General features: G+C 43.3%; 1 protein-coding gene across 2 annotated transcripts; it reads right to left on the bottom strand.

Moving 5' to 3' along the window:
• Window positions 1-22,361: 22,361 nt before the first annotated feature.
• EMB2191 (Cytidine/deoxycytidylate deaminase family protein) lies at window positions 22,362-112,478 on the bottom strand. 2 transcript variants are annotated; one of them, XM_087385882.1, is made up of 9 exons: window positions 111,860-112,478; window positions 89,281-89,365; window positions 89,106-89,143; window positions 88,920-88,986; window positions 47,205-47,364; window positions 46,739-46,838; window positions 46,360-46,466; window positions 22,898-22,957; window positions 22,362-22,547 (listed from the first exon to the last, which is right to left on the bottom strand). In XM_087385882.1, exons 2-9 carry the CDS (start codon window positions 89,341-89,343, stop codon window positions 22,510-22,512), a joined length of 633 nt encoding a protein of 210 aa, XP_087242008.1. In that variant the 5' UTR covers window positions 89,344-89,365; window positions 111,860-112,478; the 3' UTR covers window positions 22,362-22,509. The 2 variants fall into 2 exon arrangements, with proteins under 2 accessions (XP_087242008.1, XP_087242009.1); XM_087385883.1 differs by lacking the exon at window positions 22,898-22,957.
• Window positions 112,479-122,119: the final 9,641 nt, after the last annotated feature.

Below are 122,119 nucleotides of genomic sequence, written 5' to 3'. Positions count from 1 at the left end.
CTTCCATTACTTTGCTTCATCAATGGTTTAAAAACGTTACATAGTTTTTTCGATTCAAATGTCATGAGGAACATTAATTGGTATAGGCTAGGTGAAGGATTTTTCTTGTTTATCAAATACAATAGTAACATTGATGTATAAAATGTGAATCCATGAAAAACCAGCACTGGGGTATTCACTCATGCCATCCCATCTCCAATTATGCTTTGGTTCATTACTTGTCTAATTGATCTCATAGTCATCACTCCTTGCAAAGATCCCTTCATTATTAGTCTTTAAAGATAATGCTTACTTGCACACATGGGCTGCCTACCCCTTCTTTGGTATTGTGTATGCACAAGGATGTAATTGTCATTGTAACTCTATGCTATTTAATGTGTCATCCAAGCCTTTAATGCACTTTTCGATTCATCCTCCGTGCCATCTTATGTGTAGACTTACAATGGAAAGGTGTCATAAACATCATGCTTCCAAAAGCATTGAAGATGAGTGTCGAAGTTAGTGAGGCTAAAAGTCATTTGTGTTATATCAATGCTCTTGTCTTTGAGGTCTAGGCCTTGTACTATTAGGCCCTCTTTAGGCTTTCCTCTACGCTTGTTCATTCATTTTTGGGCCTAGGAATTTTTATTTGTAAGGTAAAAATCATATTCAATATTATAATTCTTTCATCTAAACATTTTCTCTCTAGCCTTGGTATGCCACCATTTCCATGCAACTCCTTTGGAGTTATTGGAATCCTTTATTTGATTGCTCATGGCATTTGAAAATAAGGAGCATGTACTCGTTTTTTAAATGGGCTATTTTGGATTTGTGTAAAACTCAATTAATTAATCATTGGCATTTGGCCAAGGACCACATAAAACTTGCCTTTTTAGTACATGAGCAAGAAAACAAGTTCTTGCATTAGGCTTCTTTTGCTTTAAGCTTTAACCAATTACAACCAGAGTCAATAGTTTCTTGATCAATGATATTTGCACTGTATAAAGAACGTCTCTAATATTGAACAACAATATTATATTGCCCTTTCTCAGATGGAGTAAACTTGTTGTGTATGCTCAATATCGTTTGTTTCAAAAAGAAGTTGGTCAACTTGTTTGTTAAAGCATTGCATCTACACCAAAGTTATTAGCCTTTGCTTCATCAAATCCTCTTTTTAAGACACCTATAACTATAATTGTTTAACATTTAAAATTTTTTAGTAAGGCATTTCTTGACAACCTGGCGTTTTCCTTCCACTTATGTCCATCTCTCAAGAGACCAACTAGTTTAGCATACTCGTTATAGACATCTAGTCACTCTAGCATCGCCTGCACTTGGTATGTACTCCTAGGAACATTATGTGTTCCACATACTTCACCCCTTTTACTTAAAACTCACCGTTGGATTCCTTTGCACCATGAGAACTTTAAGCATTTAAAACTCTTTCTAAAGTGTTCAATGTGCTTCCATATAACTTTACTATAAAATAGGACATTGTCGAGAAACACCATAGTAAATTCTTCTCGATAAGTCCTAAAGGTGTTGTTTATGAATATCATACGTGGCCATTGAAGCCTACATATCCATGGTGAATGGCCTTTTGGATCACAATGAAGCACACTTTGTCCCACCTTGTATCTGTTCTAGAAGCAATCATACTAGTGGAATTTTGTGTACCAAGGCTAGGGCCACCAACCAACATACAAATGGCCATAAGAAAAATCCCTCTAGAAAAGATTGGATGAATTGTCCAAGATGTGTGGCTAACAATAGCCTGGTCACAATGTGGAATCTAGAGGAGAAGAAAGGCATGGTTTGATTGCCATACGAGGAAAAGGGCATTCAAAGAAGGCATGCTCATGCTAGGAAGCAAAAACTCCTTTGTGTCTGTGTCATATCATACAGTTCTTTGATAATAAGAATATTACCTTAGAAGATCTAGGAGGGGATGAATTGCTAAAATGAATCAATGGAATGAAGATCAAGGAGTTTTGGCGACCAAGCACAGTTCGCCATGGCAGGGTAGCCATGATGAGCCATATAATGGGCACAATTTCCAAAGGGTTGTTACACATCAAATCAGCATTAATGCCACAATTAATTGAAATCATAATTGGAGGAAGCACTAAATCGAGCCAAGGATTCCCAAAAGCATGCAACATTAGATGGCAACGATACTATGAAACAAGGGATTCTCATGATGATGAAGACAAAAAAGAACCCTAAACTCGTCACTACTTAAGCTTTCCAAATTTGGAAAAGGAATCGGAGGTTCTTGAAAGTAAGAATAAGAAGCGCCTATCTCTTAGAGAGGATGGTAGACAGGAGAGTATTCATATAGCCCCATTTAAAACAAGGAGATGATGCACACAAATCTACACTACTTCCAATTTAGCACGCATAACAATACTTCAGTGGTGCATCCATAGAATTTATTTCTTTTTTTGGGATTTAGCTTTCGATTCTATTATAAATTAAGGAATTTGCTCTTTACTATCAAATAATTTAGCACTCAAGTTTGTGCTTAAATACTATGGGTACATGACATGCTTGGGTACGCTCAAGTTCTCTTTTACTTAATGTTCACTTAGGATTACTATATTGGTGAATTGATTGCTCAATAGGGGATCGAATAGATGTTTATAGTGCATTTGCAAAGTCTCAATAAGTCTACTATGTCTATTGGCAAAATTGATGATGTGACATCATTTCAATGTCATAGGTAATTTTACCACACCAATGCTTGTTTTCTTCACTTTGAGGTTTATAATAACAAGATTATCCTTTCATGCTTATAGCATCAAAATGTTGACAATTTGAGTAGAGTCTACTACTATAAAACTAATTATAGGACTATTTGGTTGTGTTGCAAACATTTAGACCAAAGGAAATAAGGGAAAAGATCTACACCAAAGGTAGGAAGAGATTATTGTTTAACAAAATATGATAGAGCTAGCTATGGGAAGGCTCTATGATAAAATGATGGTTTTGTTTTTATTTTTTGGAGATGATGCACATAAATCTACACTACTTCCAATTTAGCACGCATAACAATACTTCAGTGGTGCATCCATAGAATTTATTTCTTTTTTTGGGATTTAGCTTTCGATTCTATTATAAATTAAGGAATTTGCTCTTTACTATCAAATAATTTAGCACTCAAGTTTGTGCTTAAATACTATGGGTACATGACATGCTTGGGTACGCTCAAGTTCTCTTTTGCTTAATGTTCACTTAGGATTACTATATTGGTGAATTGATTGCTCAATAGGGGATCGAATAGATGTTTATAGTGCATTTGCAAAGTCTCAATAAGTCTACTATGTCTATTGGCAAAATTGATGATGTGACATCATTTCAATGTCATAGGTAATTTTACCACACCAATGCTTGTTTTCTTCACTTTGAGGTTTATAATAACAAGATTATCCTTTCATGCTTATAGCATCAAAATGTTGACAATTTGAGTAGAGTCTACTACTATAAAACTAATTATAGGACTATTTGGTTGTGTTGCAAACATTTAGACCAAAGGAAATAAGGGAAAAGATCTACACCAAAGGTAGGAAGAGATTATTGTTTAACAAAATATGATAGAGCTAGCTATGGGAAGGCTCTATGATAGAATGATGGTTTTGTTTTTCTCGCAACATAGCCATTTTCACATGTTTTCACTAAACAATGGTCTATATTGTTCGCTCGGTGTGTAATCACATACTACTCGAGATTGGGTAGGCACAAGGATATGAGAACCTATGCCATGAGGGTTTGCAAAGCTCACTTTCAAACCTCCCTCCTCTTGCTAAGCAAGCACTTATCCCTTGGTTAGACAATGAGCTCTTGCCTGATGAAACACTAGAAAACATGAAAGAGGAAAGGGTGCAATGAATAGAGCAGCAACCAAACAGATGGTGCCTACCAAGAAACCAAAATCTCCTCCTAGTGGTAAGGTGCGTCAAATCATGAGCTAGCTCACTTTACTAACAAAAGGAGAGTGGATTCACCCCTTTGCTTGAAGATGTGATCTGATCCAAGTCTTAAAGAATCTCTCAAAGATCTCCAAGAGGTGGGAAGATTCGATAGGGTGCACAAATACTAAGAAAAGATATAGGTGAACTCAACATCTGCATCTCCTAATATTTGTTCAGCGCTACTAAGAATCTATGTTCTATCCTAGTTTTTAAAAAGCACCCTAGCATTGTTTGCTTTCACGATAGGTGACATTAGAACTTGAGGTTCCAACAAGCAGGCCCCTCCTGACTTTAGTCAAAATCTATGCCAAAGATACTGGATGGTGGCTACCATTCTCAAGGCAATCAACTCAACCTTCATTCTCTCTAATTACATGCTAATGTTTAGATCCATGAGTTCTAGGCAGATTCTACAATGTCCCTTTTCAACTAAATGTTAGCCTCCTAAACATTCATGCTTTTAAACAAGGAGTGGAAAATACTTGGCAGACTTGAACAAGAGGTAATGATAATCAAATTGAGAAATGGGACTTTGGAATTAGGGCATTTGATTTAGGGTTCAAGAAGGAACACGCCAGAGCAGCAGAGCCTTGATGAACACACAATATGTCATAGAATCTTTATTTTACTTTATCAAAGCAACTCTAGATGATCGAATTTTGGTCCATTTACAACTTGAGTTGCATCTAATGGAAGCTCTTAGAGCTTGGTCAACACGACTTGTATGATGGGAGACTCTTAGTGGATTGGAACTTGGGCCTGGTCAAGTTCATGCCCAAGAAACCAAAAAGGTTCAAGTTAAGCAATTGGAGGCCCCTTAACTGTTGACTATTAAATCTGTGCCAAGGCCCTAGCTTTAAGGATCAAATATTTCTCCCTCATTTGGTAACCCTAGCCTAGCATGGATTTGTGTAGAGGGTACTCTTGCTAGCAAAGGAAAACGGTTGCTCTTGAATATTGATTTGGATAAAGCATATGATTGGACACATTAGGACTTAGATCTTAAGGTTTTTTAGGATGTAGGGGTAGGAATAGGCTTGCTCTCTACAGTCAAAGGTCTTTTTAGCAAGACAATAGCAACCTTGGTGATTACTAGAGATGTGATGGAAGACTTAGAACTCTCAAGGGCTATACACAACAAGGCTACCCTCTAGCACCCTTACTCTTTGCCTTGGGCACTGAATGCTTGAAAAGTGCAGTTTAAACTCAGAAAACGTTAGGCTCCATAGAAGGATTGGAGCTCCCTAAAGACCAACAGCTAACTCTGCAAATGCTTGCAGATGACGCCAACAACATTGTCATTGCAAATGAAAGGAAATTGGATGCCTTCCTTGAAGGAATTGAGTCAAGCATGTTCTTTCTTTGAAAGTAGTTTATGTGGGAAGCATGTGGTGTTTTCTAAAATCCCATTGGCGCCAATTAGAGAATGAATTATGATGGTTCTTATGGTCAAGAGACCCTAGGGAAAGGAAGAATTACTCTACTCCTTGGGAGGAATCATGTCTCCTAATGACCATGCTAGTTCATTATTCAAGAGATTGCTAAAGGCTATAACCAACTGACTAGTAGAGCAATATAAGCTGGTTGGATAAAGTGTTTTCTCCTTTTACTGAATGAAAATTGAAAGCTCAGATGTCACCCAATGCCTCACCCAAGCTTGGAAACAAACCATTAGTCTTGTAAAGTGGAAATTTTGTGCTGGATTGAGAGCTTGGTTAATGTGTGGCTCTCACCTTATTGTAAGGTGCCACACCTAATAATAAGGTGCTTCCATCAAGTACCTTTTAAAAAACCCTAAAAACTTGCTTACTACTGCTGCAACTCCTTCTACATGGCTTTTGGCATCTCCTTCTGCACCTTGAGCCTCTCTCGATGCTCTCACACCTCTCTCAGTGCCCTCTTTACCATCTTGCCTACTCTCGTCCCCCTCTCAATGACCATGCCCTCTTAACTATCTCTTAACCCCTTGCCCTCTTTGAGCCCTCTCTCGCCCCTTGCCCTCTATTTGTACTCTCAATCTCTCAGCTCTCCCTCGTTTCATCACCCCTTTCGTTATCAAACCTCCATTATGAGGTTCTCTCATAGTTTTTCTCTCGTGGTTTCTTAGCTCTTGATGACCATTTCTGTATGTGGATGTTGCAAGTCACCTATGTATATCATATGCTTCTCCTCATGTCTTGTAAATATTTTCCCTCCCATTCCCTTTTTTTCAAATTTTAAATACAATATTTTCTCAAAGCTCTCACATTAAAATTTTGATATTAAGATTCTTATGAAGCGCACGCCTACCGTGCTTCAATCTAAGTGCATAAATGATATGTGCAATTTGTGACTTGCGACTTTATCAGCTTGGTGAGTATGTTCACCACTATAGATTATTGGTGGTCCGTATGTTAACATGTGTCAATAGCTAGAGGACTCTTGCCGCTTTGTCTAGTTCTTACACTGTGAGCTCAGAGAAGCTGATGTGGCCCTTTCTTTTCTTTCTATTGTAGTTGCACATTTTGTTGAGGGGCTTGTTCAAATTCTTCTTGTGCATATACCTTTCTGCAACCACTGGTAAGTAGAAGTCTACATGTACTACATCCACATTGAGGTGATGGAAGTGGGGGTCCCTGTTGCATCTCGTAGTATGCAGGCATGCAAATTGGAATTGTAAGTGCTGATGATAAACTCCCTGAGTAGCTTCATATTAAGGTGGCAGGGCAGTTGATCCACGATTCGCTTTAAACGTGTCATTACCAAGGATGCTTGCACCTCTAGATCCTTCAGCGCTTGGTAGGCGGTTGTGTTGTGGTAATAGAGGGTATATTCTTGACCCTCATAAACGTATTTGGAGTGAATGGCGCAATCATTGAGTTGCAGAAGCCAGGCTTCGCCGAGCAGAGAGTGTGCTAGTGTCCTAACAACCTTGTGTTCTCCTTGCGCTGTGGAGCTAGTGTTGTGCGCTTCTTGGATGATCGAGAAGGCGAGGTGGCAGCCATTGCTATTGGCTCTTGAGAGGGTTAATGAGTACTCATCTCCTCCTTGGTTTGTAGGTCAGCTACTATAGGTACATCGGATGGCATCCTGATTGCTCCTGAGGGAGTGCTCTGGGACTCAGATGGGGACCGATGGGCAATGGATGGATTTGGGGGGTGGAGGCCGATGTCCCTTCCGAATTCAAAGAATTCATTTTCGGGATCCATTGGGAAGAAGGAGGACAGGCACATAACGAATGAGTCTATGGAGGAGGAAGAGGCAGAGGACATTCAAATGGAGGTTGGTGGGTAGTGTGGAAGGGGGCAAGAAACTGTGGAAATTTTCATAGAAAACTAACAGAGTCTGGCTGTTTTTGCTAAGCAATGCTCCGGGTGGGATAAGGGATCCTTTTATAGTTTTTAGTATCCCACCGACCAGGGGGATAGCATTATGGCGATGATCCGCTGGGATGGCTAATACGATGAGTGAAAGGCTTGGAGGTATGGCACCGGTTGGTGGGTTAGTGGGTAAGGCAACGATCCGATAGGATGATAGTGTATGGTGACGATCTAGCAGGATGATGACTCTATGGCACCGGTCGGTGGATTAGCAGATAAGGCAACAACCCAACAGGATGGCACTAAGGCTATGATCTGATGGGATGGTAGCAAGATGATGACGTACTAGTTAGGCCTGAAAATGGGAATTTTGACAACTGTCAGAGCTGTTGAGAGGGATGTAGCATGCTGAGGGTGCTGCACAAGGGAGAAAACAGGGCAGACAGACTTGGCAATGTATAGACTTGTGAGGTCAACGTGCAAGAATGCAAAAATGCAAAAAAGTACCAGTTGTACTCACCTAATGCTGGCCATGAATTTGTACTAGCTGTATTCCCCTAATGCTGACCGTGAATCTGGGTGTGTACGTTGTGGTTATCAAGGACTTGTGAGCTGCTGGTGCATGTGGGTGATATGACTACCATACAGACTCACCTAGACCTAGGCTTGATGATCGGGCACCTAATGAAGGGTCGATCATATGGAATGCAGTAGAGTTGAATTACAAACAACAACATAACTCATCACCAACCAGGTAAAGCATGTGATGAATTTGTTCATCATCCTGGTTGTCAGGTTTGTATCGGTGCTGTGGTGTTCACATTGATGGACCTCCCTCAGAACAAGGTGTGCGGGTTCTTGTGTGGCTATACCCCAAGTGGGGGTAGGTTCTTGTGGTATCACAGCCTTTAATTTGATAGGAGGAGTAGGTCTAGGTGACACTACAAGTGCTCCCTGAGTACAGTGACTTCCGATGGTGTTCTCATGGGCTTGGAGGTTCTTATGTAACTACCGTGCTTATAGGGGTCGGTACTTGTATTGCTCCCTCGATGACCTTGGTGACTTTCTCCTTGAGTTGCACTATATGTGGGATCATGATACTCTTTGTCTCACAGAATGGTCCATCATGTTGGGCTCAAAGGTAGGTTCTTGTGGGACTGCTCTAGAGTGACACAGGTTCTTGTGTTGCTACCTTACGAATCCCAGTGGTGTGAGTTTGTGTATTATGTGTTGTTGGAAGCTTCGGGAGCCAAAGATATTGCTTGCCTTGATAATAGCCTTGGGCTTTCACGAGCTTTGTTGCAACCCAATGCTTGTGAATCTTCTGATCATGGAGTATTAGAATTTGTCGTTGCTAGCGAGGCGATCAGTGTCATCGGGCCCTACTTTTTGATGGATTTGTCCATGTCAGCAAGAGGTCGAAAACCCTTCCATGGCTTCGGGCATCCAAGGTTGTTGTCCTCTTTCACACTAGCCTTGCGCACAAAAGACGGCCTTGTGCACCCATTATTCACAAAATTTCTAGGTCTTGCTCATGGCAATGGGTGTGGGAAGTAGAGGCGGGAGAGTAGTTTGCGGTGAAGGTTTACTTTTATTGCAATTAGGCTAGGACTTTGAGCAACATTGGGATGGATCTCCTTCTGGGGATCAGATCAAGGGTTGTCGGAGGCCTATGGAGCTTTGGACTTACCTTCCTTTAAAACTTCCTTGCCTCTTGAAGGTGGTTGTACTATCGGGGGAGTGGAATGGTCTTTACAGTCTCTACCACATGTGGGACAATAGTCAGTTTCAAGTCTACATACCCCACTGTACTTAAGATTTGACTGTTAATAACCCGAACCGAAGCAACATTAAGGTTTAGGGGTACCTTTAGTGCTTCCCATACCTCGCAGGAGATGAAGTTATGGTTCGATGAGTGCCTCTACACTTGTGCTGGCCGAATCTACCATTAGTTCATCAGTCGGGCCTAGGTGTTCTATTGTAACCTGATTTTGGCATTATGTATCTTGGCTTCTTTGATGGCCTGGCATTTCATTTTGGCTACCTCGGCCTTGAGCTCCTTTTCTTGGTGTATGGCCTAGAGGGTCTATAGAGTGAGTGGACCATAATATCTTTTCAATTTGCTAGCCGTCCATCTCGACTCATGTGCCTTACAAAGTAATCTCCACTATGTGGTAGGGACCCATGCCCCTATATTTAAGTTTGTGCTTAGTGGTGTAGATGCTATAAAGGAGTGCTAGGTCCCCCTCCTCAAGATCCTTGTTCTTAAGGTTGTGGCTGAACCATTTTTTATGCCTTGCTTTCTCCACTCAAAGGTAATACACTGCATGCAATCGTGTCTCAACTAGCCATTCAAGATCAATTAGGTGCTCAACTAAAGCATTTTCAGTGAGCCTTTCCTTTATTGTGATGCAAAGGTTGGGCACTACATATTCCATTGGCATAACTGCCTCCACCTCAAAGACTAAGCTGAAGGGGGTGTAGTTCATCGCCACTTTGTAAGGCATTTGGTAGGCCCACAGTGCTGCGATGAGCTTGTGCTCCTAGTCAATATGACTGGCTTTAGCTGTTAATCAGGCAGCATGTTTTGTTTGAGCTTTTGGCTATGCCGTTTTCTCTAGGATAATACGACATAGATTTCCTATGTATGATCATGAATTTGCTAGTCAAGATCGCTAATGTTTCATTGAGGAAATGAGTTCTTTAATCATTGACTAGCTCTAAGGGATAGCCAAACCATGTGCTTACTTGTTCATATAAAAACCTAGTTGTGGACCGTGCATCAACTTTCTTTGTGGCTTGGGCCTCCACCCATTTGGTGAAATAATTTGTAGTAGCGAGGATGATGTACTTGGCCCCAGTTCCCTTAGTTGATGGGCTTATAGGACCAATAAAATCTATGCCCCATTTCTCAAAAGGTTGGTCGATTAATATTCTCGTTAGGGGCATCATATCCACTTTATGGGGAATTTTCACTCTTTGGCAGCAAGGACGCATCGTTTGAAAAACTTAGTTGCATCCCTAAGGAGGGTTGGCCATCAAAGGCTTGCTTGGCGCACCTTACATGTTGTAATGTCAATGGCAAAGTGACTACGTGCTATTCCTGAATGTGCTTCCTCAAGCACATCCACATGCTCATGTTCCCACACGCATCTGTGCATAATGCAATATTTTCCCATGCAGTAGTAGAGTTGGCTTGCAGTTAGTTGGTATGGCACTACATCTTTAAAGAGTTTGCGGGCTCTATCCTTCTTAAGGACTTTATCAATAGGTAGCCCGTTTGCTAGGTAGTGGCCTATTTCAGTCGCCCGTTCTGGAATTATGTCAATGACAAATAAGGGAGCATCTGGGAGGTCATCCTCGAATCCTGTTGGAGATTCTCAGTTGGCAATCCTAGAGAGTTGGTCGGCTGGTATGTGGGTCTTTCCTTTACGCACCGTGACTTTGAAGTCAAACTCCAAGAGGATTAACATCCACCTTGTAATGCATTCAGTCATGCAAGGCTTATTAACCATATATAGTAGTGCTTGATGATCAACAAAAAAGACGAACTCGTTGGCTACAAGTAATGCCTAAACTTCTTAACTACATTAACCATGGCTAGACCTTCCCTCTTTGTTGTAGTGTAATTAACCTCAGCATCATTTAATTGCCGGATGGCAAAGTACACGGGGTAGTCCAAGTTGTACTCCCGTGGTTGGGCTGACACGCACCCGATGCTCGGGGGTTGTTATTTGGAGCCCTATTCTTTCTGGGATGTCAATACTTGCCGAAATGTGCATCCAATTTTGAGAGAACTCTGGCTCAAGGAGAGGGGCATACCAAAACTCATATGCCTCCTACCCGTTGCATTCTCTCTCACAATTTTGGAATAGTTTTAGGGATGTCATTTTGTCCATTGTGTTGGATTTGTTGGCAAATAGGTGTCTTGATAGTGGGTGGGCCTTGTAGGTGCACAGGTCCACTAGCGCGATTTGCTCCTCATGGCGTAAATAGATGTTGTCCGTGTGCCAATCATGTACCAGTACAGACATTCGCAAGAAGGGCCTACCTAGGATGACTTCATATCCGTGCTGCTAGGTGAAGTCCATAACCACAAATCAAATGGGGTATGTGAAGCTAAACACCTTAATGTTAATACCCATGAAAACTGCTAGAGGTTCAACAATTCCACCGTCAGCCAACTTCACTACTACAAGATGGTTCGCTAGAGGGAAGGTTTCCCCCATGTTTGCCAACATTCTTTGGTGCAGACACTTACACTTGCTCCCCCATCTAGGATAGTGTCAACCTTTTGGTTCTGGTAGGTTATGGGGATAGCTACATTAATGTCGTCACCTTCGAAGTTGGCCTAATTTATTGATTGGAACCTTATGGTTGGGTTGGTAGGTTCTTGGACTAGGATTTTCCCATTCATCTAGCTTGAGAGGTCTTGCCAGAGGGTAGGATCCCCCACAACAAGGATGCAATTGGCATCTTGACCTCTGTGGAGAGGAAGGCTACTAACCCAACAATATCATGTGGTTCCTGAGAGGTCTCCCTTCCTACCAATAGTGGATCCTCAAAGCCATAGAGGTCTTCCTCCTCTCTCAGGTTCTATAGCATTGGGTACTTTGAAACATCTATTGCATCAAGTTTGGGACCTTTGAGTTATCGGAGTCGGGTGGTTCCTATTCTTACACTCTCTCTGGCACCCTAAGTACCTTCTCTCCCCTATGAGTTGTTAGGTAGTCAAGGTGGATTCGTCGACGACTTGCCACCCTGGGAGTCATTGAGGATTTGCCCATCACTATCAATGGGTTGACCACCACCATCAATTTCTATGTAGTGGACATTGAAGATACAGGTAGAAGTTACCCAGCCATACTCGGGAGACCATGGTTGAGAAAGAGTGATGCAGTCAGCTATTGGAAGATAGGACACATGTCCTTTGGTGCTTCTAAGGAGAAGATCTCAGTGCAACCAGGTGCCACGGAACCAGAAGAAGAAGAGGAGCAAGACAATGATACTCTCTCATCCTCAGTGTCTAAATCAATGGAAGAATCAGATGAGGGGGAGGAGTTCTCAGAGGATGAAGTTTACTTGATGGGGGTGTCTCTGCACCACCTGCAAAAAAGGTAACAGCTAGTCCTCAACAACTTGAATCTATGCTTTCCCCAGACCTCACTCCAAGTGAGAAAGACGAGTTCCTAGAAATGTTCAAAGATTTCCCTGACCTCTTTGCAACTAGCTACCACCACCTTTGCATGTGACTGCCATAGAGCACAAGATAGAGCTGAAGCCTGATGCGAAGCTTGTGGCTCAGAAGTATCGGAGATTAGGGCCCCTATAGACCGATGCTTTGCACTTGGAGTTGCAGAAGCTTGTAGAAGCTGGGTTTATTGTTCCAATTCACAATACTGAATGGGTTTCACCAGTGGTAGTCACCCCAAAGAAAAACAACAAGTGGCGTGTCTGCATAGACTATAAGAAACTCAATGCAACCACTTACTTCTGTTTGCCTATGGAGGGGCTGCTTGATGATCCTTGGGGAATGATGGGGAGAACCTTCGCTAACTCACTGAACGATGGAACGATGCAGAGAAGGAGCATGTGTGGAGTGGGATTCTAGCAAGATGGAGGGGTCATAGTGACTTCTCCAGCACTCTTTATCCTGAGCACAATTCTCTAATGCAAACACTACACATGGCAGCTTGAGCACAACTCCTCCTCTCGCGACACGTGGCATTGAGGAAACTCTTTACATGACAGATGACAGAAGACTTTTTACCCCCAAACACCATGGCCAGCAGACCCCCAAGACAAGCTTGGGGATCTAGTGGGGGGGAAAGATGTGATGCCAAAAATTGATATCTTTTACTTGGCATTGACGTTACTATTATCTATGTTTGATAAAAAGTGATAGCCTAGTGGCTCTCACTTATTTTCATTTTCTAAGATATTGTATGGGATTGAGAACATGAGTGGAATGGATCATTATAAATCCCATGTGTATGGTTGGAGGATACGTGTCTGGTTGGAGGATACGTGTCTGGTTGGAGGATAAGTGTCTGGTTGGAGGATGCATTATAAAATCAGGTACTCATCACGACACAAAGGTTTGGGAACCCATCCATGTGGAAAACAAGTGAGCCCTCTAGATAACGGTCATCCATGTAGTCCACAATCTTTGTTCCCCCTCCATGTGGAAAACCAGTGAGCCCTCTATATAACGGCCATCTCTGAAGAACATTATATACATTAAGGTCGTGTATTACTCCAATCTCCAGTAGATGTCACTCATACCCTATCACATGTGGTGCATCATTAAATTATCTCACTATCCCAAGGTATTGCTCCAAATCTCTAGTAGATGCCACCCATACCCTATCACATGTGGTGCATCATCGAATTGCCTCAATATCTCGAGGTCTATTCGATTCATCTTTGGCACTCTGTGGGGGTCTGATCCAAATTCTAGTAAGTCCACTTATTTTTCCCCATACTTGCATTGAAGACACCTGGAAGGAGGACCTCTCCTTGCCTATATAACTCTATGAGGAAAGGAGCACACTACAATGAATATCAGGTGTGCATTAAGTGAATGAACTCATATCCAAATGTGTCCTATGTGGTTCTCCTTTTGCATCATAGATATGAGTGGTCTAAGGTTGTGTGATTTCAAAAGAGCTGTAGAGCCTTGTATCCCATTGTCTCACCTAATCTCCTTCCTGTGAGCTGATTCTCCTTCTGCATCATAGATATGAGTGGTCTCAGGTTGCATGATTTCAAAAGAGCTACTACCCCTTCAGAGCCTTGTATTCCATTGTCTCACCTAATCTCCTTCGTGTGAGCTGATTCCTAAGTGTATCCTATCGCTATGGGTAGTCCTTTCTCTAGTTAAGAATGTCTCTATTAATGTAAGTCTCTAAAAATCCCCTTAATTTAGGCCAAATGGTACCACTGTAGTTCCACATAGCCATGCTCAGTCTGTTTTATACACCATCATGTGCTATTTGCATCCCTTCCTCTTTTTGCATTCTCTCAAATATTATTTTACTATCTCTATAGAGGCAATCCACTTCCCTTCTCGTCTAGTTGCCATCACTCATAGCACCCCCTCCCTCCTATGCCCTTGTTGCAGAAGTGTGAAGTCATGATGTGAATGAGTTCTGGTGCCCTTCAATGCCCTCATACTCATGAAAGTGAACCTGTCTATTTTGATGCTCAGAATCTCACACCCATTGGCCTTGTTGGTGCATCTTACCTTATCCACTCTCCATGCTCTCTCAAAAATGACGTGGACACCCATCTTGGTGATAAAGCATCAACATTAGCCATTGATATATCCCCAATAGTTAATCCTCTAACAAGGACATTTAGGGCCTTATTGCTCTATCTCTTATCTTCCTCCAAAGCATCAGAAATGAACTTCTTTTTTATGGCTAATGCATCCTTCTTAACCACCTCTTCATTTGTACTTTCTACTTAGTGATTTATTGTGTGAGTTCATCATGTTTCCCTTGCATTATGGCCTGCATAGCTACCTACCATTTCTTTCCTACGTTTTGCATTTTTAGACCCTCTTTCATTGCTATGCATGTTAGCTTCGGTGTCCCTTTAGCATCTTAGAGCTACTAACCGTGTGTGTGCATGCCTCAGAGAGAGAGAGAGAGAGAGAGAGAGAGAGAGAGAGAGAGAGAGAGAGAGATGTTATCATATGATTGTATTAAAGTCCACTTAAACTTTTCACGATCTATGGGACTAATAATTGTTGCAATTAACTAATAGTGGTTCTTTTACATCCAACAAATTGAAAAGAAATATTAACAAATCTTTCTATGTTTTGAGAATCTGCTTAGCTAACTTGTGTGCTAGCTCAAGGACTTTGATGTGGTGTTCCAAAACTTCCTTCAAATAGCCCCCCAACTTGTGGCTGGTTTTCCAAAAGGGTTTTTAGGTTGTCTATGTTACCGCTTTTTCTTTGTGCTCATTGTTCCAACAAAATTTTAGGGTTGGCAATTTTGTTGTTATATTTTCCCTTGATGTAAGCATAGGATTGACACTGTAGGAGCACATGTTGCATCTCCCTTGCAAGGTAGATTTTTCATATTCTTACAGCTCTTGCGATCCTCGGTCTTGCCCACCAGCCCCTTGCCATGCCTAGGTCATGGGAGCTACCTTTTAAACATCAATATATCCCTCACCAAGGTATTTTTACATATCATATCTATCCATCGGATCAATTTCCTAGTTGTGGAATTACAAATTTTCCCCAAAGTCTTACCATAGTTTCCATAGCATTTTCTATGTTACTGAATTCATGATTTCTCCCATATCTTTAGGGATATCAACATCTTTTTATGTCGCATAACTCCATCCGTTCCCCCCCTCTCTATGCCATCTAGTGGTGTTTGTAGACTCCATTGCTTTGTGTGGTATCCTACTTGCATCTAACTTCTTAAGCTTGTTGAGGTAGACCATGTATTGGCATAATTCTTCCCTGTCGAGAGCAATCATAACAATCTCAGCTAATAGGATGGGATAGAGTTTTAGTACTTTGTTCCCAACTTCCTCTATGAGAAAGCATTTATGTAATCTTTCTAATTTTCTCCAATAAGCTCTAGAGAGCACATGAACCAGGTTTGGCATCGATAGAGGATCACTATTTGCACAAGCATGGTGTATAGAAAATTTCTTGTTTCCTAGTTCCATTGGTGTGCCTTCTTCCAATTTGCCATAAGAATTGGTCCATATAGGCAAGGATACCCTATGAATCGAGTGCTCGATCATTTGAAATTTTCTCTATGGCATATTCATGCAAAATTTATAATTATCTTTGTTGTCATAGCATAAGATGATCATGGTAGCAAGTGTCCATAAGGAGGCAATAAGACTTTGTCAATGCAGCCTGAGTGCTCGACATTGAAAATGACTTTTCTATAACGCATTTATGCATTGAACAAAAGTATGTGATTGGGCTATGCTAGCTTTGATTGGATATACAACTGCTCAAGAAATCTTATCTTGGATTTTGAGGGTAATTTGTTAATCTTGTTGATGAATATTAAGTCATGATAATCTACCAAAGCAAGGTTATGTGACCCATGTATAGAAATAGCATGAAGGTATTGTGACCTATGTTGAGATGTATGCAACATATCCAAATGTTTTGATGATAGAGTAGTTCTTGGACCACTATGTTTCCAAACTTCATGTTTGAATTGCCATGAGGTGAAGCATTGTTGATGGATGCAATACCATAATTATCATCATATAATAATGGATTAGGGCATAATGTTCAATAGTGTTGGATGAACTATTGCATGTTGAAAGTATTCCAAAAGTATTGAATCCTTGTAGTTTCTTTTTTTTGGGAACTCCTCATGTTGAGGCCTTAATTACATAAAAAATTCTAAAGAAATTTCCAATTGAATATAATTCGACTCCTTTGTGGTTGTAGAATGGTTGTCATTGTTGTTGCCTTCATCATTATGGATGGCAGGCTTACTAATGCATTCTATTTGACTTTGATTTGACCTTTGAGCTTGAATGAGCATTACATTATTGACAAATAGCGAATGCTCGAGCATCATCATCCTTGGCATTTATGCAATTGTCATGCCTTAAACATCAAAGATACTTGCACTATGTTGAAGATGATGCAATTGTCATGACTTGCACTATGTTGAAGATGATGCAATTGTCACGCCTTGCACATCAAAGATGCTACATAACTAGAAAATCATATGTATTTGCAATATGACCAAAGAAAATTCATGTGAAGCAATAGGATCAAAATTTCAAGCTTTAAAAGTATCCTTGTATGAGGAGCGATGGTGACAAGATGAGCTTCAATAGGGACATAACCTCTATTAATGGTGTTGGTGCTACAAGATGCCAATAAAGTGCCAAAGTGTGTCCTAATGAGTGCACATTGTAGTGCTTAATTTTCCCTTTTATTTGGTTCAAAAAGTTTTGGATTCTAATATAATGGCTAGAAGTTATGTTTGGATTCTGATATAATGGCTAAAAGTTATGTTTGTCTAAAAAATTGAAACTTCTTAATGCCAATTTTGGACACAAACTAGATGATGAGTGTGAGGCAGTAGATTGGAAATTTTAATTTTCAGAAGCAAATTGATCCTAGTACTACCTTGCCACCTCAACTAAAAGGTCTTGTTGGCTAGGTACTCGAATCAAGTTTGTGTAATTGGCTTTTGTGGTGTTTGATTGGACTAACCTAAGGCTTGCCACTGAAAATCAAAGTAATCACCAAGATTTAAAATGATGACATGTCATAATAATGTGTGGTATATAGGTTGGCTAAGTAACGCTATGAAAGAAGTGCATGTGACATATAATGATGACATGGAAATGTTTACATGATGTCCAAGGATGTATGCGTAAGACATGGGTGCCACCGGTAAATGACTTAGCACTGCCTATGTAGGATGCTATCAGACAGCCTTAGTGGACACCAACTCCATACCCCTCGTTCATAGCCAGTGGCTATGAGCTGCCCTCCCTCTTGATTCAACTTTGTCCACCTTGCATAACTTCAAAATTTTGGACCCTAAAATCTCGTGCCACCCACAAATGGTTGATCTTCTTCCTTCTCGCCCCAACAAACCTAGCCTCTTCCTGCTCCTCTTTCATTCTCACTCGAACAAGCCTAGCCTCTTCTTGCTCCTCCTCCCTCCTCTTTCACATACATCCCTAAATCCACATGCTTCTCTAAAATTGTTCCCTCCTCTTGGCCCCTTGTTGTACCTCCTTGCTCCTTCTCCATTCCCATTCACCTATGCATCAACCTGCTCTTCCTCCTCCTTTCTCCTTGTCAAACTCCTTCTCCTTGTCAACCTCCTCCTCCTCCTTCTTCCTCATCAACCTCCTCCTCTCCTTCTCCTTCTTCTTCTTCTTCTTGTCAGCCCCTCCTTCCTTCTCCTCAATCTACTTCTTCTTCTTGTCAGCCCCTCCTTCCTTCTCCTCAATCTACTTCTTCTTCTTCCTCCTTCTCCTCCTGAACAACGTCCTCCTTCTCGTCAACCTCCTTCTTCCTCTTCTTCTCATCTAATCCTCCTTCCTTTTGCTCAACCTCCTCTGTTTTCTTGTTCTAGGTCCTCCATCCCCACTCACCTATGCCACCTGCCATACTCATTCAACTTCCCCGCTCCCTTGCCCTCCTCTCTCCACTCTACCTATGTTCACAGCCATGGATATTGACGACAGTGCATTGCCTTCTCTAGTTGCAATACTTGTGGGGGTGATGTTGGCCTTGGAAGGGCATTTATTGGCTATCCTTGGATTTCAAGAAGAAGACTTGGATGACCTAGTCATGGACGATGAATAATATCTTACCTGTGGAGAATGAAGATGAGCCTCTCTCCCCTAAATTTGCCACCACATTACATGTACTATTGGCTGCCCATTAATAAATGAGCCATACAATTAATTTCATAATTTGGATACAAAAGTTATATGTGAGACTAGGACAAAAAATATTTGATACAACCAAATTGAATATATTGACAAAATTGTAACAAATAGAGTTTTTCATAACACAGAGTTTGCAAAAGATTCTGACAAATTGAGAATTTTTACTACTATTGATTTTGCATAAAAAACCAAAAGATAAGTAAAATAGTATCGAATCCATCAAGTAGTCTCCAAGTTTCGAGGTCCAGGTCTGAGTCCGGGTCCACTTACATGCCACCATCCAAATAAACCATATGTTAAAACAATGTAGTTTAATTTGGTAGCCATGTAATGCCTATGTTCCATGGCTTGTTATTGCTTTACCTAGGAACAAGCACAACCGTCCAGATTCTAGAGTATAAAAATATCATGATTTCATAGTTAAGAGTGCAAATACTCTTTTAAAAAAAAATTACAAATGGAGATTAGTCCACTTGCTAAATGAGAAGTCAAGATCATTTCTTTAAATCCCAAGGGGATAGTCCACACCCTTAAGTTAGGAGTAAATACTAAATTTTACAAAAAATTGACCAAGGGGAGTAATCCATATCCTTACATGAAGGACCAAAAAAATTACGTACGGTATTTGATTATATGAATTTAGATAATTAATTAAAGGTTAAATGAAGGAGAAAATTACGATAATTAAGAAGTCAATAAATGAAGTAAGCCAAAAACACCGCATGTTAACTAAATGAAGCACTTGACATACAAAGGAAATAATATTAGTTTCATACGAAAAAATACATAACTTAAATCAACGAATTGATAGAAATAGGAGATAAGTATATAAATGATATTGATGTGTGTATGTCTATATATAAATGCTTATGTATAACCACTTTAAAGAAAAGAATTAATTTATAAAATTAAAATGATTAAAAGGCATTTAAAAGCTAAGAAATGAAATGAAAAAGTAACGGAGACTAAAAGGATTTAACAAAGAATGTAAACAAGTACTTAAATGGATAGTTTCAAGAGAGAAAAATTTAATAAAGATAGTTGTATAAGTTATAGATAGAAATAGCTAAAAAAACAAATACTGAAAATAAAAAAAGAAAAACAAAGTTTAAGGGGAAAAAAAACCTAAAAGTAAAAATTAAAGCAAAGCAAAATAAGAGAGAGAGAGAGAGAGAGAGAGAGAGAGAGAGAGAGAGCGCAATAGTTTAATGATCTCATTCAAGATGCCAATTGTGTAATTTTTTAATCTCAAATTCAAGTTCAGAATCTGTAGAATAGGTTAGATACCAAGTTTGTCGAATTCCATTGAGAAATGCATAAGTTACGAATCGAGTAAGTTAACCATATGCAATATATTCTCTGAACGTCACAAAAAATGGCAACATCCAATCATGCATTGGCCCAAGTAAACATTCACAATTGTAATGTTAGTTGTAATTCAAAAACATTGCAGTATAAAATATTAGGTTTGATTTAATTGCTCTCTCATGTGATTTTCAAAATCCAATGCATAGATACGTATTTATAGGTGTGGATTCTTGTAAATATTTTCTCTTAGTCGCTTGTAAGACTAATTCATCAATGTAAGTGATTTATATTCCATAATACCAAATTTAATAACTTCGATCAAAGATGCCAATAGTTATGCCATGTAAGGTGGTAATTTACATAAGCTTTGTACAATTAGTTGAAGCATACATTTATTGATTAAACTCAATATCTTGAAATAAAACAAGACCAGAACAATAACATAGTGAAAGAGGAGAAAACATGTGAGGTTGCTTGGTTGAAAAAGCTACTACATGATTTGGAAGAAGATGTTTCCAAGGCAATCACATTTTATTGCGACAATATGAGTAGCATTAAGCTGGCATATCATGCAAGGACAAAGCACACAAAAGTGTATTATCATTATGTGAGGAAAAAGGTCCTTGTTGGAGTGATTGATTTGATATACATTGGAGCATATGAGCAAGTAGTTGACATTTTCACGAAGTTATTAAGTGGAGAGAAGCACTACAAATTTCAGAGCATATCGGATGTGATGGAGTTTGGGCTGAGCTTGAGGGGGAGTCTTAAAATGACGAGCTCACCACAAGATTGCCTGCTTGGGTAGTGGCCTCAATGGCCATCGCCGTAATAGATTAGATGGTTGCAACGTGATTATCTGTGGCTCTACACCAAAGATTGTACCATTAATAATGACAGTGTAGCTATCACAACTGTATAGCCAACTAGCCATATAGTTAGTCACCCACTGTTGGTGTCTATTTGCCCAATTTGCATCAACATCTCCAAATACCTCTATGGCTGTACCATATGCATAAAACAGCCCATAATTCACAATAGCCTTTGCATATCTTATCATCCTCTGTGCTGCATCCAAATGTGGCTTCCTTGGTTGCTATACAAACTAACTCAGCACTTGTGTATCATGACATACATCTGGCCTAGTCAAGGTAGCATACAACAAACTTCCAACCAACTTCTTGTACATGGTTGGATTCAGGCCGTAACTTTAAATTCAATTCCATTGGTGTGGCAACTAGTTTACACACCATCATCCCACATTTCTAGAGCATATCCCAATATATATTGCCATTGTAGCATCCATATTCGAAGTATGAATCACCTCAACTCCCAAGAAGTACCTTAGCTCACCAAGGTCCTTCATATCAAATTCCACACAGAGTTTGACAACAAGCCTTGCCTTATACTTGCTTATTGTACCATCAGCATGATGCTTCAACTTGTATACCCATTTACACCCAATGGGTTTCTTTCCTTCTGACAAGGGCACTAATCCCAAGTATCCCATTTTTTCTCAAAGTGTAAACTGACACATGAACATGTTTACCCCTCCAAAAACAAGGTGGCAAAACCATTCTAGTCCCCCTTAAGGATTAAGGTATTAAGATGAAGTGAGAAGCCAAGAGAGAAGTAGAAAGGGTGTGAACTGAAACTGAAAAAGGGAAAAGGGGGGAAGGGGGGGCGGGGGCCGGCATTAATTAGGGACGATGGAGGTAGAGTAAATGGAGCGGCGTATACTTCATGCCATACGTTTAATAAAGGCACATGAAAGCCACCTTGATCCAAGACTGACCACAGAGTACAAAAGAGCCTATTTGAGACATTTGTTCCCAAAAAACATCCGAATTCCATAGTCTCCCTCTTCCATGGACCACGCTCATCCCTTCAATCCCACCCTGCACTTATATGATGAATTTCGAGCTTTTTAAATTGAGGAGTCCAATGACAACATCATTATTAAAAAACTTTAAAGAGTTGAGTGCTACCAATATTCTAAGGAGTTGTACATTGGCTAATGCAGCTTCTGAAAATTTCATATTTTCAATTGGTGTAGCCTCACATGAATCAAACCACCCAAACTGTTTGATCTACAAAAAAACTCGTTGTCTTACCTTTGGCCATGTTAAAAAGATTCTGTGATTAATTTTATGTTAGGTAAAGTGATTATAGGTAGCTGCCGTCACAGCCGCTTAAAAGCAAGGGCAGTTAAAAATCTGCCAGTTTTAAAATAATCACCACAAAATCTAGAAGATAAGAAAGATGCAACCAGCTCATGCTGTTGATTAAGATGAGTGAGAACTAACAAGGAGATCAGTTAGACACACACTCGAAATCACAAATGACCAGACTGATATTTCTCCTGCAGACAAATCAACATAAACAATTTCAAAAGGGAAAATGAATTTCTTTCAAACTTGTAACCTACTGTCACAGAGCAAGAGTAGGCCATGGGCAAGCCTTTTGTACACATGACGCACATCAAGGTCTTCGTTGGTCCACTTAATAACAAAGTGTATGGCCTTGTTGACAACTTATTTTGTGATCTGCAAAGGCCTGTGAGGTTTTGGAGCTGCAACGAAAGCAGTATAAAAATTGTAAATAAAGGACTACAATGCTGTGCACTTTTAAAACTTTCATCTTCAAAATCTACCGGCATATCATCTATAAAAAACCAGAAGACTGAAACTAAAGATCCCCTGTGAATTGAACCAGTTTTTTCATTGGATTAGCTTCTTACAAATCTCAACACTAACACAATCGCAAAATAAAATGCTAAAAACAACCTTATCTTCAAAATCTACAGGTATATCAGCTTGAAAAACCCAAAAGCCAGAAACTAAAGGAGCCCCTGTGAATTGAACAATCATTTGCCAAAGCAGCATTGCATTATGGAATTCAAAGTAAGGGCAGGAGGACTACCTTGGCCCAATGCTACTTTACAATAGAGTTGGGGTCCTCGTCTATATTTAAAAGCAGTAACTGCAGAGGAAAGATTCTTCTATCAGTGCAATCTTGTTTTTCACTATTGCTACAACAGAATTGTTCTAGCTAAGGCTATCCCTAACTAGTTTACCCTAAAAGTAGGCTAGGACCGTTCATTTAGGAGCAAGAAGTGCAATACTGAAGTGTACAGAAAGGACAATGATGAAATGATCAGAAAAGAACCATATATTAGAGTTGGAGGAAGAAAGAGAGAGAGTACATCAGGAGCTGGACTTACAAGAGGGCTTGTGAGGGGCTGCACAAAGACAGAAAAGTTAATTCCTTCTTTAATTCAGCTAGAGCTAGGAGCTCTTGCTGTTATAATTCAATTTGGCATTATAACAGTGTATTGATGTAAGCTGAGTACAAATGAGGCAGCCATGCCTTTTATAGGAATTAGGGAAGGCTGTTTTACAGCTTTGCTTATGGGTAATACTCGAAGACTGCCATGTAGCAACATTCTAGCAGCCCTTAGTACAAAGTACAAAGCCAATTGAAAAGCTACTAACCCCCTTGTTACAGTCCACCCCTCCCAAAAAAAAAAGAGTTCTCAAATTTTGAATAGCCCCTGAAAGGGTAATGAAGTTGAATCGTCTTCATGCAGCAACAATAGTACCAAGGCCTCTTAAATTCTGCATCACTGAGAAGATAGGGATACTCTTCCACAATAGATGCAGGTTTCCATGATGATTCATCGTCAAGTAGGCCTCTCCATTTGATGTAGTACTCCACATATGACTTATTTCTAAGCACCTAATCTTGGAATCCAATGATCTTCTTTGGAATGTATTCAATGTGTCCAGCCTCATCCATAGGAGGTACTTCCTCTAAAACTTGCTCCATAGGACCCAAGTATTCCTTGAGTATGGAAAACATTATGAATGCTGGTAGTAGGAGGAAGCTCCAACTCATAAGCCACTTCACCAACTTTCCTTAACACCTTATAGGGTCCATAATACCTATGGGCAAGCTTAACATGAGTATTCCCCTTCAAAGATGCATATCTTGATTTCTCGAACCTTAGAAATATAATCCCCCTCTTCAAAGTGGAGATCCCTCCAATGTTGATCAGCATATTCTTCCATCCGGGCTTGGTCTCTCATCATATTGTCTTTGCACTGCTGTAACAGAGCGATCATATCAGCCAGATCATCTTTAGCTTGCTGGTTGGTACGTGCCTTGTCAATAATGGGCAACCATACAGAGTCTCAACGGGACTCGTACCAATAGAAGCATGCTTTGTAATATTGTAGCAAAACTCAGCTAGATGTAGCCACTTGTCCCATGTGGATTGGGTATCAAAGCAAAAGTGCCTAAGATACTCTTCCAACCATCTATTAACTCTCTCAGTCTGCCCATCAGTCTGAGGATGATCTGTTGTCCTAGGAGTGAGGAGTGTGCCCTTAGACCTGAAAAGCTCCTGCCAAAACTGTCTTATAAACTTGGCATCATGGTCACTCACAATTTCTTGGGGTAAACCATGCAGTTTGAATACGTTTTCCATGAATTGTTGAGCAACCATCGAAGCTGAATATTGGGTCTTTGTGGGAACAAAATGGGCTGCCTTAGTCAGCTTCTCAACCACCACATATATGCTGTTCCATCCTCTAGAAGTCACTGGCAGACCTAGAATAAAATCCATAGAGATGTGTGTCCACCCCCTTCAAGAGTGGGCAATGGTGTGTCCACTCCCCTTCAAGAGTGGGCAATGGTTGGAGAAGACTGGCAGGATTAAGGTTCAGCTCCCTGTTTTGTTGACATGGCATACAGCTCTACACATATGTATAGATATCCCTCCAAAGTCCCTTCCAATAAAACCTTTGCTTGACTTTTTCATAAGTCGTGAAGAGCACTCTGTGGCTAGCCATAGGAACTCCTGCAGAACTAGCAGCTTATAGGTTCAATTTTCAACAAGAAATATTCTGCTATTGTACCACAATAAACCATCGTGCAAGTTTTGATAGTCATGACAGTCAAGGTTTTACAACACCTGGAATACAGCAGCAGCTTTGGAATCTGAGAGGTACTCCTCTCGAATCCCATGGATCCAATCCTTGTAAATCTATGAGATTGATGACAAGGTACAAGCCCACATTCTAGAGCGTGAGTCTACCACTATATTCTCTTTGCCCACTTTATATTTAATATCAAAATCATATTTTGCACAATAGGTAGCCACCTTCTCTGCTTCGGAGATAGTTCAGTCTGAGATAGGAAGTATCTGAGAGTCTTGTGATCAGTTTTGACCTCAAATGCCTGCCATAAATGCAATGATGCCACTTCTTATTTGCATGTAGGATAGCAAGCATCTCTTGGTCATAAATGTGATACTTTGACTCCTTATCATCCAGCTTACGACTTTCATAGGCTATAACTCCATGACTCTGCTTAAGAAAAGCCCCAATGCCATATCCACTAGCATCAGCTTCAATAATAAAAGGTTGGGAAAAGTCAGGGCATACAAGGATGGGTGCTGATGTCATGGCATCCTTAAGTTCTTGGAAACTTTTCATCTTCAAGGGCTATCCAAAAGAAGGCCACTTTCTTTAATGGGTCAGTAACACTGCAACAATTTCTGCAAAATGTTCAATGAACCTCCTATAAAAGGATGCTAGTTGTGTAGTATTAGTGGGTATCGTCCAATCCCATACACACTTCACCTTATTGGGATCTGCTCTTATTCCTTGGCTGCTTACCGAATGGCCCACATATTCAACTTCTTCTGCCATGGAGGTACAAATGCTGGCCTTCACGAGTAATTGATGAGCCCTTAGAACTTCCAAAACCTGCCTTACATGCGTTAGGTGCTCCTTTTTGGATTTGCTGTAGATTAATATATACCAAACAAACTTGTAGAGAAAGGCTGCAGGATCTTGTTCATAAGAGCTTGGAAGGTTGCAGGAGCATTTGTAAGGCCAAAGGCCCCTTTCAATCCTAAAGGCAGTTTTAGGCTCATCTTCCTCCTTCGTTCTTATCTGGTCATAACCTGATTTGAGGACAATTTTGGTAAAGAATTTATATACCTAGATGAATCCAGGAACATTCCCAAACTCATCCTCTAAAAACACAACATAGTGCAGTTTCAATCTCACAATAGTCACTCATAAGATTGAAAACCATAAACTCCATCACGCATAGCATGGACTAGCTACTATGACATCCCCATTGACGTCATCAGCGCCCAACAGTGGGGGTAGACCATAGTATAAAAATATGCTCTCACACATACAAATCCACACACCCACACATACTTGAGCATCCATTTATACAAAGTCTTCGTACCGAGTTTTTGTCGGCACTCCGGAGGTGAAGGGCAGACTCAGCCATGACGAAGGCTAGCACTAAAGGAGAAGGCTAATAAAAAAGTAGTCCAAAATCTCTTCATTCAAGCTACAACTGCTTGTGAAGTCTAAACGATTTCATTTTAGTCTCTCCCAAATGAGCATCTAAATCTAGCTGATAGGGCAACACACCATTTAAGATAGAAAGAATTATCGCAATACCAACAAGCCGCAACTTGGACGAAAACTTCACAAGGTGAAATTTGCATGTCCGCTAATACGGCAAAAGCATATACCTAGATGAATCCGGAAACATTCCCAAACTCATTCTCTAAAAACACAACATAGTGCAGTTTCAATCTCACGATAGTCACTCATAAGATTTAAAACCATTAACTCCATCATGCATAGCAGGGACTAGCTACTATGACATCCCCACTGATGTCATCAGCGCCCAACAGTGGGGGTAGACCATAGTATAAAAATATGCTCTCACTTTTTTTTAAAAAGTGAAAACAAAAAAGCTCTCACACATACAAATCCACACACCCATCAGCAAATACATCTGAGAATTGCTAAGTGGCTCCTGCATGTCACTATCATCCACTTCCAGCCCATTACTATCTTGTGTTTTGGCTAGATGTAACGCATAGATAGCCCAAACACTTTTAAGGTCCTTGGCCAATCTTCTTGCAGATATGGAGCTAATTTAGGAGAATCGAAACCCACCAATGTAATAGGCTTACCCTCATGACAGAACTTCATTAGCATCTTATTCAGATCCAAAGAAAACTCACCTAATTGTTGGAGTCACCTCCCCATCTGTAAGCCCCCAAATGAGGAGAGCGTGGGGGAGGTGGAGTTTTGCCACATGGGCAACACTCTGGTTGCCATGTGGGCAGCAAACCCAATGAATAGATTGGAGACGGGGCTGCTGCATGGGCAGCAAACAGGCAGTCATGTGGGCAGCACACCTCAGAGCATACATGGCATGCCAAAGGCTCTCTGGAGGACTAGATCAGCATGGATCAGAGGTGCAATGATTGCAGGGCAGAAGCGACTGTTTGCAACAGATAATGGACCAGATCCGGGGTAGAAAAGTGTCGACAGGATAGGCATGTATTGTATGGGCTGGTGTACGGAGCTGTTCAAGGCTGCAAGGGCCCGGGGAACAGTTAGAACAGAGGCGGATTGGCCAGGGCAGATAGGCACCTCCATGGAGCAGCAGGTGGACCAGATTTAGGGCTCGAATATGCCCTGGAAGAAGGCGAACAGGCTGCAGCATATAGTGCACCAGGTCTGGGCCAGGAAAGGCCTCATATGGAGGAGTATTTGGCTGAGGTAGGCCTGGGCCAGTGGCAGGAAGCCACCTGGCCAGGCAGGGCCATGAAGGCCTGCTTATACGCCAGCCAACCAGGCTGACTTGTATGTTGGCTGGTGGGGCCCTGCTGGTCGGCTATATGGACAGCATGGGTCAGCCCACTAGGGCTGTTCGGTCAGCCAGCAGAAGGGGGCATCTTGCCCTATATAAAGAGGGGCCTTGGGGCCTCACAAATCACTCACCAAGAGTCCAAGAAAGGAGCAGACTGGAGCAGCAGGAAGCATGACTCAAGGACCAGAATATTGACAAAGGAGTGGGCTACTATCAGCAGCAGACAGAGAGCTCAAGGACCAGAATATTGACAAAGGGGTGGTCCATTATCAGCAGCAGACAGACAGCTCATGAGGATGAAGACCTTGGCTGGCCTTTAGGGAAGCAAGGAGTGGGGGAGTCAGGAGACCCATTCAGGCATCCATGGGTGCAGACTTCAGAGTGCAGATTGGAGCAGGGCACAGCCAGCTAGAAGGTGCAGACAAAGAGCCAAGAAGAGCTGTGTACTGCAGACAGCTCAAGGTTCGGGGCCTACATCCAGGAGGAACAAGGGAGCTGTGTACTGCAGCCAGAGCTCAAGGAAGGATGGGACCCTTGGCTGTCAACAGGACGGCAAGGAACAAGGGAACAAGGGAACAAGAGAAGCTTGGGCCTCACCATTGGCTGCACATCAAGGCAGCAAGGACATCAAGTCCTCTAGGCATTCACTCCCTCATAGGTAGCTGTCTGGAAGGATAGCTTGGAAGTTGGAAGCATATTTGTCGGCACAGGTGATCGAGTCTACAGAAGCTCAGAGAGGAGCATGTGGGCTTAGAGATCTAGAAGTGCCATGGAGGTAGTAGGAACACATTTTGGTAGGGACGGACTCGGACCTTTTATATAGTGTGTGCGTTGTGGACAGAAATATATTTTTGTTGGTCCTATATCTCTGGAGCACTGTATATTTACTAGTCTGAACACATACACACATGGTTGTTTGAGTACACATAAGTAAAGAATTATTTGATTCTGTAGTTAAACACTTCTGCGTGCATTCCTGGGACGCTCTATCAGTCTTCCACTGCTACATGATACCCTCTATAGGTAATGGAGTATCAGAGCCATGACGAAAGTTCACTGAAAGTGGAGTCTGAAAGCAAGGACCTTGCTCAACGACCTTGGGGGAATCTACTTCGATATCTAAAGGATTATACCCAAGCGTGAGGCTCACGTTCAAATAGGTGTCTGAAGGATTGTACCCAGATGGGAGGCTCATGTTCACGAGAACTAATATTTGGTTGCAGAGCATGGCGCCTGGAGGACCTCATGCCGGTCACCCATCATGAGGGGGACAGTTGAGGATGTTGGTACCTGGATTGCTTGAGTTTGAAGGCGGGAATGTGACTGAAGATGGTAGTGCCATCAAGTGCTACCAAGGATGGACTTGTGTACCAGGGTGGTTTGCTTGCACTGGACAAACTTAGCAAAGCAACTAGCTAAAAGCTAGGAACCAAGATTGACATCGGATTGTTCCGAAGGGTTTCGAGATGGAAGCCAATGGAGCGTCTTTATCAATGAGTTAGGATCGAGACCATATGTGTCGGTGTTAGAGTCGTGCTTACACAGAAGTGTTGTAGGCTCACGGAAGCAAAAGGATGCACGAGAGTGGAGCAAGAAGTGGAAGCCGTCACGTCAACTAGAATTTAAAAAAAAGTACAAAGTACTATAAAATAGAACCCTAGGACCTACTGTCCTAGTGGTACCACTAGTACTAGGTGTCATAAGACACTAAAAGTACTAGGTGACCTAAGTGCTGACACTTTGCTGAGGAGGATGTTGTGCTATGCTTTGATAACAGAATGGACCACCAAATGGATAAGAAGTTTCTGCCCCTCTGGACTGGTCCATACAAAGTCATCAAGGAACGTAGCAATGGGTCTGTACAAGTTCAGGAGCTGCATGAACCATATGGAAAGAAGGTGATCAACAAGCGTTACCTCAAGCCTTTCTTTGTGCGTGATGGACCCAGGCATGGAAATGCTGCGCATTCCCTGCCTGGGGGGGGAACTGTTATGGATAAAATTGTCTAAGGAAAAAGGCATTAATATGTGTGTGTGTTTGTATATGTGGCAATAGTATAATAAAATATGGTGTGCATAGGGCCCAAGGTTGAGGTGGCAGGGCATGACCATGTGCCACCCTTCCATGTAAGAGGACCCATAAGGTGTGTTGTACAAAATCCATGATAGTAATATTATAAAATATAAGATGGCATGGCTCCTCCATGTGCCACCCCTCCACCTAGGCTGCATTTAGTGAGATATGGCTCAAAGTCCATGGGAGAAGTAATATAAAATAGGTGGAGATGGATATTATATTGAGTTATTCCCTCCATATGGGATAGGCCCATGTGCGGGAGGTATAGAAGGTCCAAGAGAGCAAGTTAAATAATGGGAAAAGTAGGATGAGGTGGCAAGATTCCTTGTGCCAACCCTCCACTTGTCCTCCTAGAGGTTTGAACATATTATAAAATTGGGAAGAGACCAAGGGAGTATCATAGACTTGAGATATGGGGCTTGATTTATGTGGAAAATTGAGGCAAAGGGTTGTCGCACACAATTGAGAGTGCGTAACCGCCTAGCCCACATGGGAGACTTTTCCACACACACCATGCATGTGGGAGGATACATTAATTGGGAGAGACCCCCTCTTTTGGCTATAAAAGGAGGGGGCTATTCCTTGATGAGACACGCTCATTCTTGTAAAGCCACCTAGCTAGTATTTTGATATTTCCCTCTCATCCCTTCTTTCAAATAAAGTATGGTTCTCTTCCCTTGATGTCTCCATCTCTACATTCCTTCTCCTATCATGTATATGCTTCTCTTCCCCCTCTCCTTTTTCCCTTGTGTCATAGTCTCCCTCTTCCTTCCCTCCACTTCTAATTCCTCTTCCCCTCCTATGACAACGGTTCGCCCTCACGGTCTCCTTTTCTCTATGGCCCTCGAGCGTCGCCATGCTTAGCCTCTAGCCTCTGGTCTCGATTTCTTTTCCAGCTAATAGTGCCAATAACTAAAGCTACATGGCACATACCAGGGTCCAGAGGGCATCAATACAACCGGGAGAAGATGGCCTACAAACCCCCCTCAATACGACCTGAAAATGTCTCAGAATACCTGGTATTTTCTGGTCATGGTGGCACATGTTCATCCAAAAGGATATAGCCACCTATGAATGTACAAGGTATGCCAGATCATGTAACAAAGGGAACCAAGTGTAAAGCCTGTCGAAAGACTTCGAACTTGGGACGAGGAAGTGCCTTTGTAAACATATCTGCTATGTTTTGCTCTGTGGGAAGGTAGGACAACTCTATGTCTCCTACTGACAACCGCTCTCGAACATAATGATAGTGAACTTCAATGTGCTTGGTACGTGCATGAAACACTGGATTATGCGCAATGGCCAAAGCACTCTGGCTGTCAGTGTAGACCATAGTGGAGGATGTCTGGTGAATACCAAGATCTGTAAGTAACTGTCGAACCCAGACACACTCTACTATAGCAGTGAAGGCTGCCCTATACTCAGTGTCATAGCTGGATGTGGCAACCGTCGGTTGCTTCTTGCTGAGCCAAGAGATACATGAATTGCCAAGCAAAAAACAGTTGCCGGTATGTGACTCTGGTGTCGGAACAACCTGCCCAATCACTATCCGTGTAAGCATGCATGGTAAGTGAACCCTGATCACCATAGAAGAGGGCTAGATCCTGAGTGCCTCTAAGATATCTGAAGACTCTCTTCACTGCTTGCCGATGCTGTGAACTGGGCATGTGCATGAACCTGCTGAGCTGAGATACTGCATACTGTAAGTCAAGTCTGGTGTGGCATAAGTAAATGAGAGATCCAACAGCTTGTTGGTAAAGAGTGATATCACATGGTGGGCTCCCTGTTAGAATTATAGATATAATTCATCAGTGACCAATGTAATTTAATAAGCTAGTTAGGGGCACTTTTCCCTCTTTAAGAGGTTTTTCCCCCTAACCGCAGTTAGTCCACTAACTATGGTTAGTGACTACTAAGGTTTTGTCACTAGGACAAAACCTTATCTCTCACTCTTTCAGTTGTACTCTCACTCTCTTCATTGCAACTAAGCTTTCAAGCTTTCAGCTCTCAGCTCACTCTCTTGCTCTCTCTCTTCCCAAATCTTACATTTGGTATCAGAGCCTCGTTGAGCTCCTGCTCCCAGCCCAAGCTCCTCCTGCCCGGATAGTTCGTGCTCCTCCTCCTCTTGCATTCCGTCTGTACGCTGCATTCCCGTTGGAGCACGCCATCCGTACAATCGTCGTCCGTACAATCTGTACGGACTGTTTACGTACAGTTTCGTACTGCACTTGCGCTACTCGTCCGTACGTGCTCGTACTCTGTCGTACCTACCGTACCTACGCATTCCATACCAGTCGTACCTTCTGCATCGTTGTCCGTACGTCGCCGTACCGTTTTGCGTCAGAGCTGTACTTGCAGTCTCGTCGTACTTCGCGACCGTATGGCGTACAGCTTGTCGCCGTACAGCGCCGTACGTACCTGATTTGCAGATCTGTTTGGTCGTACTGTACCTGATGTGCAAATGCGTACCTACCGTACGTGCTGTACCTGCTCACACCTGTAGCCTTACCTGCGTCATCGTCGTACGCACCAATCGTACCTGCAATCCGTACATCAATTGTACCTGGCCGTACAAGTTGTACCTGCGCACAAGCTGTATCTTGCAGGTGATCTTTGGCAGGCACATTTTGTAGACAGCCATTGTTTGGCTCAGTTTTTGGGAGTACATTTGGGACATCTTGTTTGTTGCAGACATGGCAATCAATTTGCAGAATCTACTTCAGAATTTGGGGCTTTTTGGTTCTGCTTGCAATCTTGCAGACAAAATTTGGGACTTTGCAGATAATTTCAAGCTCGAAATTCGGGGCTTTCAATTCTGCAGTAATTTCTTGAAGAAATTTGGGGATTTTGTAATTACACTGCAATTTCGCAGTGAAATTTGGGGCTTTTGCAGACAGGGCGCAATTCTTGTAGCATTTGGGGCTTTTGATCAATTTGCCCCTTTCTGGTTGCAATTTCGGGCCTATTTTGGGGCTTTTGTGTTGGGAGAGCAATTTTGGAGATTTCAGTTCATACTGCCTTTCTTGAAGTGTTTTGCAGCACTTTTGGCAGATTCTGGAGAGTTTTTTGATGCTTGGACAGATTTCTGACAGTGCAAGTGCAGAAATCTGAGTTGCATTTACAGCCAGTGCTTGGCTGTGGTTTTTGGGAGTTGTGCATTTCATTCCCAATAAGGGAATTCAGTCTTGTATCTGCTAAAATCTCTTTCTCAGATATGGCCCAGCAAAATCAGAATGATTTCCAGTTCGGTGGTCTTTCACAGGAAGACGAGTTGGATGGTACCAACTACTCCCTCTGGAGTTTTATGGTACACAATATTCTGATTTCTCGCAATTTATGGGATTATGTGAATGGGGGTGAGATCCGACCAGCAGGTATGGCACCTGATACCCCTCCCTGGCAAGGAGGTGGAAGAGGTCGTGCACAGGGTGCAGCTGCAGAACAAGTTGTTGGTGCAGCTATAGCCACTACTCCAGAGCAGAAGAGATGGGATTGACGGGATGCCTTAGCTTTGTCATGCATCTCTCTTTCAGTGAAAAGATTTATCATTCCGCATATCCGGTCGTGTAAGACCTCAAACACAGCGTGGGATATCTTAGAAAGCATGTATGCAGCCCGGAATGATGCAAGGGTATCTTTCTTGAAAAGAGATTTAAGTAATACACATATGGAAGAGGGTGACTCCATGTCAATCCACCTCACAAAGCTACAGGATCTCAGAGAGCAATTATTAAACATTGATGAGATTATTCCTGATTCAGAGATGATTACCACCACTCTGAATTCTCTTCCTGAGACTTATCTCAGCTTTCATACCTCGCTGAACTTATCATTGAGGGGGGTGCAAATCCTCTCACTTTTCATGAGTTGATAGGACTTCTGCTTCAGGAAGAGCAGACCAGGAAAAACTTGGCTTCACGTACAGGTGAATAAGCTATGCTCTCAAAGTTCAAGTCAAAAGGAAAGGGACAGGCAAAGACATCAGTGAATCAGCCCTCCAGTGGGTCAGGACAGCCTTCACAAAAGGCTAAGAATGATGCAAGTAAGCCCAAGAAGAAGGGTTTTTGTCATTACTGCAAAAAGCCAGGTCATCACATTGCAGAATGCAGGAAAAGGCTTGCAAAAGAGAAGAAAAACAGCTCCGGTATGGCTGTTTCAGATTCAAGAGAAGAAAAACAGCTCCTCATGCATCTGACAGTGGGGAACTGCAGGCAACTTTGTTGGATAGGATTATGCCTTTTTATCTTGCATTTCAGATTCTAGGCTGGCTGCTCCAGATGCTCGGGATAGTACATCCACTTGTAATGATGATACATATGCCTTTTTGACTTGCAGTTATGACTCTTCTACGGATGCATCTGCTTTCAGTGTCAATGAAACACTGAATACTTGGTATTTTGACAGCGGTGCATCCAACATATCACTTCTAGCAAGTGTCTCTTTACTTCCTTGCATCCACCTCCCGTTGGTAAGACAGTCACTTATGCCAATAACTCGTCATATTCAGTACGTGGCACAGGAGAAGTTGAGCTTACTGCCATTGATGGCTCAGTTTTCAGACTTTCAGATGTCTTATATGTGCCTGGTATCACCAAGAATCTTCTTTCAATGTCCACTCTTATCAGGGCTGGATTTCAGGTCATCTTTGAGGATGACAAATGTGCTGTCCGAGACAGGGAAAATGATTATGCCTTGAGATTATCTGGTACTCTGTTGCGTGGGCTTTTTCAGCTTGATCTTTTTCAGAAAAGAGCAGCCTATGCTCTTGCAGTTTCTACCCCTACTGCTGCCATGCAGAATGCAGAATTATGGCATGCCCGATATGGCCACATGCATTACAACAGCTTGATGACACTTCAGAAGCACACTATGGTTGATGCATTGCCACCTCTTGAGATACCTCCTCCACATGCCTGTGAAGGGTGCATTTTAGGCAAGATGCATAGATTCCCCTTCAAAAAGGATGGTTCAGTTAAAGCTGTCCACAAATTACAGCTTATACACAGTGATGTCTATGGTCCCATGAGGACTCCATCGTTGGGTGGTCATCTCTACTTTGTTACTTTTATTGATGATTACTCCAATTTCACTTGGGTCTTTGGGCTGAAACGCAAATCAGAAGTGTTCATGGTGTTTAAACACTTTTCAGCCATGGTTGAAAATGAAACTAGACTCAAGATACAGACATTGCGCACAGATAGAGGTGGGGAGTACTTGTCTGCAGATTTTGATGCTTTTCTGAAAGGCAAGGGTATTGTGCATCAGCTCACAGTGAGGCTGACCCCTCAGCAAAATGGCAAAGCTGAGACGTTATGGAGATGGACAGATGTATGCTGAAAAGCAAACACATGCCTCACAAATTCTGGCTTGAAGGTATGATGTGTGCCAACTACATCTTAAATCAGGCTCCCACTAAGGCTTTGAAAACAAAAACTCCCTATGAGGTCTGGAATGGGAGAAAGCCTTCAGTGGATCATTTTCGAGTCTTTGGATGCCTTGCATATGCTCATGTGCCAGTTGAATTTCGGCATTGTCAGATAAGGCAATTAAGTGCATATTTGTTGGGTACAGTGCAGAAAGCAAGGGGTACCATCTCTACAATCTTGCTACACGCAAGATCATTGTCAGTAGAGATGTGATATTTGCAGAAAATTCAGCTCACACTCAGGCTGAATTTCATTTGCCTTCTTCTTCAGAGGATGTTTTTGAGGGGTTGCTACCCATTGCCTTGGGTTCCCCTGCTGATATTTCTGATGCAAATCAGAATTTACAGCCACCTTCCGATGTTCCAGTTCAGCCACAAGATGTCTTGCCACCTCCACGGGCAGTGGAACACGTGGTTCAGCAAGAAATTGCAGACATACATGCAGCAAAAACAGTCCCAAACTGGCTGTTACCACTTTCAGGGAGAGTAAGATTGATGCTCCATTACCTGGCAGGACTCGCAGTGCAGCAAGGCACATGGAAGGTGCTAATTCAGTGGAATCAGCATATGCAGGTACTCTTCTCGATGAGGAGGAGCCTGCAACATTCGAAGAAGCAAAGGACAATGTGCATTGGATGAATGCCATATACGATGAGTTGCAGTCCATTAAGAAAAATCAGACTTGGGAGTCCATTAAGAAAAATCAGACTTGGGATGTTGTAGACTTCACCAGGTAAACATGCCATTGGCACACGATGGGTTTTCAAGGTGAAACGGAAGCCAGATGGCTCCATTGACAGATACAAGGCAAGGCTGGTTGCTAAAGGCTATGCTCAGAAAAAGGGCATAGATTATGAGGAGACTTTTGCTCCTACATCCCGGATGACCACCATCCGATTTGTTATTGCAATGGCTGCACATTTTGAGTGGAATGTTCATCAGTTGGACATAAAAACAGCCTTCTTAAATGGAGACTTGTTGGAAGAGATTTATGTCAAACAACCTCCAAGCTTTGAAATTACAGCAAATGCACTCCAGGTATGCAAGCTAAACAAAGCTTTGTATGGGCTGAAACAAGCCCCTCGTGCATGGTATGCCAAGATTCATGCCTTTTTGACCAGCAAGGGGCTGCACAATAGTCCTACTGAGAGCACCCTCTACATCAAGATGGATGGGGGGGAAATTTTAGTCATTCTTCTTTATGTCAATGACTTACTGCTCACAGGGTCCAATGAAGATAATATTGTAGATTTCAAAGCTGATTATCAGACCACCTTTGACATGTCAGATTTGGGACTGCTTCACTTTTATTTGGGGATCCAGTTCTCTCAAGAGAGACGTGGCACTGTTACGTCTCAGTCCAAGTATGTGCAGAAACTCTTGGACAGATTTAACATGCATGATTGTAAGCCCATAGCCACTCCCATGGAGCCGGGGCTGAAACTCACAATGCATGATGCAGGAGAATCAGTTGATGCCACATCTTACATTCAGGCTGTTGGATGCCTCATATATCTCTACAACACTAGACCTGATATTCAGTTTGCAGTATCTCAGGTGAGCAGGTATATGCACAGCCCAAAAACTATGCATTGGCAGGCAGTTAAGCGCATCTTCCGTTATTTGCAGGGCACGAAGTCTTTTGGCTTGTTATTTCCCAGGGGGGGTGACTTGCAGATGCATGCCTACAGTGATTCAGATTGGGCTGGTGATTATGACACTAGGCAGTCCACTAGTGGCAATTGTTTCTTTTTGGGTAAATCTTGCATTTCCTGGCTGAGCAAGAAACAATCTACAGTGGCTACCTCATCATGTGAAGCTGAGTACAGGGCAGCTTTCACAGCAACAGTTGAATGTGTCTAGCTACGACGTCTATTTGCTAATCTTCATCTGTCATTGGAGGGTCCTTCTCCAATTCTCACTGATAGTCAGAGTGCCATTGTAGTGGCAAAGAATCCAATGTTTCATGCTCGCACGAAGCACATTGAGGTTCACTATCACTACGTCAGAGAGAAGTTGCATGCAGGAGAGATCAGTATGATCTTTGTGTCCACACATGACAACGTTGCAGATATTTTCACCAAAGCACTACCACGTGAAAAGTTTGAGGCATTTCGCAGTGCCCTGAACTTATATCCGTTTGGTGATTGATCGGCCTTGTACATGACATTGGCACTGCAGGGGGGTGTTAGAATTATAGATATAAGTCAGCAGTGACCAATGTCATTTAATAAGCTAGTTAGGGAAACTTTTCTCTCTTTAAGAGGTTTTTCTCCATAACCGCAGTTAGTCCACTAACTATGATTAGTGACTACTAAGGTTTTGTCACTAGGACAAAACCTTATCTCTCACTCTTTCAGTTGTACTCTCACACTCTTCATTGCAACTAAGCTTTCAAGCTTTTAGCTCTCAACTCACTCTCTTGCTCTCTCTCTTCCCAAATCTTACACTCCCATCATGAGCTGAAAATTTGAAGCCAGGGTCCACTAGAGTAGAGATTGGCTTGCAATCCTCAAACTGAAAACGATCAAGGAGCTGTCCAATATACTTGGCCTGTGAATGATACCCCCCTCAACATGAGCAAACTGAATGCCCAAATAATAGTGCAGCAGTCCCATGTCTGACATTTCAAAAGCTTGCTGCAAATCAGCCTTGAAAGCTGCAATATGCTAAGTATTAGGGCCCATGATCAGCATGTCATCCACATATAAAATCAGCACTAAAAAATCCACTCTCACGGACATAAAGAGTGGGCTCTGTGGGGCTATTCTGAAAACCAAGGGACAATAAGTGTGCATGAATTTTAGCATACCATGCCAGAGGTGCCTGCTTCAAACCATAAAGGGCTTTTCTCAGCTGGAATACCTTGTTTTCAGAGCCAACAACCTCAAAGCTAGGAGATTGTCACATAAACTTCTTCCTGCAGATCCCCATGAAGAAATACAGTCTTGATATCGAGCTAGTGCACTTGCCAATGGTGATGGGCTGCAATGGCAATGACACATCTAATAGTAGTAATCCTGGAAGTGGCAGCAAAGGTCTCCTCAAAGTCAATGCCTTGTTGTTGGGCATACCATTTTACAACAAGACGGGCTTTGTGTATATCTATGCTGCCATCAGATTTCCTTTTTAATTTGTAGACCCATAGGGTACCAATGGCATGCTTGCCGGGAGGGAGATCTACTAATTCCCATGTGTCATTTTTTGCAATAGATTGTAGCTCAGCTCTCATTGCATCCATCCACTCTTTGCTGTCAAAAGCATCTTTATGGCACAGAGGCTCTTCACTGCAAGCTGTAGCAAGGAGTGCAAACTCAAGAAAATGACCATGCATCTGTCTATTCCCTGATCTTGTCCGGGCAGCAAGAGGTTGATCTTGTTTGCCGTCCCTCAATGTGTCAAGAAGCCATCTGGGAACTTGCCTTTGCTATCTATTGACAGCTTTTTCTTCAATCACTGTATCATGAATAATGGGATCATTTTGTGCTGGAAGAGGAACCTGCAAATCAGCATGCGGTGCTGGCTGATCATTGCTTGTTGGAGGGCTTGCACGAGGCTTATGTTGCTGGTCAAAGTCCCCCTCTGAGGGAAGTAGAGGTAACCAAGAGTCAAAGGCATCAAACATGTCAACTTCTGGCTTAGCTTTGCAGTCCACAAGAGGAGAAGCCGAATGTTCAGCAAAGATTACATCTCTACTGACAATAATCTTCCCACAGTCCACAAGAGGAGAAGCCGAATGTTCAGCAAAGATTACATCTCTACTGACAATAATCTTCCCAGTATTTGGTTGATACAACCGATACCCTCTGCTCTCTTGGCTGTAACCAATAAATATGCATTTGATTGCCTTGTCATCAAGCTTATGTCTCAGTTGAGATGGTACATGAACTATACAAGAGACCCAAAAACTCTCATGTGTGAAAGTGAAGGCTTCCTGCCTTTCCATGCTTCATTAGGTGTAACAGTTCTCAATGCCTATGTAGGTGATCTATTCAGCACATAGTTGGCACACATCATTGCATCAAGCCAAAATTTATTGGGCAAAGACTTGGCCTTAAGCATGCATCTGGCCATCTCCATAGTGGACCTGTTCTTCCTTTCAGGAACAAGATTATGCTGAGGAGTATAAGGAGTAGTGCATGAGTGAACAATGCCCCGTGAAGACAAAAATGCATCAAACTCCTTTGACATATACTCTCCCCCCTAATCTGTGTTGAGGGTGACAAGCTTGCATCCTAATTCATTCTCAACCATATTCAGCCACCTCCGAAAGCATGAGAACACTTCAGATTTGGCTTTTAAAGCACATACCCAACAATATCTTGTGAAGTCATCAATTAGAGTCATGAAATATTTGTACCCTCCAATGGCATTTGTCCTCATTGGGCCACAGACATCACTGTGCACGAGCTGCAATTTCCTTTGTGAGAATTTTGGACAATTCTTTTGAAAAGGAAACCGATGCATCTTACCTAAAAGACAACCCTCACACACATGTTTGGAAACTGTGTGAGTTTGAGGTACATCATTTGCCATGCCCTGTGAATGTAACTTGGCAAGAGCTCTATAATTGAGATGACCCATTCTCTCATGCCAAAGATGAGTTTCAGTACGCTGTGAATCTGAAATAGCAAATGCTTCAATAGAAAGTGCAGCTGAGTGATGATCAAGGTAATAAAGCCCCTTTTGCAAAGTGCCAGTGAGAACTATGGCATTGTCATCACGAAGATCATATACTAGGCATCTGTATCCATCAAAAATCACTCTGAAACCTTTAGTGGCAATTGCTGAAATTATAATCAAGTTGACTTCAATTCCAAGCACAAAAAGAACATTTGTCAAAGTGACAGGATGGCTTGAAATGGATGTAAGCTACACATCTCCAATTCCTTTTACAACATAGGAAGCATTATTAGCACATGTGACAGTCCCCCCTTGAGGTGCATTAGCTAAGGAATGAAACAACTGTCTGCAAGATGTGACGTGCTTGGAAGCACCACTATCAAAATACCAAGACTGGGCATCATTAGCAGTAAAGAATGGATTAACTTTGGAGGGATCAAAGGAGCAATGGACAACGCATGCCCAATCATCCTGGAGAGCATGTTCATGTGAGGCATCTGCTGGCTCATGGGATTTAATTGCATGTGAGGCGTTGACTGTCAATCCTGCTTTCTTTTTCTTTGAAGCAACGCGCTTCCTACATTCTGAGATTTCATGCCCTGGCTTGCGACAATAGTTGCATCTTTTCTTCTTTGACTTATCTGCTGTATTTTGAGATGCATTGGAGGCTTACCCATAGGCTTGGAAGCCTTGCCTTTTCCTATCTACTGTGAAGCAAATGCATGATTAGGAATAGTAGCTTGCCTATTAGCACGACTTTGCTCTTCCTGCAAAAGCAAAGTGTTTAACTGATCAAAGGAGTAGTGGTCTTGATTACCCATGGCCACTAGTCGAAGGGCTGTAGCAAACCCTTGATATGTATCTAGCAGCCCATTCAATGTGGTACTGACAAGCTGAGAATTTGGCACCACCTCATCAATATTGGCAAGTTGTTCCATGAGGTCCTTAACCTTTGTCAAGTATGCATCCATAGAGTCACCTTCATTCATGCTGACTTCCTGCAATTGCCTTCTTAAATATGCAACACGTGCCTCATTGTGAATCTGATAAAGAGAAGCCAATTTGTCCCAAGCATCCTTTGCTGTCCTGCATGACCAGATGTGTGGAATACTGATTCTCTTGCATGATAAAGCAATACAGAAATGTGCATTTGCATCTCTTGCATCCCATCTTGTTTGTTCTTGAGTTGAAGGAGCAACGACAGGGGTGCTAGAGGATAAAGCATCACGAGGAGTACCCTCTGTAGAGGGACCAGCAGTAGGGGCACCCACTGTAGTATTGGCTGGCCTTAGATCAACCCTAGAAACAATGTTCTAGAAATGCCTTGCAACAAGAATATGTTTCATGAGATAAGACCACATCGGATAGTTGGTGCCATCCAACTTATCATCTTCATGAAGAATGCCAAATAAATCATGATTGTTGCCAGCCATTGCAAATGGGACAAGTCAAAAAGCACTGACAAAGTGACCCAAAAGATAGCCTCAAGGCTTGCTGCAAAAAATAGGACTTGCTGTCCAAATCTAAAAAAGCCCCAAAATAAGCTGTAATTTGCAAATGTGATCAAATGGCCTACAATTTCTTGCCAAATTCACTGCAATTCTGAAAGTATTGTGCAAACTGCCTACAATAGACCCAAAAGCCCCAATTTGTAGAGCAAAACTGAGCCAAAAATGGGGCAAATTCAGGAAAAGCCCCAAATTGTCTGCAAATCTGCAATCTACTTGCAAAATCGTAGCCCGAATGCAGAAGCCCCAAATGTCACCAAAATTTTGTAGATCTGTTGCTCCGGCCAGTACGGAATGTATGGAATGGTACGGCCGGTATGAAATTGTACGGACGCCGAAGTACAAAAATGTACGAAAATCGAAAATGTACGAAAACCAAAACTGCGTGAAAATCGAAACTGTACAGAAATCCGTACAACTGTATAGACAAATTTTGACGCGCTATATGGACGGCCGTACGGAATCGTACAAACAGGGTTTTTTTTTTTGGAACAGCTGACGCACTGTACGGAAATCTGTACGACTGTACAAAATCGTACAAATAGCAGATCGCGGGGTCGCGTTGGAGCTGTGCGGGACGTCCGGTAGCTGAGCTTGATGATGGAGCTGAACTGCGGGAGCTGGAGCTGGAAGCAAGAAGCTAGAAGTAGAGAGCAGGTCCACGGAAGGAAGTGCTCTGATACCACTGTAGGCTCATGGAAGCAAAAGGATGCACGAGAGTGGAGCAAGAAGTGGAAGCCGTCACATTAACTAGTATGAAAATGAAAGTACAAAAGTACTATAAAAGAGAACCCTAGGATCTACTGTCCTAGTGATACCAGTAGTACTAGGTGTCATAAGACACTAAAAGTACTAGGTGACCTAAGTGCCAATAACTAAAGCTACATGGCACATACCGGGGCCCAAAATATAATAGCTTTTCTAAAGATAAGAAAGCTAAAAGCAGAAAAGCTAAAAGTAGAAAAGCTGAAGTAGCTTTTTGGAAAAGCAAAAAGCAGAAAAGCTAAACTATCTTTTTAGAAAAGCGAAAAGCAGAAAAGCTAAAGTAGCATTTTAGAAAAGCATCAACTGTCAACAAATTGATACTTCAATAACTTTATGAATATGGTTATTATTATTTTACCCTTCACCAAGGTTAATTAATCTAGAGGCCTAGGATTCAATCAACCCTAGAATTTAGACAACTTGTATCTAACTCTAGATAACTAAGAATTCTACCCAACTTTTAGCCCTCAAAAGGCTTTCGGAACTAGATTCTCAAGGACTGGGTTTTGAGATCACTTCCAACTCACAAGCCTATGTGACCTAGATCTGTCCTCATTGACTAAGCATCATAGCCCAACACACCAAGGCTCACCCCCAAGGCCGTTGAAGGTGTCAGGAGGAATGGTCGGGTATTGAGAATCCTTGAGGATGTGCGAAGTGTCATCAGTCTAGTACGGCATATTAGTAATTTAATACCAGGTGGAGGGTGATCCAATAAGGTGAAGGGTGAATATGGCAAAGAGAGAGACCATGCTGAAGATGGTAACAAGACCATACTGAAGATGGTAAACATAGACCATGCTGGAGATGGTAAACCAAGACGGTACTGAAGACGGCAGATCACACTGAAGGTGATAGAGCCACAGTGAAGGTGACTAGTTGCACTGAAGGCGATGGACCACATTGAAGGCAATAAGAGCTCTAATGTCCGGAAAGGGTCACATGTTGTGGGATTGCCAGTCCTGGTTGAGTAAGTTGGATGCTTTGTGGAATGCTTGGACACATTTACAGTTGGTCATGGACAATGGTGAATGCCTTAGCCTTGCCTTGGCACTTGGGTACTAGTGTGTGCACTAGGATGGAATGCAGGTTATAGCCAAGGTTTGGCTTGGACTGTGAAATTGCCCGTGGGGCAGAGCACAAGGGTGAGCCCTTGTTGTATGTACCAATTTCATTTCTAAAGAAATAAATAAATACCGGAAGGGGTGCCAAGTGTTTGGGGCCAGTGTGGTGTCTTGTACTTGGTTTCATTGATCAGGGGCACTCTAGCCTCCATCCAATTATTTCTCAAATTGTTTCTAAGTGGTATTGTTTAAAGCTAAGTGGTTGGAAATGATGCAATGTGGCTGTGAATAATGAATATGCAATGATAGTTATGGTCTACTATCCTTTAGGAAACTGAAGGCCGGTTACATGGGCCTTATTGATGTGGTTTTGGGTTGTGACTAGATGAAGTCATTAGTGTTAGAAATGAATCCCTACAGTGGTACTACACAATGCAAGACTGATAACTATCAAAGGGTAGCCACTATATTCAAATGTAGGAGAAATGCACTTAGTCCATTGCTATACGTCACATTTCTTTGTCCTCTTGAATAAGATGGACATAGACTTTATCACCCCAAGCCTATAGGACCTTCATCATCCATTGGCATCAGGTCTACCACTAGAACTCAGTGCAGAAATATCATAGGCTAGGCTAGGATGAAGAACATGAATATATTTGATCATCTTGCCCCCTTTCATCAATACCCTGAGTGAATAGAGGTAGCTTCCAGAATTGCCTGATATAATATTTCATTGTTCCTTGCTATGTCAGATCATACCACTGACATAAATATTGGTCTCTAGCAAGGGGTGAAACAAAAGTCTGGAATATCTCTGTTTTGAGCTCATCCCAGGTGCTAATAATTGTTCCTTCCCTTTGGTGATGCCTCCAGCAGGAGTGGGCAAGAAACCTCAAGGTGCAGAACAGCAAACTTGATCCCCTTTTGGGTACAAAACAAAATATCATCCAATTTGCTGAGCCATTCCTCCAATACATTGGGAGAACATGAATCACCCTTGAACTTAGAGAGAATAATCTAGTCCTACACATCTTTATCTTGATGTAGAGTCCCTTTTGATTCAGTTGATTTGACAATTTGGATATATCGCTGGAAATTCAACACTGCCCTGAGATCTAGTCCTTTATATTCATTATAATTTTGATATAAACCATCACCATCAGTACTATTACCTTTAGGAGCATTAACATTTGACAGTTCCTTATCCTTGTGAGCTGCTAGTTCACTGGATGATAAGCCCTCCTGGCAGAAGACATAAAACCCACCAAATCTGCTTCTAGAACTGGATCGTCTTCAGAATCAGGGTCTGCTAAAGACCCATGGGTCTCTTCCCCTCGTGGATTTGACTTATCTTAAGTTGAAAACCCTCTCTCATAGTTGATGAAAGATTCTGCAGTCTTTGATCCACCCTCTGATTATTCAGCTTGATTTCATTAGTCAAATCCTTAAATACTTGGAGCAATGGTCCCATGCAATTCTGAATCAATTGCTCAGGACAAACTTGGAAATATTTGTCTCTGTAGGAGATGGATCATTGCCCTCAGCCTCTTCCCTACAAAGTGAAGCCTCGGCCTGCTCACCAACTGTTGGTCCCACAGCCGAAATTGCAGTGCCCCCATTCCTTATGGAATCTTCGATTTCTTCACTATCCATTCTAGGGTCTGAGTCAATAAGTGCCTACCCTCTAGACTGTTTAGCAGATTTCCTTGTAGGCATTTATAGAGACAGAGGGATCACTGATCTGAACCAGAATTTGAAATTTTCTCCAATCCAAATACGTATGTACGACTCAGTTGAGCATAGGCAGAGGATAGAATGGTAAAACCCCAGAGTCGCTGGAAATCGACTTGGATACAAACAGCCCCAAATTGCAGCTCCAGACCAGGTATTTTGTAATGATCAGTTAGGGCTTTTAATGAAGATAGCAAGGTGATCAGAATGATGTTTAAAAAACTCAATTCTGACAACTTCAAACCTGTCTGCAAGCTGACACAAGGCATCCACTGATTGGAACAACTAACTGCGAAAGAAATTTGTACAGAGGTATGCCATAGGCTCAGGAACACATGCTCCAATTCTCAAACTGAAATGTACAATGAATTCCCACAGTTTTCCATGATTTATGCCCTGATACAAGTGCAATAGAAATGGTTCTAGCTATGGATATACCTAACTAGTTTAGCCTAGTTAGACAGTCCTAAGCTAGCCCTATTCAAGCTTAGAGTAGAAATGCATAGTTCAGAACTGAAAGTAGGCTAGGACCATTCATTCAGAGCAAGGAGTGCAATGCTGAAGTGTACAGAAAGTACAATGCTGGAATGATTAGAAAAGTACTTTATTAGAGTTGGAGGAAGAGAGAGAGAGAGTAGGTCGGTAGCTGGACGTACAACAGGGCTTGTGAGGGGCTGCACAAGGACAGAAAAGTTAATTCCTTCTTGAATTCAGTTGGAGCTAGGAGCTCTTGCTGTTAGAATTCAATTTGGCATTATCACAGTGTATTGACATAGGTTGAGTACAAATGAGGCAGCCATGCCTTTTATAGAAACTAGGGCAGGCTGTTTTACAGCTTTGCTTATGGGATAATACCCCTAGACTGCCACATAGCAGCCCTAAGTACAAGAACAAAGTACAAAGCTAATTAAAAAGCTACTAACTAACCCCTTTTGTTACAATTGCCCATATTGATGCCTATAAGAAACTCTGCAAGTGCAAAGGCAGCAGCAATAGGTTGTCCTCCCCATCCAGCTTCTTCATAGGCACTCCGTACTTCACGATTGCCTAGGCAAGTGGACATGACTACGGAGTCGGAGGTCTGCGAGATGCTTGGAGGAAATGTGGTTGTGCTACTGTGTTAGATGGTTGGGCTGATGTGTGCAAGCAACACATGATCAAGTGACCAGGAGGATGACAAGCAAGAAGGCAGAGGGAGACGAGGGACGCTTAGCACAGCAACATTGGCAACCAAGAAGAGGAGAGATTCTTTTTACAAATATTGATGCATTAAAGCTTTGTTTATTTGTTAGAAAACAAAAAGCAAAGCAATCTCACATAATTCCCTCATAGTTACTAACACTCAGTCTTACTCCTGTTGATACATAACATATCCCCAAACCTTGAGGCTAACATCTTTGCCATCTCCTAGTCTCCTAATCCTACACATTTGGAACTATTAGAATTCAAAAGAGAATACTGCATGCAGACACACAGATAACAAACACTTACCATTCGGATTGCCTTGCTCGTAAAAGCTACGCAGAAGTGCAACTGCGTCATCTGCTAAGAAGCCTCCAGCACATATGAACTTGTAGAATTGGAGCCCAGTAGGTAAGCTATGGAAACAATAGATACACACAATAAGGCTTGTTAGACTACTACTGACCCCAACTCCTTTTGATACAGGAATAGAGTGTCTGTTTTCATGATAGTCCAAGTAGGGAAGTCAATAAGTAAGGATCACTTGAAAAGTACAAATTCTGAGCTCAAAATAAAATTTCCTTTCGGTTGTGCATTATCAAACTGGACACTTCAGAGAGAAGCAAAACCTACAGGAGAGTGCAGTCTCGGTAGTGCATAAGAATTCTCTGTCAAAAAAGATACATACCTTTGACCGCAGGGCCCTGAACCATCTTCATGCAAAGCAAGGACAGAACCACACCCTCCAAATCTTTCATTTCCGCAGCCATAAAAAACTTTTCCTATTCCTGTAGTATACATGAACTATTTGCTGCTGTTGAGTTGCAAAGACGGAATAAACGGGTTGACTAGTTTTGCACATTTAACGAGACCTAGGTTTGATGGAGTGCCCACTCATACCATCATGCGTCAATTCCTTCCATGTGCATTCCAAAGGGAGCATTCCTTTTTAAGACATCACCTTAGGACAACACATCTCACAGCAGACTCAATTTTGAGAACTTGCTAGTTTTCCTCCTACATTTTGACAACATAGACATAGATCTTTGTTCTTTTTACAATGAATTGCCACATTGAGCAACAAGTCTAGACAAGGCTGAAATACGAGAAACTCCTCTAATTATAGCATAATTTGGGAAATGCAAAAAACCAACCTAGAATAGAAATGGCAGCCGCGCACATGATGCATGGTTCACATGTGACATATAGCTCACATGCAGAAAATCTGTCAGAAACTTCCTGCTGGGAGAGGCCTGACTGCTGCCATCCCATGAGAATTTTATCAATGGCTTCCATTTCAGCATGCCTTGTTGCCTGTGATAACAAAACATCAGCATTTCAAAAGAAAATAGATCCACAATGCTAAACTTCTGCATAAACTTATTCCTTCCTCAATCAATGCCAAGCTGCAAAATCATCCTTGCCTTTGTCCACAGCTACCACCTGTCCTATGAATGCAGGGATAACACAAGAGATGGAGGGTAGGTTGGGCAGCCCCTACCCACATGGTGTTGGACAAATACGATCAATGCCCCAGCTGTTAGCCCCCATATAAGAAGCGCAAACGTGGCTTGACACTTGTAGGAATATGAGGGAAAGAAAGTTTATTGAAGTCTTCGGAAGACCGATGGGTCTATGAGACTATGAAATAACCTGATACAAATCCAGCTAGAGGGGTGGAGCTACTAACCGAGCATCCACACTCATGCAGAAACAGAAAACTGTATCACACATAGTCACGATAATAGTAAACATCTACAGCAAAACCATCGTCCACTACCTTCATAGGACAGAAGGAAGTGTGCTATAGGACAATGTGGCCCTCCCCTCGTCAAGATTGAGGGAGTGATAGCATGAAATCAGATGTGGTGGACGGTGACCGAGTGAGCTGAGTAAGAAAAGCAGATAGATGAGATATGGATGAGTAGGGCCCAGTAGGGTATGAGAGAGATGAGAGAGGCATGGATGGTGTAATCCCAATGGGATGCGGAAGGGATGGCTGACTAAGAGGAATTGGTGAAAGAAAGGTCGAGTAATGTGGGCCTGTGTGTATCGCCCTTGGTGAAGGTGACCCAAGTGATGAGTCGGATAAAGAGGTCAAAAGACCCCCCATCATGGATGTAGGTGTGACTATAGCAATAGGTGTAATTGCAGATGTAGGCGTAATTGTAGCAGTAGGTGTAGCTATAGATGTGATAGTGGCTGAGGTAGACCCTGTCAATGTGGTTGTAGCTGGAGCTGATGTGGATCGCATCAGTGAATATGTAGATGTGATTGCAGCCGTAACTGAGGCTGTAATAGCCCCTGTCGATGTGGACGTTGAAGCGGATGTCTTGTGGACTGCCCTGCTTTCCATTCCGATTGAAGCGCTTGTTGACATTTTTGAGTTGAAGCTGCACCTGTTGAGGGTCATCTTCCTTCTTAGGCTTGTCTTTGTCATTATCCTTCTCCCTTTCGCCTTTCCCCATTGCAATTACTAACTCTTGATCTTTGTTGTTTCCTTTTTTTGCAGGTGAAAGCAAGGGGCCCTCAAGTGGGCCAGGCCACAGTAGGTCCATCCATTATGCAGTGGAGAGAGGCTGCCAGTAGTGGAGGGGGTGAAGAGGCTGTCAGTGGTGGATGGGCTGCAAGAAGAGGGGCTGTAGGCGGAGTGGAGAAGGCGAAGGGGCTACTCGAGGGCCAAGAGGCCAGGCGCAGCGGGAGAGGGGCCGGACGAGGCAAGGTGGCCAAGCAGATAAGGCGGGGGAGCCAAGTGGGTATGGCGGAGGGCTAGGAGCAGCAGGTAGGGAGGGGCGGGTGAGGAGCAGCGAGCGAGGAGAGGCGGGTGAGGAGCAGTGAGCGGAGGCGGGTGAGGAGTAGCAAGAGGGGGCTGCAGATAGAGCGGTGGAGAGGGGGCTGCAGATGGAGCCGGGTTTTGTCAGTTCAGTTTTTGGGCATTTCAGCCTCTTCCTTGGTGCAGATCAGCAGCATGCTGGAGAACGCAGCAGAAGAGATTCTCACAGCAGGTAGGGAGGGGCGGGTGAGGAGTAGCGAGCGAGGAGAGGCAGGTGAGGAGCAGCGAGCGGAGGCGGGTGAGGAGTAGCAAGAGGGGGCTGCAGACAGAGCGGTGGAGAGGGGGCTGCAGATGGAGCCGAGTGGAAGGGCCATTCGTCAGTTCAGTTTTTGGGCATTTCAGCCTCTTCCTTGGTGCAGATCAGCAGCATGCTGGAGAACGCAGCAGAAGAGGTTCTCACAGCAATCAGTTTCCAGAAATCATCCAAGTGGACACAGAAAGGCAGTTCTACATCTTGTAGGAGAGTCAGACCGTGGTGCATAGGAGGCTTCAGTAGTAGACTCAGCTACGGCAGCCATTGGTGCCTTACCTCAGCAATTATTTGCGGTATAGATTTGACAAGGTTTTCTAAGTCCTTAGCTACAAGACATGTGTTGAGCTATCACCCCGATATTGTGGGCCGTGGGTTAATACTAAAGAGAATAGGCAAGGTTGCCTATCGGTTAGAATTACCAATGGGTTGCAAAGTGCATCCAACATTTCATGTATCTTTAATAAAACAGCCAAACGATTCCTAATTGATGGAATTCTTATGTTACACGAACTAAAGGAAAATGCAAAACACAAGCCAGTATAAATGAATAGGTCATTGTTATGTTGTACGTCTCCATACGTAAGAATATTTTGGTTAGCCAGCTTTCATAGCAAATTCCATCTGTGGGGCTTACTAGCCTTCATAGAAGTAGTTACTAGTGTTATCATTCGTTGGGCAGCCGGAAGGTTGAAATAATTATGGTCAAAGAACTTTGATGATAGGTTCCGAGACAACTAGAAGGGTCAATGGACCTCCGTGCCTATTTGTTTGGTTAATTTGTTAGTCATGTGCATAGGGAATCACCTTGCTACAACCATAAATGCACTAAATCCATACGGTAAACTTGCACTTGTGTTCATCCATAGCAAATAATATATACATAAAGTCCTTATGAACATGTTTAAACATAGTATATGTTAGGGGGTAATTGCATCAATAGGCATCCACAACTAAATTATAGTAGCCTTTTGTACAACTTGAACATCATGAAACTGTTCTTGTCATCAAATTGCAATATTGAATACACATGAGATTTGAATCAATGTTGCAAGAAACATGTCTAGAATTTAACAGGCGTTTCGTCTAGAAATGCATATAAATATGTAATTTATATAAAATATATTATTATATATACATATATTACATGCACGCATACCTCAGCTATGGAGGCAAGTAACGAGCTGCAGCAGCAAAACCAAGCAGATTCGATGCGAAAAAACAAGCAAAAATGTCCCGTCGCATTGCGTTTTGTGCCCAGACATTTCGCCCTAGACATGTCGTTTCACACGTTTCGTAGAAACGTTCCTTGCAAGAAACGTTTCGTCGCATTTTGGTGCCTCAAAACGCGTTTTCTGGTCACATTGATTTGAATTGAGAATTTAACCAACATTTGAGTGAGTCCTCTTTATAGAAACAAACTAGCGAAATTAAGCAAATCAAAGTTTGTATTTGGATGTATGCTATGGAGTCTAAAGAAAAAGGTGATAGAAACAATAAAATGTGAGATACGAAGCATGCAAGAAAACAAATATTGGAAGTCGACTCATGTTTAGGTCATCCATAATCATGACAGCCCAAGCGTGATTATGATGAGGCGGGAAACCCAAAAGGGCTTGACAGTGCTTGCAGATTCGAAGGCCAAGACCTAGAGATTCCTCTCTTCAGTCATTAAATGAAGGGTGCACTAGTAGCCCAAGAGAGGGCTAAAAGTGAAAGGTCCAAGCCTTAAGGACACATGGTGCCACGTGTAGGCATTGGGCTAGGAGGGAGGTTTCTAGAGAGAGAGCCCCAACAGAAAAGAGAAGAGGGAACTCAGAAGGAGTTTACGTAAGAAAAAGAAGGGGCACTCTATGTAACCACGGCTGGGTAGTGAAAAGCTTTAGGAGCCCTCTTGTTCAGATGGTGTTGCATTGATATCAGAGCTTGACAATCTTGCATTCTCGCTGCTTGCAGTTTTGCTTAGCTTGACCTTCCTACTAAGTATCTGATTTAAATCGTGGAAGAGCTACATCACCATAAGGTCTTTAGACCTTTGCAAAAAGACATGTCATCATAGCTTTATCACCCTTCGGTCTCTAATTTACCTTCAAGGACTTCAAAAGCCATTGGGTCTCAAAGGCCCTTAACTTCTCCAACCTTCTTAGCCTTCTTAGCCTCTTCAAATTCAAGGAAAGAGATCAAAGATTGATATTGGGTAGATCGAGGTCGAAGGAAGCGAATTCAAAGTGGGATTAAAAAGGTGAGATCTTAAAGCAAAAGAGCAACTCGATTTCGAAAACAAATCCAATGTCTCAAACAAGTATAAGGGAAGTGGCCATCATATTTTTCTCTCAATAAAGCTCTTTGCTTTATATTTTTTGAGAGATTCTCATTTTTAAAATGACGAGTCCAAAAAGAGAGGAGAGGATTAGGGAGAGAGAGGAAAGGGCTAGAAAAGGAAAAGCGATCATGGAAAAGGAAATGCATGAGGAAGCGCATAATAAAATTCAAGAGAAATATGAAAATGGAGGATGTTGATTACGGTGATTATGGAATCCCGTATACGGAATGCACTAAACTAGAAACTTGAACACAAAATATAGAAAAGTAGTTAGAGACGATCAATGATACATTAAAAACTCTAACTCATGCCATATCCAAATTATATGATTCTCAATTGGTAACTCCTATGGCGCAATCACCGACTCCCCTTGGGTAAGTTGAGAGGGCCACCTCTTGACTTAAAGAAACCTCTAACATACTTAAGGATTTGAAACCACCAATTTTCAATGGGGAAGAAAAAGAACGCAACAAGGACGCGATTAATATGTTCTTGCAAAAATGGCAAGACTTCCATCGACTCAGGAATACCCCTCTTGAAAATCAAGTCATGGAAGCGAGTCTTTCCATTGGAAATAAGACCTATAAATGGTGGATGAGCCTCAGGGAAAATGATAGGATCCCTAGGTATTGGGCTGAATTTAAACAAGCCTTCTTAAAAGAGTTTTTACCCAAAAATGAGTTAGAAAGAGCTTGGGACGATTGTCCTATGGGTAAGAACAGTCTCGTCCAGTACATAGCAAACTATAGGAAGGCAATGCTTAAGCTAAAAGGAATCAATGAATTTCAGAAGATAAGGAGTTTCGTGAGAGGTCTGAAAGACACCTATAAGATCGAGGCAAAAAGAAATTCTCCTAAGACCTTTGAAGAAGCAATTAAATATGCCCAAATCTATGACAACACGACAGGGAAATCCAAAGTTGAAACTTCGGAACAAACAAGCTTTGTTCCTAACTTCAACAAATTTCCCAATTTGAAAAGGAAGGGGCACTAAGGGACTCTTAGAATTGGAAAAACTACTCTTGCTGATGCACGAAGAGCATGAAGAAGAGGCAGTAGAGAGGAAAGAGAGGAGCTCCCCTCTGCAGCTGCCCGCCACCACCCGTCGCCATCACCCAGTCCCCTTGGCAGCGCCCTGCTCCCTTGGCAGCACCCTGCTCCCTTGGCCGCGCAGGCTCCCTTGACAACGCCCTGCTCCCTTGGCCGCGCCCTTCAGGTCGCCCCCCTTCAGCCCATCTGGCCATGCCCTGCTGGTCACGCCCCCCTAGCCCGTCTGGCCATGCCCCTCTTGCCCTTCAGGTCGCCCCTTCAGGCCGCCAGTCGCTGTTGTCCGCCCCTCCTTTGCGCTTCAGGCTGGGCTGCTTCAGTTACCTCTCTGGGGCTGTTCTGCTCGTGTTCCAGGGAGCTGAGTTCCTGGGCTGTTTCCAGGGCATGGGCATTGGCGGAGCTTTCTGCTTCAGCATTGAGCGGCCTCTTTTCATCCCACGCATGCTGAAGTTTGGGGCATTCATTAACCAAGTTTTTTGGGGATTGACTAGTGGTTGGTTGCGAGTTCTTGGTGCGTATTTTCAGCAGAGGTAGCTCCTCTCCTCAGGACAGCGCAAGCTGAGACAATGGAGGACACTAATGCCACTCCCGTCGTCGAACCTGAGGAGATTGAAGTCTCAGTTTCTTTTCCTCCCGACATTGTGCAGATGATTGAGGTAGCAGAGGAGGGTTTTCATTTGACGCTCATCATTGGCTTTCTACCTGGTAGAGGCCAACAGTTACGTGATTAGGTGTACACCAACATGGCCTCATTGGGTGTCTCAGTTACGGTTTTCCGATTGCTTGGCAGAGGGTACTTTTCTTTTGGCCTTCAGTCTGTAAAGCAGGCTCAAAAAGTACTTGAGCTCACCGATTCTGTTTCATAGCAGAGTCATCCATTTGTGGCTTTGGCGGAAGCACTTCAGTACTACTTCTCCGGGACCGTGACAGGTCTCTTTTTGGATGCTTTTCCCTGGACTTCCTGATGAGGTCAACTCTTGTCGCAGAGCTGTGGAGCATACGGCTAGTGTGGCAGGTACAGTCATCCCATCAGGTACTAGACTTTCCTATGCTCAGTCACTTACAGGTACAGGTGTTACGAGGGTCAGACTCACTTCAGAGTTCCCCCCTCCTCGACCTTTGCCTACTTTGATTTCGTACTCCACAGGAGACCTGTTGTATGATTCGTTTTGAATGGAATATATTACTCTTTAATTGAAAAGGAAGGGGCACTTCAAGGAGGAGATTTCTCGGGCACCACCTAAGAAACCTCAAACACAAAATTATTCTCTCGTAAAGAAAGAGGATTATGAAAGGGCCAAGCAATAAAATCTTTGCTTCAAATGTTTGGTAAAAAACCATGCTACTTGGAACTGTCCTAAAAATAAACAGGCGGGAGTTAAAGCCCTAAATAAACCTCCACAAAACCAAGTGCACACGGTGTACGTGTTGCCGCTTTATGGTACTCAAAAGTACACTGAGGTAGAGGTTTATGATGAGGACATCACCCACGTGTGTTGTCTCTCATCGGCAATGTGACAACCCACCTTTGGTCCTCATGATTTAATGAGGATGCATGGAAAAATAAAGGAGCAAAGGGTAAGAATTATGGTCGATGATAGCACAACACATAATTTCTTAAACTACTTGCTAGTTAAGAAATTGAAGTTGCTAGAGAGTCCAAGTGCCCATACATATGTGGTCTCTCTAGCAAAGGGCAGTGATAGAAAGTTGGGACACCATGATTCATGGAGCAGACGTGGAATTCCAAGGTTATCAGGATGCCCTGGATTTTCAAATCATGAATTTTGATCAAACTGATGTCGTTCTTGGTCGAGAATAGTTGTATAGTCGTGGGCATAGCTTACAGCAGAGTTATCTAAATAACTGTAGGCCATCTTCTGGTGGTTCTAGTGATGCCCTATAGGCCATGGTATGTGCCTTGTAGGCATAAGTATAGGCACTTATAGTGTTAGTGCCTTCTAGGCCACATAGGACACTTAGTCCTAGGTCTAGGTACAAGTACTTTGTACTTGCGTGTTTTCAGGTTATCTAAGTTTTGACGTGACTACTCAACAATCGACTCGTCTTGTACCTGCACTCTCTCTCTCTCTCTTCGTTCCGTACCTTTAGTGATATGAAAGCAGAGCTTCGCTTCCTGTGCCTCTGGTCCGTACTGCCCGTACAACAGTACGGACGTTCGTACAACCAACGGATATTGTACTGTGTACCGTATCTTCAGTGGCTACGCGTTGTCGTACCCTGCATCGCCGTACTGAATCGTGCATCGTTCGTATATTTGCATCGTGGGACGCCGTACATCCGTCGTCACTTGTACATGCGCCGTACAACCGTACAGCTTTGCTCTGTACTAGTCGTCGTCATCGTACCTTCAGTGGTATATGATCCGTACACGCGATCCGTACTTGCGTTGCCCGTACAGACCCGTACCTGCAGTACAAGTTCTACGCAGATCCCCGTACCTTACCTGCAGTACAAGTCTTACGCAGATCCCCGTACCGTACCCGCAGTACAAGTCCTACACATATCTCCGTACAGCCGTACAACAGTACTTAAGCTGACAGTATAGCCGTACGTTGTACTTGAGCTGTCTGTACAGCTTGTTTGCAGGACATTGAGTCTTTTTTTGCAGGATATTGAGTCAGATTTGCAGGACATTGGGTCAGATTATCATACATTGGGTCACATTTGCAAAATTTCAGCAAAATTTGGGGCTTTTCCACATTTGCCCTCTTTTTGGCCTATTTGCCCTCAATAAATTTGGGGCTTTTGCCAAATTTGCTGTTTTTGCAGTGAACATTGCCTGTCACAGTCACATTTGGGTCAGATCTGCATTTGCCCTTTGATTTGGGTCAGAAATTTGCAGATATTTGCTGTCATATTTGGGACAGTCAGCTTTTTGCAGTGATAGCCTTGAGGCTTTTGGGTTTTCAGGTCTTTTTCAGGGTATCACAGTTGCTATGGCTGGGAACAATCAAGATTTATTTGGAGTTCTTCGTGAAGATGATAAGTTGGATGGCACCAACTATCCGATGTGGTCTTATCTCATGAAACATATTCTTGTTGCAAAGCATTTGTGGAATATTGTTTCTGGGGCTGATCTGAGGCCAGCCAATGCTACAGTGGTTGTTTCTACTGCTGGTTCTTCTGCAGGGGGTACTCCTCCTGATGCCTCTTCCTCTAGCACTCCTGCTGCTACTCTTCCAACTCAAGAACAGTCAAGATGGGATGCAAGCGATGCAAATACACATTCATGCATTGCTTTATCATGCAAGAGAATCATTATTCCACACATCCGGTCTTGCAGGACAGCAAAGGATGCTTGGGATAAATTGGCTTCTCTCTATCAGATACGCAATGAATCTCGTGATGCATATTTAAGAAGGCAATTACAGGAAGTGAATATGAATGAAGGTGAGTCAATGGATGCATATTTAACAAAGGTCAAGGACCTCATGGAACAGCTTGCTAACATTGATGAGGTGGTGCCAAATTCACAGCTTGTTAGTACCACATTGAATGGACTGCCAGATACATATCAAGGGTTTGCTACAACCCTTCGATTAGTGGCCATGGGTAATCCAGATCACTATTCTTTTGACCAGCTAGTTACTTTGCTTTTGCAGGAAGAGCAAAGTAGAGCTAACAGACAAGCCATTATTCCTGATCATGCATTTGCTTCACAACAGACAGGAAGAGGCAAGGCTTCCAAGCCTATGGGCAAGCCAAAATCTGCGCACAGCAGCTGCAATTCCTCCCATGCATCTACAAATACAGCAAATAAGGGAAAGAAGAAAAGATGCAACTATTGTCGCAAGCCTGGACATGACATTTCAGAATGCAAGAAGCGCATTGCTTCGGAGAAAAAGAAAGCACGATTGACAGTTAATGCCTCACATGCCATTGAATCCCATGAGCCAGCAGATGCTTCACATGCACATGCTCTTCAGGATGATTGGGCATGGGCTGTCCATTGCTCATTTGATCCCTCCAAAGTTGATGCACTCTTTACTACTAATGATGCTCAGTCGTGGTACTTTGATAGTGGTGCTTCCAAGCATGTCACATCTTGCAAACAGTTGTTTCATTCTCTAAGTGATGCACCTCGAGGGGGGACTGTTACATGTGCTAATAATGCTTCATATGCTGTAAAAGGAGTTGGAGATGTGTAGCTCACATCCATTTCCAGCCATCCTGTCACTCTGATAAATGTTCTTTTTGTACCTGGCATTGAAGTCAACTTGATTTCAATTTCAGCAATTGCTACTTCAGGTTTCATAGTAATTTTTGATGGCTACAGAGGCCTAGTATATGATCTTCGCGATGACAATGCCATAGTTCTCACTGGCACTTTGCAAAAAGGGCTTTATCACCTTGATCATCATCCAGCTGCACTTTCTATTCAAGCATTGGCTATTTCAGATTCACAGCTTGCTGAAACTCATCTTTGGCATGAGAGAATGGGCCATCTCAATTATAGAGCTCTTGCAAAGCTACATTCACAACAGATGGCAAATGATGTACCTCAGACTCACACAGTTTCCAAACATGTGTGTGAGGGTTGTCTTTTGGGTAAGATGCATCGATTTCCTTTTCAAAAGAATTATCCACAACTCTCACAAAGGAAATTGCAGCTAGTACACAGAGATGTCTGTGGCCCAATGAGGACAAATGCCATTGGAGGATACAAGTATTTCATGACTCTCATTGATGATTTCACAAGGTATTGCTGGGTATATCCTTTAAAGGCCAAATCTGAAGTTTTCTTATGCTTTCAGAGATGGCTGAATATGGTTGAGAATGAATCAGGAAACAAGCTTGTCACCCTCAACACAGATAGGAGGGGTGAGTATATGTCAAAGGAGTTTGATGCATTTCTATCCTCACGGGGCATTATTCACTCATGCACTACTCCTTACACTCCTCAGTAGAATCCTGTTTCTGAAAGGAAAAATAGGTCCACAATGGAGATGGCCAGATGCATGCTTAAGGCCAAGTCTTTGCCCAATAAATTTTGGCTTGATGCAGTAATGTGTGCCAACTATGTGCTGAATAGATCACCTACACGGGCATTAAAGACTATTACACCTTATGAAGCATGGAAAGGTAGGAAGCCTTCACTTTCACACATGAAAGTTTTTGGGTCTCTTGCATATGTTCATGTACCATCTCAGCTGAGACATAAGCTTGATGACAAGGCAATCAAATGCATATTCATTGGTTACAGCCAGGAGAGCAGAGGGTATCAGTTATATCAACCAAATACTGGGAAGATTATTGTCAGTAGAGATGTGATCTTTGCTGAACATTCAGCTTCTCCTCTTCTGGACTGCAAAGCAAAGCCAGATGTTGACATGTTTGATGCCTTTGAATCTTGGTTACCTCTGCCATCATCAGAAGAGGATTTTGAGCAGCAACATGAGCCTCCTGCAGGCCCTCCACTAAGCACTAATCAGGCTCACCCTCATGCTGATTTGCAGGTTTCTTTTCCGGCACAAAATGATCCCATTACTCATGATGCAGTCATTAAAGAAAGAGCTGTCAATAGACAGCAAAGGCAAGTTCCCAGATGGCTTCTTGATACATTGAGGGACATCAAACAAGATCAGCCTTTTGCTGCCCGGACAAGATCAGGGAATAGACAGCATGGTCACTTTCTTGAGTTTGCACTCCTTGCCACAGCTTGCAATGAAGAGCCTCTGTGCCATAAAGATGCTTTTGACAGCAAAGAGTGGATGAATGCAATGAAAGCTGAATTACAATCTATTGCCAAAAATGACACATGGGAATTAGTAGATCTCCCACCTGGCAAGCATGCCATTGGAACGAGGTGGGTCTACAAATTAAAAAGGAAATCTGATGGCAGCATAGATCGATACAAAGCCCGTCTTGTTGCAAAAGGGTATGCCCAACAACAAGGCATTGACTTTGAGGAGACATTTGCTCCCACATCCACGATTACTACCATTCGATGTGTCATTGCCATTGCAGCCCATCATCATTGGCAAGTGCACCAACTTGACATCAAGACCACTTTTCTTCATGGGGATCTGCAGGAAGAAGTCTATGTCACACAACCTCTTGGCTTTGAGGATGTTAATTCTGAAAATAAGGTATGAAGGCTTAGAAAAGCCCTTTATGGTTTGAAGCAGGCACCCAGGGCATGGTATGCCAAAATTCATGCACACTTACTATCCCTTGGTTTTCAGAATAGCCCCACAGAACCCACTCTTTATGTCCGTGGGAGTGGATCTGATTTTTTAGTGCTGATTTTATATGTGGATGATATGCTTATCCGGGCCCAGATACTCAGCAAATTGCAGCTTTCAAGGCTGATTTGCAGCAGATTTTTGACATGTCAGACATGGGACGGCTCCATTATTATTTGGGCATTCAGTTTGCTCATGTTGAGGGGGGTATCATGATGTCTCAGTCCAAGTATATTGGACAGCTCCGTGATCGTTTTCAGTTTGAGGATTGCAAGCCAATCTCTACTCCAGTGGACCCTGGCTTCAAATTCTCAGCTCATGATGGGAGCTCACCATGTGATATCACTCTTTATCAGCAAGCTGTTGGATGCCTTATTTATTTATGTCACACCAGACCTGACTTGCAGTATGCAGTATCTCAGCTCAGCAGATTCATGCACATGCCCAGTTCACAGCATTGGCAGGCAGTGAAGAGAGTCTTCAGATATCTCAGAGGCACTCAGGATTTAGCCCTCTTCTACGGTGATCAGGGTTCACTTACCATGCATGCTTACACGGATAGGGACTGGGCAGGATGTTCCGACACCAGAGTGTCACATACTGGCAATTGTTTTTTGCTTGGCAATTCATGTATTTCTTGGCTCAGCAAGAAGCAACCGACAGTTGCCACGTCTAGCTGTGAGGCTGAGTATAGGGCAGCTTTCACCGCTACAGTAGAGTGTGTTTGGCTTCGACAGTTACTTACAGATCTTGGTATTTGCCAAACATCCTCCACTATTGTCTACACTGACAGACAGAGTGCTTTGGCCATTGCGCGTAACCCAGTGTTTCATGCGCGTACCAAGCATATTGAAGTTCACTATCATTATGTTCGGAAGCGGTTGTCTAGAGTTGTCCTATCTTCCCACAGAGGACAACATCACAGATATGTTTACAAAGGCACTTCCTCGTCCCAAGTTCGAAGTCTTCCGACAAGCTTTACACTTGGTTCCCTTTGTTTCATGATCTGACATTCCTTGTACATTCATAGGTGGCTATATCCTTTTGGATGAACATGTGCCACCATGACCAGAAACTACCAGGTATTCTGAGACGTTTCCAGAGTACTTCAGCCCATCCCATGGAAGGAGGTTTGTAGGCCATCTTCTAGTGGTTCTAGTGATGCCCTATAGGCCATGGTATGTGCCTTGTAGGCATAAGTGTAAGCACTTATAGTGTTAGTGCCTTCTAGGCCACATAGGACACTTAGTCCTATGTGACACCTAGGACACTTAGTCCTACTTTGTACTTGCGTGTTTTCAAGTTATCTAAGTTTTGACGTGACTACTCAACAATCGACTCGTCTTGTACCTGCACTCTCTCTCTCTCTTCGTTCCGTACCTTCAATAACTCCATAAGATGGTAGAGTCTTCCAGATTCAGGGAGAACATGATGAGCCTAACTCTCCCCTTATTTGTTCGACGGAATTGGAACGACTTCACAAACACAATAATGCGAGGTATATCTCTGTGAACTTTCTTTTAATGGTAATTTCATTTATGCTACATCTAAAAAAGAATAAATTTTATCTTGATGTGATTAAAAAGATTCGTTTAAGGATTTAATAGTTGAATTTAAATATTTTTTCCCGAATGACTTGCTTGATGGTTTACCTCTCGAGCGAGATGTAGATCATAAAATAGGGATCTATCCATGTTTGTAAACCACCCTATAGACTTAGCCAGACGGGTTACAAAAGAACGTGAGGTGGAAAGACAACTAGTTGAATACCTTAGGAAGGGCCAAATTCAATTTCTGTCATCTGTTTATGGTGCAGCACATGACCAATTCTGTGACAAGTGCAGAAGAAAGAAATGATTTGTGGTATGTTGACTCAGATGCGTTAAACCACATGACAGGTCATGCAGAATGGATGCAGGATGCAAGGAAAATGGAAAGACCAGGATTTGTGGAGACTGGTGATGATACTGCACATCCTATTGTGCAGATTGGTAAAATTCCTTTGTCTATGCAGGATGGGAAAAAGAAATACTTGCCTGATGTATTTCATGTCCCAAACATCACCAAGAACCTGGTTTCTGTTGGTCAAATGATTGAGTAGGGCTTGCAGGTCAGATTTAATCCTCATGGATGCTTTGTTGAGGATATGAAAAATAACGGTCGCTAGATAGCAAAAGGAAAGAAGAAGGGCATGATGTTTACGTTGGATGCAGATATGCCTAAATTGAGTGCAGCAATGTTTGCACATGGGACCAGTGTAGTTGCAGATATTGATATCTGGCATAAACGCATTGGTCATGTTAATGTACAGCGACTTAAATTAATGCAGGCCCAAAACATTGTTGCAGGATTGCCTAAATTCAAGGTTGCAGAAATGCATAAGGTTTGTGAAGCCTGTCAATTTGGAAAACAGGAAAGGAAACCATTTCCTAGGCATGTTCAAGAGAGTAAGAAGCCATTGGAATTAATCCACTCTGATGTGTGAACTACTAAAGCTGCATCTATTGGAGGCTGTCATTATTTTGTCACTTTTATTGATGACTACAGCAGAAAAGTTTGGGTGTATTTTATGAAAAAGAAAAGTGAAGTGTTTGGGCACTTCAAAGCTTTTAAAGCTATGGTTGAAAAAGAAATAAGCTTGCAAATAAAATGCCTAAGGTCAGATGGAGGGGGAGAGTACCTCTCAAATGAGTTTGCAAGGTTCCTGCAGGAGCATGGCATAAAGCAGCAATATTCATGCAGTCATACCCCACAGCAAAATGGACTTGCAGAAAGGAAAAACAGGCATATTGGAGAGGTATCTTGGGCCATGCTAAATGAAAAAGACCTACCAGATTATTATTGGGCTGAAGCAGTTGCTACAGCAGTTGACATAATGAACACGACTCCCACTGCAGCAATACATGGCATGACGCTAGAGGAGATGTATACTGGTAGGAAACCAGATATTTCTCATTTGAAAATTTTTTGTTGCATTGCCTATGTTCATGTGCTAGATGAGTTGAGGTCCAAGTTGGATCCAAAAGCTGAGAAGTGAAGGGTATAGATGCTATAACCCTTCTACTCGTAAGTTTACAGTGAGCAGAGATGTTTTTTATGAGATGAGCAGTTGGTATAAACCAGTAAATGTGATTGATGATGTAGATGCACAAAATGGTAATGCTGCACAGAATTCACAGCAGCAATCACAAAATATTAGTGGACCTGCAGTGTCCTCTAGCAGTGGTTCACATACTTCGCCATGGACAGGCAGATTGAGATCAGGAGGATCTCCTCAAAGCAATGCAGATAGTGGTACGCAGGTATCACGAAAAGGAAAAGAGAAGGTAGATCAGCCTATGTTTGATGTGAATGCAGGTCACTCTTATGTGGATGGTGAATCCAGTGGCTCAAAACAGAGCATTGATGATGAGTTGGGTATTCCTTCTGTTGTTACACCTGGAGTAAGGAAGACCAGGGATGTTTTGAGAGCACCTGGAAGTGAGCCTATTTTGCGCAGGTCTACCAGAGCTAGATATCCTGTGGATAGGCTGAATATGATGGATTTACAGCCATTCACTATGCCTATATGGTCAAAGTGATACAGGAACCAGAACCCACTTCCTTTGAGCAAGCCATGGGAAAAGAAAAATGGAAGAAAGCCATGGATGAAGAAATGGATGCCTTGGAAGCAAATGCTACATGGGAATTGGTGCCTTTGCCTAAAGACAAGAATGCAATTGGCTATAAGTGGGTTTATAAGGTCAAGCACAATGCAAATGGTTCTGTGAACAGATACAAGGCAAGATTAGTTGTCAAGGGGTATGCACAGACATATGGCATTGATTATGAAGAAACATTCAGTCCGGTTGCAAGGATGGCAACCGTAAGAGCAGTCATTGGTATGGCTGCATCAAAGGGATGGTCTTTACATCAGATGGATGTAAAGAATGCCTTCTTGCATGGTGATTTGCAAGAAGAGGTCTTTATGGAGTAGCCACCAGGTTATGTTCATGCTGTTCACATCCTGAGTTTGTTTGCAGGTTGAAGAAAGCCTTGTATGGCTTGAAGCAAGCACCTAGAGCATGGTCTGACAAGATAGGACAATATCTTGTCACTATTGGCTTTCAGATTTCCAAGGCAGATTTCTCACTTTATGTGAGAAAAACAGAGAAAGGTATTATGCTGCTTGTCATTTATGTTGATGATTTGATCATCACACGTGATAGTGATGAAGATATCCTTCACGTGAAAATGCTATTGAAGCAAAAGTTTGAGAAGAAGGATTTGGGAGAGCTGCGTTATTTCTTGGGCATTGAGGTGATTAGATCACCAAGTGGGATACAGCTCTTGCAGAGGCAGTATGGATTGATTGGACATGCTGTCCAAATATGGGATGACAGGCTGTAAGCCTATTTCAGTTCCTTTGGAGCAGAATGTGAAGCTGAGCGCAGATGCAGGTGAGCTTCTGGAAGACCCTACTATGTACAGACGCATAGTAGGAAGTTTGATTTATATAATTATTACCAGGCCAGATTTGAGCTATGCTATTGGATTGGTAAGTCAGTTTATGCAGGCTCCAAGGAAACCGCATTTGGATGTGGCTAGACGCATACTCAGATATGTAAAGTCCACATTGCAGTATGGACTATTTTATGAGGCTGGGGTTCATATACAGTTGCATGGATACACTGATGCTGATTGGGCTGGTAGTATTTCTGATAGACGATCTACCAGTGGATATGTGTTATCTTTTGGGAGTGTTGCAGCTTGGAGCAGCAAGAAACAGCCTACAGTTGCCTTGTCGAGCACAGAGGCTGAGTACAGGGATGCAGCAATGGCTGCATGTGAGGTAGCTTGGTTGCATAAGCTACTCTATGATATGCATCAGTCTACAGATGGGCCAGTTGTCATTTATTGTGACAACATGAGCAGTATATACTTGGCAAATAACCCAGTCTATCATGCTAGAACAAAGCACATTGAGGTGCATTATCACTATAAGCGGGAGAAGGTTTTACTAGGTCTTATTGATCTAGTTTATGTCAGCACAGAGGATCAGGTAGCTGACATATTCACAAAGACATTGGGCGCAGAGAAGCTGCGCAAGTTCAGAGATCTGCTTGGTGTGCAGGAATTGGGATTGAGCTCGAGGGGGAGTGTTGAGATATCGAGCTCCACTCGTGATATGCCAGGGTGACCGTTGTGCATTTATGTCACCGACTTGTTAGCTACAGATGCGGTTGGTACATTGCCCATGAATAATAGCTGGATGACAGCTATCCTTATCTACTCTAGTTTGTGGCTCAGTTAGTAAGCCACCTTAGTTAGCTGAGTTTGGTTTGAGACCCACATATGGGGTTCTTCTATTTCTTTGTACTAGAGTTCTTTTGGCTTACACAACTAAGAAAAGGAAAATTGTTTTCAGCCTCCACCTTTGTGTGTATTCCCCCATTGTGTATGTGAGAAAGCCACAAGTGAGACTCCTTCCCTCTCTCCCACTATCTTCACAATTTGATCTTTTTATAAGCCTCATCAAGGCTTTCGACAAAGCGGTCAACTTCGAAGATCTTTTCTTTTGTATGCAAAATGGGAGGTACCTTCCTGGCACCTTCAACTATCTCAAAAGGTACTTTACCTGTGGATGAATACACTATATTATTGTAAGCATAATCCAGCAAAGGTAAATAATGTTCCCATTTGTTTTTCTGATCTGAAACATAGCATTTCAACATGTCTAGAATAGTGGAGTTCTCTTCCTCTGATTGTCCATCAGATTGAGGGTGGAAGGATGACAAAACATTGAGCGTAGTGCCCATGTTTTCAAAGAGCTCTCTCCGAAAGAGGCTGGTGATCCTTGGATCTCTGTCTCACTGATTATGGATTCAGACATTCCATGATATTTGAAGACATACTGTAAAAATAATTTGGCCATTTGATCTGCTGTAATTTTCTTCCTAACTGGAACAAAGTGGGCTTGTTTGCTAAACCTGCAAATTATTGTCCACAATCCATCATGTCTAGTAGGAGTACGTGGAAGATCAAAGACAAAATCCATAGCTATGCTTTGCCATGGTTAGGCAAAGGATCTAACAACCCCAGTGGCTTTTGTCTATCAAACTTTGCTTTTTGGCAAACCATGCATGTTCTCACATATTCTTCCACATCTTTTCTCAAAGATGGCCAATAAAAGTATAGGTCCACTGCTGCAATTGTTGCTATAATTCCTTATGTCCTGCATAAGGTGGAGCATGACTTTCCATAATGACTTTCTGCCTCATCTGATGAGTGACACAGAGTCTACCAAGCATCAAAATGAGATCCTCTTTGAGTACATAATGATCATGCCTCTGACCATCAATGAGTTGATCATAAATGGTGAAAAAATCAGCATCATCAGCATATTGCTTTTTCATTTCATCCAACACATTGTTGTAGGCAATACTTACTGTTGCTGAAACACTGGGTTGTTAGAAATGACCCAACAGAGGGTACGCATAGCGGAAGACTAATAGTAATGCCCAGGAGCTCACATAGTGTGATGTGGAATGTGGAATCAGAAACTTCTTCAACTTATGTGCATAGAATAGATGTGCAGACTCATCAATAGACAATCAACCAACCAGATAGAGAAACCACCAAAATAATATATTTCCGTCCAAAGCTATGGACACAATATAAAAGAGATAGATCCAGAGTCCCACCAATGGTGTGGTCCTCTGATCTTACCACACGATACTTCTCCTATTTGCTGGCTATCTCTAGACTCGAGCCCGAGTGCTCCTTGTCGAGCTTCTGTAGACTTGGTCACCGTGCCTTCATCTCTACACCTTGCTGCCCTGGATGTCAGCCTAGGTGTGCAGCCCTAACTCAGCTTGTCTGCAGCTCTTCAGCCTCCTATACACCTCCTGGATGTAGGCCCTATAGGTGCTGATCTGCTGCTCCACTCTGCTGAGGCTCTGCTGCTCCAAATTATGAGTTATGAGGGCACAAAGGCCCTCCTTATATAGGGCACAAGGCCCTCTAGAACCAACTGACCAGCCAGCCCTAATTGGGCTGACTGACTGGTCTGTAGCAGCCCTAACCAACCGACCAAATGGTTGGCTGGTTGGCTGCCTATCCAGCCCTATTTAGGGCCCTTGGCCAGCCCTTTGTTCCATGCAGGGCCCAGCCCCTTAGGACACCTGCCAGCCCTGTTTGCAGGCCATAGAACTGCCCAATACCTGCTGCAACAGTGCGACTCCATGCTGCTACTGATCCGCCTCTGCTCAGCCCTTGTCTAGACCTTGGCGCACCCTGCACACCTTCCGTACGCTGCCTTGCAGCAGCCTGTACTGATCCGTACAGCGGCTGTCCGTATACCTTGCCCTAGGTCTCCCTCCCCCATGCTCTCATTTGGGGGCTTACAGATGGGGAGGTGACCTTTCCAACATGGGTTTCTTGGAAACTGCATCACGCTGTGGTTTCTTAGAAAGTGCATCAGCCACTACATTTTTATTACCTGGCACATGAACAATTTGAAAATGAAACATTGAGAGAAAGTTCGCCCATCTCATGTGCTTTTCAGATAACTTTCTCTATGTGAGAAAATATCTAAGTGATTGATGAACTGTCTGTACATAAAAATCAGCTCCAAGAAGATAATGTTTCCATGTGGTCAAAGCATGTATTACCTTCTCATATGTCTGCAAATGCATTTCAGCATCTTTGAGAACTCTACTTTCATATGCAACCACTCTGCCATCTTGCATCAAAGTGCCTCCAATGCTGCTCCCACATGCATCACAAGTTACAGCAAAGGGTTTTGCAAGATATGGCAGGATAATAATTGGTTCAGGGCACAATTTTTGCTTCAACTCTTCAAAAGCTGCATTTTCCATTGGTCCCCATTGAAACGGTACAGCTTTCTTTTGCAAAGCATGCAAGGGCAAAGCAATTTCTGCAAAGTACTTAATAAACCTCCTGTAATAAGAACACATTCCAAGGAAGCTTCTGACTTCATGTAGATTCCTCAAGATTGGCCAAGTTCTTATAGCCTCAACTTTTGCAAGATCTATCCTGACTCCATCCTTTGACACTATATGGCCAAGAAAATGAATCTCATGCATAAAGAATTCATTTTTCTTAGTATTTATTAAGAGCTTGTGCCTTCTCAACTCTTGAAACACAATAGCCAAGTGTTTCCTCTGCTCTTGCTCATTCTTAGAGAACACAATAATATCGTCAAAGAAAGTGCTCACAAACTTTCCGTGTCCTCTAAATATCCTATCCATCATCCTGTTGAAAGTGGCAAGTGCATTTGTAAAACCAAAAGGCATCACAAGATACTCATATAAGCCAAATGAAGTGCAAAAGGTGGTCTTATAAACATCTTCAGGTTGTATTCTTATCTGATGATATCCACTCTTAAGATCAATGCGGCTGAACATTGAGAAACCTTCCAATCGATCCAAAATGTCATCAATACGTGGAATTGGAAAACAGTTCTTTATCGTGACTTTATTCAAAGCTCTGTAGTCAATACACATTCTCCAACTACCCTTTTTCCAGGAGTTCTTTCACTTGAAACATTCTCTTTCTTACTGTTGTGCCTTGCTGACACAGTAGGGAGGTATATTAGGTGGTGTACTGCCTGGAACTATGTCAATTTGGTGATCCTCAGGCCTTTTGGGAGGTAATTGTTGAGGTAATGCATCAGAGAAACGATCTTGAAGATCTGAAATAAAATTAGCTCTCTCTTTATCCAAGTTAGAAAGAGTACAGCCTTCCTCAATTGGTTGGCTATCTTTAACAAAGATCAAGTACGCTGAAATATGATGTTTCATTACATTGGAAATACAAGAAGCTGAAACTATAGGGATGGATTCCCCTTTCAACTTTACATTAAGTCCAAGATTTTCGCCTCTATGAGTGAAAGAGATCTTTTTGTTTCTCATTTGCACATCTGCCCCCCCCCTGTACATCCAAGGCATCCCAAGCAAAGCGTCACACTCTGGCAAAGGCATAATGTGAAAGTCCTCTACATCCTGATATCCCTAGATATGCATCCTCAACTTGCCAATGATAGGTGTGACGGGTTGTTGGAAGGTCACCTCCCCATCTGTAAGCCCCCATATGAGGAGAGCATGGGGGAGGGAGACCTAGGGCAGTACCCCACAGAAAAAGAAAGAAAGGGACTGCCACATAGACAGCATCATGGCTGTCACGTGGGCAGCACATCTAGAGAAGATCTAGGAGCAGATCCGTGGGGATTTGGAGCTGCAAATAGAGGCGAGGAGTGGCTGCATAATGACGACACATGGCGGCTGACCTCAGCAGCAGTACGGATCAGTACGGCGCTGCAGACATGGTTGGAGAGAGCCAGGCAAAGGGCAGGAGCACATGGCGCACAGCATGGCAAGGCAAGGGCACCTGCAAGAAGGGCTTGTTGGAGTTGTAGCCATCCAGTCCTAAAAGGACCCAAGGGTAGGGCCCTATATGGGCTGCCCTTAAGGCTTGGCAGCAGCCCAAGAGACGCTCCAGGTCGGCCAATCAAGGTCTGCATGGAGGTCGGTTTACAAACTACAAAGACGGGTAGGGAGGGGCAGTCTGGTCGGCCCATATTCCCCTACCAAGTCGGTTGGTTCAAGGGCCTTGTACCCTATAAAAGGAGAGGCCCCTTGGCCTCATTTCACATCTTCTGGAGTAGCAAAAGCGGGAGCAGTAGGAGCCATAGACACCAGCACACTTGGAGCCTATCTTGGAGGACCAAGGGAGTTGGAAGGCTGCAGACCTAGCTCAGCAAGGTGCTGCCCACCTAGGCTGATTCACAGGCAGTAAGGTGGAGAAGAACACTCTGCACAGAGAGTCTACATATGCTCGAGGTGGAGCACGTGAACTCAAAGATCTAGAAGTGCTTGACATCTAGTAGGAGAACCTTTTGGTATTGTATCCTGTCCTACTTTGTGAACATACGGAAATATAAAGTGTTGCTTCTATATTTGTCTCTGAGCATTGTCTATTTACTGGCTTGCACATCTATCCACATTAAGTTAAGAAGTTTGAAATTCCACACCCCACACCACACTGCGTGAGCTCTTGGCAATTCTATCAGTCTTCCGCTGTGCGTACCCTCTCTTGAGTCATTTCTAACATGGTATCAGAGCCCAAGTAGGAGGCTCACAGGTGTGGGAGCCTGAAGGTAGGAACCTTGCTGAAGAACGACCCTGATTCAGAAGCTCTTGTGATTCGACTTCCACGACTGGAGGACAATGCCCTTTGGAGAAGGAGGGTGACTCAGGTTTAGTCAGGTGCGTTCATAATTCTGGTCTACTGAAGATTGAGTTTTGGTTGACTTTGCTGTGTGGTTTAGCAGCAGAGATGTCAACCTCTATAGCCTCTTCAGCCCCTACTCTCCCTTCCTCCTCCCCCATATTTCTTTCTTTCACTATCCCTAACTTTGGAGAGTCTGGGAAATTTGAGAATCTTCCTAATGCAACATCTATAAATTGGCTTTTGTTTGTGGTTTCGATGTATACGAAACAACAAACATCTTTCTAATCAGGAGTGCCGAGGAAGATTTGGTTGTGTGGCCAAATCTTTTCAAAGCAGCAAGGTTTAGGAAGATTTAGAAGATCCGGAGTCATTTAGTGGCTCGAAAGCTATAGAAACTGACAACTAGAATGGAGGCGAAGCCGGAGGACATGGTGGACAGACAGGGGAATATACTCATGGCAGTAGATGGAGAGGAGCTTGAAGCTTGGAAAGACAGAGATGCCCATGCCCTGGCATTGATCATAGGCACTACGGTAGACTTTATGCTTCCTCACATCCAGATGGCCGAGACGTCAATAGAGGCGTGGGTCACTTTGAAGGATCTGTATGAGACAGACAGCACCTCCCGGATTTTGCTTCTTTAGCATCAGCTCTGCAATCTTGATATGGAAGAGGGAAATTCGGTACATGACCACTTGACGAAGGTCATGGTGGTGAGGGATCAACTGGCATCACTTGGTCAGAAGGTGGACTCATGCCATTTGGCCTTGATGGTATTGAGCAGGCTACCTCGGAGTTTCAAAAGCTTTGTTACAACTGTGACAACAGGACATAGGACCAAATCTCTGACTTTTGAGGAGTTGGGTCCATTACTGCTATATGAGGAAGCTAGGGAGAAGCTCTATAACAACTACAAAGACAACAAGGCGTTGTTGGCAAAGGACTACGCTGGCAAAGGAAAGGGCAAGCCTAATGGTGGCAAGTCCAAGAAAGATGACTCTAATGACGAGGATACTTCCAAGAGGAAGCAGCAGAAGGAGTGCTGCTACTGTGACACGCCAGGACATTTTGCAAAGGACTGCAGAAAGAAGAAGGTGGATTAGAAAAACAGAAGGAAGGAGTCCGACTCAGTTTCAAAGGGCGATACAAAGGCCAAAGCAAATGTGGTAATCGAAGAGTTGTTCCTGGTTACATCTCCGTGTGTTACCAAGGTCAGAAAAGTTGACCTAGAAACCACAGTGAGGATGTCTGACATTGAGATGTGGGTCAACGAGGAAGTCAGATGCCTTTGTAAAGGTGATGGACAGCATGGAGTGCTTGGTATCTTCCAGGCGGGTGGCTGTTGACACTGACACGAGGGTGGATTCCATGGAGTGCTCTGGGGTCTCATGGTCAGATGGATGTTGTACTTCAAAACAAGATTACACAAGCTATTGGTGGATGCCTCGATGAGGTGCATAGTTTGCTTTCAGAGCAAGCACACAGGCAGTACGACGGTCTAGTATGTACTTGATGTTCTACATTTGAGCCTTTATAGCATGTTGTGGAGAGACTCTGCTCTTCATTTGTCTCAGGTAATGCGAGATTGGAAGAAATTGGCCTTCTTCGAAGGCAGAAGGGGAAGTGTGGGTGCTTCTTCAAATCTCAGACACAGATTGTTGGAAGGTGATGGACAACGACCACTGAAGCCAGAAGAGCATCTACTTGAGAACTCAGTGAGAGTTCATGGTCCAAGTTATCTGGAGATATTTATTTGTTGTAGACCTTGCCAAAGAAGGACGGGTTGAAACAGACCCTCAAAGCATGGTGCCTGGAAGACTCCAGGTTGTTTACTCATTATGAGGGGGACAATTGAAAGATCGTGATGGCTGGATTACTCGAGTTTGAAGGCGGGAACGTGACTGAAGGAGGTGGTGCCAGGAGGTGCTACCAGAGATGGACCTATGTACCAAGATGGTGTGCGGAAGCGGAACCAGACCTGGTGGAGCAGGAGCCATTGGATGAAAAGCCAGGAAAAGATTTCGACATCAAAATATTCTAGAGGACTACGACCAAGGAGTTACTAGAGCATCGTAATCGACGGGTTGCATTGGGCCGAGATGTGCCGGTGAGGGGATGTGTTGGAAAGGTCACCTCCCCATCTGTAAGCCCCCATATGAGGAGAGCATGGGGGAGGGAGACCTAGGGCAGTACCTATCATGAGGGCGTGAAATTCTAAGTACTTTAATGTACTACAAGACTGTGACAATTTTGGTTTTAAAAGTCCAAGCATGGGCTTAATAATGTGTAATCAAACACGGCATGGTGCCTAGCACATAAGCGTAATTAATCCCTAGGTCCAAAGACATTCCAAGGAATTAAAAGAGTGGTTGTTGGAAAATGATGACGTGGCATTTTTAATGGGCACCCTGAACTCAACACACTTGTCACTCCTATCATTGGTAAGTTGAGGATGCATATCCAGGGATATCAGGATGCAGAGGACTTCTACATTATGCCTTTGCCAGAGTGTGACGCTTTGCTTGGGATGCCTTGGATGTACAGGGTGGGGGCTGATGTGCAGATGAGAAACAAGAAGATTTCTTTAACTCATAGAGGCAAAAATCATGTACTTGATGTAAAGTTGAAAGGGGAGTCCATCCCTGTAGTTTCAGCTTCTTATATTTCCAATGTAATAAAGCGTCATATTTCAGCGTACTTGATTTTTGTCAAAGAGGACAGCCAACCAGTTCAGGAAGGCTCTACTTTTTCTGCTTTAGATAGAGAAAGGGCTGCTTTTATTTCAGATTTTTAGGATTGTTTCTCAGATGCACTTCCTAAAAAATTACCTCCCAAGAGGCTCGAGGATCATCAAATTGATATAATTCCAAGAAGCTCACCGCCTAATATACCTCCCTATCGTGTCAGTAAGGCACAACATGAAGAGATAATGTCACAAGTGAAGGAACTCTTGGTACAGCCAAGTAATTCTCCTTACTGTTCCCCTGTGTTGCTTGTGCAAAAGAAGGATGGCAGTTGGAGAATGTGTATTGATTATAGGGCTTTGAATAAAGTCACAATTAAGAACCGTTTTCCAATTCCACGCATTGAAGATGTCTACAAGACTGCCTTCCGCACTTCATTTGGCGTATATGAGTTTCTTGTGATGCCTTTTGGTTTGACTAATGCACCTGCCACTTTCAATAGAACGATGGACAAAATTTTTAGAGCATACAGAAAGTTTGTGGGCACTTTCTTCGATGACATCATTGTGTTTATAAAAATGAGCAGGAGCACAGGAAACACCTCACTATTGTGTTTCAAGAGTTGAAAAGACACAAGCTGTTAATAAACACCAAGAAAAGTGAGTTCTTTAGGCATGAGATTCATTTTCTTGGTCATATAGTGTCAAAGGATGGAGTCAAGATGGATCCTGCAAAAGTCGAGGCCATAAGGAGTTGGCCAATTCTGAAAAATCTGCATGAAGTCAGAAGCTTCCTTGGGTTGTGTTCATACTATCGGAGATTATAAAGTACTTTGCGGAAATTGCTTCTCCCTTGCATGCTTTACAGGAGAAAGCTGTACCATTTCGGTGGGGACCAAAGGAAAATGCAGCTTTTGAAGAGCTGAAGCAAAAGTTGTGTTCTGAACCCGCTATTATCTTGCCAGATCTTGCAAAACCCTTTTCTGTAACTTGTGATGCATGTGGGAACAGCATAGGAGGCACTTTGATGCAGGATGGCAGAGTGGTTGCATATGAGAGTAGAGTTCTCAAAGATGCTGAATTGTACTTGTAGACATACGAGAAGGAAATGTTAGCAGTGATACATGCTCTGACCACGTGGAAACATTACCTTCTTGGAGCTGATTTTTATGTGCAGACAGATCATCAGTCACTTAGATATTTTCTCACGCAAAAAAAATTATCTGAAAAGCACATGAGATGGGCTAACTTTGTTTCATTTTCAAATTGTACATGTGCGGGGTAACAAAAATGTCGTCGCTGATGCACTTTCCAAGAAACCACAGCCTGAAGCAGTCTCCAAGAAACCCAGTGTTTCAGTGAGCATTGCTTACAACAATGTGTTAGATGTGATGAAAGATCAATATGTTAATGATGCTGATTTTTCATTTATTTATGATCAGCTTTCTAATGGTCAAAGGCATGATCACTATATGTTGAAAGAGGGTTTCGTTTTGATGCATGGATGACTCTATGTCACTGATCAGATGCGATAGAAAGTCATAATGGAAAGTCATGCTCCTCCATATGCAGGACATAGGGGAATTACAACAACAATTACAGCAGTGGAGCAACACTTTTATTGGCCATCTTTGAGGAAAGATGTGGAAGAATATGTGAGAACATGTATGATTTGTCAAAAAGCAAAGTTTGGTAGGCAGAAGGCACCTGAGTTGTTACACCCTTTGCCAATTCCAGATAGACCATGGCAAAGCATAGCTATGGATTTTGTGTTTGATCTTCCATGTACTCCTACTGGACATGATGGATTATGGACAATAATTTGCAGGTTTAGCAAACAAGCCCACTTTGTGCCAGTAAGAAAGAAAATTACTGCAGATTAAATGGCCAAATTGTTTCTGCAGCATGTCTTCAAGTATCATGGGATGCCTGAATCCATAATCAGTGATAGAGATCCGAGGATGATCAGCCTCTTTTGGAAAGGGCTGTTTGGAAATATGGGCACTACGCTGAAATTTTCATCGTCTTTTCACCCTCAATTTAATGGACAATCGGAGCAAGAAAACTCTACCATCCTGGATATGTTTAAATGCTATGTCTCAGACCACAAAAGCAAATGGGAGCATTATTTGCCTTTGCTGGAATATGCTTACAATAATACGCTGCACACATCCACAGGTAAAGCACCTTTTGAAATAGTGGAAAAGCACCTTTTGAAATAGTGGAAGGTGCCAGGAAGATACCTCCCATTTTGCATACAAAAGAGAAAATCTTCGAAGCTGATCGTTTTGTGGAAAGCCTTGAAGAGGCTTAAAACAAGATTAAATATGCCTTGCAAAGAAGTCAGAACAAGCAGAAAAGAGCAATAGATAAGCACCGTAGGGAATTGGTATTCACAGAAGGTGATTGGGTTTTGCTGCATTTTCAGAAGGCAAGGCTGAAAAATAAGAAAGGCAAGGAAAGGTTGTACATAAAGCTGAACATGTGTTACTATCGTCCTTTCCAGGTTTCTGAAAAGATAAATGAGGTAGCTTACAGGCTGAAGTTGCCTCCGCATTGGAAGATACGTAATGCCTTTCATGTGAGCTTGTTAAAGCAATATCATGGAGATGTTCCCGAGGATTTACCTGATGAGGTACAGCCTGAAGTGGAAGAACACGATGAACTTCTGGTCCTAGAGAAAATTCTAGCACACGGAGATAGAAAGCTCAAAGTAAAGTTATCCGTCGCTACTTGGTAAAATTTCAAAATTACCCATCACTCGATGCGAAATAGATGGAGGAAGGTGAACTGACAGATTCACCTGGGATATTGCAGCTTTACCTTGATGCTTTCCAGTTAGAGCCGACTGCGGTCCGGGCTCCTACAGGTAGTTCAACAGAGCGAGCGTCTAGAGCATTACCTAGTGTTCGAGAGGGGGGGTAGCACCTCCACTCCCTCAGTACAGACGGGCTCACCGTGATTTCATGAGGTCGCTTGATGACACTGTATGTTTCATCCGAGATACTGAGTTGACAGTATTTCAGCTGTGAGACTTCATGATATTGATCCATCTTGACTATTAATCGCCGAGGATCACATAGATTTTGAGCAGTGTATATGGATGGATGCATGCCTCCCCTAGCCATATTTTCACTGTCTCTGTATACTATAGCTGCGGCTTTCTTGTATACTCTTTCATGATATATTTCATGCTTGCTCCTGTGTTTTGGGGCAGCAAACTATGGTTTGTTGTTTCAAGAGAGAGGTATGTCACGGGGGCATGAAATTCTAGTACTTTAATGTACTACAAGACTGTGACAACTTTGGTTTTAAAGTCCAAGCGTGGGCTTAATAATGTGTAATTAAACCCTAGCACATAAGCGTAATTAATCCCTAGGCCCAAAGGCATTCCAAGGAATTAAAAAAGTGGTGGTTGGAAAATGATGACCTGGCATTTTTAATGGGCCCCCTAGAGGGCCATGTACCTTCAGTGGCCCGCCTAGAGTTCCAGGTGGCTCTAGTGCCTTCTACATGCTTCTTTGCCATTCCTGGATCTTCCTGGGCCTTCTAAACTTCACATGTGTGGTTTTCTCTCTCATCTTCTCCCTTTGTTGAGATTTTTGTAGGATCGTTAGATGATAGAGAGAGATCAAGGTGCAAAAGAGTCGATAGATGATGAGCCGTCACGTCAACTAGAGTAGGAGAAAAATGAAGCATACAAAGTACTTGTACTTAGACCTAGGACTAAGTGTCCTAGGTGTCACATAGGACTAAGTATCCTATGTGGCCTAAAAGGCACTAACACTATAAGTGCCTATATTTATGCCTACAAGGCACATACCATGGCCATATCTGGTATTTTCTGATCATGGTGGCACATGTTCATCCAAAAGGATATAGCCACCTATGAATGTACAAGGGATGACAGATCATGTATCAAAGGGAACCAAGTGTAAAGCCTGTCGGAAGACTTCGAACTTGGGACGAGGAAGTGCCTTTGTAAACATATATGCTATGTTGTCCTCTGCGGGAAGATAGGACAACTCTATGTCTCCTGCTGACAACCGCTCCCGAACAAAATGATAGTGAACTTCAATATGCTTGATACGTGCATGAAACACTGGGTTACGCGCAATGGCCAAAGCACTCTGGCTGTCAGTGTAGATCATAGTGGAGGATGTCTGGCGAATACCAAGATTTGTAAGTAAATGTCGAAGCCAAACACACTCTACTGTAGCAGTGAAAGCTGCCCTGTACTCAGCCTCACAGCTAGATGTGGCAACTGTTGGTTGCTTCTTGCTAAGCCAAGAGATACATGAATTGCCAAGCAAAAAACAATTGCCGGTATGTGACACTCTGGTGTTGGAACATCCTGCCCAGTCACTATCCGTGTAAGCATGCATGGTAAGTGAACCCTGATCACCATAGAAGAGGGCTAAATCCTGAGTGCCTCTGAGATATCTGAAGACTCTCTTCACTGCCTGCCAATGCTGTGAACTGGGCATGTGCATGAATCTACTGAGCTGACTGTAAGTCAGGTCTGGTGTGACATAAATACTGATACAGAGTGATATTACATGGTGGGCTCCCATCGTGAGCTGAGAATTTGAAGCCAGGCTCCACTGGAGTAGAGATTGGCTTGTAATCCTCGAACTGAAAACGATCAATGAGCTGTCCAATATACTTGGACTGTGACATCATGATACCCCCCTCAACATGAGCAACTAAATGCCCAAATAATGGTGGAGCTGTCCCATGTTTGAAATTTCAAAAACCTGCTGCAAATCAGCCTTGAAAGCTGCAATATGCTAGGAATCTGGGCCCGTGATGAGCATATCATCCACATATAAAATCAGCGCTAAAAAATCAGATCCAATAATTTGATTGCCTTGTCATCAAGCTTATGTCTCAGCTGAGATGGTACATGAACATATGCAAGAGACCCAAAAACTCTCATGTGTGAAAGTGAAGGCTTCCTGCCTTTCCATGCTTCATAAGGTGTAACAGTCTTCAATGCCCGTGTAGGTGATCTATTCAGCACATAGTTGGCACACATCACTGCATCAAGCAAAAATTTATTGGGCAAAGACTTGGCTTTAAGCATGCATCTGGCCATTTCCATTGTGGACTTGTTTTTCCTTTCAGAAACAGGATTCTGCTGAGGAGTGTAAGGAGTAGTGCATGAGTGAACAATGTCCCGTGAGGATAGAAATGCATCAAATTCCTTTGACATATACTCTCCCCCCCTATCTGTGTTGAGGGTGACAAGCTTGCATCCTACCTCCGAAAGCATGAGAACACTTCAGATTTGGCTTTTAAAGGATATACCCAGCAATATCTTGTGAAATCATCAATGAGAGTCATGAAATATTTGTACCCCCCAATGGCATTTGTCCTCATTGGGCCACAGACATCACTGTGCACTAGCTGCAATTTCCTTTGTGAGAGTTTTGGACAATTCTTTTGAAAAGGAAACCGATGCATCTTACCCAAAAGACAACCCTCACACACATGTTTGGAAACTGTGTGAGTTTGAGGTACATCATTTGCCATCTGCTGTGAATGTAGCTTTGCAAGAGCTCTATAATTGAGATGACCCATTCTCTCATGCCAAAGATGAGTTTCAGCAAGCTGTGAATCTGAAATAGCAAATGCTTCAACTTAAAGTGCAGCTGAGTGATGATCAAGGTGATAAAGCCCCTTTTGCAAAGTGCCAGTGAGAACTATGGCATTGTCATCACGAAGATAATAAACTAGGCATCTGTAGCCATCAAAAATCACTCTGAAACCTGAAGTGGCAATTGCTGAAATTGAAATCAAGTTGACTTCAATTCCAAGCACAAAAAATACATTTGTCAGAGTGACAAGATGGCTTGAAATGGATGTGAGCTGCACATCTCCAATTCCTTTTACAGCATATGAAGCATTATTAGTACATGTGATAGTCCCCCCTCGAGGTGCATCTGCTAAAGAATGAAACAATTGTCTGCACGATGTGACGTGCTTGGAGGCACCACTATCAAAATACCAAGACTGAGCGTCATTAGCAGTAAAGAGTGTATCAGCTTTGGAGGGATCAAATGAGCAATGGACAAGCCATGCCCAATCATCCTGGAGAGCATGTGTTAAGCAACTACAATCCCCAATTTAGGGGCAAACAAACCAGCAGCCAGCAGGGCCATGCTGTCGGCAAGAATCAGGCCGACCAGTTGGCCAGCCCACCGACCAGCTGGCCGACCTCCTAGGTCAGGCCTATAAAAGACTCCCTACCCCCTCACTCTCAATAGACTGGACCTGCAGCTGATCCTCACCTCCTCCATCCTTTGCTGCAGCCCCTCCTGCTCCAAATCTACTCCTCTACTCCAGTTCTTCCCCAACTCCTCTGTCTCTCTATTCCTCTCCTTCAGATCTAGCCCTGAACCTCCAGCTGCTGCTCCAGATTTGCTCCTGACTGCTGCCTAACAAGCTTCCACATTTCTCCTCTTCATCTGCTGCCATCCTCTCCTACCTCTAGGGCAGCTCCAGCTCTTCATCATCTTCGTCATCATCGAGCTACACGGAGGACTGCGTTTCGCTCCCTCTGCTGCTATCTTTTCTACTGTTTCTCTACATGGAATCATCTTTCTGATTCACCTCAACCACGGTCCTTGAGACACGACGGCTTGAGGTTCTTGTATTCAGTTTTTCATATTACCAAACAAGCACTATGTTTTTTGAGTTTCGTTCTTCAGTTGTGTCTGAGTATCGTCTATTTTTGATCGCTCCACTGCAAACCCTATCGTTTCTCTATATGGTATCAGAGCCATGGTGATCTAAAGACCCCAGATCTCTGGTGATCTAAAGATCCTGCTTCTTCATGGAGGCCATAGGTACGGGGAGCATCACTCCTATGAATATATCAGTTTCCTCTTCATTCCGCTGCGCACTACGGGAGAGAACTCCATCTTCTACTCCCATCCCTCCCTCCCTTTTCGGTTTTAGGCTTGACCCTCCCCATTCCTTCGAACAAGGAGGTCATGATCCTTCACCTCTACCACCATCGGCATCGACTTCCACGATCTACAAGTTCTCCCTAGGCGGGGCCCTTTCTGTTCAGATGTGTCTTGATGACTGTTGTTTCGAATCTTGTCCAGCATGGAGGTGGGGTAGACTCCTCTCTCCCGAGGTCCAAGATCGAGCACACACTGGCTCACTGTTCAGCTACGACCTCTTCCTTTGGCGGAATCCCACCATCTCTGGATTATCAGTCCTGCTATGACATATTTATTCTTTACCTTTGCTTTTCCCTCCACCTTTCCGCGGTGAGAGGGGGTGGCTTATTCTCTCGAGCTTCACAGTGTTCTTATTTCTGCTGATCATACGTGTAACTAAGGCACTTGAGGAAGTGAACAATTCCCTTGCAAGGGCACTCCTCTTGTGACCTTCTCTGCATTTTTGCATTGCATCTCTTGGGCATTTCGCAGGGATAGCCACCGTCGACATCTCTGCACGAAGCTCCAAGCACACAATGTCTGCCCCTCCAAATTGGCAATTGAGAGGGGGTGTTAAGCAACTACAATCCCCAATTTAGGGGCAAACAAACCAGCAGCCAGCAGGGCCACGCTGTCTGCCACAATCAGGCCGACCAGCTGGTCTGGCCAACCTAGACCTTGCCAACCAGCTGGCCGACCAGTCGGCCAGCCCACTGACCATAGCTGGCCGACCTCCTAGGTCAGGCCTATAAAAGACTCCCTACCCCCTCACTCTCAGTGGACTGGACCTGCAGCTGCTCCTCACCTCCTCCATCCTTTGCTACAGCCCCTCCTGCTCCAAATCTACTCCTCTGCTCCAATTCTGCCCCAACTCCTCTGTCTCTCTATTCCTCTCCTTCAGATCTAGCCCAGAACCTCCAGCTGCTGCTCCAGATCTGCTCCTGAATGCTGCCTGACAAGCTTCCGCATTTCTCCTCTTCATCTGCTGCCATCCTCTCCTACCTCTAGGGCAGCTCCAGCTCTTCATCATCTTCGTCATCATCGAGCTACACGGAGGACTGCGTTTTGCTCCCTCTGCTGCTATCTTTTCTACTGTTTCTCTACATGGAATCATCTTTCTGATTCACCTCAGCCATGGTCCTTGAGACACGACAGCTTGAGGTTCTTGTATTCAGTTTTTCATATTACCAAACAAGTACTATGTTTTCTGAGTTCCGTTCTTCAGTTGTGTCTGAGTATGGTCTATTTTTGATCGCTCCACTACAAACCCTATCTTTTCTCTATAGCATGTGCATGTGAAGCATCTGCTGGCTCATGGGATTCAATAGCATGTGAGGCATTAACTGTCAATCCTGCTTTCTTTTTCTCCGAAGCAATGCGCTTCCTGCATTTTGAAATGTCATGTCCAGGCTTGCGACAATAGTTGCATCTTTTCTTCTTTGACTTATCTACTGTATTTTAAGATGCATGGGAGGAATTGCAGCTGCTATGCACAGATTTAGGCTTGCCCATAGGCTTGGAAGCCTTGCCTCTTCCTGTCTGCTGTGAAGCAAATGCATGATCAGGAATAATGGCTTGTCTATTAGCACGATTTTGCTCTTCCTGCAAAAGCAAAGTAACTAGCTAATCAAAAGAATAGTGGTCTGGATTACCCACGGCCACTAATCAAAGGGTTGTAGCAAACCCTTGATATGTATCTGGCAGTCCATTCAGTGTAGTACTAACAAGCTGTGAATTTGGCACCACCTCATCAATGCTGGCAAGTTGTTCCATGCGGTCCTTGACCTTTGTCAAGTATGCATCCATAGAGTCACCTTCATTCATACTGACTTCCTATAATTGCCTTCTCAAATATGCAACACGTGCCTCATTGCGAATCTGATAGAGAGAAGCTAATTTGTCCCAAGCATCCTTTGTTGTCCTGCAAGACCGGATGTGTGGAATAATGATTCTCTTGCATGATAAAGCAATACATGAATGTGCATTTGCATCTCTTGCATCCCATCTTGACTGTTCCTGAGTTGGAAGAGTAGCAGCAGGAGTGCTAGAAGATGAGGCATCAAGAGGAGTACCCCCTGCAGAGGGACCGGCAGTAGAGGCAACCACTGTAGCATTGGCTGGCCTCAGATCAACCCTAGAAACAATATTCCACAAATGCTTTGCAACAAGAATATGTTTCATGAGATAAAACCACATCGGATAGTTGGTGCCATCCAACTTATCATCTTCACGAAGAACGCCAAATAGATCTTGATTGTTCCCAGCCATAGCAAATGTGATACCCTGAAAGAGACTTGAAAACCCAAAAGCCTCAAGGCTATCACTGCAAAGAGCTGGCTGTCCAAAAATGACAGCAAATATTTGCAAATTTCCAACCCAAATCAAAGGGCAAATGCAGATCTGACCCAAATGTGACTGTGGCAAGCAATGTTCACTGCAAAAACAGCAAATCTGGCAAAAGCCCCAAATTTAATGAGGGCAAATAGGCCAAAAAGATGGCAAATGCAGAAAAGACCCAAATTTTGCTTAGATTTTTGCAAAAGTGACCCAAAGTATCATAATCTGACTCAATGTCCTTCAAAAAAAGACTCAATGTCTGAAAATTTGACTCAATGTCCTGCAAAAGTGACTCAATGTCTTGCAATCTGACCCAAATGTACTGTCCAAGAGTATGGACCTCAAAATGTAGGCTTTCCAAACAAATCCTAGAACAAGTACTATGCAGGTACAATGTACAACGTAGGTACAGAACAGTACGAATGTCAGTACGGAATCCAATGTACAGATGTACGGAAGCAAGTATGGGCCAAGTACGCTGTATGGAATCTGTACTGAGCAGGTACGCTGTACGAAAATTGTACGGAGCATGTATGCTGTACGGAACAGATTGTACGGTGTACGAAAATGTACGCCGGCTGTAGGGAGCTGTATGGTAGCCTTGTACATGCACACGTGACTGTACGGAGGCGCAAGTACGGAATACAGCTTACGACTGTACAGAGAGCGTACGACACCAGTAACAAGACCTTCTGTACTTTTGTACAGAAGATGTACGGCTGTACAACGACACAAGTACGGATCTGTACAACTGCTCAAGTACAGAGCTGTACGTCGCAAATACGGAGCAAGTACGCTTCCACGTGCAAGTACGGCGATGCATGTACAGAACGCAGTACGGAACAAGTACTAGATCTTCCGTACGCCTGTACGGAGAGATGTACGGCGCAGTACAATCGTCCTGTGTGTAGGCTGAGTACGGTTCGGGGCAGGAAGACGAGTCAAATCTAGCTCTGATACCACTGTAGGATCGTTAGATGATAGAGAGAGATCAAGGTGCAAAAGAGTCGATAGATGATGAGCCATCACATCAACTAGAGCAGAAGAAAAATAAAGCATATAAAGTACTTGTACCTAGACCTAGGACTAAGTGTCCTAGGTATCACATAAAACTAAGTGTCCTATGTGGCCTAAAAGGCACTAACACTATAAGTACCTATCTTTATGCCTACAAGGCACATACCATGGCCTATAGGGCATCACTAGAACAACCAAGAGATGGCCTACAATTTTGGACTGGTCTTTCAACCTCCTTCAGCTGAATTCTGTTTTTCTTCATAACTCCTCACCCGTTTGGATTCCTCGACTTCCGTTTGGCCCGATGGCTTCCCCTCTGCCTTCCTTTCATAGTGATATGCTTTTCCCTCCGTGCATTTGGTAGAACGGGCAGAGCTGAGCACTTCTTTTGCTAGTCGAATTTGCAAAAGTGGCTTTTCCTGGACCTTTTTGCTTCTACAACCTCCTGGGCCTCTCCTCTTGCAAAGCTACAGCTTGAATTTCGAGTGGTCCCACGCGCTCGTTAACTGGTTTTTCTCAGTTTTGGAGGACTTTCCGGCGATGAAACTTCTCCAAAACATTCTCAATGCATTCCTCCAAAACCTTCTCAATGCATTCTTCTTTGAAGCATGCTTCTTTTGAGCCCAAGAACTCCCACTTCTGCGCGACAGAAGTGCTTCTTTTCGCATTTTTCGGTGGAATTCTTGCTGGTCAGCTCTTGTAAATGCTCTTTCTTCATGCCTTTGCACTCCTCTTTGGCTGAGAATGCAATTGGGCATTGGCTACTATGTCCTCTTGGCGATTGAGGACTTGGTTCGAGTTTTTAGGGCTTGGTGAGTTGTGATTTTGCTGCTGCAATTTATTTTTGCCATAAGCTATTGGTTGGCCTCGTGTACCGCCTCTTTCTTGGTTCACAGGTGCCCAGGCAGTGCTACATGAGTCATTCTTTGGTTGAGTACTTTGCTGATTTTATTTTGGAGCTTTGAAAAACTTTGTGTATGCCATTTGAAAACCACTCAAAGAGAGTGCAGCTGGGGTGCAGTGTGATTGCATCTGGACAGCCAATGGAATCGCACTCCGAAAAGAGAATGCCTTTGGATTGAGCCTATGGGTTAAGTGCACTTATGTGATGGTGTTCTATGCTTGAAAGCCTTGCGAAGGCTCAGTGAATTGGGGCTGTGTGCTCAGTTGTAGAGAAGGTCTCCTAGATGCAACTTGTAATCATTTCACTTTGAAATATAAAGAAATACCGAAAGGGGTGCCACGGTGTTTGGGGCCAAGCGGGTGCACTTGTCTATGTTTGTTTGGCAGGGGCATTTTGTTCGAAAGGTCACCTCCCCATCTCTAAGCCCCCAAATGAGGAGAGCATGGGGGAGGGAGACCTAGGGCAGAAGATGCCCAGAGAAGAGAGAGAGAGGGGGCTGCCACATGGGCAGCACCTCACAAGAGAAGAAGGCTGCAACAGATGGCGCAAATTACAGTGCAGATGGCGGGGACAGCAAGCCCTAGATCTGACCTGGTAGGGCGCGATGACATCAGCAGCGTATGGCGCTGCACACGTGGCTGGAGAGAACCTGGCAGAGGGCAGAACCAGCAGGCATGGTGGAGCAGCAAATGGGGCTGACAGTGGGCAGTGGCATGCCTTATATAGGCTGGGCCCTTGCCTAGATTGGAGGGCCAAAAAGCCCTAGAAGTGTGGGCCAAAGGGCCCTAGTTTTGGAGCCCTTAAAGGGCTGGTTTTGGGGCAGACTGGTCGGCCCAAACAGACCAGCCAGTCAGCCCATTTAGGGCTGGCTGGTCGGTTACTTCAAGGGGCCCTTGGGGCCTATAAAAACAAAGGCCACAGGCCTCATTTCACATCCAGCAATGCAGCTTCCAGCAAAACAGAAAGGAGCAGCAGAGTACAACCCTTGGGGCCTACATCCAGAAGCTGAAGGAGTACCAGTGTTGCTGCAGACTCAGCTCAAGTGTGGGGCTGAGACTTTGGTTGTCTTCTAGGGCAGCAAAGAGCTGAGGTCAAAGGATGGAGAGTCCACATAAGCTCGAGGTGGAGCACGCGGGCTCGAGTCTAGAGATAGCCAGTGGATAGGAGAAGGACCTTGTGGTAAGACCAGAGGACCACACCATTGGTGGGACTCTGGATCTATCTCTCTTGTATTGTGTCCATAGTTTTGGACGGAAATATATATTTTGGTAGTTTCTCTATCTAGCCGGTTCATTGTCTATTGATGAGTCTGCACATCTATTGAATGCACATAAGTAAAGAAGTTTGTGATTCCACACCCACACTACACTGTGTGAGCTCTTGGGCATAACTATAAGTCTTCCGCTATGTGTACCCTCTATTGGGTCATTTCTAACATGGTATCAGAGCCCAAGTAGGAGGCTCACAGGTGTGGGAGCTTGGAGGCAGGGACCTTGCTGAAGGACGACCCTGATTCAAAAGCTCTTGGGAATCGACTTCCATGACTGGAGCATTGTGCCCTTGCGATAAGGAGGGTGACTCACGTTCAGTCAGGTGCGTTCAGAATTCTGGTCTACTGAAATAGAGTTTGGTCGACTTTGCTGTGTGGTATAAACAACATAGATGTCGACCTCTACAACCTCTTCAGCCCCTGCTTTCCCTTCCTCCTCCCCCAGTTTTCTCTCTTTCACTATCCCTAACTTTGGAGAGTCTGGGAAACTGGACAGGACTAATTACCCTATCTGGAAAGTGAAGATCGGGAGTCATTTAGTGGCTCGGAAGTTGTGGAAGCTGACCACGGGAGTGGAGGCGAAGCCGGAGGACATAGTGGATAGGCAAGGGAAGATATTCATGGCAGTAGATAGAGAGGAGCTCGAAGCTTGGAAAGACAGAGATGCCCATGCCCTGGCAAATATCGTAGGGACTACGGCGGACTCCGTTCTTCCACATATCTAGTTGGCCGAGACATCAGTAGAGGCGTGGGCCACCCTGAAGGATTTGGGATACCTAGAAGCTTAAAAGGGACACCTTCTATAATTTCCTTGCATTCATAAGTCATTGCTAGAGTGATGATGAGACGGACAACACCTCCCGGATTTTGCTTCTTCAGCATCAACTCTACAATCTTGATATGGAAGAAGGAGATACGGTACATAGCCATTTGACGAAGGTCAAGGTGGTGAGGGATCAGCTGGCAGCAGTTGGTCAGAAGACAGACTCATGCCATTTGGCCTTGATGGTATTGAGGAGGCTACCTTGGAGTTTCAAGAGTTTTGTTACGACTGTGACAGCAAAACAAAGAACCAAACCTTTGGTGTTTGAGGAGTTGGGTCCATTACTGCTACAGTAGGAAGCTCGAGAGAAGCTCTACAACGAGGACAAAGACGACAAGGCGATGCTGGCGAAGGATTCCGCTGGCAAAGGAAAGGGCAAGCCTAACGGTGGCAAGTCCAAGAAAGACGACTCTGACGACGAGGGGACTTCTAAGAGGAAGCAGAAGAAGAAGTGCTTCTATTGTGATACGCCAGGACATTTTGCAAAGGACTGCAGAAAGAAAAAGGCGGATCAAAAAAACAAAAAGGAGTCAGACTCAGATTCAGAGGGAGAGGCCAAAGCAAATGTGGTAATTAAAGAGTTGTTCTTGGTGACATCACCAAGTGTTACCGAGGTTAGATATGTTGATCTAGAAATCACAGTAAGGATGTCTGACATAAAGATGTGGGTCGACGAGGAGTCAGATGCCTTTGTGAAGGTGAAGGATAGCATGGAGTGCTTGGTACCTTCCAGGGGTGGCTGTCGACACTGACACGAGGGTGGATTCCATGGAGGGCCCTGGGGTCTCATGGTCAGATGGATGCTGGAGTTCAGAAGGGGATAGTACAGGATTACACAGGCTCTTGGTGGGTGCCTCATTGAGGTACAGGGTTTGCTTTCCAGGCAAACACACAAGCAGTACAACAGTCTGGTATGTATTTGATATTTTGCATTTGAGCCTTTATAGCATGCTGTGGAGAGAATCTGCTCTTCATTTGTCTCAGGATATACGAGATGGGAAGGAATTGGCCTTCTTCGAATGCAGAAGGGGAAGTATTGGTGCTTCTTCAAATCTCGGACGCAGATTGCTAGAAGGTGATGGACAAAGAGTACTGAAGCCAGAAGAGTACCTACTTGAGAACTCCCCTCAGAGCATGGTGCCTGGAAGACTCCAGGTTGTTCACTCATTATGAGGGGGACAACTAGAAGATCGTGACGGCTGGGTTGCTTGAGTTCAGAGGCGAGAACGTGACTACAGGTGGTGGTGCCAGGAGGTGCTACCATGGATGGACCTGTGTAACAGAATGGTGTGGGGAAGCGGAACCAGACCTGGTGGAGCAGGAGCCACTAGATGAAAAGCCAGGAAAAGATTTCGACATCGAAGAGTTCCAGAGGACTACGACCAGGGAGTTACTGGAGCATCGTCATCGACGTGTTGGCATTGGGCCGAGATATGTCGGTGAGAGGGGGTGTTGGAAAGGTGACCTCCCCATCTGTAAGCCCCCAGATGAGGAGAGCGTGGGGGAGGGAGACCTAGGGCAGAAGATGCCCAAAGAAGAGAGAGAGAGGGGGCTGCCACATGGGCAGCACCTCACAAGAGAAGAAGGCTGCAACAGATGGCGCGAATTACAGTGCAGATGGCAGGGACAGCAAGCCCTAGATCTGACCTGGCAGGGCGCGATGACATCAGCAGTGTACGGCGCTGCACACGTGGCTGGAGAGAACCTGACAGAGGGCAGAACCAGCAGGCCTGGTGGAGCAGCAAATGGGGCTGACAGTGGGCAGTGGCATGCCTTATATAGGCTGGGCCCTTGCCTAGATTGGAGGGCCAAAAGCCCTAGAAGTGTAGGCCAAAGGGTCCTAGTTTTGGAGCCCTTAAAGGGCTAGTTTTGGGGCAGACTGGTCGGCCCAAACAGACCAGCCAGTCGGCCCATTTAGGGCTGGCTGGTCGGTTACTTCAAGGGGCCCTTGGGGCCTATAAAAACAGAGGCCACAGGCCTCATTTCACATCCAGCAGTGCGGCTTCCAGCAGAGCAGAAAGGAGCAGCAGAGCACAACCCTTGGGGCCTACATCCAGAAGCTAAAGGAGTACCAGTGTTGCTGCAGACTTAGCTCAAGTGTGAGGCTGAGACTTTGGCTGTCTTCTAGGGCAGCAAAGAGCTGAGGTCAAAGGACGGAGAGTCCACATAAGCTCGAGGTGGAGCACGCGGGCTCGAGTCTAGAGATAGCCAGTAGATAGGAGAAGGACCTTGTGGTAAGATCAGAGGACCACACCATTGGTGGGACTCTGGATCTATCTCTCTTGTATTGTGTCCATAGTTTTGGATGGAAATATATATTTTGGTGGTTTCTCTATCTAGCCAGTTCATTGTCTATTGATGAGTCTGCACATCTATTGAATGCACATAAGTAAAGAATTTTGTGATTCCACACCCACACTACATTGTGTGAGCTCCTGGGCATTACTATGTGTGTGTACCCTCTGTTGGGTCATTTCTAACACATTCTAGCCTCCATCCCTTTTTCAGTGGTTTTGTTTGTGAACAAATGGGTAAATGCCAAATGGTGATCATGCAATGGTTAATGGTTGTGATATATGCTTTGTGAGCTGTAAATAGGTGCTGAAGTGATTAAAGGTTTAGTTCCACTGCCCTCTGAGTGATTAGAGGTCGGTTTCAGTACCCCACAGAAAGAAAAAGAAAAGGACTGCCACATGGACAGCATCATGGCTGTCATGTGGGCAGCACATCTAGAGAAGATCCAGGAGCAGATCCGTGGGGATTTGGAGCTCCTTTCACGAAAGTGGCAACCTTCCTAATCTTAGATGCTTCCGTAAACAAATCACCAAGAAATGCAGCATCAAATTGTTGAAGAAATGTGAGGGCTTTGTACCTGTCTTGTACTCCATTATATGACTCACACTTGACATGAGAACCACCATCCTTGAATTCCTTATAAACACTGATGTTGGCTGTCCAAATGGTGGCTGTACATTTGCACTTTTCCCTTCACTAGGGATAGCCATGCTCGGCTGAATAATAGGCACAGGAGCAAGTATTGTGGGTTGCATACATGGCTGCATGCCAACATTGTCATACATCACTTGCTTTCTGGGAGCAGCTGCTGGCTGAATTAGCATAGAATCAAAGATAGAATCTGAGCCAAAATACCCAGGTTGCTGCCTCGAATATGGATGTGGTGGCTGAGCTACATTTATGGACCCAAACCAAGACCTAGTACTGGCTGTTCTAGCTGCTGCATTGGCTGTACGTTTTGTACCTCAATCTCAGGAGGTTTTTTGGGAGGTTCTTCCTCCTTAGAAGTAACCTTCTGTGTCATTCTTGATAGCTATCCACTATGAGAAGCTGATGCATGAGTGTGCTCACTCTTTCCATGCTTATGCTTCTTCGATTTCTTCTTCTTGGCATTACTTCGAACTACATGAGCCAAGTTATGAGCCAACTAATTCAAAGCAGTAACCACACTTGCAAGTTGTGCATTCAACAATTGTAGCATCCTCTGAATCCCTACTAGAACTGCTAACAGTGTTGAGCTGAGGTGTAGCTTCATGTGTGGCCTGCTCAATAGGCATTTGATGTACTCCATGTGACTGTACACTAGCTTGTTCTTCGTGGCGTGCCTACCTTCTCCTTTGAGGAGTTATGGAGCTCTTTTGTTCATGAATGCTCACCACTATAGTGGCTGTACTATTCAGCTGTCAAAGAGTGCAGCAAAGGATATCTTTTCACCAAGCTACCAAGGCCACCTCTTGAGGAAGAGTGTGTGGAGTGCCTACACGTGGTGAGAGTTTACGTAAGAAAAAGGAAGGGCACTCTACATAACCATGGCTAGGTGGTTTGGAGCCCTCTTGTTTAGATGATATTGCAACTCAAAAGTTAGTATCTTAGGTTTTGCTGCCCACTCCATCACAAGAACATGCAGCCAAAATGAAGAACCACCATCAAAACATAGACCCCAGAAAATCCAGAGGATAATAAGAAGACCTACATTTCTTGTCTCATTTGTTCTGTTGCTTCCTGATGCTATCACTTCTCCATTTTCCACAAGAACACAACTGCCACGCGAACAACAGCCTACTTAGACAATGGACAGGAAGATTCCATTAGAACACACAAAGTTTAAACACAAACGGCTACCAAAAAAGGAAGAAGAAAAAGAGGGTCTGTAATATACCCAACAGGAACTTCCATCCTTAGAAAAGCATCTTTTGCCTTGCAATCGAACAGACCAAACAGACACAGTCAAACAGAATTTTGCAAATTTCGTTATATTTATTGACTCTGCACACTAGGAGGATGAGAAAGAAAGCACATTAAAAAGCCAACTCATAATAAAAAAGATATCTAACCTCGTGAAGTGCAAGTCTCATATAGTCCAATGTTGTTTCTGCCTGTTTGTGGGAACCATTCATAGTTGAGAAGCAATTATATAACCTGCCCCAAGACCATGCCACCCATTCTAAGAGTTGTGGCTAAAGTAAGACAATAAAACACATCCTCACATCACTATTGTATGTCTCTAGCAATGAGTTATATAGCTTGTTAACCTCTCACATTGTAAACCATCTGCCTTGAAGTAGTTTACGATAAAGATTCACCACTTAACAGTCTTTATAGATGAGCATGCTGTCATTTGCACTAAAGAAGATGGAGCATAACTCACCACTTAAATTTTTTTATAGATGATCACATTAGTCATGAGCATGTTGTCATGTATAGTAAAGAAGATAGAGCTTGCATCGTAGAAACTACAAGGAATGTACACAAATATCAAAGAGAAAATGTATACATAGGTGCCATCAAAAGCTGAAAGCTGAAGCTAGAACATGGTACAAAGTCTCATGCAGAGGAGAACATGAACCAAGTCCTCTTGGGGAAGAGCTAGAATATCCAAGATGAATCCAAATGAATAAGGCAAAAATACAAATCTACCCTCTCTATATACAATAACATTTGGGGATAATTATCCCTGAGCTTGGACATGACTCAAAAGCCCCAACGATTGTGCACACAGGTACACAAGAGAGGTGTGTCTTGGTGGTATGGGACTCCCAAGGCTTCTATAACTACTCTGCCCTAGATCTCCAGCATGATTGTTAACTTGGATCGGCTATATGTCGGGTGATGAGTCTCGTGTTAACACCATGAGGTAGCAAAACATCAACACATGGTGTGTCAAAATCTTTGCTCAAAAAAATATAGATAGCGACAAAATGGAAATATTACAAGTGTACATGTTTCTGAAACAGCAAGGGTGCTTCAAAACAGTGCTGAACTAGAGTGACCACTTGTCTTTATCCTTGAAGTTTCACACCTTGCGAAAGGAAGGTCGTTGGTGGGAGAGGCTAGGGGTCACAAGACAAGCAGCCTGTGCAAGCTGTTAGAATTATTTGCATATTCTAGGTAGTTGCCAATGTAATCCATAAGTGAGTTAGGGGCACTTTTCCCTCACTAGAGGTTTTTCCCCCTAACCACAATTAGTGGGTTAGTATGGTTTTGTCACTTGGACAAAACCATCTCCTCATTTGTACTCACCTTATCTTGTATATTGCATTCTACGTTTTGCTCTGCTCCCTCACTCTTGCTTCTTGCTCCCTCTTTCCAACATTTGGTATCAGAGCAGGTAGTTCCTGCATCTACTCAGAGCTTGTACATCCTCGTCTATATAGTCCGTACGACTGTACAGAAATTTGTCACCATTTCAGCCATACAGTCCATCGCTCATCTTCTGTACTGTTCCGCACAGCAAGAGTTACTCGTCCGTACAAAGTACGCTCATTGCCCGTACACCTGCGTCAACGCCGTCCGTACAGTGCCAGTAATCTGATGGTACTTTGTCGTACATTCTGTACAACAGGCACCTCAGCATTTCGTACGCCTCAACATTCCGTATAGCTCCCGCACGTGGAAGCTCACCCGTACAGTACATGCACAACCGTACTTGAGTCGTACACACCCCGTACACCTTGCAACCAGCCGTACACTCTCCGTACACCAGTGCTGTACATCTGAACGGATTTCAATGTACAGGCCGTACATACGATGTATCGTCCATACATATACCGTAATGTCAATTCAATACTTTTGCAAGTGTTCGTACATTCTGCAAGTTTTCCTTGCAGAAACTTCTTGCAGGATCACTTTGCAGACATTTTCCTTTGCATGTGATTTTGGCAGGTGCACTTTGCAAATAGCCATTGTTTGGCTTAGATTTTGGAAGCACATTGGGGCATTTTATTTGTTGCAGACATTGCATTCAAGTTGCAGAATCTGCTCCAAAAATTTGGGGCTTTTTGGTTATGCTTGCAATCTTGCTGATAATTGCAAAATTTGGGGCTTTTGGTCAATTTGCCCTCTTTCAGTTGCAATTTCTTGAAGGAATTTGGGGCTTTCGCATTTTGGATGCAATTTGGCAGTGGACAGATCATTTGGGAGCTTTGCAAGCAGTTTTGGACTCAGTTTGAGTCACATTGCAGACATTTGCCATTTTTTTACAGATTTTGGGCATTTGCAGAGCATTTTGGTGCATTCTAAGCCTTTGATAGGCTGTGACAGCAATTGTCATTTTGGGCAGAATTTTTGGCAGACTTTGGTTGTGCATCTTACATCCCAAGAAGGGATTTCACTTGTCTAGTTTGCTGCATTTTTGAGTTGTCCAGTAGATATGGCTCAAAACAATCCCAATGAGGTCTTGGAGTCCTCACATAGGAGGATAAGTTGGATGGCACCAACTACTCCTTGTGGAGTTTTATGGTTCGCAACATCTTGGTTGGCAAACATCTTTGGGATTATGTCAATGGAGATGAATCAAGGCCAGAAACTGTGGCTGCACCTGTCACTCCCACTCAAGGTGGAGGCAGGGGTAGAGGTCAAGGTGCAAGACAAGTGATAGGAGCAGCAGCTGCTACCTTGGTGGCTCCCACAGCGGAACAGAAAAGGCGGGATTCATGGGATGCACAAGCTCTTTCAATTATTTCCCTTTCTCTCAAGAGGTTTATCATTCCTCACATTCGGTCAAGAAAGACCTCAAAGGCGGGCAGCTTGGGATATTTTAAAGAGCATGTTTGCAGCAAGAAATGATGCCAGAGTCTCATTTCTGAAGAGAGAGCTATCTCATACGCACATGGATGAGGGGGATTCCATGAATGCTCACCTCACCAAACTTCAGGATTTTAGGGAACAGTTGCTGAATATAGATCAGTATAGAAGACCATGTCTCTGTCAGTGTATGTCTCCGAGAAACCACCCGGATCAAACCAGAGTGTGCCATTGCAATTCCACACTGCGATTCTCAATCCACTTTGTGTCCCCTTGGCCCGACACCATCATAATTCACCTCTTCTTTCTCTTCCTTTTCTTCCTTCTCCCCCCGGTCCTGATCTCCTCTCTCTCGGATGATCACCCTACCATCTCTGTATGCAGCCCATTTCCCTGCTTCTCTCGCTGCCATGACGTGTACCATACCTTCCCTCCGGTGTTCTTGATGTAGGAGGGTGAGGTCATCGTCCAGGTAGATCCGGGTTCCTTTCAAGGTCACCCTCGTGCTCATGAGGGTCTTCCTATCCATGGCTGTTCGGAGCCTCATCACAAGTGGCCTCGTGGGTGCATTGGGCTTGCCAACTCTCCAAGCTGTCTCAAATGCCACGTTCACACCCATTTTGGTAAACAAAGCATTTGCATCTGCCATAGGAGTATCTCCTACTGTGAGACCTCGGACTAAGACATCTAGGGCTTTACTGTTTCTCCTTTTATCCTTCTCTAGAGCATCTGAAATGAACTCTTTCTTGGGGACAGCAGTACCTTTCTTGACCACATCGCTCCATTCCAAGATTGCAGCCTCTCCTTTCTTGATTTTTTGGGTGAATTCAGCATGTTTACCCTTCATAGTGTCTTGCAAGAATGCCAAGTCTTTTCTGAGTTTTTCATTCTCAAATTTCAGTTCATCTATGATCTTGCATCCTTCTTCTGAAGTTCCCTTTGCCCCCTTGAGCTGCTTCATTTGTTCCCTAATGATGTTCAGCTCCTTGTGTAGGGATGGTTGAAGCTCCCCTTCATCTCCGTGTGTATTTGCCTTCAATTTTACATTCTCGTCTTAGAGACTAATCACCTGAGCTTCCAAGCTCTCTATCTTGGATGTAAGAAGATTGTTTTTCACGTCCATATCTCGCATCATATCCATCTACATTTTCCCAATTCATTTTGCCCATTTTGCATGCATTTCTTCTTGCCATCCCTTCACGTCGTCATTCATTTGAGCACGTATGTTTGAAAACTCATCCTTCTTGTATTCTTCCAATTTCTTTTGTAAGCATTCAATTTCAGCATCTTGTAGCTTCCATACCTCTTTGATAGTGGATAGACATGTTTTGACATTCCCATCCTCTACTTTCTGCCCTTTGGTCCAAATTATATTGTATTTCATGTCTTTGTCCCCTTTGGTTTTCTGATCGGGTGAGCTTTCCATGGCCTCTTTTTTTCTCTGATTTTACTGATTTTTCTGCTCTTTTTTTGCAGGCCCTTCTTGGTTGGACTGCCCACCACCTAAGGGCTGCCGATTGCAACCCTTGAGCTGCCAAGAACACCGCAGCAAATCATGAGAGGGGGGCTGAACGCCATGGCGCAAGTACAGCAGCTCATGATGAGCTCATGGCCCTGGAATCGCGAACAGCCCGGGGACTTTGAGGCTTTATTTGCAGATCACGGGGGACATTTGCAGAGCCAAAGAGTAAGGGCATTTGTCACTACTGCAAGAAGCCGGGTCACTACATTGGTGAATGCAAGAAGCGAATAGCAAAGGAGAAGAAAAAGGATTCGGGTTTGGCTGTCTCAGATGCATCAGCTCCTAATGCACATGAAGGAGGGGATGTTACAGCCAACTTTGTGGAAGAGGATTATGCCTTTTTGTCGTGCACTTCAGATTTTCCAGTGGCTGGTCCAGATACTACAGCCACTCTTGACGATGACTTGCATGCTTTCCTGACTTGTAGCTATGACCCTTCGAAGGATGCATGCTCTTTCAGTGTCAATGAGACACTAAACACTTGGTATTTTGATAGTGGTGATTCCAAGCACATCACTTCAAGGAAGAGTCTTTTTGCATCTCTGCATGCACTACCCGCTAAAAAGAAGGTGGCATGTGCAAACAATTCTTCTTATTCAGTGTGTGGAGTGGGTGACATAATACTTACCTCCACGGATAGCACAGATTTCAGAATTACTGATGTTCTTTATATGCCAAGTATAAAGAAGAATTTACTTTCAGTGTCCTCTCTCAATCGAGGATTTCAGGTCATATTTCATGATGCTAAGTGTGCAGACCGAGACAAAGAGAATGATTATGCTTTGATGTTGCCTGGCACGTTGTATCGGGGTCTTTTTCAGCTTGATATTTATGAGAAAAGATCCGATCTTGCACTTGCAGTGAGCACTCCCACTGCTGCGATGCAAAATGCACAGTTATGGCATGCCAGATATGGGCACATGGGCTATGGCAGCTTGATGATACTTCAAAAGCATGCTATGGTTGATGCATTGCCTCCTTTGGAGTCACCTCCTCCTCATGCTTGTGAGGGATGCATCCTTGGTAAGATGCATAGGTTCCCTTTAAAAAGGATGGTGCAGTACGAGCTACTCGCAAATTACAGCTCATACACAGTGATGTCTGCGGTCCCACGAGGACAACTGCTTTTGGTGGTTATCTGTATTATGTTACATTTATAGATGACTACACAAATTATACTTGGGTCTATGGCTTGAAGAAAAAATCAGATGTGTTTATACATTTCAAACACTTTGTGGCCATGGTTGAAAATGAGACAGGACTCAAGGTGCAGACAATTCGCATTGATAGAGGGGGTGATACGTGAAATTCTGTCCCTGCCTAAACTTTTACTCAATCACGGGCATAGGCACAAGGATTATCCTCCCAACCAACCTCGGTGGTAGTAAGCTCTCTATATCTTTCGCTACGTGAAGGCTCCTGCTTACAAATTCCACCAAGCCCCAAAATTCCCTAGATGGATCTAGTATGCCACATGTCTTCATTCTAGGGTCCCTCCTAAATGCATCATTTACCCCTCTCTTGGGATATCATTAAAACCATTTGTCCCTTGGCACATTTCATGCATTTAGGCCCCTTAGCCTTAGATCCACCTAGTCTAGTGCCATGTTACCCTCACCAAGGACCTTGACCTTGATTCCTTTTTGATCATTTACATGAAGCCCAAACAAATATAATACAAACATTGATCCTTTAAAGGAAAATGTCGACTGACCCTTCCGAGGTCATGTTACCTCAACTTGAGCGTAACATTCCTTCCCTCTTCAGGCATCAGCATCCTCGATGATAAAGTCTGGGAACACTCTTCGTAACTGGTATATGGATTCCCAGGTAGCTTTGATAGAGGTAAACCATGCCATGCAACCAACACCGTGGGTATCTTCCGATTGCGTACTTGCATTGTTCCTTGGTCCAGGATTCCTATTGGTTTGCGTCTTGCATTATACTTTATCTCCTAAAACAAAACAACACCCTCGATTAGTGAGTCACCTGTATGCAAAAATTTCTTTAAACGAGAAACATGAAACACTGGATGCATCTTACAACCCTGTGGCAATTCTAATTTATAGGCTACCTTGCCTATTCTTTTTAGAATTAACCATGGCCCACAATATCGAGGTGATAACTTAGCACACTCTCCTGCAGTCAAAGACTTAGAGTGTGAAGGAACTCTGAGAAAAACTTTTTCCCCTTCCTTAAATTCTCTAACGGATCTGTTTTCATCCGCATATTAGCTCTCGCAAGTGCTAGCATCTCCCCCATCTGAGCCACAAAGTTTGCGGCACTAGGCACTTTCTGAGGTACTCCAACTATAGTTGGATTCGTTGGTCTATAACCATAGTTCAGCTCAAACGGACTGAACCCTGGAGAGGAATGTTTTCTATCATTGTAGGGAAATTCTAACAATGGCAACCACTTGTCCCATGTATGTTGCCTCAATGACATATATGCTCTAAGCATATCCTCTAAAATTTGGTTGATTCTTTCTGTTTGACCATCCATTTCAGGATGATCCCCACTACTCATTCCCAACTCATTCCTTAGTGTCTCAAACACCGCAGTCCAAAAATGACAAGTAAATTTGACATCCTTGTCTGACACTATGGATTTGGGTAATCCATGCAAACGAAATCTATGTCTAATAAACAAATCCGCCACTTGCGGGGCACTAACAAACTCTCTAGTTGGAATGAAGTGAGCCATCTTGGTAAGACGATCAACCACCACAAGGATAGAATCATATCCACCTTGTGTCATAGGCAACTCAGTCCTCAGTCCTTAGTGTCTCAAACACCGCAGTCCAAAAATAACCGGTAAATTTGACATCCCTGTCTGACACTATGGATTTGGGTAATCCATGCAAACGAAATATATGTCTAATAAACAAATCCGCCACTTGCGGGGCACTAACAGACTCTCTAGTTGGAATGAAGTGAGCCACCTTGGTAAGACGATCAACCACCACAAGGATAGAATCATATCCACCTTATGTCGTAGGCAGACCTACAATAAAGTCCATGGAAATGCTCTCCCACCTACCTAGTGGTATTTCTAAGGGTTGTAAAAGTCCGGGTGGCTTCACCCGCTCTGCCTTACTTACCTGACACGAAAAACAGCGCGTCACATATTCATGAATATGCTTTTTCATCTTTGGCCAAAAGAAATCTCGCTTCACAAGATCATATGTCTTCTCGACTCCTGGATGTCCCGCACATGGGCTATCATGGCATTGTTGAATGACTCTCTGCTTGAGATCATTCTGATTAGGTGCTACTACCTTGCCATTTCTTTTCAGCATACCATCTCTTATGGTATATCTTGCATAAGTTTGGCCTTTTCTGGATGCCAGGTCATCCTTTTCCTCGGGTTTGAATACATGAGTCTTAGGCCAAAGGCTCTGGATGAACTCGTCCACCTTTTGAGTTTCTCTAATCTCGGTCATTAGAGCACTCTCTAATACCGTGAAACTCATATTATGCATAATGCGTGACAATGCATCAACAACTTTATTATCCTTCCCTCTTCGGTACCGAATCGTCAAATTAAACTCCTGCATGAGTTCTGCCCACCTAGCTTGGCGGCCTCTCAGGTCAGGTTGTTTACAAAAATGTTTCAGAGTATCATGATCAACATCAATATAAAACTCTGACCCATACAAATAATGTCTCCATGTTTTCAGAGCATGGACAACAGCATACAACTCTAATTCAAGAGTTGGCCAATTTCGTTAAGAGGGAGAAAGCTTCTTGCTTTCAAAGGCTACTGGCCTTCCCTCTTGGAGGAGAACTGCTCCTACAGTAATGCCACTTGCATCGGTTTCAAGGAAAAACGGTTTCTGGGGATCAACTATTTTTAACACCAGTCCTGAAACCACAGCTTAATTTATGGTGTTAAAACTTCATGTTGATTCTGTCCCCATAAAAAAGGTGCTTTATCTGAGGTCAGATCAGTCAATGGCGATACTATTTCGGAATATTCTTTGATATGCCTTCGATAAAATTGGACAAATCCCAAGAATGATCGCAAAGCAGTCAAGCTCTGAGGGATTGGCCAAGTCAATATCGTAGCCACTTTCTTTGGATCCATTTCTACCCCCTCAAGAGTAACTATGAATCCTAAATATTCAAGTCTTACCATACACAGTATATTTTTCTTTTTATTTACATAAAGACTGGCTTGCCTCAAAGTACAAAACACTATCTTTAAGTGTTCGTAATGCTCAGCAATACTTTTGCTGAATATAAGAATATCGTCAATAAAGTGTACTACAAACTTTCCGATGTACGGACGTAGTAAATCGTTCATAAGCATGACGAATGTAGCTGGAGCATTGGTAAGTCTAAAGGACATTACCAAAACTCATAAAGTCCAAACCTGTTTCTAAAAGCGGTTTTATGCACATCCTCGGCTCTAATACGGATCTGATGGTAGCCACATTTAAGATCTATCTTACTGAAATTACGGCCCCATGTAACGCATGTAGCAAATCATCGATCCGAGCCATCGGATACATGTGCTTAATAGTGATATTATTCAATGCTCTGTAATCTATACAGAGGCGAAAAGTATCATCTTTCTTCTTCTTTAATATCACTAGCAAAGCAAAATGTGAGAAACTGGGTTGAATCTGTCCCAGCTTGAGATATTCTTCCAGTTATCTTCGTACCTCCGCTTCTTCGATAAAACTCAACCTATAGGGAGGTCTATTTACAGGTTCTGCCCCCGGGATTAGTTCAATCTTATGCTGAACATTCCGCTCTGGAGGTAACCCTCTGGAGGTAACCCATAACGTAACTCATCCCTAAAACAATCAGAGAACTCCTCTGCTATTTGATCGGCCAGCTTGGCCATCTCTCCATTTTGAGCAACATCAGTGCTAGCCGAAGAATCATCAATCGGCTCTACAGATGCTGTACAAAGAAACAAAAACTTTTCTTGAGCTATTTGAATTTCCATTACGGAAACCAACGGTCCTTGAGGTATATCTTTTTCACCTCGTAAGACATACAACACATCATTCATCTTGAATTGATAAATGTGCTTTTTCCAATCTATGGCTGGATTGTTCCTAGGATGCCAAGCCTTACCCAGGGCTATGTCTGCATGAGCAAGCTTTGTCATTTCAAAATCAAGCTTCTTAGTATAGTCCTGAATTCGAAGCTCCAAGTGGGTAACCCTTTGGTCCCATACTTCAGTTGAACTTCCTGTTGGTAAACTGAAAGGAAAGCATGGAGTGAACACAAACTGAGAATTCTTGCTTATGGAATGAAAAAAGGTGAGGTCCTTATGTAGGCACCTCTTACATGATCACTGACATCATTGATGACCTCTGAGCTCCACAATCATCTCCTCAATCAGCTCCTAGATTCTCTCAATCATCCTATGTGGCTTCTACCACCACCTAACAGTGCTTATGGGCAACTAAATGTGCCTCTAGCACACACACATAGAAACCAAGGTGTGCCTGGGGCATACACCTTGAGATATCCCAACATACCCCCCCTCAAGGGAATGCCTCAGGCTATGTCAAGGATACAGCTAGCACAAGGTGTCACATGCCATCTCATGGTGGTCATGGATCTATCAATGGCTAGGATCTCAAGCTAGCAAGGATTCCCATGGGTGTAAGGTAAACAAAAGGGATACAAAAAAGACCTTCCAATGGTTATCTCCCCTGCATGTACATGCACAAAATGTCTGCAGGACGTACCATGGAGCAAAACACATACACATGGCCTACATCATATGGTGACCACAGGTGTTTACAAAACACACAATAGTTTATTTCATTCATTTTGGAGGGCTATCTAGGCTGAGTACCTTGACTCAACATAAAAAAGAGAAATCTGAAGCATATATGGTTAAAAAGCATAATCTTCAAAGGATGCCTCATCTTGTGGAGGCACATCAACTGAAAGTAGATTGGCAGTTTCTGACTTTGAAGTTGCTTCCTTTTTTGCTCTACAAAACTTTTCATGATGATTGTTTTTGCCACAGTGTTTGCATGGATTGATCTTGAAGCAGTCTTTTGAGAGGTGATTAGTCTTCCCACAATGATTGCAAGGTGAAAACTTACCCTTCTGGATTTTTATGGCATAGGCTGTGTCATTGCCTTTCCGGAGTTCCATGTGCCTTTCTTCTTCTTGAAGAGCAGAGATAAGACCTTCAAGATTAGGATTAGGAAGATTTTTCAAAGTGGTAACAACATGATCATAATCTTCAGCCATACTCTTGAGCAACACTGCCATAGCATCATCTGTAGTGATAGGAGAGTTGATAGAAGCAAGTTGAGTCAGGAGACTCCGCATGTAATTGACATGGGCAGCCAAAGGAGTGCCACTAACCATCTTCAATTCAAAGAAAGCAATCTTAAGTGACAATTTTGAGATGTGAGAGCTAGCACCAAAAATAATGTCAAGCTTCTGCCAAGCTTCTGAAGGAGACTCTAAGTTAGAGATGTGATGAATATAGTCATCTCCTAAGGCAAGAGCAATGATGCCATAGGCTTTCTCCTCTCCAGCAGGATCTCTTGCCGGGTGTGTCGGAGCTGAGGATTCTCCAGCATTGGAGGCTGTTGAAGAAGAAGTTGAAGCCGGTTTGACAAGCCCCCAGAGGTTTTCCCTCATTAATGCAAACTTGACCTTCATCTGCCATGTGTGGAAACCCTTACCATTAAACTTATCCATATTCAAGATGGTAGCCATGAGAGGGTCTAACCCAGAATGGGCAGTGTCTACTCTCTTACAAGGCAAGAAAGAGTTGAAGAGCTTCAAAAAACAAGCATTTAGAGTAGCAAAGGCTTGCAACCAAAATCCATACTACAAATCAATGATGTTTTCACTTGCATGCTTCATAGAGGTGACTAAATGAAAGTATTCCAAGCAAATCTAGGTATAGCAACTTAAAAGAAAGTTGTAGCCACAGTTGTACTGATGCTTTTCAAAACTTTAAAACCTCAAAAATGCTAAAGTAGCATCTAATGTAGCATCACACTCACAACCTTGTCAAAACTGTCCAAAACAGAGGCTTGAACTTGGAGGGCTTGTATCTCACTCTTCAAAGCAAAGAAAAGAGGGCTTTCTGAAGCAAAAGAAAGCTCATATACCAGAGAAGATCCAGCACAGAGATTGGGCGAAATGGCGCGCTGTTTTGCCCAGGGGAGTTGCTGCAGGCTGAACCTGAGTTTTGACGATTTCTCCTTCGTTACTGAACCAAATGAGCTGAAAAATGACTCAAAATGTTCGCCTTGAGGTCACCCATCTACTCCTAAGAGGGCTCGAGCGATGGCGCAGCAGGCAGGAAGTATTTTGCAACAAAAGAATGACGAAAAAATGCGCTGTTTGGAGAATGGCAGCCAGCAGAGACGTTTTTTTTTCAATTGCTTGCAGGTGGAGGTTCGCCCAAACGAGGGGTATCTCCAGCAGGAAGGGCTTGGAGAATGGCGGAGAATTGAGGGAGAACAAGCTTTAGCAAGATTTGGGAAGAAAGAGAAGAAATGGTGAAGATGCGGAAGAAGAAGATGGAGAAGAAGAAGATGATGTGGCACAAGTGGGCTCAAGGAGGATCAAAGTGCTCTGATACCATGTTGGTAAACTGAAAGGAAAGCATAGAGTGAACACAAACTGAGAATTCTTGCTTATGGAATGAAGAAAGGTGAGGTCCTTATGTAGGCACCTCTGATATGATCACTGACATCACTGATGACCTCTGAGCTCCACAATCATCTCCTCAATCAGCTCCTAGATTCTCTCAATCATCCTACGTGGCTTCTACCACCACCTAACAGTGCTTATGGGCACCTAACTGTGCCTCTAGCACACACACATAGAAACCAAGGTGTGCCTGGGGCATACACCTTGAGATATCCCAACACTTCCATCTGCCATTCTGACTGTATATGCATAGTCAGATGGGCTAGTCTTTAGTTTCAGCCTCTTTACAAGCTTGGAGTTAATTACATTGTGCGTTGACGCTGAGTCAAACAACACAATGATATCATGATTAGCTACTTGCCCTTTCATCTTAATTAACTTTGTATCATTAAAGGCTGTATATCCCGTTGCTGCGGGCTTTGACAGGACATTATCAGGTGGACTAGTTACTAGCTTAGCAACGGACACACATAACAAAACAGGTACTGACCTTTGAGAAGATCTCGCTAGCTGAATCTGCATCTGTTCTACTTTGGGACTTCCCTCCATTTCCAAGTCGCATTCTGAGATCACTATCTCAGCCATCCGACGATCTTTGTTTCGTGGACAATCTTTCCATTGATGAGGCTGAAGGCATCCAAAACACAAGCCTTCTCTCCTCGCTTTTTCCCTTTGCTCTGGGTTCAAAGAAGACTTCGACCAAGCCCACATTGCCATTGGTGTTACTTTTCTTTTCATCCCAATGGTGGTACTTGATTTAGGAGTCTCTACTCGTTTCGCCTGCTTGGCTTGACCACTAGGCTGTGAGGCACTCCCTTTGCTAATCCACTTCTTCTTAAACCCAGTTTTCTTCGGGTACTCATACCGAGTCCCAACTTGCACAAACCCACTTGGTCTGTTCCCTTTTGCATCCTCATAGTTCAGGGCTATGGCAATTGCTTCATCAAGCGTGGTCGCATACTTAGCCCGAACTTCCATCTTGATCCGATCATTCAATCCAAAGATAAAATCTTTTACCTGGATTGATTGAGGTAGAGGTTCATAAATTTTCATTACACTTGCTCTGAACTTATCAGTGTATTCTGCCACTGATAAATTTCTTTGACGAAGATTTTGACACGGATACCAAGCTCGGGATGCTTCGTCAGAAGGTAAGAAGTGTTTTCTAAAGTAGTGGATGCCAATCCATCTTTCTGCTGTTTTATCCACCACCTATCCGCTGCCTCATTAAACATATGGGTGGCCTCGCGGATTTTTTCATATCATTCCTGATTTCACAAATGGTGAAGGCCTCGTCCCATTTGTGTAACCAGGTCTCTATGATATCGGAACTACGGTCAGACATCCGACCAGAATACTTTTCTCGCCTATAATTGGCAATATTAGGCACCTTAGCCCTCCTAAGCTCAACCGTATGAACACTGGTTCCAGGCTCCATTAGAGATTTACCTTTCTCTTCTCGAGATGGTCTAGCAGATATACTATGAACCATTTTCCTGAGCTCGGATTGCCCTACATTTGCTTGTAACTGTTGCGCTAAAATCTGCTGCAATTCTACCAAAAAGTGTATGGCGCGACACCTGCGGGCTGGACTCCAGACTCTACGAGATCCACCCTAGAAGCTTCTTCTTCTACTTCCATTTTGGTCGATGGGTGTGTTTTTTTTTTTTTTTAATAAATAAAACACCGCTTGAAACTGTATTTACAAATCGAAAGTCCAACTTCCAAATTTACAGCTAACCAAGCATATATCACACTGTAACCAAACCCACTTTTCCCTATGCTAGGGAAACTCCTGCAATCTGAATTAACTTAAACACGGAGGCAAATAAACTTAGAAGGCATAGAAAACTCTCTGGTCATTCATGTAGCATAGAGAGATCAAGTTGTTCCTGTATTTGAACCAGATGAATATTCCTGCTGTGGCTCAGCTACACCCTCGTTGGAGACCCAAAACACCCCAGCTCTCACTTCAACAGTTATCGTCTGTTATCTACATAGTACGCGTTGATAACCGAAATCTCCAAATAACAAAATGTCACAAGCAAGTCTTGTGACCACACAGTAGCTCTCTGCAGGTAGTCGTAACTCCAGTAACCTCACCTTCAAATGAAGAGAGCCCTACGCATGAAGGCAGCAGCCAGCTCAATTCAAAAATATGCAGCTTTTCCACATCTAGTGCATATCAGCAGTCACGACTGAATTTACGCATGGTAGAATGCGTCATCTTTCTCATTCCAAAGTGATCAATTCGATGACGAAGAAGACTGATCTACGAATTGACGAAGAAGACTGATCTACGTGACTATTTTACTCACGGACTTCGCACCGCAATCGACCCACGATATGAGCGCCAGCCAATCATATAATGTTCCGTCCCAGTCTTCAGCACTAACCAAATTCCTCACGTGATGCCAAAGAGCCCTGAAGGTACCAAGTTGTACACCTGTGACGTCTGCTAACAAACGACCTTGTGAGCAATACAATGGGCAACTCCAACTATCGGCTTGAGCAGATACCCCAACAACTGCTCTTCAGCGACAAGCCCAAAGACGACGACCAGCAACTCTCCAACGACTAAGCAACATTCCAACCACGGGCTTTGCAAATGACGACCCTAAGCAACGTGCACAACCTCCAGTCAAGCACCTAAGGCTTCCCACCAAAGTCTTTCCAACGAGCTCAGCCAATCGCCTCTACACGCCGCTCTTCAGCAACTTCTGCAACGATGCACCACAGCACATGGCCATAGCTCTTTCAGCTAGTCACGCTCCAACTCTCGTGATCCACCTGCACGCTCTGATACCAAATGATATGTGAAATTCTGTCCCCACCTAAACTTTTACTCAATCACGGGCATAGGCACAAGGATTATCCTCCCAACCAACCTCGGTGGTGCTCTCTATATCTTTCGCTACGTGAAGGCTCCTGCTTACAAATTCCACCAAGCCCCAAAATTCCCTAGATGGATCTAGTATGCCACATGTCTTCATTCTAAATGCATCATTTACCCCTCTCTTGGGATATCATTGAAACCATTTGCCCCTTGGTACATTTCATGCATTTAGGCCCCTTAGCCTTAGATCCACCTAGTCTAGTGCCATGTTACCCTCACCAAGGACCGTGACCTTGATTCCTTTTTTATCATTTACATGAAGCCCAAACAAATATAATACAAACATTGATCCTTTAAAGGAAAATGTCGACTGACCCTTCCGAGGTCATGTTACCTTAACTTGAGCGTAACAGAGGGGAGTATATGTCTCATGAATTTGAGGCATTTTTGAAGGAGAGACGTATCACACATCAGCTTACAGTGAGGCTTACCGCTCAGCAAAATGGCAAAGCTGAGCAGAAAAATCGCACTCTCATGGAGATGGATAGATGCATGCTTACTAGCAAGAAGTTGCCTCACAGATTTTGGCTCGAAGGCCTCATGTGTGCCAATTATGTTTTGAATCGGGCTCCCACTAAGGCTTTGAAGACAATCACTCCCTATGAGGCAACCTTGGCATGGGAGAAAGCCTTCAATGGATCACTTTAGAGTTTTTGGTTGTATTGCATATGCCCACGTGCCTGTGGAGTTTCGACATAAGTTGTCAAATAACGCACTTAAGTGTATCTTTATTGGGTATAGTGCACAAAGCAAAGGCTATCGTCTTTACAATCCTGCCACACGCAAGATTTTTGTGAGTAGAGATGTTATTTTTTCAGAGAATTCAGCACATACACATGCTGAGTTCACTATTCCAGCTTCTTCAGATGATGTTTTTGAGGGAATGCTTCCTATAGCTTTTGGTTCCCCAACTGAGGCTCATGCTGAAAATCAGAATTTACAGCAACCTCCTCCTGGTCCACATGCCCCGATTCAGCCACATGCTGATTTTGTTCCTCCACAGGCAGTGGATGATGTTGTCACGCAAGAGATTCAAGAGATATATGCAGCCAAAACAGTTCCGAATTGGTTGCTACAGACTCTCACGGAGAGTAGACTTGAGGCACCTTTGCCTAGCAGGACTCGTAGTGCAGTAAGGCACGCAAGGGGGACTCTCTCTATTGGGACACCTTATGCAGGCACTCTTCTTGATGAAGAAGAACCTGACACTTTTGAAGAAGCCAAGGATAATGTGCATTGGATGAATGCCATGCACATTGAATTGCAGTCCATTGAGAAAAATCAAACTTGGGATGTTGTGGATTTGCCACTAGGGAAACATGCCATTGGTACCAAATGGGTTTTCAAAGTGAAAAGGAAGCCAGATGGGTCCATTGAAAGGTACAAGGCACGGCTGGTTGCCAAAGGCTATGCTCAGAAAAAGGGCATAGATTATGAGGAGACTTTTGCTCCTCCATCCCGAATGACCACCATCAAGTCAGTTATTGCCATGGCTGCAAATTTTGTTTGGAATGTCCATCAGTTGGACATAAAAACAGCTTTCCTTAATGGGGACTTGCAGGAAGAGGTTTATGTCAAACAACCTCCTCGCTTTGAACTTTCGAGCAATGCACTTCAAGTTTGCAAGCTGAATAAAGCTTTATATGGGCTGAAACAAGCCCACGTGCATGGTATGCCAAGATTGATGCTTGCCTGGCAAGTAAGGGGTTACACATAGTCTTGCAATAAGTCGTTCTTTCTATGTGTTTCACATAGATGCATACTTGGTGGTAACCAGTGCGCAAATCAATCTTTGTGAAATACTTCGCTCCTACCAATCTGTCAATCAGATCATTTGAGTGGGGAAGAGGGTATCTATTCTTAATTGTCACTTTATTCAACCATTTGTAATCTATGCACATTCTCCATGAACCTTCCTTTTCTTTCTCAAAAGGAGACATGTACCCCAAGGTGATTTACTCAAGTGTATGTATATAACCCATGTTCAAGTAATCCTGAAGTTGTCTTGCTAACTTGTCCTCCTCAAACTGGCTCATCCTAATTCTTCAAAAGCTATCCACCTAGGGGATTTGAGATGCCATCCACCTCGGATGGAGCCACGTGGACACGGATGGAAGTAAGAGACTGGAGTCAATAATGCCTAAGAGGAGTTGAAAGAAAAATGGACCACCATAACAACAAGCAAAACCACAGCCTGTGGACTGGTCTCACAAAGCCAACTTTCTCTCACACTAATAGGTTGAGCTCCAAGGATGAAGTCAATGTGATGATCTACTGCCCTTTCCGGAGGTAACCCCTCTGGCAGTTGGTCTGGGAATACGTCCGAAAATTCATTCAACAACTTCTTTAATTCTTGGTGTTCATACACACTTCAATCATTTGTGTTTGAACAACATATGAAGAAAGCGGAATCGAAACACACTAATACACATCATAAGAAGAAGTTTTTAATATATTCCGAAGTTGCATCGCAGATACAAATAGCATCACCATGAATACATATATGCGTGCTTTTGTCCAGAAAAGAAAGAGTATGATCCTTCCACCCTATGTGAACATTGTGGGTTTTTAAACCATTCAATTCCTAACAACAAGTCTACATGGTCTAGGTGCCTCACATAGCACGTCAAAATGCCCGTGTATTCTTAAATCTGGAGTGGAAGATCCTAAACCTTGCGATCCCAAAACTGCTTCCCAACGGGAAGCTGCACCTCATAGGTGTGATCGCTAGGTGTCGTATGTAGGTTCAGCTTCTGCACAAGTTTATAGTTACTAAAGTTGTGAGAACTGCCTGGGTCAAAGAGAATAAGAATCTGGGTGTTCTTAACCTTCACATAAACCCATAAAAGGTCATGGGTTCCAAACAAGGAGTTAATAAAATTGCAATAACAAGAAATCAGGCTAGCAATAACATTCATAGAAATACATGTCATCATCGCCTAGGTAACCCCTTTGGGGGTTCAGTTCCTTGTCCCGAAGGTAGCTTGGGCCCTGGAGCAGCTGTAGGATTCTTGCACCTTGATCAATCAGCCTTCATGTGGCCACGCTCCTCACAAATGAAACATCGGCCTTCCTTTTTCAGCTTCAAGGTACAGAGGAAATGTGCTTTGCTAGTCAGAGTTGAATTGGGTTTCTTCTTGGAGGTATTGTCCAAAGACTTCCCCTCCGCGGTGCTAGTGGAAGATGGGAAGAACTTCCGCTTGTCCTTCCCACTAGTATCTGAGGTGGATGCACCCTTTGTCGTGGCATAGTGTCATCATAAATACGCGCGTAATTCATGGCCTCTTGCAAAGAAGTGCACTTGTTTATTCTTGACCTGCAATTTGTGGGAATCAAGTAATTCGTCCACAAAGAAGCCCAATAAGGTAATGGGATCCATCTTTGCGGCTCTAGTCTGCGAATCCCGGAAACTTATGTAGATAGACGTTGAAGGTGAGATTCCGTTTAGACATGTCTAAGGCTTTGAACTTCCCTACAATATCATAATCCTCCTCTTTCTTCCGGAATTCTTTCTTAAAGAGTTCTTCAAATTCGGTCGAGGTGGAGGGTTTCGGCTGCAACTCCTTCTACAAGTTGAATCTTATTATCATCAGGAGAAAAGTGAAACTGAAAGTGCACTTGCAAGTTGCCACTTGTGCAACCAAGTGTCTACCACTTCCTTTGTCCTGGATTTTTGATCTCCAGGATAGGGATCTGGTGTAATATTCGGGCCCAACGGTCTGGCCAGCTCCAACGCACCATCTCCTCCCCTTTCCTTGCAGCACCTGCCCTAATTCCCTCAGCCAGTAAATTCGCTGCCCCTCCTAACCTGATCAATGAAATCGCATCAGCCCTACAGGGATTGCAACAAGTCTATCCCTCAATCGTTGAATCCTTTGCAAACTGGTTCCCACGCCAAGGAGTCCCCCTCTAACCCAAACCACTAATCACGAACCTTTCTCTACCTGGTTCTTCAGCGATTCATGCACCATCTCCAACAATCTCTAGCCAATCCCAATCCTGTTGATTCCTTTGGCCCTAACTGGCGCAATCACAAGCACTTGCAGGGATCCAAAGAAAATTTTGAATTTGAGCCATACCTAAAGGAAATCTCGTCCACACCTTCTCTCTACCAACTGACACAACCCCAACGCTCCTGAGAACTCAGACCTGCAAAGAAACACAGAAAAGCAGCCATAGAACACCGATGAAAATTGCAAGCATGCTCACCACCGAACCATGACATCCAGGACTCGGATGTCCCCTCGGAGCCACAAGCTGAGCTGCTGGCACATTGGCACATCTCCCAACTAGATTCCAACCAGCTTGGCATCCCATACCACCAGATGGCGCCCTCAGGGGCCCTGGATCTACTGCTGGGCCCCGGATATGCTAGAGAGTAGGTGCGCGTCTACAACACGATCCAGGATCCAGACCAGCAAGGAAGAGCCAAGCTTGCTCTGATTTGTGTGATAGAAATTGAACCCCTGGGCTCCTTATATAGGCTCAAGCCCAGTGCTGCTAAAAATAGTAGAATCCCTAGCTTGTCCCATTGCCCTTGCAACTCAACTTGAGAACCACCTGCCTAGCCCCCATGCTACCTAAGCTAGTCCTGTGTGCCTAAAGCACACGCCAGATATGGTCCGTGCACAGCCCATGGTAGGGCTGACTCAGCCATGTCCAAGGGTTGAATCCCATTCCAGTCCACAGCAAACCTATAAGTGGCTATCTTCCAGCATGTAGTCAAGATGTTTGTAGCCTTCAAAGCCTACAAAAGCAAGGCATTCCAGCCCAGATGGTTGACCAAACCATTGCCCACTAGGCAATTAATAGTCCTCAAAGGGCTCCCAAAGGGTAGCCATATCGTAGTCCTAGTATGCATTAGTCCCCAACCTGAGTTCTCAAGCAAGTAATCTTCTAGCGTCAGTACACCTTGTCCATAATCACCTTCCAACAATCTACTTCTGAGATTTGAAGAAGCACCCCACAATTCCCCTTTTGCCTTTCAGGAAGGCACGTGTCTTCCAACCTCGCATTTCCTGAGAAAGATGAAGAGCAGATTCTCTCCACAGAAAATTATAAAGGCTCAAACTAGTTTTACAAGCACATACCAGATCGCCATCTTGCCTGCGTGCTTGCTCTAAAAGCAAACCATGCATCCCATGGAGGCACATACCAATGACATGTGTAGTCTTGTAATGCCCCATTCTCAATTACAGCATCCATCTAAACCTGAAAACCCAGGGCCCTCCATGGAATCCACTCTCATGTTAGTATTAACAACAAACCACCAGGAAGAGTAGAAGCACTCCTTGCTGTCCTTCACCTTCACAAAGGTCTCTGACTCCTTGTATGCCCACATCCCAATATCAAACATCCTCACGGTGACTTCTGGGTCTGCATATCTGACCTCATTAACACATGGAGATGTCACCAAGAACAATTCTCTAGCTACCACATTAGCCAAAGCTTTTGACTCACCATCTGAATCTAAATCGGACGACTCCTTATTTTTCTTTTGATCCGCCTTCTTCTTTTTGCAATCCTTCACAAAATGGCCCTGGCTGATCACAATAGAAGCACTTCTTTTTCTGCTTCTTTTTCTTACTTGAAGTGTCCTCTTCATCTCCAAAGTCATCCTTCTTGGGCTTGCCATTGCTAGGCTTGCCCTGTCCTTTGGAAGCTTTGTCCTTTGCCAGCAACGCCTTGTCGTCGTCGTCTTTATTAAAGAGCTTCTCTCGAGCCTCTTCATGTAGCAATAAGGGACCCAACTCCTCAAAGGTTAAAGGTTGGTCCTCTCTCTTGCTGTCACAGTCGTAACGAAGCTGTTGAAACTCCGTGGTAGCATCCCAAGTATCAGCAAAGCCAACATCTGGGATGTTGATGTTGAAGAGTCAACATCTAGGATGCATTATCTGTCTCATACGGATCCTTCAAAATGGCCCACGCCTCTACTGACGTGTCTGTCATTTGGATATGAGGAATCACCGAGTCCGCCGTTGTCCTCCTGATGATTAAGGCCAAGGCTTGGGCATCTCTATCCTCCCACACTTCAAGTTCATCTACATCTGCCGGTCCAAGTATCCTCCCCTTGTTGTCCAGCACATCCTCCGGCTTTGCCTCCGTTCCCGTTGTAGGCTTCCACTTTTCGAGCCACTAAATGACTCCAGATCTTCACCTTAAAAGACCTTGAAGCTTCATTTGAGATGATGTGTGGGGCTTTTACACTATTATTTGGGCATTCAATTTATGCTCAAAATCCAGAATACATTCACGGACGGTTACATCCTATGTGATGCACTCCTATTTCAACTCCCCATGGAGCCACGGTTGAGGCTCTCGAGCCCTGAAATTTGAAGGCCCGCCCCAACATTCTTTTGGAAGGCCTCATACACTGAATGGCCTTCCATAAAGAAACCAAATTTCAAAATTGACCTTCAAATGTAGTCTTAAAATAAAATTGGACTTCCATGATATTATTTTGAAGTTTCCTTACACATATTACGAAAGACATGCATAAGATTTTAGTTCATCCATTTTTTTAAAATCAAATAAGCTTTTGATGTTTGTAAAAACAAAAGTTTTGCATTCCAAAAGTTCATCACATCAAAAGGCCTTTATATGAATTGAGGCCACCTATGCATTCCAACATTTCTTTACATCACAAGGCCTTTGCGTATCAAGTCATTGAGGCCTGCAATTTTTCATATTCAAACCTGCCTCATAAATCTTCTCCCAATCAACGTCATTCAATGAGTGAGGTGCCATCAGGGATATAAACATTAGTGTCTCTAATGTATCAAGGGTAAGACTGCTTCTATCATCATCTTTAATCCTGTTTTGCTTTGAAACTCCACGCTCACATGAAGTCATACTTACTGGAATTACAAGCATTATTTGCCAAAGCCTCATCAAGTTTGGATAAGACTGCAACCACTCAATCTCACCACCACATTGTTCGCATGCTGAATGCAAGCCACACTTTGGATATGCCTTATAGAGTGACAAACAAAACCGCTCAAGTTCCACCTCACACCGCATAGGATCTAGACTAATAAATTTCAAGAAATGAGATGGGCATGCAAGCAGTTACATCACATAGGATCTAGACCAACAATCGTCCAGATCTATCCCATCTTCATTTTCAGATCCTTCTTGCTAAAAACTAGTGAGAAACCATGCCAAGCTAATGAGCACAAGCAAATACTTCATCACGAACGAATGATGGCCGCACAAAGAGCTGTAAATTGACAGAGTCGATCGATATTTCAAGATCGTTGCCGACCATAAGGTCCTTGACTTCATGGACAACTGGTTCATCTTCGTGTTGGAACAATGTTGTCGCCTGTGTGCTACGCAATTTCCCTTCTTGCAACAGCAACACAACTTCTACCGTTTCTACGCAATTGCCCTTCTTGCAACAGCAACACAACTTCTACCCGTTTCAGTCAAATGCGGCATAGCTGCAGTCGACTACTTTGATTGTGAACACTTCAAAATATTTGTTAGAGCCCAAATTTTATCACACGGAAAAAGCCAAATAGCCAGCAAGGATTGTGTCGACTGAACCTCACAGTTCACACCCAAAACTTTCACGGATGTAGCTACCACTACACCTCTTACCCAGCAAGAGGGGTCTGGCTCTACAAGGAATCTAAACATTAATATTTAAAGGACTCAAACGTTCGGGAAAGTAAAGAGAGGAAAAAATATGCCATTGCGAACTCTATTCGTCCATTGCGATTATAGTTATATGTAGTGTCAATGGGAAGGAACCATCGCAAGAAGGTGCAACACTACATTTATAATGCGAAATGAGCAGATAAGCAAATGGAACATACCTTCCAAGAGATAAAGAAACCAAGCAAGTTCACCACCCTGTACGCAGTCTGCCTCTTCAAAGTTCACAGGACTGATTCTATTCACAAAAAGACTCTGCCCTTGTAGCGACTCTGCCCATTGGCGTATGTTTCTCTCTCCTTCTAGCAACTCTACCAAGCGTTCTTCTAGCAACTCTACCAAGCGTTGTATGTTCCTCTCTCCTTGTAGCGACTGTGCATAGCGTTATACGTTGCTCTCTTTTTTTTATACGAGACTATCTAAAAGATTTGTGATTATTGGTATGCACTTGATGAAAGAGACCAAACAGATTTGTGATTCCTAGTCTGCACTCGAGTGGAATATATAGTGGCTGGTTCTAGGAAGTTGGTTCATAGAACGATAGTCTGACTATCAGAGGCGACTTTTAGGACTCTGTCCGTTTAAATAGTGTGGGAAGTCGAGCGTAAATGGGGGAAGGTTCGAGGCAAATTGGGAAGTTATATATAAAAACAAGTTGAATGATAGAATCATTCATAAGGCCTTCCGGAGATCGAAAACTAGACTAGGTTGCCGTAGGTAGCCTTTCCGTCATGGCTCTAACTCCAAATTGGTCCTGAATCCTCACTATTATCCAATTGGGTTTCAATAGCAAGGTAGTGAGGTTTGTCCAACAATCACTCAATCAAGTGATAACAAGAAAGAAAACATGTAATTATCTCCCTCCTTATATAATAGATTTGCCAGAAGAATGAATAAAAAGGTATGCTTTTGGGTCAAATTTGGAAGGAGTGTTTTAGTCCCTTAGATCAATCTAAAATCAAGGGCCTAAAATTATACAAGTGGCTTAAGGAGAGCTCACAAAAGTTTGCTTTTCTAGAAAGCACGTTTCAAACCCTTGGATCTTCATAAAGATCAATGCTTATAATCACATGGCTTAACGAGGGCTTAGAGAAGTAAAACTTCCTTCTAGGCTGCCTACTGTAAAGAAAACGAATTGGATGCATAGCTGACTGAAAGCACACATAGAGAGAGAGGGAGAGAGAGGGGGGGGGAGAAGATGAATTAGAGAGAGGGGGGGGGGACAGAGAGAGAGTGAGGGGGGGAGGGAGAGAGAGAGAGAGAGAGAGAGAGAGAGAGAGAGAAAGAGAGAGATTCTAGGGTAGAAAATAGAAAGTGAAAGTTGGTGACCGTCATTCATTGGGCTTATCCAAAATAGAAAAAGAGAAAAACAGGGAGCAAATGGTGGAGATCACATGGTCCCAACCAATCACAAAAAAAGCAATGAAATTTTACAAAAAAATGAATTTTCCCTTTCGCAAGGGAGGGTGCCTTCACTAAGGCCTTCCCTTGAGGGCAGGCCAAAAATTTGAAGGTTCTTCTCAAATTTGCAAGACAAAAATTTTCTACCACTTCTTATGAAGGCTTGGCAAGCTTTGGTGCTTGATGAAGCCTTCAAATTTCATTAGTGTCTCCATCTATGATGCAAGTGAACCTTTTGATGCTTATGTATACAGGCAAGCTGTTGGATGTCTTATTTCTCTCTGCAATATGTCTCCACATATTCATATAATTGTATCCTAGTTGAGCAGGTATATGCTCAGCCCAAAGACAAAACATTGTCAAGAGTGTTTTCAGATATTTGCACGGTACTTTGTCTCTTGATCTGTTCTAAGTCAGGGGGTGTGACTCTGGTGCGTCTGCCAATGATTTTAGTTGTGGCTATCAATGATTCAGAGGCCGATGAGTTTTGTAGAGCATGTTGTGGCTGGAAAATTAACTAACTCTGAATTAAGTATCTTCTACTTTTAGCTAGTTCACATTATATGTTTGGGACTGCAGTTTGCCTTTCAAAAAGTGAAAAGATTGAAGTTGAGATTCTTAAATTTTGGCTAAGTCTTAACCCATGGCTCTGATACCTTCCATCTCCTCCTTTCATTCCATTAACCTTCTATCTCCTCCTTCCTCCCGAAGGTGACCTTCCATCTCCTCCATTCCATTGACCTTCTATCGCCTCCTTGCCCCTAAAGCTGCCTCTTGTCTTCCCACCTCCTCCCTAAAGCCTCCCTCTTGTCCTTGCCTCCCTCTTGTCCTTCCACCTCCTCCCCCCTCCAAGCCTCCATTCAAGAGCTCCTTCTTTGTGACACGTGGTAGGCTCTTCTCCTCCAAGCTGCCATGTGTCCTCTCCTTTTTTTTTTGGGTGTCTGTGGTTAATAGGTTAAAGATTACAAGCTCACTCTATATAGCGCATGTCACGCTATATGGAGGAAAGAGTTCTCCATAAGATGTCTCGTGGGTGTAAGTGCCTCACACTGCAAAGCCGGCTCTCAAAACAAAACAAAAAGCATGGCAAGCATTGCAATAAATTTTCAAACCCGCGATGACGGTGTTGCTTTGTTATTAGCTTCTTGCATGCTTGAGTGAATAAAACCAGAATCTATGCTCCAGGAAAGAGAATCAACCAGCTAATTAGAGAAACAGAAAGCTGAGAATGAGGTGACTAGGAAAACATGTGGATAGTGGCACTTCTTAGGAAAAGACTACAAACCGTCGCAAGAAAGAGAAGACCCAAATCATGAAACAAAGAAGACGGGAATAGTCTGGCAGTGGCAAAAAAGGAAACCACCATGGACATCTCCGCTGCAAATGCAAAGCCGTCTCTTTGCTATAGTCTGCCCTTAGCGAGGCAGTGCTAAAAACACAATCTCTAACGAACATTAGCAGAAAACTTTGCGTTGGTAATCAATTCAGCATCCAGGTTAAATTTTTAGTTTTTATTTAGAATTTCAAATTCGGCAGTTCGATTGAAACTTTGAAATTTAAATTTCAATCCATTTAGCATCGAGGTTTAATTTTTAGTTTTTAGTTATATTTTTTTAGTTATATTGCAGCATAATTTTTAGTTAAAATTTCAAATTTGGCAATTCGATTGAAACTTTGATTTTAGGCATTGATTCTTGGGATTGCTTTTACATGATTGTCTTTTATCACCACAACAAAGTAGAGAATCGACTATAAAGATGCATTGGTTGTTGATGGCTCATTCATGAGGATAGCAGAAGGTTGATTAGAGCAGTATTCTGCAAGATAAAGCAACCTACTACTAATTACAATACCCATATTACCCATCATGATCACCCTAATACCTCGAAACCACTCAATAATCTCAAGGCTCCCTAGGCTTTATAAGCATGTCACCTCTTTGCCCATAGGCTGTGTGCTTATACTTACGTAAAATAGGCATATAAATATGTGCATTTACTTGCCCTATGGGATTTGGTGGAACAAGATATATTAAACTATATATTTTATTGTAATTACTTGAATTTATGTTCTAGAAGCTAAGCAACACTCTCTTCTAATGCATGATCTATAAGGAATCAAAAGACTGGACCATCATGGATGTGAGATCAAAGGACAATGCTAACATATTGCATGTTATCATAGTCTAGGTCTCCATATCGTACAAGTTGTAGCAACAGCAACCTCCATGTTGTCAAAGCCTTAAAGTGATAGATTAGGTGGTTGTAGCGTGATTGCCGATGGTCCTACATCAAAGATTCTACCATTAATAATGTGTCATAGCTGTATAGGTAGCCAACCTTTGGTGTGTAGAGGAGACATTGTTGAGTCGCCGTAGAGTGGTTGAAGAGCTACGCATGCGTCCATCCACCTTCAGCATAAGAAATCCTCTCTTGTGTGTATACTTGTGCAATTGTAGAGTTGAAGCTTCCCCCTCTTCGGCTACACACTTGTCGTTGTCTTGTTTTCTTTCATGGTATCATAGCCTACATGGCCATCGGTATAGCACAAGCAAATGGTATACATCTTCCTCAATCAAGAGGTCAACATCCCAACCATAGTCATTATGAATCTCTGCAAGTCTGAGCTTTTGAACACTATATAATGTATGTAGATATGAGCTTTCGACAGTCCACCACTAATGTTTGGGAGCAAATCCCTATAGGTAGCACAGCCGGAAAGTGCAAGAGTGCATTGTCTCAGATCGTGACGTCCTTCGTGATGTGGCGAGAGGGTAGCATATGCTGAGGGTGACTTTATTTTTTTGATTCGAGGCCATTTTGGGGCCCGTTTTGGAGGCGGAAGTTCTCTGCAAGCACTGAGAAAAAGGCCCTGTTTTGCTGTGCGACCACTGCTCTGCAGGTTGATGAAAAGTTGTCGCAAAAATTGCATCGTATGCCTATGCGCAGAGATATTGGGAGTTACAGAATCATCCTTATTGTGTGTTGATGCAAAATCGTCACAAGAAGTGACTATGTGGTCAAATACCACTTTCTCAGTTTTGTAGATTTACCCTTGTGAGGCAGAAGCTGTGTTTTTTGCAGTGACAGAATATTTTGCAGTGTTCTGTAATGGCGTCCGATTCTCTTTCATAGATTGTCACTGAAAAGCTTGACAAGAACAACTTCCAAGCATGGAAGTTTAGAATGACGAATTTCCTTATGGGAAAAGTCTATTGGGAGTTCATTATAGAAAATGAAGAAGAACCACTTCTTCCTAATGTTCCCAATCAACAGGAAATGCAAGCATTTAAAGGATGGCATGAGAGCGCCAAAAAAGTTATGTACTGGCTGTCTATCAGTATTTCAGATTCTATGATTGTGCATATTTAGGATGCAAGTACGGCAAAGGAGGCATGGGATACTTTGGGCAAAATGTATAGCACAAATACGCAAGCCAGGAAAATGCAGCTCAAGCAGGAGTTGCACAATGTGCAGAGAGAAAATATGAGCATCAATGACTACAACATGAAGGTGAAGAAAATTGCAGATGCACTTGCTTCCATTGGGTTGCCAGTGGAAGATGATGATTTAGTTTCTGTGACCTTGAATGGTCTAGGAAAGGATTATGCACAGTTTCAGACATCCATTGCCGTCTATAAAAAATTTCCTGATTTTGAGGACTTGTTTGCTCTTCTAATTTCTGAAGAGCAGAGAAATGGTGGTGCATCTTCTTCGGGAGAAACTTCAAAAGAAACTGTCTTCTACTCAAATGCTGGAAGAGGTAGAGGCAGAGGTAGAGCAGGCCGATCTGGAGGCTATGATAGAAATCAGAATATGCATCAAACTCAAGAAAACCAGTCCTATGGAGGAGCACGTGGTAACTCTAGAGGTAGGGGGAGCCAAAGAAGTCATGGTGGATGGCAGAGAGGCCAAAATGCAAATAGCAATGTTGAATGCTACTACTGTGGTAAAATGGGTCATATGGCTAAAGACTGCTATAAAAAGCAGAATGACATCATGAATGGAAAATTGCAATAAGGGAATTATGCATCTTCTAGTAGACAAGGTGATGACAAAAATGAGCATTTGTTTATGGTGCAGCACATGACCAATTCTGTGACAAGTGTAGAAGAAAGCAATGATGTGTGGCATGTTGACTTAGGTGCGTCAAACCACATGACAGGTCATGCAGAATGGATGCAGGATGCAAGGAAAATGGAAAGACTAGGATTTGTGGAGACTGCTGATGATACTGCACATCCAATTGTGCAGATTGGTAAAATTCCTTTGTCTATGCAGGATGGGAAAAAGAAATACCTGTCTGATGTATTTCATCCAGACAAACACGCCATTTCTTTCCTTTCTTGGGAGTAACCACCACTGGAGAAACCCGCTCTAAATTCTCAACTAGAAAAATAAATCCACCTTGGAGCAAGTTAGTCACCTCCTTCCTTAGCACTTCTGCTTGTACCACTCCCAACCATCTAAGCCGTTGCACCACTGGCTTGCTTTGAGGCTTCAAGTCAATTTTGTGCTCCACTAAGGTAACTTGGTACACCTGTGGGTAACTATTTGCAAACAGATTAGGAAACCCATCAAGCATTTCTAGCTATTCATCTCTTTCAGTACCAAGTCTGTGATCACAAATGGGTGCTATACTACCTATTCTACGTACTCAGATTAAAAAAGCACAAAAAAGATTAACTATCAGGCATGGAAGTTCTGAATGCATGATTGCTTGGTGGATAAAGGTCTTTGGGGTTATGTAAGGAAAGATATAGAGCAACCGGTGCTCCCCAAAGCAGATAGTTATGCATATCAACTACCTAGGAATGGAATGAAAAGAATAAGAAATGCATGTATCCATATTTTGCAAGTGTAACAGATGGCATGATTGGCCATATACAAGATTTGGAGACTGCACAAGATGCATGGAAAACATTGGAAAAGTTGTACAGTAGAACCACAAAGGCTAGGAAGACACAACTGAAGAATAAGGTTCAAGGTAGAGTACATGGCGGAGAACTCCTCTTCCTCATAGATCATGGAGGTCAAGGGTTGAGGGACTAAGGGTTTAGGGGGAGCATAAGAGTGGGAGAGGAAGAAGGTGTAAGAGCATGGGGAAGGAGGAGAGGGAGGAGAAGGGAGGAGGAGAGGGAGGAGGAGGGAGGAGGAGAGGGAGGAGAATAGAGGAGGAGGGAGGAGGAGAGGGAGGAGAAGGGAGGAGGAGAGGGAGAGGAGGAGTTGGAAGGAGGAGAGGGAGAGGAGGGGTTGCAAGGTTAGGACATGTGATGATGACTAAGTTTTTGTAGCCTTAAATGGGTTAAATGAAGATGAGAATTGCAAGTCATTTTTTACTTGAGTTTATGTATGAGAGAATCTCCCCGACTTTGAATCTCTTATTACTAAAGAGCTAGCTCATAGAGGAGGAAGAAGCAATGAGTGAGGGCGTATGAGTGCCTTCTACTGAAACTCTATAAGAGCCAAGGGGAAATCACAAAGAGGCCATGGTGCCCAAAGAGTTGGTAGTGGATACCAATAGAATTATAAAAATAAACAATATTTTGGGAAATATCTTGACGTCCAGGAAGAGGAAGTTATATTTCTCCCCTAGAGGTGGATGGCAAAACAACAAAAATCAAAGTGCCTACTACTATTATAAAAAACCAGGTCACATTGACAAGTTTTGTTACAACAAACAACAAGATGCAAAGAATGGTAGATTGCAACAAGACATGCATCATCCAACAAGAAAAATGAAGAGAGAGGAGAATATATGTTTGTAATGTGGCATATGTTGAATGCCATTTCACACAAGGAAAGGATTAAATATGTATGGTTTGTGGATTGGTGCATCAAACCACATGAGCTCTATGGAGAGTGGTTTGTTGAGACAAGAGATGATACATGTCATACAATTGAGCATGTTGGCAGAATTCCTTTGAATCTGCAAAATGGGCAAACAAAGCATTTGGTTGATGTAATACATGTGCCAAGTATTACGAGGAACATGCTAATTACTTAGTTTCTATTGGTCAAATGGTAGAGCAAGGATTGCAAGTCAAGTTTTAATACAAAGGGCGTGTTTGTTGAGGACTACAAGAATAGCAACACACTTATCGCAAGTGGATTCAGAGTTGGTAGAATGTTCTTGAATGTGGGCATGCCACGTGTGGAAGCTACAATGTTTAGAAAAGGACAAGGAATTGTTGTAGACGTAGAGATATGGCATAAGCAAAATGGCCATGCGAATGTGCAGTGACTTGATTGAATGCTATCCAGAGGAATAGTTACAAGTTTGTCAAAGTTTAGAGTTGAAGATGACATGGACAAGGTGTGTGAATCATGTTAGGCCAGGAAATTCTTTCCACATGAAAGACATATAAGTTCAAAGCCATTAGATTTAGTAAGGGGTCTCAGAGATATGCAATCATTAAGTGGGAGCAAGTTTTTTTGACCTTTATTGACTAAAGTTTTATGTGACCTTTGTTGATTACTCAAGTTTTATTGGTTATGCAATCATTAAGTGGGAGCAAGTTTTATGTGACATTTATTGATTATTCAAGGAAGATTTGGGTATTTTGAATGCAAGAAGTAATAATTTGGGAGCAAAGGTAGGAGAATGGAGGTGGACTGCGATGGTTCTCCACCTCCCCATACTACCATCCCTCCCCAGACTTCTACAATCCCTTCCCAGACTACTCAACCCAACGAGACACACTACTGCTAAATGTGCAAACATTTGGGGAGACCTCTACTCCTTCTAGCTCGTTGCCATCTTTAGCTACTAAGGAAAAGCTTATGGGACTTCAATCATAGAGAAGCCTCCTGAAGGACAAGAGACATTCCCAAAGTTCCCCCTGACTCCCTTTGAATGGGAGATTGACTATGACTTTCACATGCATTTCCTTGCGCTCCCATCTCATTTTTCTAAGAGGTAGATCTACTTTTTGACTCACAAGAATTACACTGAGTGGGAGAAGGAGGAGTATGGAACTATAATGAGACCCTATGGGATTTGAGGAATCTACAAAGGAGAAGCAACCCTTTGAATCACCTCAAGAGGTGGCTCAACAGCGAGAGGTGGATCAACTAGGCCCTACTAGATCCACACCTCCCACCTCAGGGGCCAGCTACTCGTCGGTCATCCTCAAGGAGTATAAGGGAGGATTCTTTGCAACCCCTTCTATCAAACTTCATACTGTTAGTGCTTCAAGTGCTCGAGGCTTCAAGAACACTTCCATCAAGAATGGAGGGCAAATTGCTTCGCTAGCATAGTCTCGCACTGGAGGATGAGGAGCCCCAAAATCTCGGACAGTGAAAAGCTGCTGAACCCTCAAATGAAGGAAGAAGAGAATTTGCCCATAAACCTACCACTGACAAAAGCCCTGATCACCCCTCTGGAGATGGAGATGTAGGAGGAGAGCGCTTCCCAAACATCCTACCACCCAAAGAGCTAACACTAGGAGCCAACCTTGGAGGCATAGGCCATGAATGTGGTAAAATAGGAACTAGGAACATGCTAAAAGTAGGGACGAGAGCATATGGAATGGCACATGATCTACAAGAAGAGGGGGGGGAATCTGAAGACAAGGTAGAGTCTACTGGTCTAGGTACTTGTGTCTCTACCTTTATAGATGAATAGCTTCATAATGATTCTGTTAATTGGTTTGACATTATGGCGGATGGGAAACTCCTGGGAAGATGGCCTCCCCGTTGAGTTCGACAAAGTCTTTTGAGAAGACATAGGGCCCTATCTTCTTAAACTTTGGGAAGAAAGTCTCCTAGCTCTTATACTACCCCCTCATGTAAATGGAGGGGTCATTGAGCTAATCCCAAAAGGGGGAGATAGATAGATACTCAAAAACTGGAGACCCTTGACAATTTCAAACTGCAGCTATAAAATCTTTGCCAAGTCCCTAGCTCTAAGGATCCAGAATAGAATGGACTCTTGGATTCTCCCTAAATAGAAAGGCTTCATCAAAGGTAGGCATTTATTAGAAGCCATTTTCAATTTGTGGGAAGGTGTGAGTATGCCAAGGACACAAAGCAGGATGTCTGCTTTCTCAAAGTAAACTTTGACAAGGCTTATGAGGATAGACTTGAATGGGAATTCATCATCTAGACTCTTTAAGATCTTGGAATAGGTTAGGGTTTTGTTTCTTATGCTAAAGTTTTACTTTTAAATGCCTCAACAAAAGCGTGTGTCAATGGTCTTATGACAGAACCCTTCCTTCTCAAAAGGTCAATAAGACAAGGGTGTCCTCTTGCTCTCCTTCTTTTTGCCATAGCAGTTAATTCACTAGGGTGGCTGCTGAGAGACCAAGTGGAAAAAGAAGAGATCAAAGTTATAGAGCTCCCATCTAGAAAATAGTTGATCACCCAATAATTTCTTGATTGATGACATAACATTGACTCCTAGAAACACTTCCCATGATGTTTTAACTATCCTAGAGTGTTTGGATGTGTTCTGCAACGCTTCAGGCTCTGATTAATCACACCAAAATAGGCTACTCCACCCTTTTTGGAAAACAACATGTCACTCTTGTTTAGCTTGGCTACCACAATATCCCCAAGGGCACTGCCTTCAAACTGTTGGGGATCCCCAAGGGCTTTGAAGTCTCCATGAAGGATAGGTGGGACTAGTTCATGGTCGGATTCAGGGAAAAACTAGAGAGATGGAGAGGATACCAAGCCAACCTGGCAGGAAGGAGAATGGTCTCAATCACTACATTTATTCTATTGCCATCTTCTACCTATCTTGTTGGTGTCCTCTTACAACTGCTCTTGATAGCTTTACCAAGCTATGCAGATCCTTCCTGTGGGGAGGAGACAACAATGTCAAAAAGATCTCCAAAGTTAGATAGGAATTTTGTGTTAGGCCAAAAGAGGAAGGGGGTTGGGAGTAGTGGCATCCAAGCCTCTGCTCACAAACTAGCTACAACTTGGATTATCAAAGCCATCCTAAATCCCAATAGGGACTAAGCACAACTTCTCTTAAGGAACCTCCCCTCTGTCAGGCCCATAAGGGCTCCCAAA

Source organism: Dipteris shenzhenensis, chromosome 15 (genome assembly GCF_047967505.1).
Source record: "Dipteris shenzhenensis isolate YYH24624 ecotype China chromosome 15, Dip_SZ_1.0, whole genome shotgun sequence".
NCBI lineage: Eukaryota > Viridiplantae > Streptophyta > Polypodiopsida > Gleicheniales > Dipteridaceae > Dipteris > Dipteris shenzhenensis.
Note: the sequence above shows the minus strand (reverse complement) of the source record. Positions and strands in the feature narration are given on the sequence as shown.

Coding starts and splice junctions, on each gene's coding strand:
- EMB2191 (XM_087385882.1), bottom strand. CDS start 89,343: ATGAATGGTTCCCACAAACAGGCAGAAACAACATTGGACTATATGAGA. Junction 89,144..89,280: donor TGAGACTTGCACTTCACGAG/GTTAGATATCTT, acceptor TTCGATTGCAAG/GCAAAAGATGCTTTTCTAAG. Junction 46,839..47,204: donor GGCTGCCATTTCTATTCTAG/GTTGGTTTTTTG, acceptor TGTATACTACAG/GAATAGGAAAAGTTTTTTAT.